Source organism: Puntigrus tetrazona, chromosome 10 (genome assembly GCF_018831695.1).
Source record: "Puntigrus tetrazona isolate hp1 chromosome 10, ASM1883169v1, whole genome shotgun sequence".
NCBI lineage: Eukaryota > Metazoa > Chordata > Actinopteri > Cypriniformes > Cyprinidae > Puntigrus > Puntigrus tetrazona.
The window spans coordinates 4,814,860-4,959,038 of NC_056708.1; the positions used below are offsets into that span (position 1 = coordinate 4,814,860).

Consider the following 144,179-nt stretch of genomic DNA (forward strand, 5'->3'; position numbering starts at 1 on the left):
CTCCGTGATTGTGATCATGACCAGGTGGCGGATCGGTAGGCGTGGAAAATGATGGCGTGACATAGCATACATCTTGGATTCATTATACTTTTATATAAATATAAATATATATAAACACATGGAGAAGATGCCCAAAAAAGGGGAGTTTGTGGACTCCAGAGCAGTCCATACCAGTGCTATAAAATGGTGGTTTCTGAAGATCTGCCATTTTTTAAGATTGACTGGTTTGGCCTTTATGCTTTTTACGTTTTTTGAGTTAGTGTTGATCCTGGGATATTAGCAGATCTCTTTTCCTCCTAGATCTTTTCACCTTCTACCTGGGAAGAAACTCTCAATGGCCAACGAGGCAAAGGTGGAAGAAGAGGTGGAAATCGATGATCAATGAGGGATCCAGTATATTCTCAGCATTGACCCAGGATCACCTCTCTGGCTCGTATCCCTCCCAATCAATAAAGTATTGCAACATCCGGCCTCGAGAATCGAGCATCGAGTATCTCTTACTCTGTATGCCTCCACACTGTCAATGATCAAGGGAAGGGTTTGCTCACGACCGCATTGGTCTCTCTCTCCCTTCTCGTGCCACCGGCAGGTTTGAGCAATGACACAGGGAAAGTGAGAGAAATAGGATAGTTATAGGGCAGTGCTAAGTGATAGGAAACAGAAGTGATTTGTCTTAAGATCTTGAAGGGACCCACGTACCTTGGATTGAGCTTTTTGCAGGGAAGGTGGAGGCATAAATCCCGGGAGCATAGCTAGACTCACTGCCCTGGAGTGTAGGCCGGAGCCTCTCTGTGGTGTCAATCAGCAAAAGTGGTTGGAAACCCAAAACGCACTGAACAGGAGCCAACCTGGTGGAAGGCTTGCGGAGGGAGTTCTGAGTATCTGCCCAAAGGAGATAGAGGATCCAATCCTGTTGGTTGTCATGACAATATGATCGGAGAAAGCAGGTAAGCTCTTGATTGTGCCATTCAGCTTGTCTATTTGACTGGTGATGATAGGCAGAGGTTAAGCTCACATTAATGCCAAGTTTAGTGCAAAAGGCCTGCCATACCCGGGACGTGAACTGAGGTCTGATACAATGTCCTCGGGCAGACCCTAGAAGTGGAAGACCTGATTTATCAGTATCTCTGCTGTTTCTTAGGCAATGAGCAGTTTGAGGAGTGGCACGAATCTGCAAGCCTTAGAGATATGATCAATAATGGTGATGATAGTGGTGAAATTATTAGAAGGTGGTAAATCGGTAACAAAGTCTATGGCAATGTGTGACCAGGGTCAATGGGAAATGGTTAGTGGCTGGAGCAGGCCTGCAGGTCGTTGATGAGATGTCTCGCAACAGTTCTTCAGCCAGCGTGGTTAGCTTCAGCAGCTGCTGCTAATGAGTGGCTAGTGTGGCAGCCTGGGATGAAGATCAACAGTAGCGTCAGGGGTATTGGAGACAGAGGCAGAATCATAGACCAAAAGTAAACATGGGGAATCAATAGTGGGATGTAAACACTAGATAAGACTTGGTACAGCTTATATAGCTGATCTAATGTGAAACACCTGGGCAGGCAATCAGACAAAGGTATGGGGCATGATGGGAGGTAGTTCAGGACAGTTGACTTCGATCAGCTCACTCCAGGAAGGATAGTTAGAATGTTCAGGAATGTTAGGAACAGTAACTTCTTTCCCAATGCAACAATTCTGTTTCATTGTTCATCTGGTTGCTGTGAGAGTCCACATACCTCCAGGAGGTCTCATATTTTCGTCCCGACAAACACTTTGTATCTACAGGATTCAGAGTTTATCCATGCAAGGACAGTTGTACAGTCTATCCACATGAATACTTTACTGATTTCCAAAGTGAGCAGCATTCAGGGCATCCGCAACCACAGCCTGGGAATGTAACCGATTGACAGTGCCAACTCAATCCTAGAGTGTATTCCTGGGAATCATTTCATTCTTGGGACTACCACAACTCAGTACTGTCAGATTGGCTACAGATGGCAAGTGTTCAATCACATTGAGCCCATTACTAGCCCACTGACTTGGACACTTTTAACATACTATCTTTGTTTTAAAAATGTATTTAGTTACCACTTGTAGCACAGTTGAGTGTACTGTTGTATGAAAGGTGGTTTCAAATGTGCTGCAAGTGGTAACTCAATACATTTTTAAAAACAAAAATAGTATGTTAAAAGTGCATTTTAGTTCATATTCATGGTGTCTCAAAATAGCACAGTTGAGGACATTTAGATGATTATAAGGTACTAAAGAATAATTTGTAGTATATTAAGTACAAAATTAGTGTGCGAAAATAGAGTTACATTATGGAAGTATACTTTTTTTTATCTGGGATCCCAATCATGTCTTAACCGTTGCCGCTTGACAACTCAAAGACCTTCAAAAGGATTTGTTTAGAAACATGTGCCATCGTTTGCTGTCTTAGTGTTAATGTCATGGAGGATCTATAAGTTCTTGCCATTAGAGATGTGGCAGTGCTTCTTTAGGGTACACTTCGCCGCTCTAACAGAGCATGCACACTTCCAGTGTCTGTTGTTGGTCTTTATACAATCTATGATTTGGTCTTTAATAAGTGCTTAGAATAAGGAGCACTTACTCAGATAATGATCTCAGTTATCACAGTATGAATAGAAACCATTGCTCTTCTTAAATTTATTTTCCGGTTGTCGTATTGTCTGAATTGTAGTTGGCTGATGTGCACTGTAGATCTTGTAGCCGCTCTGGGTTTAAATCTGGATACGCTGTCCTACTGAGGTTTGTTTCCACCAAAGCTCTCATTGTCTTGGCACAACAACTCAAACTTCAGCCACTTTCCCAAATCAATTAGTGAGTTAAACAGCATCAGTTTCATTACTTACACTCCTCCTAAAGCACATAGCTCAGAAGGTAATTTAGTGAGAAGTCGCGCTACATGGGAACCGCAGCAAAGTTTGTTGCAAAGTGTTTTTCTGCATTTATTCATGAGAAAGAGTTCATTCAACCCAATCACTGCACTGAAACAAATAAAAAAAGTATTGTTTGAGTTTCCCTATGATGTGACCAGAGGCCTCATTTATAAAACACCATAGGTTTCATCCTAAAAGTGTGCAAATGCTCAAAAGCTAGATAGATTTTACATACACACAAAAGCTTTCAGATTTATAAACCTGAAACCAGAACCTGCACCAAAAATGTTTATAAATCACAGTCAGGTAAAGATGGTGGAGCTTACAACGCAAATATTGTCAAAAGTACATCAAGGAAATAAGATATACGCACTATAAATGACATCTGTGCCAGACATTCATTTGCTAAAAATCATACAAATATCAGAATACTTCATTTTGCATTTTAATACCAAATTTGTCCCATTAAAATAGCAAAATATCACTGCACTTGCAACTGTAATTAGATAGTAGACAACACTATGAAACTGCCGGTTCACACTTTTGGATTTCTAAGAGCTCATGTTGAATGTGGGCCATTTCAATGCAGAATAAAGATGGGATTATAGGATAATCTGTGAAAGGACAGAGGATTATGACTGGGCTATCTCTGTAACCCTTCTGAGATATGTGCCCTGACTTAACTTCAGCTCTCATATACTGCCTCTGCCAATAGATCCAGCTTGTGTGCTGTCCTACAAAGAAATTATCTTACATACTCAAAGGTCTATTGGGGTCTTTTTTGGGGTTTTGGGGGTGTGGGGTGGGAGTCGTCATGATACATTTCACTTTGCTTCTGCTAATGCCAGGGTTCATTCAGTAATACCTTCTCCTACAGGGAATTGCAGATCAATAAGTTTCAATAAAGAAAATGAATAACGTTATTATCTGACACAAGGATGGAATTTGTAGTTCCCTTAGGAGTCAAAGCTTTTAAAATCAATACATTTCTTTTTGCCATTATAGAAATTGAAAATGTTTTTGAAAGTAGGTGTTTTAAATATGGTTAAGTATTTAAATAAACATTAAATGCTTGTTGTAATAAATGACTTTTTTTTGCACTGTGTTGTATGTGATGATATTAGACCAATGTTAATCTAAATCTCACTCACTGAAAATCAGCAATGTCTTAAATGTATTAATTTGAAATATGCTTCTCATTCATCTTCAGAATTGACTAGACCCACAAACTATTTAAATTTCTCATCAACTTTCCACAATGCCAAAGGACAGATATCTCCAGTTCATGTGGAGAGGAGAGTATTCACTGAAGGACTGGAACAAGAATATGTAAATGTAAGTGTAAGTGTAATGTCCAGCAAGTTTGATTCTATTGTACTATTTTATAGTGAGAAAACAAAGCAACATTGAGCTCATGAACATCTCAAAGCTTCTTACTGCATTATTGCTGCATACAGTCGATGAAGCAATACTTGGAACTGAAGGATTTCATCTTGAAACTTCAACTGATGCCAAATTCAAACAAAGGCAGCTCAATCACAAAGCCAAAATACATGTTTTCTAACTCTGGTCTTTCACAGACATGCTTGTTGGTCTCATAATCATTAAATCCAAAACAAAATGTGTAGCGCTAGAACATCAAGACTAAATTAGTAGGGGAAAACACAGGCATAACAAGCTTCCTTTAAAAAATACATGCTCATACTAAAATTGGACATTGTGTTTATGCATCAGGCAATATCAGCTAACTGTAAATAACCGCATAACAGCAGACAAAATACGTCAGCATAGCAAGCAAAAGTTGTATAGTAGATTTCTCTCATCATTCATCAAAATACTAACACCTCAAAATACTAACATCTAACTGAACAAGTTATTTGTGCACTAAGGTTTTACAAACATTGCATGATGTGAGATGATTCAGAGCTAATCAAAGTGAACCCTGACAGCTTTATGCAGGATTCCTTTAAGCCAAAAGTACCCTGCAATGTCTCTAGCTGAAATGATTAGGGTTAGCTTTTAATGCAGAGGCAACAAGGTTGAGCAGGAATTTGTGTAATCCTTCAGAATCTGGTGATGACATTAGTGGCAATAATCTCTGCAGAAATCCTGCAAAAACACAGATTTAAGGCAATGACAGTCCAGCTTTTAAATAATTATTTTGAGCTTTAGTGGGCCAAAATTCTAAATCAATCAGTCTATGCCGGCCGTGTCCAGCTGTTCAAACAAGTCTTAATACAACATTGTGTCTGTTTGACGTAGTTTTTTAAATGAAGGTCAGATATGCATACTGTAATAGATGTCTTCCACAAAATGCCAATTATTGGAGTATCAAGTACGATATTGTGATATTGATATTACCATCTGACAGCATCATCCTGAACTCAACTTTAGCACCAAGATCAACAGGAGACAAAGCAAACAAAAAGTAGTTCCAATTCAGTTTTGCGGCTGTGTCACTGAATCGGCGCACACGTGGATATGAATATGAACAGGTCTTACCGCAGTCCTGACAGAGCACCTGACTCACATCCTTTCTGACAGTGCGCTTAGTCTCCACCGGCGGGAAAACTGCCGTGAACACCGACGTGTCGTTTGTGGCTTCCATAAAGAACATGTAGCGGATCCCGGCGCTGAGCTGGAAACATCTGCCTCCTTGAAACCAGACAAGAGACACCACAGAGTCCTTGAGCAGCCCTCCCGCCTTCACCTGCCACACCTGCTGCACTCTTACGCGCACCTGGCGCGACGCGTTCTCCGGCGACTCACTCCCGTTCCGCGCTTCCTCCTGGAGCTTCCCCTCGAACACGACCTCCGCGCGGCGCGCCAGCTCCTGCACCGACGGCACGGACGGAGAGCAAGCGAGGCTTCCGCTCCGGACCACACGCGTCCACAGCGACAAACACACCGCCGCTCCACAGAGAGCGGAGACCGAGAGTGAACCATGACCCGATGGCATCGCACGCATCCTCCGGCTCGTTTCTTGAGTTCAGCGGGGATGAATTCAAGTGGAGCTGTGAAGCGAGAGTAGCTTGGCTTCTGTTGGCTCCTCAGCTGATCGTATTACAGGAGGCGGAGTGAGAGATTTCCCACCTCAAGGCGACGGAGGACGGGTTGTCGTGTCCTGTGTGGAATTACCGGCAGAGTTCCTTATTCAATTAAATGTTCAATTAAGTCGCAAGGGATTTGAGTCAAAACTAGATTTTAAACCCACACACACACACACACACACACGTTCGTTTTTGTGAAAAGTATATCCCATAGGCCTAATCATTTTTATACTACAAACTGTATGTGCTATGGCCCTACACCATGGGAGCCCAACCCTGCTCCTGGCGATCGACTGTCCTGAAAAGACTGTTTGATGAGGGTTGGAGGTAAACTTTGCAGGACAGTCGAGGACACCCCTGCCCTACACCTACGACTTACCCCATTACTTATATTAAGGTAACTTAGATTTTTGGGCAACACTGAAAAAAAGCTTTTGAAACAAAATTAACAAAACAGCTACATTTTAAAGGCAGCATTCAATACATTTTTAAACCATTGCTTGGCCAACAGAAACCATAATCAAAATGAAAGTAGACCTAGGGTAGAGCGCGGGGAAATGGCCCCCTTAAGGACTGTTTTAGTGACACTAACATAAATTAGAACCCAAGTAGTTTTCATGTTAAATAAATAAATAATTTACTTTAAACGTTTGCAGTTTTAGCTTGAATTAAAAACTGAGGATTCTATAATCAGAACAGAATAACTACATTAACTGGCCATTATCCACTGAGGGCATTTTTTCCCCACTGACTCTTTGAAAAAATAATTATGGCATCTAAAAAAATATATATTTTTATGAAATAACATCTAACATGTTATTGAATAAGCATGTGTCCTCAACTCCTGAAACATTGCTTTCTCATATTTTAGAGGAATTAATGCAATTTATGAAATAAGTCTTTTAAATCTGTGTGTGTGTGTGTGTGTGTGTTTTATTCAGTAACTGTAACTAATTACACTTATTTTGTTACTCCACAACACTGTGCATAACATACAGTATAAAAACACCTGACAGTTATCGGACATTTCTGGACAGTACTCTATTTGAGAAATGTGTGGTTTAAAATGTTGTAGCACCTTTCACTGCCAATATTCCTCTTTTATGGCAACTCTTGTCAAAATGTTGTCAAGAAAAGCATCTATTTGTACATTAACTCAAAACCTTACAGTTACTGATATACAAAACCTTGTGACAACTTTAGCAACTAGCCCCAGACTCACTGGAACATTTGGATGTGGCCCAGCTCGTCTGATCCAAGATTAGCTTCTATGAACTTCAAGTGGCCCCACCTGGTGAGTTCCCAAAAATGCTAATTATGTATTAGATTTCATGACTTAATTTTATAAGCTCTTTAAAATGCTACTCATGTAAAGTTTCACATGACACAAATTATTACATTCAAAAAAACATTTAAGGTGAAAGGCCAAGTAATTCCACACAAGATTTTGCGAGGAAACAAGGTAGCCAACATCATGATATTTGGTCAACTTAAAACTAAAGAGCAAAGGAATAGGAAAGGAATTTTTTTAAATTAATTTAATTTAATTATTAAATATTAAAACAGTTTCTTCTGCATAATATTTATTAAGAAAAATAAAAATTCTGAATTGTACATACCATTGTACATATTTCAGGAGACAATAATAAGATTAATTAGAACCATACTTTGAAAAAGTTGTTCAATGAGGATAAGCAAACATTTTCATGTATGAATTTGCAAAGAGTCCTGAGCTTAACTCTATTGAAAGCCTTCAGGATGTCCTGGAGTCGACTTTTCAGAGTGGTTTGACTCCCATTATCAATACAAGCTCACTGCCAAAAATGAATAAAACCCTTGATGGAAAAAAATGTTATGGACAGGCAGTATATATAACTTATGATCAAATTCTCTAAACATATGTATAAAGGTGCACTCAGCCAAGCTCATGTCCAAAAATTAAAGCACTTGACAGAAATAAATGTTAAGAATGTGCAAAAAGAACAACTTCATCGATTTGAAAACACACATACTGCAAATGTTTACAACACAACCAAATAAAGAAACACACTGCAAATAGAAATAAAGCATGTACAAATGAATAAAACACCTCTATCGGTGTGACAACACATGTGCTGCAAATGCTCACAACAAAGTCAAATAAATAAATGCACTGCAAATAAAATTCTTTATTTGGTTGTGTTGTCATAGCGTCTGCAGCACTTGCTGTTAAACTGATGTTTTCTTGATTTGCTGGTGCTTTTTTATTATTGTGTTTTCTTAAGTTGTAGCATTTAGCACTCTCTCTAAGCCACGGTACATAAAATTGCTTTTTTTTTAGACCATGCAGTGTATATAATTTGTGATCACATTTTTTAAATTTATGTTCAGAGGTGCACTCAACCAGTACATTTTTTGTATATATAGATAGATAGATAGATAGATAGATAGACAGATGTTCTGTAAAACCCTGTTTTTAAAACAGTACTACACAAATAACTTCAGACAATCAAATTGGAGCAAGACCAATAAGAAATCCTTGCTAAGGAAAGTTTGTTCATCAGTAATGCACTACTTTCATTATGAAATGTTAATGTACATTAAATGTAATTTAGAGCACTGAGCTGACAGCATTTCTTCTTGACCATTCAGATTTATGTTGGATCATGACTCATGGCACTCAGATGTGAGTAGTTACAAACCTTTAATTATTTGATTATTGTGGTTACATTTGTATTCAAAAATTAGCCAGTTGTGCTTCATTGTGGCACAACGAAAGCAGGACAGAGGCAGACTTAGATGTGCTCAGGTGAAGACAGACTTCCTACTAAAACCAAACTGACAGGTTTTGGTAATAATGTCGAGGGACAGATATTTGGCATGTTTTAAGGCTCTGTTGTTATGTGGTTATTTAGCACAGAGCCATAAGTGGAATGGACTTTGCAAATTAACTTTTACAGGACCAGGACACAAATACTGCTTTGCGAGTGGTCTGCTTCAGTTACGGCAAGCATAAGTCAAATAAAGTCAAATAAAAATCACTCCATCACTGCGAATACCTAACTGAAATTGCATCAATACTGTATTAACTACGACGGTTGTTGCTGTTTATTCCTTTCAATAAACACTGAACTATCAAAATCGGGAGTTGCACAGGATTCTGGGAGTGTTTCCATACGACAGGTGAAAGTCGGTAACATACAGCTTCAGGCAACTCACAGACGTAGAAACATGATATGTGCAAATCGAGGAAGATTCACTAACTTGTGTGTCAGTCGGTAAGAAATCAAGCTGGTTGCAGACCACAAGCTTTTCACAACAGAGAACAAATTCAGAAAATTAACAAGACATTCTTATAGAATAATATATATTTAGGTTATTTTAAATCTTATACAAAATATCAAAACGTACACTACACAGCCTAATAAGTATCAAATGAAAAGTCCTTTCTTCTTTTTGGCTTTCTTCTCGGTCATGGCAGGTACTGAAGTGTTTGGTCCTTCAGTCCGGTCAGACAGTTTTTCTCTTTGCAGGCTGACTTTCAATCTGTGGAAACATAGAGAATCAGCCTGTAGTTAAGTCTTACTATTGTTTTTTTAAAAAGCTGACATACATATTACCAAATATTTAGCACATATTCAGTCTTTTCCAATGATCAGTTCATAAGATGTAAAATAAAAATAAACTATAGTTTGGTGACCAATTATCACTATTAACTAACTGCTTATTAGCATTCATATTACTAGCATATTAGCAGGTTAAAGTACTTATAAAGCACATTCATCTTAAGGCCATTGCACACTTGAAGATCACTGCATAAAATAAAAGCAACCTCACGTTTGCACACAGGTTTTGGTCTTCTTTTTAATATGTGGCTTTAGTATAGTAAAAGCATCAAACTGACCCACTGATATCCTGAAGTATTTTTTTTTTTTTGATCATTAAATTTAAATTTAATTTAATTTATTTAATTTAAAACTTAATTTAATTGCTGCTAAATACAAACATCAGCTGACTAGATAAAACCTGGACTAGATTAAGAGCTGTTTGTGTGCAAAACAGAGCTGCACAAATCTGGATAAATTGAGACTTTTTTTGATGCTGGTTTCTGTAGTTTCTTGTATAATTCTGTAGAAAATATGTCATGGAATTTGTGAATTAAATGATTCAAAGACTTACTCTAGATTTAGATTTTAGATTTTGAATGAATTGCTTTAATGAATGATTCAAATACAAATATATCTAAAAAATAAACGATGTACACACTGGAATCAAGCATCCAGTTCATTAAGGATGCAATTACGCAATTGGAATTGATTTCCAGCCCTAGATTTAACAGATCACGCTTCAAAGTGAAAAAACACATTTTCAAATTTATCCATTTGAGAGCTTAGTTTTCGTTCACAAAACTGCAGAATTAGCGTGGATGGCCTAAACAGAGAGAAAAATATGTTTTAAACAAAGGCCAAAGTAAATTTGATTCATGTTGAATTTCATTGCATTCATCCAAATGACATAGCCCTTCAACTGTGCAGAGGGTTCAGCAAAGTGACACTTCAAAACCAACTAGTGCTGGCTTACAGCCACATTACTGAGAATATGTTCAGCGTGATGGTTTACATGACACAGACAGCTGCAACAATAGAGGAAAAACCCACACTGCCCACCATCGGATTATCGTCCATAACTATTCTTCTTAAGCCATTCCTGCGTCTCTCCAAACTCCAAACTTTTTCCTAGCCAGCTCTTCTTATTTCCCTGTTTTGCAATCTGTCCTGTATTCATGCTAAATCATTTGTGGGCAAGGGAACATCAGGAGGGAGGGTGTGTTTAGAGACGCCCTAATGATCCCATATTGATCTACAGGCTTGTGTCACTGCAGGACAAAAGAGCCATGATGGACGTGCTCTTCAAACAAGCTTCTATCACCATTAGTATCTATGTTAACAGGTCAGATAGATGTGCGCTAAACAGTCATGGCTAGAATTTACTGGAAAAGTCCTTAACTGCAAATACAACATTTATATAATATATTAGACTTTATAAAAAGCAGCATCATTACATTGTGTCAGTAATATTCATAATTCCATTTCACTTCTTTCTTTTTTTACTTTTATCTTGACAATAAAGATGACTACAACCTGTCACACCTCCTGGACATCATCCTGCACATGAAGTGCACTGACACAGGTTACACCCTTATGACCTTAGTGGCTTTGAGCTTACAAGGGAAGGTATCGGGTAATAGTGTGTGTCATGGGTCAAGCAGAGGTTAAAGACAGTTGGCTCACGCTAAAGCAGTGCACAGTGCTTATCACTTTAGGGGAGGCTGTCTGATGTCCAATCATTTTAGCAGACAGGGTTACAAATAAAGTTTTAAATCTGTAGGTGTCATATTCATCAAAAACTATTAAATCATGTGTCACAATCATACGTACACAGTGTTCAGACAGTACTGACTAATAATAAAGATCAAGTAGTTTACACAGTCTAAATCTTTCTAACTCAAATTCTATTTTCGATAAGAATTCCTTTCATATGCCCAATGTCTGCTAAAAATAATAAAATAATTTGCTTAACCCAATACTGCTGTCAAAATCAAAGCAATACAGGCAACACTTTTTCCCATTTTTCTCCCCATAGTAATAACGACTTACTCCAAACTTTGAGCAGTAGTGTATTATTCTTTGAATTATGTGTTTGAGTAAATTAATTAGTCCAGTTCTTTTAAAGCTTAGCAAGAACATATCATACCTTCACAGGTGAATCGCTGAAGAGATCTTGCGTGTCTTTATCCAGGTTACCCTGATTCCAGGAGGCCAGATCCATTCCACTGCTCTGAGGAACTAGGTCACATGACTTCAGACAGTAATCCTGTACACACCGACAGATGGACACCACACACTCAACACTGATCAGCATTTAGAAGACCTAGGACATGCTGTAGAGACTATATCTCTCGGCTGGCCTGGGAGTGCCTCAGTGTTTCCCCAGAAGAGCTGAATGTCTGGGTGTCCCTACTGCTGCCCCCGCGACTCGGCCCCAGATAAGCAGTAGAAAATAGATGCATGGATGGACAGTATTGCTAGGTAAGCATTGACTAAATAAAAATTACTCAAACAAAAAGTAAATCCTACAAATATTTTTTTTAGGTAGACTAGTCCACATGATTTCAGAAACAATGTATGCACATATGCAGACAAACTCACAGTGTAATAGGCTCTCTGATACAGACAGATGTGAGTCACCTGTGGCATGGGAATACTGATGAAGAGGTCATCTTCACTCATGTCCATGGTGTCTGCCTCATGCTGTGACTCTCCAATCACATGTTTAACAGCAGGTCTGTCTGCACTTGCTGGTTTATCCTACAGTGATGACACATATCTGTTAGCATCAGATCCCTGTTAGCATCAGATCCCAACTCATGCACCTGCTAATAGGACTATTACAGAACATCACCTACACAAGCATAGAAGCAGTTATTTGCTAAAACATCCATAATCATTTTTATAAGACATCTGCAGAAAAACAATCAAAATCTAGTAAAGCGAATGATCCCGCACCTGGAGATGGGCTAAGAATAAATAAAGTAGGTCTGCCATAATCTGTCTAAAATACAGCAGATGTTTTGTCAAAGTCTTAGTCTCCTGAAGTGTCAAGACACTGAGAGACTCCAAGAGCTCAACAATTGCTGCCTTGAAAATGCAAGTCTTAATGCACAGATGAGATCTTTGGCTCATATCCAAGGGATAATATAAGGGATAAAAAAAGAAAACATAATAATTTACATGCTTATTTGTAATTTCTTTAGGTTTTTTATATTTATATAAAAAAGGTATAAGATAACACCTATTTTCTTTTCCTGTCATTAATGGGATAATTTTAAAAAAGTCATAGTGGACTAGTATTTTGATTGAATTATACCACAATCCAGACACAATGAAATATTCTGCTCAGCACAGAAGAAGAGGAAATAAATGATAAACCTTTACACAGAGACAGCAGCTATAAATACATTTTTAAGAGTGAAATCAGTAAGGTTAGCCGCTAGCAGTTTGTTACAAACAAATCAAATGTGTTTTCAAACGACAGCACTGTGCTGACCTCTGCTGGTACATTTCAGGCAAATATGAATATTTTAATAAATGAGCTCTTGGGAGTTCATAGTGACAGGAGTGAAACACACCAGTGGCTCCATCCAGGAGATCTTATGATGTGCTGTGAATGAAGCTTCTCTCTGGAGTTCATAAAGTGCCAGCCTTATCAGGAAGCTACTGACATCTTCAGGGACATGAGAACGAATCACTTTAAAATCATTCAGATCTGTTCAGGAATAAAACAGAAATAATGTTATGGTGTGCCCTTGTTACAAATGTTATGTTGTACTGTAATAATAGACAGTATCAGTACACTATGTGTAATAACAAGAAACTAACCCTAAACCAAATCCTAACCCTTATAGTAAGTACATATTTACTGTATAATTAAATGTATTATTCAGTAACTCTTTTTAAGGTGTCCTTGTTACAGGTTACATGTATTTACTATTATAAATAGCTATAACCTAATCCTAATCATATATAACAATTAATGTAGTTAATGTAGTTACTAGGAACTTAAATGTATAATTACACTGTAACAATGACTTCTTAATACAAAGTTTAACCTTTAATGCATTTATTAATATAAATTCAGTACAGAGATGCAAACAGGTAAGGGAGAAAAAAAGAATACCCACAGAACTTCTATTCAAGATATTTAATTGACATGTTCATTTGTAGTTACTTTAAGGTATTTAAAAAAAAAATCATTAACTTACATGTCTAAAACTAAGTGATTTAATATATTTGGTCCAAATTCTATGTTATAAAAGATTAAGTGTTATGCAGGCTACAGAGCTAAGTGTAACTGACCGAGAAACTTACTCATGCAAAAACTCCTGATAAATCTATGTCTAACTCTGCATGTGTTTTTCTATGCTACAAAACACATGAATAAACTTGTGGTTTTGGAATTCACAAACATACAAGAACATTCTATCTATCTAGAACAGCAAACCTTTCAGCATTTAGATGAGAGATACTGGATTTTGGTGAAATGCATTTAACCTGGGCTGATTGAAGGAGAGTTGATGCTTTTTCTTATGGTGTTATAGATGGACTCTGAGAGTCCAGCTCTGTTCATGTCCACAGCATAACCCATCCTCTGAGCCTGCAACAGATGAGACTCCACCACTGCAATAGGCAGACTGCGAGCATCTGCTACCTGCCTCTAAACAAGACAACACACAAATCCACATGTAAAAATAACTGCTTCTTCAGGATCAAACCAAATTGGCTTCATCAGGGTAATTTTGTTTATCCTTAATAAAAAAATAAATAAAACAAAACATTAAAACCATGCTCAAATAATAAAAATGCAGTTAAATGTGTTAAAGGCTGGTAATAAAGATAATAACCACAAAAGTATTATTAAAAGTGTGAAATTATTGGGAAAAAACTCTGGGACACATTTTTATTATTATTGATGACAAAATGAATTATGCATAAAAATACTGCTAATCTATTTTAAAATGGGATTTTTAGCAATGTCTTGGGTAATAATTTAAGGTACTCAAAAGGTACTCAAAAACTCATCTAAAATAACTTCTCTCCCATTGATTCCTTTCTCTATAATATTGTCCTATGTAGCATTTGAACCAATCAGACACAGCTATTTGTTATATTTAACAAATAATATTTAATGCCCCTTTCATCCAACCAAAAGGGCCACTAAAAGTGCAAGTACGAAATGCACCTTTGAAAGGCAGAACAGGCCTCAGGTTCTGTGGCAACCCACCTGATAAACCTACTTACTGCTTAAAGGTAAGTGGACAGTGCAACTCTGACTCATAATGTCTTCAATGGACTTTCCTCTTAATTCACAGGGAAACCTTTCTTTGAATGAACATGCATATCCTTCAGGTCATTGCGTATCTTGTTATTGTTCTTGTATATTGCCTTAGAATCTTTACTAATTTGTATATTAACCTCCAGTACAGTGCTTGAGAACGAAGATTCATAATCTTCCCCTCCAATAGTGAAAGTCACTACTGGCTCTCTGACCCTCAAGAGGTGTGGCATCCACATAGTTTAAAAGGCCTCATGTCGTTGACCCGGCTAGAGCTTTTCATTCTGAACACTGGAATCAGATTCTCGTCTTCTGGTGACCAAGTCCCAGAGCCGGAGCATCTACACCTGGTGGGCATCAACATATTGAAGTCTGCGCGGTTCTTTGATACACTGATGAGGATATTAAGATGAGGATGTGAATTCCACTGCCACCCTTAAATTTTTGTGCTAGGTCTTGCAGCCATGACTTTCCATTGAGGCTTTTTCTGGTCTAACCAGTAATTGTTAATTTTAAGCATTGACTAAGATTAATTGCACATTTATTAAGAAATCATTCAAACCATTTAAAATGAACCATTAATTAACTATAGCCTACTAAGTGCTTAAGTGCACACACAAAACTTGCCACAGCACACCAGCAGAAGTGATGATTATGAATGGGTCAGTGAAACTGACAGGACGATCTCAATGGTCCCCCTATAGAACATAGTCAGGATGGGTGGAGGAAGATGAGCTTTCCTCAGCCTCCTCAAGAAGTAGAGGCACTGCTGGGCTTTCTTGGTGATGGAGCTGGTGTTGAGTGACCAGGTGAAGTTATCCGCCAGATGAACACCAAGGAATTTGGTGCTCTTGAAGGTCTCCACCTTGGACCCGTCAATGGACAGCGGAGAATGGTCGCTCTTTGCTCGCTTGAAGTCAACAATCATCTCCTTTGTCTTGCCTTTGTGAGCTGCTGCACCTCATCTCTGTATGCTGACTCGTCGTTCTTGCTGATGAGACCCACCACGGTCGTGTCATCAGCGAACTTGATTATATGATTGGAGCTGTGCATCGCTGCACAGTCGTGAGTCAGCAAAGTGAACAGCAGTGGACTGAGCACACAGTCCTGAGGGGCTCCAGTGTTCAGTGTGGTGGTGCTGGAGATGCTGTTTCTGATCCGGACTGACTGAGGTCTGCCTGTCAGAAAGTCCAGGATCCAGTTGCAGAGAGAGGTGTTCAGGCCCAGCAGGCTTAGCTTCTCTATAAGTTGCTAAGGGATGATGGTGTTGAATTCGGACGTAGTTTCCCTTTGAGTCCAGATGTGAGAGGGCGAGATGGAGGGTTGTGGTGATAGCTTCGTCCGTAGAGCGGTTTGGACGATACGCAAACTGTAATGGGTCAAGTGAAGGTGGTAGTTGAGACTTGATGTGCCTCATGACAAGCCTCTCGAAGCATTTCATCACAATTGGTGTGAGTGCGATGGGACGATAGTCATTGAGGCACGAAACCACAGACTTCTTAGGCACCGGGACAATTGTAGTTGTTTTGAGGCACGTTGGAATGACAGAGCTGCTCAGAGAGATATTGAAGATATCAGTGAAGACATCAGCTAGCTGCTCTGCACACTCCTTTAGTACTTTGCCCAAAATGTTATCTGGTCCAGCAGATTTCCGTGGGTTAACTCTATAAAGTGTTTTCCTCATGTCAGCTGTGGTGAAGCAGAGTACTGGGTCATTGGTACGAGGGGTGGACTTCCTCACCGTTGTTTTATTCTGTGCCTCAAAATGTGCATAGAAGTCATTCAGCGCATCTGGTAGAAGTTGTCTTGTAGTTGGTGACCGCTTGAATGCCCTGCCATATGCGCCGTGAGTCACTGCTGTTTTGGAAGTGGCCGTGGATTCTTTTAGCATAAGCGCGCTTTGCTTCTCTGATAGCTCGGGACAGATAGGCCCTCACTGTTTTTTAGGACTCCTTTTAGGGCTCCCGCTCCTTTGCTCTGAAGGCGAAGTATCGCTCCTTCAGGAGAGCACGCACGTTAGTGTTCATCCACGGCTTCTGGTTAGAACGTGTGGTGATGGTCTTGGAGACGGTCACATCATCAATGCACTTCTCGATGTAGCCAGTCACTGGTGATGTGTACTCCTCCAAGTCAATGGAATCGCCGTTGGTTGCAGCCTCCCTAAATATTTCCCAGTCAGTACATTCAAAACAGTCCGGAAGAGCAGAGATGGATCCTGCTGGCCAGATTTTAATCTGTTTCAGAACCGGTTTAGAGCGTCCGATGAGTGGTTTGTATGCTGGAATCAACATAACAGAAATGTGGTCTGAGTAGCCGAGATGGGGGCAGGGCTCCGCGCGATATGTGCCGGGAATGTTTGTGTAAACAAGATCCAGCGTGTTCGCTCCTCTCGTAGCAAAGTCCACATGCTGATGGAATTTAGGGAGCACTGTTTTGAGATTTGCGTGATTGAAATCTCCGGCGATGATAAACAGTCCATCGGGGTGAGCATTCTGCAGCTCGCTAATAGCTTTGCACAGTTTGCTCAGAGCCTCCTTAGCATTAGCACTGGGTGGAATGTAAACTCCGATAGTGTAGACTGTGGTGAATTCCCGGGGTAGATAAAAGGGTCTGCATTTGACAACAATGAACTCCACTAGCGATGAGCAATAGTTGGATATAAGCACAGAGTCCTTACACCATTCCGTGTTGATATAAACACACACGCCACCGCCGCGAGTCTTACCACACAGTGCGGCATTTCTGTCGACACGAAATGTGGTTATCCTGGTTAGCTGAATGGCAGTGTCCGGAACTCTGTTGCTGAGCCACGTTTCTGTAAAGACAAAGACGCAGCAATCCCTATACTCACGCCTTGTAGCTCGGTGAAGTTGAATGTAGTCCATCTTATTGTCGAGTGAACAGACGTTGGACAGAAAGATGGAGGGGAGTGCCGGCCGGCTAGGGTTAGCGGTTAGCCTAGCATGGACACCCACCTGTTTACCATGCTTCCGTTGTCTCGAACACCGCTTGCGGCGTCCTCTTCCCCGGCCTTCGGCATCAGGAGACACCGAGGACTGAGAACCTGGTCCGCACAGCAAGCCGAGGTCCCAGAGTCCGTGTGCAACGTTGTCGCTCAGTTTAGATATTACGTGGTTTCTGAGCAGCTTCAGTGTCTGGTGGTCGTATGCGCAGAACATCGTTGGTGTCCATGCCCTATGAAATTTTGGCTGAAGCATACAAAATTTAGTCTTGAACAAACAAAAACACCATTTTGGTTCCGTAGTGGCCGCTGTGCTGCTACTGCGCGCGCCATCTTGGATCACACTTGGATCAAGAACTTTCAGAAAGTGTGTAGAGGCTGCATTGATGCCGCTGCGTCAAGCAGGAATCAGAGTATCAGCCTACTTGGATGATGTTCTAATTTGTGTGCAGTCACAACAGCAGAAAAAAGGATACAACAACTCTATTTTCACATTTGACGAGTCTGGAGTTCAAGATGAACCAAGAAAAGAGCTGATACTACCCACTCAGGAGATACAGTATCTGGATCTCAGACTGAATTCAGTGCTATATCGAGCATTCTTATCAGAGGAACGCATCCAGTCATTCCACAGCTGCATTTCTTTTTCAGAAAAGGAGATTGATTCCGCTCAGAGTGTGTCCGCTCAGGTTACTGGGGCTGACGGTCTCTACAGTCACCATAATTCCCCTGGGGCGGTTGAGATTGAGAGATTTTCAGAGCAGGACAGCAACTAAGAGTGTCTATTGGGCTGACAATTATCTAGGGAGTCCTATTTCATGCCAGCAGGTTTCTGACTGGGTAGTAGATGCGATTGTAATGTGTTACAAAGATGCAAATTTACCACTTCCATCTCGCACCCACTCAACTTGTGGAATTAGCGACTTCCTGGGCTATATTCAGAGGGGTATCTTTTTCTTTGGTGAGATATTATTAAATAGATGTGACAGATAGCTCATTCAGTGCTTAGAGTAGGAGCTGTGCCTGATGTGTAATGTAATTCATTCAGGGTATTCTAACTGATCCTGATTCGGTAGTATACACCTTGTGCTTGTGTTCACTGTATTTTACTGGGAAGTGCATCATGTTTGCTCATCATGCAATACAATCATGTTCACTTGTTGTCACCTTCTTGCGTCTGTTCATACAGATTTACCTGCAAATGTTGTCTATAATGAGATACTGAACGAATGTTAGATAGAGAACACTTGGTTACGTTTGGAATTGGGGTTATACAAGTAACCTAAATTTTTTAATTGGTATGATTATACTAAAAATATTATCAGGTCATTTCAGATATTCAGTTAATACTAGCAGCTGATATAAATAATTGCAATTAATCATTATAATTCCAACTATTTATATACATTCCCATGCTACACACATTTATGAAATTATTATTTGGCAACCCCAACTAATAGTTGTGCTGTTGTAATAAAAAAAAAATTCTCAGACACCATTGTTTTGCTATGTAATAACTACTTTTATGGAGTAATTCAACATTCAACAAATTGAATATAATAAAGCATGATAAACTGTGCAGATACCACATTAAAACAGAGTATTGAATGTGAATGTCGTACCATGCTCTTGAGCTCCATCTGAAACAGTCTGTATGTGACAGAGACACTGTCAGGTAGAGACTGACCCACAGAACTGTATTCACAGCTAGACTCCGTTTGGACAGGTGCAGTAGAGCTGGAGGAATCATCCACCTAATTCACAGAACATTTCATTATTATACAGTATAATACTTCATACTGTGCAGTATCAGCCCTGTAAGCCCTGAGCCGGTCAGATCCACTATAAAACAGATATGTGGTCCTGAATAACAGACAGGTCAATCCGGTGATCTATTAACAACCTCGACATGAAACAGCTGTTTAGCTGCTACTATATATTTCAATGCACAAAACTTTAGAAAATGTACATGTATATATTTGTATTAATATAACTCATATGTTAAATATAATTTTGATTTTGATTTAAATGTAATAATTAGTGCTGTCAAATGAATAACTGCATACAAAATATTTTTTGTTTACATAATGTGTGTGCACTGTGCATGTATTATGTATATATAAAGACACACACATACAGTGTATATCTTGGAAATATTTACATGTATATACATTCATATTTATACCTTTCATACACACACATACATATTTCCCTTGATATATAAATGCATGTGTTTCTATGTATATATACACGTTAGATACACACACACACACACACACAATAAACACAAAAACTTCCTGACATGACTAATTAAATTGTTTTTTGTATATTATGTTTATAATATGGTATGTTTATCAGCACACTTCATCTGTGAACTGACCCTGAATAGTCGATGTTCGTATCCAACATGATCATAACATGATCATCTTGGTGGCAAGGATTTAACTCATTAACTCATTCCAGTTGGTACTAATTAGATTTTTGCATGCTGTGAACATCATGGTTGCTGGGGAATGGCTAAGAGTCCTCATAAAAACTTGATATATCATCTATATACTATCATATTTGCTTAACTGATCTGGCAAAACCTACCAAACATAATCGTTATGAAGATAAGGGACAGCTTTTTTAGTGAATATAAAGGCAGTGCAGTGTGGCCGGCTAAATGTTAACTAAGTTAGCCTATCTTTTAATAAACAGATTTTCCATGTGTGTTAACGTGAATGTTTATGACTGTCAAATGTCTGTCCTTAGTCGGGGAAACCCCTACTGCAAACCCATTCATGCATACAATACAGGATAACTCTAAGTGCTTAAAGGTGAAATGGATCATTTTATGTTTTGTTACATTTCTTATATTCTCCATGCTTAATATGCAGTTGACAACTATAAATCATTGGTAGGTTGAAAACAACACACCGTAGCATTATTAAAACATTACTTTTGTTTGTTTGGGCATCTATACACACCATACAATAAATGATTTAGAAATTGATAAGTTTGTTCAGTAAAGAGAAATTACTTTGCAACAAATAATAAAATGTTTCAAATAACACAGCCTTGATAAACATAATATAGTGAAATGTAATGTACAATTACAATATACAATGTTTAGTAGTACCTGCAAACTGTGTGTCTGACAGAATGCGAGAATGACATCAATGAGAGGTGTTAACATGGCTGCTTTGGCTTCTGACACACCATCCACTTGTTTCAAGCTGGATATTGAGCACGGCCTGCCAAAGAATTTTAAGTTTAAAACTTCACAACTACAATTTAACATTAAGCATCAATACAAATTTGGCTTTTAATAATTAAAGTAAGGTCTAGTCACATTTTGTGGCAAAAAAAAGTCCATAGTGTATTGTTAATAACACCATGTATATATTTTCTTTCATATTTCTAATGGTCAAGCAAAACTCTCAACTGCACAGATTTGTGAAATGCTGAAAAAGGCAGATTTTGATGCCTGTATTTTTAAATGCAAATGCAGAAGTTATATAAGTTACAGTACATTAATCAGTAAATCCACTGCTCTCATCTCCTCTAAAGCTTGGCATGTTTTCCTCAAACTTTTGCCGTGGCATTTGAACTGGTACACGATTGTCACTTGTAAAATCAAAATGAGATTAAGAGATTAAATTTACAGATCAAGATATTATAATTAAATCTCTTTGCATCATCACAAAGGGGAGCGTTTTTTGAAGGGCTTGAAGAAAAAGCTTACTAAAACAAGTTACTGGGTTAATCTTTTCCATGTTTCCTTGCTTGATTTTAGCACTTAAAACCTGGAAAATTTACATTTTGAAGGTCTACACCATTCCACACCTCAGAATTGCCAATATTACCTTGATTTTGCCATATCCAAGAGTATTTTATTGGTGGCCAGTAGAGCTGGTGGGATGTCTCTAAGACCAGCTAACTTCTGACGCTCAGACACCAGCTTACCATACAGCTCAGACTGTAAAAATGAGACAGTGAGAAATTTATTTTGACTGTTTTGTTTCCCCAGAGTTGTTACTTTTTTAGGAAACAAAAAACATAAGTTTTTAATATTCAGTACCTGTAGCTGGATTTCTCTAGCTGAGACCGCTGGAGTCTGGGCTGTGTGAATCTGGGTTGGTCTAACAGCTGATCTGTATACAAGTATTAAATGTCATTTTTCATACAAACAGACAGATGTAACTCTAACATAGCAATTTCGAAATGTGACATATTAGTGTTGAAAAGCTCTAAACAAAATACACAAACCATAAGCAAAAAAGGCCAAAGTCAAAGTCAAAATGTCTGATCATACAGTATTATTTATCCATGACTCATACCTTGATGGTAAATCTGCTTTCATCTGTTGGATATCAACTCCAGAACTGACCTTTGCCCGCTGAAATGAAACAAGAGAGGGCTGCAGAAAACAATAAAAATCAACCATTTAAAGGAATAACCCTAAAATTATAATTTGTTATCATTTTAAAACTATAAATATTTTTGCTTCAAAAACCCATTGTTCTGCTTCAGAGGACATGTAATAACCCCCTATAAGGGGTAGGTTAGTTTTACATTGCAGTACTTGATTTACAGAGCTTCAAAATAATAGTCGCTATCCACCAGCATTACCAAGCTTTTTTTTACATTCTGACTGTGTTTGTCTGAAAGAAGAAAGTCATATACATCTAAATAAATTAGTCAAAAATACTGACCCGAGTGTAATCTGATTTCAGCTTAAAAGCAGTAGACTCAACATGTGCTGGATCTGCTTTTATCCTACAAGGAAATATCAGGAATACAATAAAAATGCATTCAGAGGTCCTTGCACCACACAAAATTTTTTAAAATATCTTGTTCATGGTTAGTTGATGTTAGTTAATGTATTAACTAATGTTAACAAATGAGACTAAAAACTGTTACCAAATCCTTTAATTATATATAAGCTATTTTTTTATACTGTAAGGATTTATAGATGGTTTCATTGGGGCAAACCCCTGGCTTGAAGTTAACTTCAGGTCTGTGTTTGTTTATCGGTCTGGTTTGTGCCACAAGCTACAAACACAGCTAATGAGTAGTAATGAGTAATGAAGTTGGTCTCAGGTTATTGAGCTGTGGAATGTGTTTCCAATACATTTATTTATTTGTGGCAACCTGTAATGTTATCAAAACTGACCAATTTTTCAAAAGGCTTCGTTGAATGAACATGAGCATGTAATTAAACAGATAAAAAAAAAATAAAAAGGGGTGTGCTGTTATATCATTGCATTTATTGAAGGAGGACTGTCTTTAGAAAATGTAATTTTAATTTCATCCATCCTGAATGAATTTGCTTTTTTAATAAATCTGTTTGATTTACGCAAAAAAACATATTTTGATTATCATCATAAAAAAAGGAATCTACTCTAGAAAGATTTAGCTGTTATTATTGATTCTTTATGGATGTCTACTGCAAGTTAAGTTAGGGCCACAAAAGCATGCATGCGCAGTAAAGTTTGTCTATGTTGTTGTCGTTGAAACTGTTTATAAGCATTTGTGGAATATTTCCCTACATTACAGCTTAGTATTACAGACATCAAAATTCAAAATACAAAAATCACAGATATAACTAAAGATACATTTAGACCAAGAGTGTAAAACACACTGTGCGCCCCCCAAACACAGAGAACAATACAGAACTTTTGTAACACTTTACAATAAAGTTTTAGTTGTTACCATTTAATAACTATGTTTGCTAACACAAACAATATTTATATAGCATTTGTGAATCTTAGTTAATATTATGTTTAAAAAACTACATTAGTAATCAAATTGTATAGTTATTACAAGTCTGTCAAATGTTTAATGTCAATGTCTGCAAAGGCCGGGACACACCAAGCTAATCGTCAGCCGTTGGCTCTCGGTTTGTTGTTTTCCAGTCGTTTGCTCTTATCGCCTCTCTATGGGCTTACATAGGTAAATATGAGAACGTAAGAGCTCTGATTGGATGCCTAATGTTACCCTGATGAATAACTACTTTTGATAGTTGCTGATATAGACTGCCAACTCATGTCACACAGGCGCAGAACGCACATGTTTAGTTTGCCGTCAACTGTAATCTGTGTGGTGTTTGTGAGAGCACAGGGGTCTGATGCTGCGAACGTGAGGCCTTCCTGAGTCCTTGCCTAGACAATGCTTCTTCCCTGCTCTTCATTCCAGATATAGAACAAAATCAATAATTCTGTCCATGTCAATGGCCTCTCATAAACATCAATCATTTGCTTATTGCACTTAATTTGACTGGTGGCCCAGGTTTGCCAGAGGGACCCAATGTGCCCTCATCTATAAAGTGCACTGATGATTAGATGTGAGGGTCTTACCTCGGTACACACACTCTGCTGAACAGATCTCTGTTGGGCTGTAGCAGGAGTTGCCTGTGCCTCTCATCTTCAGCTTTACTCAGCCACAATCTGCCCTGAATTAAAAAAAAAAATGTTGATTAATATATAATGGCTTTTCAACATATTTGTGAAAAAAAAAAAAAAAAAAATTACTGTATATATATATATATATATATATATATATATATATATATATATATATATATATATGTATCATTGCTATATTCTATTAGAGACTTTTAACATTTATATTTTTAACTGAATTCGTAACAAATTAAAATTTTAAAATGTTTTGATATCTGTATGGTTTTGGACTTGTTTTTTCCTTGTTTTACCTGTGTGTTTATTCCTGGTTTTCCATTTATGGTCTTTCTTCTGTTATTAATTTCTAATTACCCGGTGTATAATAGTTCCTGTTTACCTGATGTTCCTTTGTTGGATCAATTTTTTGTATTTGTGTCTTTACTATGTTGGATTATTCCCCTGTGTTAAAATGGAGGAAAATGAAATAATTTATCTCCAGAGTAAAAGAACACCACTAACAAATTTAAAATATGTCTTTGCACCTTCTGAGCTTGGGACCTAATAAAAATAATAATTCTACCCTATACCATGATGGAACCCTACACATTTCCCTTGTTATACTGCAACATAAATATTACCCCAAAGAGGCATTTTTAGATTAAAATACATCCAGACAATAAATTAACACTGATGCGCTCCTTTAACTGTTTATAGTAACTTGCTACTGTCTCTGTCTCATGCTCTTTCCATATTTCAAAAATAAAACTCACTGCACCTTAAAAAAATTATTTGATACTATTCACTGCTTTGACACAATCTGTATTATTTGATCAGTGTTTCTGAACTGGTAGGTCATGAGTCAGGGAGTGAACGGCCAAAGAAACATCACTAACAACAAAAGACTTTTATGTTTTCTGATGCAAGACTTTTGACACATGAAAGCTGTTGACACTTCTGGCAGGTGCAGTTTAAGTGGCTGAAAAAAAAGCACTGTCCAGATTAAGTACCTGGGGTCAGATGAGATGTTGCCAGGCTTAATGTCAGATTCATTATTCAGTAATTATTTTCGTAACTTGTTATGAAATAAAAAGTCTCACCTCAGAAAAGCAAACTATCATGTCCTGCCAGATGTTACCGTGTTTGTAGCGCAAATGGCACCACGCTGTCTATTATATCACTAAAGCCTTGTTTATACTTACGAATACCGTATTATTTTAATTGTGGCAATTTTTATGTTTTAATGATTGTGAAGGCTCCACGCAATAATAACAAAGTGCAGGACACATTTATAATTAGCCTATTTACAATTGACACTAAACTGATTACAGTATAGTACCATAACTAGAAAATGATTTAATATTAATAAAAGTGAAAGCCACTATCTTTAAATGCTTTTACACAGCCGACATGCTTGCTGCATTAGCATTCACATCACATCACTGTCTTATTCTTGGCGATTCATGATCAAACAGAAGAATGGCGACTCCCTGAGCCGCATGCTTGCACCAGAAATCTACTGCAGCTGTGTGATTGTCCACTTTTCGGGAGATCATCTTTTCACTGTGAATGAACTGACCTACTTTTTGTATGATCTGAATTTCTCAGTTTTGAATTAAAAAAATAATAATTTGATGTTCTGAATTTCTTCTTCACCTTGAAAACTTGAACCTGAAAAGAATTCAGAAACAAAAAAAAAATCAGTTGTTTAAAACTACATGTCTATAAAACTCTGCCTTAAAAAAAATCTAAATCTAAAAAATCTAAATCTATTTAAAAATTAAATTAAAACAATTTTAAATCCCATATAATATTCAGTTTTGTTAACTTTTGTCAATAATTTAAATGTAGCTCCATATTAATTAGCATTAATTAATTAACTCCAAATTAACGTTAACCAACGTAAAATTTCTGTGCGCATTATTTACATTGTGTGTGGGTGTGTGTCATGTGTTTTTATAAGGACAGACAACGTAACATTACTTTTTAAAAGGTCGAAATTAATGTTTATTTGAGTGCCTGGTGGGGCCCAGGCCGAAGGAGCGACGTAGGGCCAAACCTTTGTATGACAGCCGAAGGCAGGGGACCTTGGCAACCCAACCCCTAGACACAGAATCTGGTTTTAGGGACATGCAATGTCACCTCTATGGGGGGGAAGGAGCCTGAATTGCTGGTGGAGGTGGAGAGGTACTGACTAGAGATAGTCGGGCTCACCTCCACAAGCAGCTTAGGCTCTGGAACCCATTTCCTCGAAATGGGCTGGACTCTCCTCTACTCTGGTGTTGCCTGCAGTGAGAGGCGGCGAGCTGGTGTGGGTTTGCTACTAGCCCCCAGCTTAGCCTCCATGTGTTGGAGTTTACCCCGGTGAGCGAGAGGGTCGCCTCCCTGCGCGCGGGTTGGGGCGAGGTCTCTCACTGTCATTTGTTCCTATGGGCTGAATGGCAGTGTAGAGTACCCGTCCTTCTTGGAGGGGTGCTGGAAAGTGCTCCGACCCGGGGACTCTATCGTTCTGCTGGGGGACTTCAACGCTCACGTGGGTGATGCTACCGACACCTGGAGGGGCATGATTGGGAGGAACAGCCCCCCGATCTGAACCAGAATGGTGTTCTGTTGTTGGAATTCTGTGCTAGTCACGGTCTCTCCATAATGAACACCATGTTCAAGCATAAGGTTGTCCACCAGTATACGTGGCACCAGGACACCCTAGGGCAGAGGTCGATGACAGATTTTGTGGTTGTATCATCTGATCTCCGGGCACATGTCTTGGACACTTGGGTATAGAGAGGCGGAGCTGTCTACTGATCACCACCTGGAAGGAAGCTGGACAGACTTGGCAGGCCCAAACGTACCGTGAGAGTCTGTTGGGAACGTTTGGCAGAGACCCCTGTTAGGGAGAACTTCAATTCCCGCCTCCAGCAGAGCTTTGACTGGATTCTGAGGGAGGCTGGAGACACTGAGCCTAAGTGAACTATGTTCTCTACCTCTATTGTCAACGCCGCCATCCGTAGCTGTGGCCATAAAGTCGTGGTGGCGACCCCTGAACCCGGTGATAAGGGATGCAGTCAAGCTGAAGAAGGAGTCCTATGAGGCATGGTTGGCTTCTGGGACTCCTGAGGCAGCTGACAGATACCGGTGGGCCAAGCGGACCGCTGCCAAGGTGGTTGAGGAGGCAAAAACCTGGGTCTAGGAGGAGTTCAGTGAGGCCATGGAAAGGACTATCGACAGCCTCAAAGAGGTTCTGGCAAACCGTCCGATGCGTCAGTGCTGTTGGGAATCTGCTAACCTCAACTGGGGACATTGTCAGGCAGCGAAAGGAATACTTTGAGGATCTCCTCAATCACGCCAATGCATCTTCCACTGAGGGAGCAGAGGTCGGGGACCCAGGGGAGGACTATCATCCTGGCTGAGGTCACCGAGGTTGTTAAGAAGCTCCTCGATGAAAAAGCACCGGGGGTGGACGAGATTCGCCCTGAGTACCTCAGGTCTCTGGATGTTGTTGGGCTGTCTTGCAGCATCGCGTGGAGGCGGGGGACAGTACCTCTGGACTGGCAGACCGGGGTGGTGGTTACTCTTTTTAAGAAGGGACCAGAGGGTGTGCTCCAACTACAGGGGATCACACTCCTCAGCCTCTCCAGGAAAGTCTATGCCAGAGTACTGGAGAGGAGAATTTGTCTAATAGTCGAACCTCAGCTTCAGGAGGAACAATGCGGCTTTGTCCTGGAAGTGGAACACTGGACCAACTCTATACCATTTTCAGGATACTGGAGGGTTCCTGGGAGCTTGCTTAACCAGTCTACATGTGCTTTGTGGATTTGGAGAAGGCATTATTCCAGATTCCGATGCTGTGTCCTGTGGGGGGTGTTCTGAGAATACAGGGGAAAGAGCCCATAGCCCTAAGGACTGTCTGATCCCTGTATGATTGGAGCAGGAGCAGGAGCTTGGTTCGCATTGCCAGCAGTAAGTCAGACTTGTTCCCGTTGAATGTTGGACTCCAGCAGGGCTGCCCTTTGTCACCGGTCCTGTTCATTATTTTTATGGACAGGATTTCTATGCGCTGGGGGCCGGACGGGGTCTGGTTTGTTGACCACAGGATATCGTCTCTGCTTTTTGTGGATGATGTTTTCCTGTTGGCTGCATCTGGCCAGGACCTACAGCATGCACTGGGTCGGTTTGCAGCCGAGTGTGAAGCAGTTGGGATGAGAATCAGCACCTATAAGTCTGAGGCCATGATTCTCACTCGGACAAGGGTGGCTTGCCCCCTTCTGGTTGTTGGAGAGTTTCAGTATCTTGGGGTCTTGTTTGACAGATGGATCGGTGCAGCTTCTGCAGTAATGCAGTCACTGTACCGGTCTGTCATGGTGAAGAAAAAGCTGAGCTGCAAGGTGAAGGAAGCTCTCAATGTACTGGTTGGGCTTCATTCCTACTCTCAACTATGGTCGTGAGCTTTGGGTCATGACCGAAAGGATAAGATCCCGATTACAAGCGGCCGAAATGAGTTTCTTCCATAGGGTGGCTGGGCACTCCCTTAGAGATAGGGTGAGGAGCTTGGTCACTCGGGAGGAGCTCGGAGTAGACTCGCTGCTCCTCCACGTCGAGAGAGGCCAGCTGAGGTGGCTCGGGCATCTGTTCCGGATGGCCCCCGGACGCCTCGCAATGGAGGTGTTCCGGGCATGTTAAACTTATCACTGCATCTAAACCAACAACATGTCCATTAGATCCTGTAGTTGTTACCTGTAGCAGTAGAACTTCTTCTCGATATTATTTACTTATTGTTATCTTTAGGTTATGTCCCAAAACCATTCAAGCTGGTGATTATCAAGCCACTTATTAAGAAATCACAACTAAATCCTAGTGAACTGCCAAAATACAGACCCATTGTTTGTGTCTAAAATTGTAAGAAAGGTCATTGCAAAAAAATATCTCCATGAATAATTTAAGTCATGTTTCAGGCCCCATTATTGCACAGAAACTGCACTTGTTAAAATTACAAATGGTTTATACCAAGGCATCTTATTGCTAGTTTTACTTGATCTTAGTGCTGTGTTCAACATCATGACATACTCAATTCAGATCACTTACAAAAATATATGGGTATTTAAGGGCAGGCTTAAAGATGGTTTAGATTCTTCCTGTCCAATCGCTACCATATTGTTCATTTAAACAGGGACTCAATAATCACTAGTAAAGTATGGAGTATCAAAAGGATCTGTCTTAGGTCCTCTGCTATTTTCAATATACATGTTGTTCCTTGGTATTATTATTAGAAAACACAGAATTAGTTTCCATTGTTATGCTGATGAAACTTCTAAATTATTCAAGATATTAAAGTGTGTTAAAATATAAAAGACTTGATGACCAGTTAGATCCTATTAGATTTAGATAAGACTGAGATATTACTTATTGGATCAAAAATAGTACAAAGAATTTGTACTTTGCTCTTGGATTACAATTTGCAACTAGACAGATGTACTGTTACATCTTCTACAGTCAAAAATCTGGGTGTTATATTAGACTGTAACAATCATGTTACAAATACAGTATTCCTCCATCTTAGCAACACTGCCAAGCTACAAAACATGTTGCCTGTTTCTGATGCAGAAAAGCTAATTCATGCATTTATAACATCTAGACTGGACTATTATAATGCACTGCTAGCTAGTTGTTCTGCTGCCTGTTAAATTCTGTTTCAGTTAAAAAAATATTATTATTTATGCATAACGCCCTTGGTGGTTTAGCTCATTCGTATCTAACTAGTCTTCTATCACACTGCAATTCAACACACTCCCTTAAGGTCGCAAAACACTGGACTCAGCACATTTTTGAATTTTCTAAGTTGAGAAAACTCAAACATCTGCTATAAAATTTTAAGTTAACTTTTAACTTTTCTGTTTAAATCCAGACTGAAGACACATCTCTTTAGCCAAGCATTCACATAAGGCATCTCATAACCTTGAAATTCAGTTACATCTGTTTAAACACACATTATTATTTGTTAGATTGGCTTGGTTTTTGCTTAGATGAAAAAGCAGCTATGCTAATTATGTGTCTATTTGTTTCACTGTTTCTGCCAAGGGATACCACAGTGTACTGCAAATTTTAGCTCCAAACCTAATCAAATACACCTGAGCTAATTAAGCTGTTTATGATTACTATTAAGCTACAGGCAGGTGAGTTTAATCAAGATTGGAGCAAAACTCAGCAGGACAGTGGCTGAGAACCTGGGTTGAGAACTCCAGCTTTAGCTAGTACCATGGGCGTGAGTTTACAGAGAGTGGAGAATTTGTTGTGGCCTGTGGTTTCCATCAGATATTTTTCAGCAACAAGTTCTCGGCCGAGAGCTTTCCACCAAGTTTCTGAGATTTCCCTGCCGATCCCAAAGAGAGAGTGCTTCCGAAAGCGATCTGGAACCCGCTGAGAGGTCTAAAGGAGGCATGAGAAATGCATTTGTAAGGCGTGTAAAATATGCAAAAAAAAAATAAAAACCTTCATTTAAGCTGTCTTTCAATAAATATTTCAGTATACATCCAAATTAGTGCTGTCAATGAATTGCAATTTATTGCATCCAAAATAAAAGTAAATATAAATATACATTTAGATAATATTTACATGTATATACATTTATAGTATATACTATATACCAAAATTTTGGTAGAACATCTAATAATTAATTTAAGTAATTGACATCGGGTCTGTAAAATGATTAGTTATAAAAGAGATATCGTCGAGAGTGACAGAGTCTCTCAGAAGTAAAGATGGGCACAAGCTCTTCAATCTGCGGAAGAGTATGTAAACAAGAAAAAATGTACCTCAACATCAAAAAGGCTTTGCAAATCTCATTGTTTACATCATATAACATCATCAAGTGGAATATTTAAAGTGGAAAAGTGTTCTATGGTCAGATGATTCCAAATGTGAAATTCTTGTTGGAAATCACAAATGCTGTGTTCTCCGGGCTAAACAGGAGGGAGACCTAAGTTATGGGCAGCCTGCATGTTTTGGAAGGCACTAGGAATGCTGAAATGTATATAAAGGTTTACATAAATAAATGTACATAAAGGCTCCCCTCCATTTATTAACATCTATTTCAGAGAAGGCCTTGTGTATTTCAGCAGGACAAATGCAAATTCACTGAATTCATAATTCCTTGTTGTGTTATCTTTGTTCTACTGTGAATAAAATATTGCCTTATATGATTTTATTTTATTTTTGTCTTCATTTTATTCAAATTTTAAAAACACCCAAGCATTGCCAAAATTCTGGTTGCATAATAAATATACACAATATACACAAACATATCATGTAAACAAAAACTTTTACTTTGTATGCGATTTATCACAATTAATCTTTTGACAGCACTAATAAATATAAATATTTTTTTCTTAACCTTTGGTACTTTTCAATGAAATATTTTGAACGCAGACTTTTTGGACTGACAAATGATAGTGATTAAGCTCAGATCTTTATGACTGATTAGTTTTACATATTACTAGGTGTTAAACAATTTTCTCTTTGACATACTGAGCCCCGCAGGAAGAGGATGGGCGCTGTGATGCCGAACCTCTCATCCATAGCGGTGACAGCCTTCATCAGCTGATATGCACATAAGCCAAAGTCCTGCAGGACCACCTCTGGATCCTCTCTGTTTACACTGAAACCACATCAAAGTAAGTCATCCCTCAGGGACTATTAGAACAGTTTGAAAATACACAGAAAGCAGATTTACTCACCCTGACCGGCAGTTATCACAACAATTACTGCTACCCATTATTCCAGAAGTCACTTTTCTCAAACGTTTGTCTTCAAAATGACACAAAATCAACCTAAGATACAATTCATCAAGTTTAAAAATATCAAAAATATTACAATGAAGAAAGTCACATCTAATCAAAGTTGGTACAAACGCATTTCTACATATGCAAAAATTTGGACTGCAAAAAAAAAAAATATATATATATATATATATATATATATATATATATATATATATGATTAACTATATAACTATATTAACTATAATTATTAAACAGACATATTCTTTGTGAAACTTGAATGTACTGATTTTAGTGCTATCAAACATTTAATTGTGATTACATGTGTGTGTACTGTGTATATTTATTATGTATATATAAATACACACACATATAAAGTATATATAAATATATACATTGAAAATTATTTACATGTAGAGATTTATATTCATATAGTTTATAAATATATTTAATATAAACACATTTTCCTTAAATATATACATGCATGGGAGTGTATTTATATATACATAATAAATATACACAGTACACACATATTATTTAAACTAAAACTTTTATTTTGGATGCAATTCATTGCATTAGTTTATTTCCTTCTTTAAAAAAAAACACATACTTTGGACAGGTTAGACAGGTAAAAACACTTACTTTCGCCTGCATTTGGCTGAATTCAAATACTTTTCCATCTTTGCCATCATGTCTATTTTGTAATCTCTAAAGCGCTCACTTTTGGATTGGTTGAGAATAAATCTAAAGGAAGTGACAAAGAAGATATATTTTAAGTATGCCAAACTGAAAAAGTCAAAAAGTTAACAAAATGAGAATGAGTTTACACCTGTTCAGGGCCATATCTCCAGGCATCCATAGGACGTGACAGGCGCTTGGCAGCCCATCTCTACCGGCCCTCCCGATCTCCTGATAATATGACTCCATCTCTTTGGGAGCTCCATAATGGATGACCTTCCTGATATCAGATTTATTAATGCCCATCCCAAATGCCACAGTGGCCACTACACACTGTTGATAAAACCATGAAGAATACATGTTAGATACTGAGCAACGTTGTGTACTGTGTTTTTGGCATGAGACTTTCAGTGGCATTTACCTGAATCTCATCCCTCATGAACTGATGCTGGGTTTCTCTCCTCTTTTTGATGCTTAAACCTGCATGATAAACTCCACACAAGATGTCCAGCTTACACAGCGCTGCAGTCACACGCTCTGCCTCTTTCTTCGATGGACAGTAGACAATGGCTGAGCCTTCAAACTCAAAACCACCCCTGAAAAACAAAACTTTTATACTTACAAATAACTAAAAATTACTGTAACATAAGACAATGGCAACATAATTACAATGAGCAAGACAATTTCATTTTGTGTAATTTAATGGTGATAATCAGATTTTCTGAGTTGGTACTGGAATTTGGCATTACATAAAAAAAATAATAAAAATAAATAAATAAATAATAATAATAATAATAATATATATATATATATATATATATATATATATATATATATATATATATATATATATATATATATATATATATATATATATATAGTTAGATAGTTCAAATAATTATTTAAAATACTAATAATCCAAAAGTTTCAATGACTGAATGTTCTCCATTGTTCAATAGTACAATACAATAGTGACCCTGGAGCACAAAAGTAGCAAGGATATATTTGTAGCATTGGCCAAAAATACATTGTATGGATCAAAATAATACATTTTTCTATTATGCAAAAAATCATTAGGATGTTAAGTAAATTGCATTATCCATAAAGATATTTAATACATTTCCTATCATAAATATATATAAAAAATAACATTTTGTTTGAAAATATGCATTGCTCAGTACTTCATGTGAACAACATTACAGTTTTTTTTCAGCCAAATATTGTCCTATCCTAACAAACCATACATGAATGGAACGAGTTCTTTTCAGCTTAGATTATGCACAAATCTCAATTTAAAAATATAGCTGCAAGCAACGATGGCGGGCCTGAGCCATCATAATTATATGGCATTTATTATTGTTAAGTAATATTCTGTTTTAATCTTAAACATTATTAAAAACTGTAAAAATGATCAGTTAGCATTAGTTAATGCACTGTAAATTAACATAGATTTTTTGATTCAATAACCAAAAGAAATGAAGAAATGCTGTGAAAATATATTGATCATTGTTAGTTTATGTTATTCATTTAATAATGTTAACACATTACACCTTATTATGAATAGTGCTACTAAAACCTTTAATGATTTTAGAGCATTTTTTTCTCCAATATTATTGATCTACATGTATTCATGAAATACAGGATGACATTGGTCAGTATCAAATTTGTAAGACAACTTATGTATATTAGATCTTTTTATGTTGTAAATATTATGTTGCATTGTCAGTTCCCTACAAATGAACTGGATCCAGGATTTAACTGGAAAAGGATAAAGCCTGAGAGATTTCTTAAGCTGTAATGCATTAAATAAATAACTTTTTTTTTTCTTGTGCTTAAATATATGTTTAAACTCACTCTCTCACTCTCTTACACTGTAAAGAGTGACAAACATGCAACTCTGCCTCTCTCTCTCAGATCAGCAATATTTGACAAAAGGGTTTAGCAAATGTCTGTTGTGGTAATTGCCTTTATCAAACATGAAGATATGCTGTGGTACTATCATGCAGTTAGTAATGTTAATCCTTTGCAATTTTTTGCAAACATGGTAGCAATTTGAATTCAATATAACATATAACAAATTATTATTTTTCATTAAAATTTTATGTCAGTTATGCTTACATTTATCCATTTTTTGTTCGTTCGGGAATCCAAAAATCATACCCCATCATTTGTTGTGTGGGCCCAAAAAAATCTTTGTTTGAAGGGCTATCTGGCCCTTCTCGTGAATGTCAGGGGGTAGGGGAAAGGGGTACGAAAAGGGGAAGGGCTAAGGGGTAGAAATAAGATTGGGCAATTGTCTTACTGTGTACTACTGGGTCCTGGTTAAAAACCACTTCATTAAGCAATCTTCAAACATTCCTTGTGCAGAATGCAAATAATATTAATAACAAGAATCAACATGGCCTACCCTTTTTTTTTGATGAGAAATTGTTTAAGGTCTTGGATAACATCACCACACTTGCGATTGACATCCAGGTAGAGGTTTGGTCGATCAAAAGAGGTGCAGGTGATCAGAGGGTTGATCAGATTAAGGCTCTTAATGATGTCCTCTCGGATAGACGGACTTGCGGTAGCCGTTAGAGCCAAAATTGGCACCTGGTTAAAGAATCAAATTTTAGGAATTACTAAAATTTCATCAGTGATATCAGTCTGTAACTTTATAATTACACAAAGATGATTTCAAAAGAAAATGTGGCTTACGCCAGGGAGATTTTTCTTGAGTTTCCCCAGGTCACGATACGCACTTCTGAAATCATGGCCCCACTGAGATATGCAGTGAGCCTCATCTACCGCAACTAGTGATAAACCTACAAACACACAGAGCGAAGAAGCTCCTCATGTAAGATGTAGGATTAAATCCCTCCAAATGGCATTTTACTTCCCATTTGATTTACCAATAGTCCTATCAAGCTGCACTAGGAGAGGAATATTCCCAGAGCAGAACTCAGGTGTCATGTACACCACCCTAAAATGACCCCTGAAGACAAGAGAAAAGGAAAAATAAGGTCAGCAGCTAAACACAAGTCACTGAATCATCCGGGGCAACAGCTATGAGGAATATTGCTTGATTTTTATTTTGGGTATTTGTTGTTAATATTTAGATGAGGTGACTTTTGTTTATGCATTCTTTGTTTAGCTCAATTAAGCATTTAAAACTGCATTGGAAGAAGTGGGAAATCTACACATTTATTTACACGTGTTGGAGAGGACTTACCTGTTTAAGTTTCCCTTAATATATGTTTTATATGAGTCTCTATATATGTTATTATATCTTGATTTATACCTCTAAAACGGTGATGTATTCCCTGAGGTACAAATTTAAAAACAGATTACAAAAAAGAAGCATTTAATACAACTTCAATGTAAACCTAACGTCTAACAATTTCAAAGTAAAAGCTAATGCTGAATAAACTTAAATTTGAAAACATTTTTGAGCTAAATTTATACACAAAAGCAGATCATTCTAAAATGTTTACATGCTTTTTCCTTTTACATGCTTTTTCTCCCAACAGTATTTTATACCAACAACCTCTCACCTCTTCACTTCCTCATATATGTTCTTCGTCTGAGCAGTTCCAAGAAAACAAGCAGGAATGTTTGACATTCTGCAACACAAACACAAAGATAAATGAAAGAGATAAGGGCTTAGCAACTGTTTGGTTTCCCACATTTTTCAAAATATATTTTTTTCTTCAACAAAAGAAAGACACTCATTCAGGTTTAAACAACTCGAGTGAGTAAATGATGCCAAGAGTTTAAATTTGTGGGTGAAATATTCCTTCAATACTCTTGACTGAAGAGCTTTAATACAACTAATTTAACATTTTTACATTGAAGTGTATATAGTGTTTTATTTCTTATATTTGTTCAGTAAATTTTTTCAATGCTCCTGCTATATACACCTGCTGTACCAGAAAAATAAAGCTTGTTTTATTTGTATATTATGGGTTATTTTGTACTTATATTTAAACAACAAAATGAACTAATGATAACGATTTTCATCTTTAAGATCTCTTTGGCCTAAAAATCAATTAGTTTGTCTGTACTGCTCAGACAACTTGCAAAATAGTAAAACCAACGTGACAAAGAATCATGATTCTTCCATAAAAATAACAAGATATGACATTGTTAAAAATTTCTTGAAGTGACGTTAAAGAACTGTAACATACTGTAGGTGAAGAACCTGGTCCTCCATGAGAGCGATGAGAGGGGAAATGACCACACTGACGTTCTGGCAATACACTGGAGGAAACTGGAAACATAAACTTTTCCCATAACCTGCCAACACAACCATTCATGAGAGCAGAATCTTCAACACAAACTAAAGCAACTCAAATTTATTTGTATAGCACTTTTTTAATATTTTAATGCCTCATAATCAGATTATTGAGGTTAGAGCTGGACAGAAAACGTATATAATAACTAAAGAAAATTTGTGAGTCTGGACGACAAATCCAGTAGTAAGAGTAAATATTTTACACATAATTTTATACAGTCTATAAATAATCAGAAAACAATAAACAAGCTTTCCATTAATGTACGGTATGTTAGGATAGGACATTATTTGACACAACTATTTAAATATCTTCATGGAAGATGATCTTTACTTAATATTTAGTAAATATTTCATAACTTTAATGATCAAGAAAAAGTTATACCAGTTGCCATGACCACAAGATTATCTCTCCTCTCAGTGAGAACAGAGTGAATCACTTTCCACTGAACCCTGAAAAACATGACAAATCAAATGAGAAACAAACAAACTAAAACCGTGCAAATGCAATAACAATAATAAACAATAGTAATAAAAGACGCACCAATACTTCAAAACTTCAAAACTTACGGTTTAAAGCTGTGGTGTCCAAAGTACATTTTTAGATGTTTAATTTGTTCAGGAACAGGTTGTGAGATGCTTGAATCTTAACAGAAAATAAAAGAAAAAGTTTGTTGAAAATCAATACTGATGCTAATGGATATTAAACTAAACATTGAGCTCATTTAAGGTTTTTCAGTCCGACTGAGCCATCAATTCAAACAGATTGGATCCAACAAATGATTTGGTTGCATTTAAACATATAATATATATATATATATATATATATATATATATATATATATATATATATATATATACATACACACATATACATATATATATATATATATATACACACACACACATATATATATATATATATATATATATATATATATATATATATATATATATATATATATATATATATATATATTTTAGAAATGATTCATTTATATTTAAAGTCAATTTTGAGAATTTTTTCTATACATATTATAAATGTTAGATGTGCACTGCTGAAACAGGTTGCAAAGACTGATGTTTTAGGCGGTTCTAAATCGGAGCTCGGTTATGCAATGGGCACTTATCCACGAGCACTGCCTCTCAGTAAAATTATAAGACCTGTGTTTGACTTGAAGCAGCACTGACTGCACAGACTGATCGCTGTGTGACATCAGTACAAGGAGGCCTATAAAGAGCAGATGTTCATTATGCTTTGAATAATGAGCAACCAATGTACCGCTTTTTTTTTATTTACAATACAACTGAGCTTGGTCTCCTTATTTAAATAAAGCTGCTTGAGAAACTCACAGCAGCTTTTCTTTTTCTTTTTTTTTTATAAAACCTGAGAATGTAAAAAACTGGGCTAATAATGTTCTAGGGTATTTTGCAAAATGGCCGACAACACCACACACTTTAGGAGTAAAGCAGCAAAATCTTGATTTTTTTTCTTCCTCATGGTCTCTCGAATTTTGCAGATCTTATACAATTTTTAAACATTTTTAGACAGCATAAGGCTGAGTAGTTAATGACTGAATTTACATTTTTGTCAGGGTTCTGGACAGAGCTACATAAACAGAGCTGTATTTTATAAGCACTGTTATCCTGTGAAGCTTTCATATTGCATTGAGTTTATATACTGCAGAAGACTTATTTTGTTAAGCTTGAAGGATATGAAATTAATATATATTTAATGTGAATAATATTCAAGCTGAACAAAACATACATTTATTCAGAGATTACATGACAACAAAATATATAACTATATATAAATCTGGGAAGGCAATTAATGTTCAAGGATCAAGGACAGTAAATTTACCAAACCCCTCTTCTTTGTCTTCCTCAACATCTTCATCATCATCTTCAGTACCAGACCGTGAGACAAGTTCCTGTTTCTTATGACCACGTTCACAATTTATTCGTTCTATGTCAGCAGCACACTGACAAACAACAGAAGATAAACACAGCAAGAGTGAAGTTTCGCTCTTGAAAACAATTATGCATTATTTGAATAAATCTTTTCAGAAAGTTTTCAGAAAAAGGTGCTATCATTTATCTCATTCTCAAGTGTTTTAAGATGTTTTTTGACTTTCCTTTACTATTTTGGAGCTTGACAAGCTTAATTTAATATAGCCTCAAAGACTTAATTATTTAACATTCTGCCTGAAAAAATAACGTGACTGATGTTCATGAATAAGTATTACCTTCATCATTTCATCATCAAAATCTTCATCACTCTCCATGTCATTAGAGTTCTTTGGGCATGATGCCTGCTGAGTCTGAGGAAAACCATAACAATCATGAAACCTCAGTAATCACAATAATGAAGCCAGAGGAGCTGAATGCAGCAGTCACCTGGAAAGCTAAGATACATTCTTCCTCCAGCAGCTCCTGTCTGGTCTGCTGCTCTAGCATCTGCAGCTCATACTCAGAGATATCCGGAGACGTCACACACTCTCTCTCAGTGTGCCTGTTGATGTCTTCCTCAGACTGACTATGGCTCTGGTCTTGGTTATGTGGCTTAGGCTTAGCTTCAAACGTTTTGCTGTTTTTTGACAAAACACATCTTAGAGATGCAACGGTTTGAGACAGATCATCCACTAGTCTCACAGCACTGCAAAAATCATAGAAATCATGTAAGCATCATAACTCATAATATTTATGTATCACAGACAACAGAATTGTGCAGTTTATGCTTTGCGATTACATTTCAAGCAGGGGTAGTATCATGTAAAATTACAGATGCATTAGAGATGCTGATGTGGCCTGACAAAAAAGTAGGTTGCTGACAGAAAACAACATTTTCAAAAGAGAGAACTTTACTATTTTTTAGGAGAAAAATGCTGTATTTGATGCACATTGAGCATATTTCAATCAAAAATCAAACGTAATTTTAAGCACACCTTCCTAATTATGCCACAATGTGACCAAATTCAATACACTATTGAATAGCTATTTAATTCTATTCCTGGAGAGCAATGTCCTGCAGAGTTTAGCTCTGATTAGGGTTACAATCAAAACCCACAGGACAGTGGCTCTCGTCAACCAGAGTTGAACAGCCCTTGTATATTGTATATTTGTGTCTGCTTTTCCACGATACTCCTCTTGATACAGGCTGCCTAAAAAAAGTCATTTAAAGGGATAGTTCACCAAAAAATGGAAATTCTCTATCATTTACTCACAATCGAGTAGTTCCAAATCTGAATGAAGTTCTTTGTTCACACAAAGGAAGATATTTTGAAGAAAGTCTGTGATCAGGTTGTTTTGGGTCACCATTGTATTATTTTCTACTACAGAAGTTAATGGTGACCCAAAACGACCTGATTACAGACTTTCGGTAGAACACAGAAATTCACACAGATCTAGAACTAAGTTTTATTTTTGGGTGAACTATTGCTTTAACATCTAAAATAGACTAATACTTAAATTCACTGTTAAGTCATCAAGCATCAAATACTATGAGATGTGTTCTTCTTTGAGATCCTCTGACTGGATGAAGTAACAATACCAAAGATGATCGATAAATGCAGGAGTCAAAAGCCAGAGATATCGTCAAAAGCATAATATAAAATATTGACAATATTAAGAGTATGTAGCCATTTGTTAATTAATGTAGGCCAGTTACACTCTTATTATTATTATTGTTAGGTTACTTTGTTAAGTTACTTATTAAATAAATATTACAATTAATTTGTGAATTAATTTGTAAAGCATAAACTTTCATTATCCTCTCACAGCGCATCAGTTATGTGGTGATGTTAACTGTAATAACATCACCACATAACTGATGCGCTGTGAGGATAATGAAAGTTTATGCTTTTAGCTTACTCCTCATTTTAAATGTCTGTGGCCTGTTGTGACAGAACAGCCCTAGTGCCATTAATGCAATGTAAGTTAAATAGTAATAAAATATCATTTCTATAATATAATTTAGTAGAAAATCAAAGTTGCACGTTTTATTGGTGCAATGATGAGTAGTGGTGACATTTTGTACAGCATGTGCAACTGCTTTTTATCACTGAATTGTGCCATGCTATAGGGACTGCTGAACAGACATTTAGAAGTAATACAGTTACAGTTAAGTATAAAAAAAAAAAAAAGAATCTCTGTAAACACTTGAATTGTGACCCATCAGGTAACTTTGTGTTTAAGATAATAGCATCTACCACACCCTGCCCTGCAGAGACAACATTGCCAACATGCACTATACAAACGCAATGTTCAGTTTAACAATAAAGTTGGTTTTCACTTTTCAGATTGTGCATAAACTAATATAAACATTAGCTTTACTCTTATTGGTGTTAATGACCACAATATAATATTTAGTGTTGGGCTGTTGAGATTTCGGGAATGCGCGTGGTGAAAGGTGAGCTCAGATAGGCCTAGTGAACTTTAAAATTGTCACATCTCTGGACTCTTTTGTTATTGTTTTTGTCTCATGTCATGTGCTCTGTGCGCCCTGCCTTTAGTTCGTGTTAATTGTATTATTGTCTGCTGCTGTGTCTCGTTAGTTTAGTCAATTACGTTGTATATTTAAGTCCTGTGTGTTTGTCTTCAGTTTGTCCGATTGTCGAGGTTACTTGGTTTATGTCCTGTCTGCTTGCCTGTAATTATTATTATTTTGCCCGTTTGGAATTAAATCTGTTTATTTTACGTGCCGTGTGCTTAGTCTCGCGAAACGCGAACGTGACAAAAAAATACCACTGTACAAAAAGGCTGTGAAGGAATTTGCATGCTTTATTTATAACATTCATTATGTTTCCTTAAGATATTTGTATTTGACAAATTGTATTTATGGGATATTTTGATATAATTCTGTATGTATTTGTCCTTTCGAATGGGAATGCGAGGAAGAGAATTCAATCCATCGTTTGCCAATATAAGAGGTGGCTTTTGTGCATTTGATTTGTGCGCGTGTCTGTGGGCGCAGCACGGGAAACAACACGCAAATGCAAAATCGATCTATTTTGTGTTCTTGTGCTTTAATCTGTTAAAATCACACAATAAATCTGCATACAGATTTCGAGAGGAAGATTCAAAATTACATTTTAAAATGAGATATTCCAAAATGGGAATATGTTTTTGATTCACAGACCTCTTAATAAATTATTTCATTCTTGCATTCATAAAGACTATGAGGTTATGTAAAATATTTTTTTGCAAATTACTAGGTTCATAATTTGTCCTTTTTTCCTCTGATAATATTGATATAAATTGTCCATTACCTGACTGCTGAAACTGACATTGTGATACTTACGAAACATCGGCAATTATATCATAATATCGCCCCGACCTAATACTAACAATTCTGGACCCAATCCTAACCTTATCATAGGACCTGGAGAAAATAAATAGCACTGACCTGGTCATGCAGTCAAGCTCATCTGGAAGATTATCAGCGAGATTATTAAGATCACAAGCAATCTGAAAAACTCTCTGTTTCAAAGCGAGCGCTGGGGTTTCTGAGCAGTCTGCAGGCAAATGAACAGCAAGTGTACAGAAAGACACATAGATATACAAATTACATATTTAGTTCAGAAAAAAAATGTGAACATCATTACATGAAAGTATAGATATGGCCAAAAGTTCTGTTAGAAAATGCAACACTACTTTCAGAAAATTGTTCCAACTGCAAATGTTTTGGTATTCACATGCACTAATGTAGTTCCCACATGCAGTTCCTACAGTCAAACATATGTGGAGGTTCAAAGATGTTTTGAGGTTACTTTTTGGCTTCTTGACTTTGACTGGTATCATGAATTCAGGTGCAATGTAGTGGTAAGTGTCAGAAAGCTGTGTCACCACCAGATGTCATGCGTTATCCAGCAGGACAATGACCCGAAACATACTTCAAAAAGCACTCAGAAATGGTTACAAACAAATTGCTGGAGAGTTCTGAAATGGCCCGATGAGTGCAGATCTGAATCCCATAGAACATGTGTGGATAGACCTCAAAACTTGTTGGGAGAAAGCATCCTTACACTCTGAATGACCTGGAGCAGTGGTCCAAAATTCCAGTAGAGAGGTGTTGTTCCAATGCAAAAAAAAAAAAAAAAATTTACATATGGGTGCTAAAACATTTGCAACTGCAGAGATTTTCTGAGAGAAGGGTTGCATTTTCTGACAGAATTGTCATGATTTTTGGCCAAGACTGTACATTACAATAACACAGCCATAACATTAACAAGAAAACAACTGATCTCACCGGACATAATTTCCTGTAGATTCCGATAAATGAGCAATCCAGCCTGTTACGGAAATAATAAAACATTTTTATTAAAATCAAGATGTAAGCATTGATTCAATAATGTAATATAAGCTGAATAAGACATTTCACATAAAACATGCTTACATATAGTCCACAAAAGAAAATAAGTGTTAAGAATCAACCACAGCTCTGTGATAGTTTTTCACAGAGTCCCCTGTTTAGCCGAAACAGTTAAACTGCCTGCTGTTCTTCAGAAAAAATCCTTAAGCTGCCACAAATTCTTTGGTTTTCCAGCATTTGTGTGTATTTGAACCCTTTCCAACAATGGCTGTTGAATAATGATTTTGAGATCCATCTTTTCACATTGAAGAAAACTAAGGAATCCGTATAATACTATTACAAAAGGGTCAAATGCTCACTGTTGCTCCAGACGGAAAATCATGCATTAAGAGAAGGGGGGGTGAAAACTTTCTGAATTTGAAGATAAGTGTAAATTAAACTTTTTTTCTGTAGCTTTTGAAAAAATATAAAAGTCTAAATTAACTTTTTTTATTTAGGAGCACCCACCAAAAAATTATGAGCACCACAATTACGAATTATATATATATATCTTTACATTCTCAAATTTAATGCAGATTTTGGATTGATTATTATTAGCTGTCAATCATCCAGTCACTGCTTGTCCACTGTTTGGTGACAGAGAGCTAACTACCATACCATTAGAAACTTTACTCTCATACCAAAATAATAATCAAGAAAGTTTGCCGTAACATGTCCGCAGCAGGTGCAGTGATATAACTATACCAACAAAGCACAATTTAGTTAGGAAAACAATTTTTCAGGTATGTACTTTTTTTTTACTGTACAAATAAATGCAGGCTTGCTAAGCAGAAGAGTTTAGCCATCAACCAGCAACAGCCACACTTCCGCTTCTCATTGGAGACATGAGATGCAGTTCTAAACAGTCCGCTTAAAATGATTATAGCACCTTTTTCTGACACTTTTAAATGCTTTTACACTGCCAGCATTTTTGCTGCATTAGCGCACAACAATATTTGATCTCATCATTATTTGACACAATTTAATTTATAACACTGCTGAAGACAATAAGACATGAAAACAGCAACAAAAGAGTCCAAATACGTGACATCACACATCCCTCCTGGAAGGTGCGACCTCGCACCAAAAACGGGAACTTGGGAGGAGGATCCATGGAGGACAAACCTCCAGGAGGAACAGATAGAGGGAGCAGCCAGGGAAGAGACTGGAGAAATCCAGAGCAGGAGGAGATCCGTTGGACCCAGAGCACAGCTCTGACGACCCACGGTGGAGCCGACGGAGGGAGGAGTCATGGAGGAGGAATAGCTGTCGACTGCATGGGGTCGACCAACTGCGGTGGACCAAAGGCAGAGAGCTGAAGAGCCAGAGTGACACAGAGGAGCTGGAGGGCCTTGGCGACACCGCTGGCACCGGCATCTGATGCGGAGACAGGAAACGATAGGGACGCGGTGCAGCCGGAGGAGTGGAATCCCAAGGCGACAGTTGAACGATGACAGACGGGACGATGGAGCCTGGCAGAGTTGGTGGACAGATTGGCCACGATGGAGAGGAGGGAACTAGGAGCCAAGGGGGTGCCGAGGATTCTACAGGCCAATTTGGAGTCCACAGGACGACGAGGAGAGAGATCCTCCACCCACGATGGTGATGGTGACTGGCAGACCCGCGGTGAGTGTACAATATAGTGTACATTATACAAAATAAAGTGTCCAGGGGAAAAAGTGTCCAAAATAAACAGGGGAACTGGTGTTCTTGTTATGCTGCAGGGGGAGTACAGGTCGGGTAGTGTTCCAGGGAGAACGGACCAGGTAAGGGGCGCAGTCCGGCGGCCGCACGCGCTCCCCTCTCTGGTCCGGGGCGCGAGGGTCAGCGGCTTCTTCCCGCGGCTTCTCCTTCGCTTCTTCCAGTCGGCAGTCAGAAGGGATAAACAGCCCGATATCCTGGCCCGTCAGCGGTACACGTGTGCAGTCTTCCCTCTCTGGTCTGGGGCGCTAGGGGCGGCGGCTTCTTCTCGCGGCTTCTCCTTCGCTTCTTCTGGTCGGCAGTCCGAACGGATAAACAGCCCGGCATCCTGGCCCGTCAGCGGTACATGTATGCAGTCTTCGCCAGGACTACGGAGTCCAACAGCTCGTTTCTCTGGCGGCATGGCGAGTCCCTTCACGCTCCCTTCCTGGACCCACGAGAACACCAGCGTGCATGCACGGGGGAAGAGGAGGAGGTCTCTCGGGGAGAGGCGCGCTCGGCATTTAACGGCGGTGACGAGGTTCGATCCACTTCAGGGGTGCCTCGTCACACGCCGCCAGACCTGGCTAATGCCACGCCCCTCCTCTTACACACACCCACTCCCGTCGGGAGCCTGGTGAAGGGCAGCGAATAAAGGACGGGGTGATGATGACAATCAAGGAGGGCAGTGATCGTCACATTTATATATATATATATATATATATATATATATATATATATATATATATATATATATATATATATATATATATATGTGTGTGTGGTTTAGGGAAGGAGCACTCGACGAGAATTTTTTTTTTTTACGTTTTAATAATTCGCAAACAAAAAAACATCACTGCTACAGGCAGGCAGGCAGAAAATAACCACACGTATAAACGACGATGATCGGACAAACTGAACTGAAACAAACTGGACTTAAATACACAAAATAAATGACTAAATTAATGAGACACAGCTGAACTCAATAAGACAATTAACTGAAATTAAGGCACACAGCACATGGGACAAGAAAACAACAACAACAAAGTCCAACTATGTAACATATATATATATATATATATATATATATATACATATACACATATATATAGAGAGAGAGAGAGAGAGAGAGAGAGAGAGAGAGAGAGATGCACATTAAATCGACTCACGTAAGCATCTGTGGCAGCATACTTCTTCTGATTTTCTGTCAGACCATAGTCATCCCAGGAACTGCAGCGCACAAGTTTCTCTTTGAAGAGCTGCTTCTTCAACAGGTGCTTCACTAGACCATCCAAACTCCACTTCTCACAACATCTCAGCTGAATAAAACAAACAACACATAAACAACAATTAATCTCACCCAAAAACAACATGAATTTTCAACATTTTAGGGTACTGTGGTAACTTCTAGTCAATCCTATTATTATTCCATGGCAGTATTGTACATCAGACAGCTCATCCAGCCCTACTTTTATGTAATTTCCAAGTCTAATATTTGCATTTCATTTTATTTCAATTAATGTTAACAAAAACATTTTACCATTTTAATTTTTACTTAACCTTGTATTTATTAATTTTTTGCTGTGTAATAAGATAAATTCTCGTAAAATAAACCCAAGATTATTATTCTGTGACTGGTTGACTGTAATTTACTGTACATTATCTCTTACTCATCACTCACCAGGCAAAGAAGACACGTGATTTATGTCATCGTTCAAGCTGGGAGTTTGACTCTTAGTGTTAAAGGGATAGTTTACCAAAAATGTATATGTAACACTTTAAAATATTGTTAATATAGTCTTCCCTATGACTTTTCCCTCAAAAATTTCCAAATTTGCTGCTTATTAAGAGTTAGCAATGTAGTTGTTAACTTTAGGTATTGTGTAGGATTAGGGATGTAGAATAAAGCATTAGGAACTATCCCTTTAAGAGTTTGAAGTTTGAGCACCAGTCCAAATCATACTTAACTCCTCAAACACTACTAATAAAGAAAGTAAAGGCTTCTTTTTACTTTACTCAAGCAAATGTAAAAAGTATATGTGATTTAGAGTGCTTTTCTTTTGAAAACTTTACTTTACCACCATGGCTGGCGCACAGACATTCTGAAGTGTAGTTTACCAAAAAACTAAAAAAAGGGTATTAAGAGGGCGGGTGCTTGTTAACATAACTTATCCAGTTGTTACAAATATACACTAGCAGTCAAAAGTTTTTGAACAGTAAGATTTATAATGTTTTTAACATGTTGAAAATATATTAAAATTAATTATCAATATTTAAAACAGTTGAGCAGAGGGTTTTATTCCAGGATTCTTTGGTGAATACAAATATCCAAATGTCAACATTTATACACTATGACCATTCAGCCATACAAGAAATTATATAAACTCATATTTTTAATATTAAGCAAGGATGCTTTAAATTGGTCAAAAGTAATGATAAAGACATTTATAATGTTACTAAAGTTTTCTATTTTATAAGAATAACAACAACAACAACAATAATAATAATAATAATAATAATAATAATAATAATAATAAACAGAATATTAGAATAATTTCTGAAGGATCATGTGACTGGAGTGACTGGATATTTAAAACCCCATGAATAAATTACTTTTTCAAATATATTCAAATAGAATATTAAATATAAATAACCTGTACAAATATTAATTTTACTGTTTTTGCTGTACTTTAGACCAAATATATGCATACTTGGTGAGCAGAAGAGACTTTAAAAACAAACAAACAAACATAAAAACATTAAAAATCTTACTGTTCAAATAATTTTGACTGTAGTGTACAAAAAACAGAATACATTCTGTAATATTTCAGATTTTATTGTAAATGTTTTGATAGTGATTTAATATTATTCTGTTTAATTATGTATTATATATTTCTTAATAAACAGTTAATTAACAATTATATTACCTTTTTCACTATTCTAAAATATTTTAAATAAAATATTATAAATGTGTTAGGTTACTTAGCGCTATAGTAACATCACATGCCCTTATAGCTGGCCAGCCAATGGGCAAGAACAACCTTGCCCTGCCACACTCCCTCACTATCCCTTTCTGGGTCTTAAAAGGTTCCTCCTTTGAGCCGCTACAGACTATCAGCTTGAAAGCCCTGTCCGTAAAAGACTCTTAGCACTAGTGTCTGTCAAGAATGTGGGCATTTTACATGCGCTCTCCATAAGCCCTAATTCGGGCCTAACGACTCCAAACGACATGGCTAGACATGGATATGTCGAAACGAAACCAAGACATGGCTATGTAGGAGTAGAGGTACCCTTTGCACCTCTACTCCTCCACAAGTGGTCACCCTCTCTGCGTTACCAAACACAAAAGAGGATCGGGAGTTAAGTTTACTGTGCCCAGTTAAAGCATTGAAAGTCAACATTGAGTTTGCTGCATCGTTCAGGCGATCAGAGCATCTTTTTATATGTTTTGCAAATCTTACTCAAGAAAAGGTACTCTTGAAAGGTACTTTTATATCAAAGTAAAAATACTTTATGGCTCTGTTCACACCATATCACAAAACTACTGAATGCTAATGATTCAATCTGGGAAAATCTGTCAGATGTTGTGCTGGGACATTTTTTAGGAAATTCAAAAAATAGTTTGAATAGAATTGTTTTTGTCAAAATTGGCTTTGTTACATTATTAAAGGAAAACATCTTGGCAAAATTCAATTGTTTATTGCATAAAAATGGCAATTTACTGCAGCAAACAGAAAAGTCTTTCTCTAGTTTTTCCACTAAGTGGCGGGTTTTCCTAGATTGTATCACATGTGTAAAAATACTAAAACAGCATACCGTCTTGTTTGCCAGATCAGAGAGCTCAACAATATTCTTCAACTTGATGTCATAATCAGATAGCAACTTCCACTTGTCACCCTCAATTCCCACACCAACTTTTTTGATATTTTCGTCCTCCAAAAGCATTTTCAGGCCAGTAGGAAACCCTGAAACATCAGACATACAGTAGATAAGGAGATATTAAAGTAATAACAAGCAATGACATGCAGTTCCTCTCTAAGCCCACCTGACATGGAGGAAATGTGAAATAGATAGCATTTCTCCTCTGATGAACAGAACTGCACTACAGCCACTTTCTTTGTCTTTCCTTTGGTGAAGCTGGGTGGCCATTCAAGATCAAACCCAACCACTGAACCTGACACCAAATTAGATCTGGAGGAGACACATCAAAGTCAAATACTATAAGGAGAGATTAACAAACATCTTTCATTCGCCGGAACATTCTAGATAAAACTGACACAGGAGTAAATTAACTACCCAGATCCTTTTACATTAGGGCAGACTCTCACAATAAATCCAACAAAACCTGTCAACAACATGTTCAAGACAAACTTCATAGAGTGAAATGAGGCATTTTGGATACATTTTTAGAATTGATAATTCAGAAAACTAAATACTCCCCTTCAAATGATCATACAACCATTATTTTAGAGTAAAGCAAATAAAGTAACAAAACAAAATCAAGGACTTAATCAGGGTATCTACAGATATGACCAAGTAAGGCTGTTATCAAACAAGTGAAATTACATTGTACAATTACAACTGCATTAACATTATGAGATATAAGCTAGTTTAATCTGCATTTGAAAATAAGACCCATCAAATCTAAATTGAAGATTTTTAAGAATTGTAATGCCTTTAAGATATTTTAAGAACATATTTAAGGACACACTTCAAGTAAAAGCAAGGTTACACTGTTTATTTCAATTTTCATCTCTGGCAAGCTATTCTTTGTAATCTCCTTCAGTAAACCAAATATATTTAAACTTGCATTTTATAGACATTATGATTCACGATTGTTTTTGCACAAAATAAACTCAAGCACTTTCAGGGACCTCTATCTATGTATGTTTATTTTTAAAAACCTTCAAGGATATCAAGGACCCGTGGAAACTCTGCCAGAGACCTTTTTTCCTCAAATACCAGGTTATGGTGAAAATTGGATCAAACATTGTGGAACAGTAAACAATGATAAACAATAATAGTATATTTCAATGCTCATACAAAAATATGACATGAGGCAGAAGGAAAAAAAATCTGCATTTAAGTTAAAGGAAATTTAATTTCCATTTAAGGAAATTATAAGTAATGTGGTTTATAGTGGCTTTATAGAGACATCTTTTGACAAAAATGCAAGCTCCTTGCTCAGGACATTTTTTTTTTATTGCTTTAATGTCTGTTAGGTTTCAGCACCCATGCTCAATGTGGAGGAATCTGAAAGTGAGTCATGGTTTATTTGCTTATGTGCCTCACAGCGCAAACAGTAATTTAAGCTCTTCAGGCAGTTGATGAACTCTATATTACTACAGAAGTTCTAAGCGGCCATGGATTTCTGGTAAAGATTACTTTATTTTTTTTGTGATCTGATCTCAACATAACAAGCACTACTCTCTTATTTTTCTTTTTTTTCAATATATAACAGAAGTTGTTCTGTAAGTTACACAACTTCGCCAGCAAATGGCAGTACAGCATTACTCATGGGGAGTTACTGTATCAACTATACTGTACACATTTGGGCCAGATCGAGGACCTTCTGTGCAATTGCTATAATTTATGCAGTAATAAAATGTATTAAATATGACTTAAATATTACCTAAATATAATCAATATGATAGTTTTGCTTAAAATTGTAAATGTTACTGTTACGTTATTACTGCTCTGCGACTGACTCATCAAAGTTTCTCATTACAACGTAGCTATTTGTAATGTGGGTCTTTCTTATTTTTCATCTTTATTAGTAATAAATGCATATTAATAAGAAATATGATTTCCATATGTGTATCATTCTACATTTCTTGTTTGCATCAACCCTAGTGAAAAGACGAAAAGTGATTAAAAGTATTAATAATGAATATTGACCTATTGTGCAGTCGCTGCTCGTTCACGAAAGCAAAGATGCAAACGGTAACGCAAGATTTGCAATTGCATTTGGATCACAATTTATGCATCCACATACTGAAAATTGAAAATACAATTTTGAAAATTTGAAAATAGTCCAGAAATCCTTCCATCCTTTTGATTCTGATCACCGTTTATTAAGCACTGGATCAAAAATCATTCGTAGTGTCATAAAAAAGACCCAGCACAAAATTCTTAACTATCTTTATGAGGGGTTTGGAGGAATTACCTATGCATGTTAAGACATTCAATCAGTTATATTACCTCAAATCTTCTGATAAAAATGAGCAGTCATGTCTTTCCTGGCTGTATATGACTGTTCCACCAAATTCCAGATAAGGAAGGTCATCCTCCAGAATGCTCTTTTTATAGGGTCCTTGTGTCTGTGAAAAAACACAGTACAAAATCGGAGGCATATTTACTTAAGTAAAACTGTAAGAAAATGCAAAGCACATAACCAAAGCAAAAGCCTACGTAATGACACTAAAGATACGTGATGTGCAGAAAAAAAGTTATTTCCTCGCTTCTTTAAAATGGTTAGCCATGCATTTAGAAATATAAATAACATTTAAAATAAAAAAAGAACTACAAAAAGTTATAATGAATAAGGTTTGCGTGTTTTTGTAAAAGCAGTGGCATGCAAATATCATATCTACAGTACAGCATGCTATAATGACAGGAAACAAACATCTATACAATAAAAGCATCATAGCATGCAAACTGTACCAGTCCTGTTACTAACTAGTCATAAAAGCTTTTGATTAGACTTACACTACATGAAACTTAATAAATGTGGAGCACAACTTTTTATATTATAGAACTTATTTATGAAATGATGTGTAATTAAATGACCCTGTAAAAGTACAGCAGCATTAAACCAGTATTTCTTGACTGTTGACCTGCAAACAGTGCTTTGGTTTGATTTGAATATGAGCATAATGCTGCAGGTGTCTTAGTAAATAATGCAAATAAGTGGCTTTTACTTTCTCTCAACCAATAGAAAACATACACATTTGTGATGGCACAGGTACAAAGAGAACATTCGCTCCTGCACATAACATCCCAATAAAGATGATGTGTGCATAACAGACGAAAAAAAACCAGGCTTCAAGCAAACAGGTTAGTTTATGTTTTAAGTGTGGTGTGTGTGGGCATGTTTTGCTATAATCGTGAGGAACAAATGATAGTAAAACTTGACTTGTGAGGACAAATAAGTTATTAAAAATGCTAAATGTAGTTTATCTTAAACTTAAAAATGCAAAAAGTGTTATGTGATGGTTAGGCTTGGGGTAGTGCTGGTTTAGGTCGATAAACAATATTGTTAGTTCAGTATAAAAACAATAGTCTATCAAAGTCCTCACAAATATAGTAAAACAACCGTGTGTGTGTGTGTGTGTGTGTGTGTGTGTGTGTGTGTGTGTGTGTGTGTGTGTATTGTGTGTGTGTGTTTATATTGACTTCACTCACATGTTCTTCCTGAGGTTTGTTCATCCAATTAGGTAGAGTCCTGTCACCCATTATAGCTTCTTTTTCATCCGTCTTTAACGATAAAACAACACAAAGCTAATACGGCACATGGTAAACCTAACGTTAGTATAAAACAGTAAAGGCTGTTTTCAAGCGTGACATATAGGCTAACTTAATGTGATAATGATATCAATATCACTTTTGACGTGCGAAAACTTACAATGACGCACAAATCAGACGTTAACCCCTCACCATGGCTGTCTTTCTTTGCATTTCAGTCAGCACTTCATATTCCCGTAAAAGCTTTAATAACTCGCAGCCTGCCTATACGTGTTGAAAATCAACGTATATTGCTAAGCAACATTTCCAGTCGCTTGTCCGCCGCTGTATTCGCGTCTGACACACTCAGCAGCGCCACCAGTGGGACTGGAGTGAAATAAACGCTGTCTGTATAAAAAAAAAAAGAAAAAGAAAATAGTAGGCCCGCAAACTACTTGGCTACTACGCAAACTAGTGTCATCAAGGCGTTATTCAGTTAATATGAATGGCGTAACGCTGTATTAATTATTCTATGTGGACAATGCCGTTATGGAACCACCGATGTAGGGTTTGCTAGGATAAAAAAATATTTGGCTGCAATACAACTGTTTGAAAATCTAGCATCTTAAGGAGCAAAGACATCAAAATATTGAGAAAATCACCTTTGAAGTTATGTGAATGAAGTTCTTAGCAACGCATATTACTAATCAAAAATTACGTTTAGATATATTTATATTTTTACATATGTTTGGTTTGAATGAAAACTAAATAATTTTGATCCATACACTGTATTGTTGGTTATTGCTACAAATATACCCATGGTACTTATTTTGTGCTCCAAGGTCACATTAGATATTTCAAATGTAATAATGATTTGCACATGACAGCCATGCACAAGAGAGTACTGGCACTTTTTTCACGTTAAGCACATCCACAGCAAAAAATGGTATGTCCTATATATATATATATATATATATATATATATATATATATATATATATATATATATATATATATATATATATATATATATATATAAATAGTTAATTATTATTCTGTTTGCTAAATTACTGTCAAGCATTTCCTATGTTTTTTTTTTTTTTTTTTAAATCACTGCACTTGTGGTTATCTTTCTTCTTTTTCTTATGTAAATTTTTTTCTTTGTGCTCATGCTGTCACTCAAGCTCTGTAATGGTATTGTTTTAAATAATAATAATAATAATAATAATAATAATAATAAAATAATAATAAAATGAATAAATATAATAAATAGTGCAATAAGTTGCACAATGATGTTTTATAGAAAGTGGGTTGATGACAGGAAGGTTGCGTGATTTCCCAAATTAAATTCTAAAGCCATCTTTAATATTTCATATTACAGAATACAGATATTACAGAATACAGATTTAGTTTACAACTCACAAGAAAAGCTTTAAACGTTTAAAACAATGTTCTTTTCAAGTTTTGAAATAAAAATAAATGAACAATGACAATATGATAACCATCGTATTCCTGTGCCCATCCGTCAAGGGTTTACTCCGGCCTTTCTACAGAATTTATTATTGTAAGTTTACAACTCACAAGTCTTTTTTATAAATCTCAAAATACTTTCTTTTCTTTAAATTTTGTATGTATGTAAATTGTGTAATATACAAGGTACACATTTCTACTAATTTTGCAGTTAATTCTTATATTTTCAGAAAGTTTCAGGAATATTTCTCCCTGAATTTGTCACTACCAAAACAATAATTTATAATTGAATAAGGGCCATACTGAACTAAGATTTTATTTACACCTACCTTGTAAATATATATATTTTTTGCTATTTTATTAAAACATTTTAGAGGTAAATCAATAGCAATTACAATTTATTAGATTAGTTCTAGTTTTAATATAATCTTTCTTTGTAAAAGGCATAAAAGCTGATAATACTGATTTCAAAGTTAAGGATTCATTCATTTGATTATGCATTGAACAAAACACTATACAGTTGATAATTCAATATACTTTATTTTTGACAAAACATCCCATGCTTTGGATGTGACGGCACAGTTGATTAATGTGACTACTGAAAACAAGCAAAGAAATTTAACTAACATACTAAAACACTGTCCTAAAGTATAATTAAATACTAAAAATTTGCACTAAAATGTTGTTTATTTCCCCCAAATAAAGTATTATGTGTACCCTTTTTTTCCACCTTAAACAATAATATGTTTCAGTTGTGACTGTTACAGTAGTGATCCCAACAACGTAATTACTAAAGAAAAGAACCATACTTGAAATATGCTCTGCATTTAACCCATCCAAGAGGACACACACAGACCCGGAGGGGTTCAGCGCCTTGCTCAAGGGTCTCCCCTCAGTAGTGGTATTGAAGGTGGAGAGAATACTGATTATTAACTCCCCCCACCTGCAATACCTGCTGCACTAGGTATTCGAAACTGTGACCTTCGGATTTCAGGTCCATCCCCTCTGTCTGCTCTAAATACATTCGAAAATTGCACAGGATTTTGAATGGATGGTATGCACATTGGGACAGACATAAAATATCACATTTCGTCACGTCACTTGCATACCCTCTTTCTGAAGCAGTATGTCCTCTTTCTGGAATGCTAATATACTGCATACTTGTCTGTGCGCAGCGCAGTACGTACTGTGGCACGCAAGCTAGCTGTGCATGTGTGCTGGAGGGAGGGGGATGGGTCATTGAGTTCATTCGCACTACAGCAAATCCGCTGTGTCTCTCTTGCTCGCACTCACTTCTGGAATATGTGTCAGATGGATGGCGAGGCGAAAAACAAGAGCTTTTAAAACATGGTGCATACGGTACGCGCCTTCGCGCTTAGCTTGACCTTTCATCAGGACAAAGGAAGTCGATGAGCTTCTCCTGCCGTTTCCAGGTCAGCCGAGGAGACTCGCCGGTGCTCGATAAGCGGAATAATACCGAGCGAAGCGATGAAGCGCCGTGAATGATTATGGCCGATAGTCACCGAAGGGGCACGGACAGAGGCAGAGGCAGGATGACATCAGGATACTCGCAGCAGTACGCTAGCGGCAAAGCGTCAGACATACAGGAGCTGGCGTCCAAGCGAGTGGACATCCAGAAGAAGCGCTTCTATTTGGACGTGAAGCAGAGCACCCGCGGACGCTTCCTAAAGATTGCCGAGGTGTGGATCGGCCGAGGCCGGCACGATAACATCCGCAAGAGCAAGCTCACCCTTTCCATGTCCATGGCGCCCGATTTGCGCTACTGCCTGGGTGACTTCATCGATTATTACGCACACATCGGGCTCCGAGGATCATGCCAGGCGCCGGCGGAGGCGCAGAGCAACGGCCAGGGACGTGCACCGGAGCCCCGCCGGAGAGCAGCGGATCCGGCGGCGTCCCCCAGCGGCTCGGCCGCGTCCGAGGAGCAGACGCACCGCGTGCTGAAGAGCGAGTTCATCGAGCGCGATAACAGGAAGTACTACCTGGACCTGAAGGAAAATCAGCGCGGCCGGTTCCTGCGTATCCGGCAGACCGTCAACCGCGGACACGGCGGCATGGGCTACTACGGCCAGGGCATCGAGCAGACCATCGTGCTGCCGGCGCAGGGCCTGATCGAGTTCAGAGACGCCCTGTCGCAGTTAATCGACGACTACGGCGACGACGAGCCCTGCGCGCGGAACCACGACGCGTCGCCCGAGCTGCCCGAGGCGGCGTCGTTCCGGGTCGACAACAAGCGCTTTTACTTTGACGTGGGCTCGAACCGCTTTGGCGTCTTCCTGAAAATCAGCGAGGTCCGGCAGCCCTACCGGAACACGATCACCGTCCCGCTGAAAGCCTGGGCGCGCTTTGGCGAGAACTTCATGCGGTACGAGGAGGAGATGCGACATATCTTCAGCTGTCATAAAGAGAAACGGACAGAGGCGGAGGAGCAGGAGGATTGACACACGCTGCCGCTTCAGATGATGACGATGCTTCTGGTTTTAGTTGTACCTCCAGCCTCCTGCTGTACTTACCGTACACTTTACCGGGTGGCCCGTCCCGTTGAAGCCCACTACTGTTTATTTCAATCTAGACAGAATCCTAGCGGCTCTGCTGGTGTTGCTCTGTGTGTGTGTGTGTGTGTGTGTGTGTGTGAGCGTGAGCGAGAGCGCGAGATCGAGCGGGCGTGCGTTAGGATTTGATGTTATTGCATCCATTACTTTTTCCCAGGCTTAACGTGTATGAGGCTGCTGTGCAATTTCACAAAGTTGGGAATCAAGGTTTTATCAAGCACTTAGAGAATACTTGATTAGTCCGCTTTAGTTTTAATGTATTCAAATAGAAATTTGTGGAACATTGCTTAAAAAAATTAAGCAACATTACTCAAAAACTTCAGCGTATCATCAGTCTTTAACTATTTATTTTGATGGTTCCACAACATGCAACAAACGGACTATACGAAACTTTGTATGTCAACTACTTCTACTAACCCTAACCTAAAGTTGTCTAAAGGCCATGTCGAAATTACGAGATGACGAGACGTGACATTATACTTTATTTAAATTATGTGTTTCAACATTATCAATGCCAAAGCCCTCATTTGCTCTTGAATGCGTTATTGCAACTTGTAAACCCTGAGTTATGGCTTGGTCTAGGGCTGGGCCATATATCGCACGGTATATTCATGTGCATCTCATCTGTAAAACAGGTTCTTCGATTAGCTGTAAATCTGGAACGGCGGTTAATACACAGACCATAGATCACCGACAAGCTCCGCGATATCGCATTCAGTTTCACGGGTGATTAATTTGCGACACTAAACACAATATTGCGTAGTTTGTCTGTGAGTTACAGCTAATCGAAGAACCAGACTTACTGACAAGAACATATTTTTGTAATATATCGCATTATATATTGCATACGCATATCATGCGATATATTGCCCAGCTCTAGCTCGGATCAGTGACGGTTGTACCACGTGACTTACCCCAAGTTCATTTAGGCGCAGCTTCCGAGTCAGACACTACTGAAGGCTATGAGTAAAATGTTGTCATCTTGGAATTACGGTAATTACAACATGGCGAATGCAGATAGAATGCAGCAGTCTATCTAATCAAGAGAACTACAATGTTTTGGCATTGCACAAATAGTATGTTCACCATTATAAATTAGAAACCAAAAAGTGCATTAATATTTACATTATTTAAATGAATTAATACATACAATGTCTGGCCTGATACCTAACGTGCTGCTTGAACTGTAAGGCTGATGATACATACTACTTTTTGAGCAATTTTGCTTGGCAACTTTATTGCTTGGGCACTTTACTATTGAGAATGGGTTTATATTTGTCTCATCTGGTTGCCCGTTGATGCCAACATTTCTCAAAAAGTTGCCCAGTCTGTCATCATCCTAAAGCATCAAATATATGACATTGTGCAGCCATGCTTTAGCATAAAGGAATGGGCGCACTTAGATTAGCTTTTTTTCTTTTTAAGTTTTAAATGTGGCTTTAAATAATAGTTTTTATTGAAATTCTTGATAGGTGTGCAATATTGAATTTTTCCTTTGTCAGTGGGTTTAAACGAGAACTGCGCAGAAGCAAAGTGGACTTGTTTTAAAATAACAGAATTTAGTTTAGATTGTTTGCAGGGTTATATCGTCCTGCATGAAATGTTGAAAATAATCGTCATACTGGATTTACACAGACATAAAAATGTATAAATGCATTTGACATGGTGTCATTCCTATAAAAACAGTAGCTGTTTAAAATGACATATGATACGAATATTTTACTGCATAACTAAGAGGTAATCATTTGTTTTTAAATAGTCTTCAAAAAAAAATAACAAGCAATTTGCAGCATCCCCAGATGTCCTTCACCCCAAATTCATTGGATTGTGGGAAATGTTTTTTTGGCATACAGTTTTAAAATCTACACTGAAGTCGTGCGTACTATGCACAGTATGCATTTTGCATACTGAATTTCATTCAAATAAAACTTAAGTAGAACTGTATTACTATGAAAATAAAGAATATATTAACTAGTTGCCTTTTACCTGGGGTTGTAGCATTTAGAGGCATGGACATACGTTGTTTTCTCGTTAAAACACAACTAATGAGTATTTCCAGTTTAGGTCTGGCTCAAGTTGGCTTCTGTTTATTTGTACTGTGATTACTGTCCAGTTGACGGGAAAAGCAATTAATTTCGGCACTTCTTTTTCTCTGTGTGTGTGTGTGAGAGTGAGTATTTATGTTTCAGAAGAATATAACTAAATTATGGGTACATTCTGTGGGTTAGTGTTGAGATGCTTATCTATAACAGACACCTCCTACAGGAAGCACTTTATTCAAACAGCACTTTGAGATGCTTCATCTACTTTACCACTGCAAAGAGAACCTTCATTTGTGCCCCATATGAAAAGAGTGACAATCATGCTCCCAAACGAACACCTCAGCCTTTCAGAAGTGCATTCATCTGTTTGCCCTGTGCGCTTCTTGGTTCTTTTTGATCAGATTTGGTTGCAATGTGTCATTTCAAAAGTGTGATTAGCATATCACTGACACAGAGGATTGAGTCTGTGATTGTATCGTATTGTATTGTCTGCACACAAATTTCTTACAATAAGGGCTGCTAGAGGATGTACTAGCATTGGGTCATAATGAGTAGAATGGAGATTTCCTGTACTCGGAAGGTAGAAAGGGTGAAAAAGGTAGTATTCTTTTTTTCTTCCAAAGGCGTCAGAATATTTAGAAAGTTACCTTTGTATGGCAGCAACTGGTTGTCCTCTTTCACCTAAAAAGCAGTATGTGTGTAAAGCTGGTGCAAAATTAATGAACCATGTGCACTTTAAGAATTTGAGTACAGGTTTGTTCCCAACAAAGAAATGAGTAGAAATATGCTTGTTTTATGTGTAAGTGCAATGCATGACCAGAAGAGAGCAGTGTTCGTATAATGTTTTTCTCGCTTTATGTATAGGTGGTATACAGATATTGCTATTGTACACAATTTATTGCCCTAATGAAACGGTGTATTTAATTTTAAAAGAGTTATTTGGAAGACTGATGTCTATTTTCCTGTAGTGTTAGAGGAAACAGCTATGTCAATTTCTAAGGCCATCTCAAAATGCGATTATATTGCAGCTACTCTAAACACTTGAATTCATGAAATTGGACTGTTATGCATAACATGTACTGAAGTCGCAGTTTTCAACCCATAGGCCTTAAAATCATTACATTGTGGTTGTAATGATTGACTTTAGGGTTACGAATTGTCGTTCCAGCGTAGTTTGCCTTCGTCTCCAAAATGTTTTGTACGCATGATGTTAGAAAACAAAAGAACCGGGAAATGGTGGTTTTTGAATTTCAAATTTTCAAAGTGACCTCATGAATAAAACGAACAATAACACAAAGCAAAACAGAAAACTCTTTCAGTTCGGGAAACCTCAAAATATAACACTTCTGTATATGTTCTTGATAGTGGTGTGGGTAATGTGACGTTCTCAAAAAAGAAAAAAGAAAGGTTCACAAACTTTCTTGAGTTGTTCCTTTTTATCTTTGTGTTGACCATCTGCAGTTGGATTTAAGACGTGTCAATGTTTGTTAAATGATTTTAAAAGATGGCAAAATTTAAAAATGTTTTTGGTGTATCTTTAGATAATGTAATGTAATGTGTCCTCCTGTAGAGCCTTCAAATATTATACAACTCAAAAACAAGAAAGAAATGGTTCTGTCTAGTAGCGCTTTTTTTCATGTGAGTACTGTATTAGTTTCTGTTTAACATGTATGGTGCAGTATGAATATTCCTGATTTGCCTTGTAATATTTTAAAAAGGTTGAAATATGTAGGATACATATCTGATGAAATACAAAGTTTTAAATTTGACTTCGTGCATGCCAACAGTAGGGTCCTGACAAATTTCAAATATATATGAAAAAATGGTGCTATATGAGAACATATAAAGGTGCTGAACTGGACCCTAGTTGCATGTTTGTTGAATGACAATGGAAACAGTTGAGCAAACCCGAGGCCTTTCGGTCTCGAGATTGAAGACAAGATGCCCTTTCTCAATGCGAGCGGTTTTGCGTAACTGTAAATCATGCACACTTCTGTTTGTGCAGTTGTGTGTGTGTGTGAGAGTGTGTGTGTGTGTGTGTGTGTGTGTGGAGGCTCCCTGCTCACAAGTCTGGCATAAATTTTCCAGTTAAGGTTGCTTTGAGCAGGATGGCATAAGAAAAGTGCACAAGCTGCAAAAACTGTCAGACGTGCAATCAGGGAGCAACCCATCCGCCATGGCTGATACTCAGTCTTTACACAGCACATTATAAAACTGGTAGGTGAGAACTTGAATAGGTAGACGTCTCATGGTGGAAATCCTCACCAAAGTACATGCTGAAATGTGTGATGCTTATTTACAGTTACCCATTATTTGTGTGTAAAAGTTCCACAGACAATCTAATAAAGTACAACTTTTTTTATGTTTAAAATGTGTCTTTTGATCAACTTGTATATCATTGACTGTTTGTATTCTTTCCTATATTAAAGTGAGTTCATAACTTATTTTGGGTAGGTATTTTGGTATGATGCACTTTTGGAATCGAAAATGAGAATGTTTTTAAGTTGGTGCTTCAATAATACTTCTATCCCAGCTGATTTAGGCTTTGAGACCTAAGCATCTATTACGTTATGTGCTTTTGTTTAGCAAGATGCATACTGAATCTCAACATGTGTCAGGAAGAAATATCCCTCGGACTCATGGACATTTGAGCTCAAGCGCTGAGTCTTTTCATTCAAAAATACTGGTTATTGTTGAAGGATTTTATCACATAATTGCAGGAAGTAATAATCTTTAGCTGTTTTACAAGGCAACATGCATAGGATGTGTTTTAAGAACTTTTATCAGAGATCAGAATCATTTGCGTGGAAAATACAAAAAAGGAAGCAGCTTTATATGAGGGTGTGATGATGGGTGCAAACGCTGAAAATAGAAGCTTCTCTTTCTGAGAATGATGGTCAGTTGGTGCACCCCTTCAAAGTAAAAATCATTTCCCCTCTCGCACAAATGATCCAAAGAGCTTCAGTCTGAAACAATACAACACAAACAAGTAATGTGCTGGAAATAGTGTAATTAAATAATAAAAATAATAATAATTTGAAGTGTCATCTAGAATGTTAATGCACTGTAAAGAAATGCAATGGCTACACTTTTTCTATTTCTAATTTCTTACGTGAAGCCCTATGGCAACCCTTGATCCATATCAAGTTGAAATTCTCAAATAGTATAATACTAACATTTTATATATCTTTTTTTTTCTAAACAAAAAGATCCAAATGTTTTCATCTCATGTCTATGTGGTGATATTTTTCGAGTCTCATTGGTGGTTGGACTAAAGAAGAACCTCGTGGTGTTAGTAACAGTACTAGGTAATTTCCTGTGCCTTTGCTGTTGAGCGTTTGAGGTCAAGCGATTTCCTTTTTGGTATGTCTCACTTGATGTTCCTCAAACTGAAGTGACAAACTTCGCACAGTTCTCTGCTAAGACTTCTTAGATAAAGTCATATATGCTCAACTGCCATTTTACATGATGGTAAGTACCCAAAATTTTGATCTAAGTTGAAATGATTATTTTCAACATGTTAATGCCTGTTTGTTGTGTTGTAGACGTGATTATGAACATTTCTCATGTACACACAGTTGTGTTTTCACTGTCGTGCTGTCATGTTAAACTTAACCAGCATACTACTAGTAATACAGCCAGATCTAGCCAGATCTTTCATTAGAAGTCACGTGATTGTCAAAGTTAAAATTGTAGCAACATTCACCAAACCATGAGTTTTGTAACACTGAACCAGTTCTGAAAGGTGCTTTTTTACATGTAAAAATACCTGTGCTGATGTTAACATTTCATGCTGTGTGTTGACATTTACTGTGGCAATGTAATTATTTTCCAAAATGCATTTCTTTCTTTTTTCAGTAAAGATATTTATAATACACCTTGTATCAAATAGCATCTTATTAGTGTGATTAAAGGGCTTTTGAAAAAAAATCTGTTATATGTCATTGTCATACAGTCACATGGTAATTTGTACAAACAAAGAGCTGACCAGGTTTAACAACATTCAAGTTAATGAATGTGAGCGCAGCAGCAGAAATATAATCTGGAAAAGAGTGTCCTGCAAAAAAAAAAAAAAAAAAAAAAAAAAAAATTCTTACTTAAGATTGTAAGAAACCAGACCAAAAAGTAAGAAAAGCAATTTTTGCAGTGTGCAGCTTTTGTTGTCTTGACATTTGGTAAGAATTAAATTTACATTCATTGTAAAGGCCATATATACAAATCGGTTTCTACTGTTGTCGTTTATCTGCTTAGCAAATAGTCCTCAGATAAAATGTATAAAGTCTTTTACATATTAGCATAATGTATATTGTTGTTGCTTTTCAGAGTGAATATCAGCAATAAACAAGTATGGAGAAAACAAAGCTTGAGGAGACATTAGAGGGTTCCAGATCACACCAGTCAACATTAAAAGGAACCATGGCACTGAAGAACTTTACCATACCCAGGAAGAAACGTAACTGTGGAGAAGGTTTTACAAGATTCTCTCAAAATCCAACTGAACAAAATAATAATGTTGATGACATAATAAACATCCATACTGTTTATTTATAGTGCTGTCATAACCCAGAGCTACTGTTAAATGCATCAACCAACTTAAAAAAATGCTTTTTTACTTCTTTTGGATCAGTTCTTCTGGAACGTTGTTCAGAGGAAAGCCGTGACTACAATCTCATTCAGACAAAACTGAGAGATGCCAAGCTGGACACTAGAGAGGACCGAGCAAATGCATGGGTCTGGAAAGATGTTTGTTTAGTGCACAATGAAAAGCTCCTTAAAAAGTTCTCAGAAAAAAGGTAACTACATAAAAATGCTGCATTCAGTAACATGCTGGCCTGTTCCTACATTTTCCAGTACAGCCACAGGTGCTCTTGTGGCACCTCGGAAATTTCTGAAATTAAAAATCCATTTCCCACCGTAAACAAATGCTGCTTTGAGTATAATTATTTTTCTCAGTATACATATTTTTAAAGGTGCTGTTGACTTGAAGTTTTCAGTAACAACTCAAATATTTTTAGAAATTAAGTTGCAATTGATAAAATGGAATGAAGCAGAGAAAATGTATTGGGAAAATGTATAGGGAAGTACAAAAAAGCATGGAAAGCCAAGACATAATTTGAATTTTATCAGTAATTAGAAAGCAATCCTGCCCCTTCTCAGTGGAAATGAATATTAGCTTCAGTCCCAACACCCAAAGTAACATGATGATGAAGATGAAAGAAGGGTGAACATTTCAGTAAGATAATGATCCCAAACAGAACCAGGGAAACCTTTGATTGTTATAGAGAAAAAAACTAAAGTTGCTAAAATGGCCAGCCAATCACCTGACTGAATCTAAAAATAAGAGCTAAAGATTAGTGTTCAATCAGTAGCTGAATACTTTTTCCTTGCGTCATTCCATTTTATTTCACATAACCTAATTTTTGAACTTACTTGTTTTATTTAAATACATTAATTACTTGGATTGTTACCAACATCTAGTAAAATCAACAGCACCTACAATATTAAATTTACTTTGAAAAATGGTGACATGTTTAATACTTATTTTACCTGCTGTATCTTTGACTGCTCATTTTTAGGGCAGAGATGCGAGCCAAAGGAAGACATGGGAGACAAATGGAGGAAAGATTCTGTTTTCTAGCAGTATCGGATCAAATGGCAGCCCAGATTTATCAGCATGGTCTACGGGTTGGCAGCACTGTCCAGTATGCCTTGGGAAAGCCATCACACGGAGTATATCTTTTTAGGCATGTCGATGTGGCTCTGAAATCCAATGCCAGTGTTTTAAATTGGACAAAAGTAATCATTTTCAAGGTATGTTGAATGTTTACTGTGTTCCATATGGTCTAAGCATTGTGGAACAATGTTTATTATGGAAGTAATTAGAAAACATTGTTGTATTTTGGTACTTCAGGTTCTTAATGGTAAGGTGAAAAAAATCACTCCAAGCTTGGATTGGAACAAGCTGCAAGATCCCACTGTGGGCTTTGACTGTCATATGTGTAAAAACACAGCATCCCATCGAGACACTCTTCACCAGCAAGTCCTGGGTTCCTCTGTGAGTTGATATAATCTCAGAATAGTAGAGTAAAAAAATGCAAAAAAGGTTATTGTGAAAAAAGTCTGAATTCTGTAATATAAAGTCAGAATTGCGACTTTATATCTTAGAGTTCTGACTTTATTACTCCAATTGTGTGATATAAAGTCGCAATGTTGACTTTTTTTCTCAGAATTGTTAGATATAACTCACAATTCCAGAATAAAAGACTGACTTTATCCCAGAATTTATATCTTGCAGTTCTGACTTTATCTCGCAATTCTGACTTTATAACTTTGTATCTCATAATTCTGAACATAAAAGTGAGAATTGCGAGTTTTTATTATAATTTTATAATTCTGAGGAAAAAAGTCAGAATTGTGAGATAAAAAATTGCAATAACCTTTTTTTATTTTTTATATTTAGTGGTGGAAATGGGCTTCCATAGGATAATCAACCTGATTCTTATTAAAAACATTGTCCTTCTAGGTTTTTCTGTTTGATTTTAACGAGAAGCAAGAACTCACTGAAAGACCCAGGCAGTGTTTGCCGTATGCTGTAGTTTCGTTAGTTCCTGGCAGCGGTGCCATTCTGACTGTGCCTACAAACCTACCACTCTCAGCTTCAGCAATACCTATTGGCCAAGTGCATGGTGAGATAAAACACAAACCTTTTTATTAAGACTTCAAATGCATGCCCATCAGTGTTGGGTAAAGTCACTTTCAAAGCATTACAATACTGTGTTACTTCTTGCTTAAGTTATTTTTATGGAACGTCATTTGTTATTTTACTGTTGAGTTACTTTTTAAGTCTGGGCAGGTCTTGCTTGTTTTCTTCTAAAAATATAAAGTGAAATTAATGAGGAAATGTAAAATCATGTGTGTACAGTAGAGGGTGCAACTCAAATGTTGAACACTATTCAGCAATAACAAAAATTAAACACAATTATGCCATTTTTCCTTAGTCTATACCCATAGAATTTGCAAATGACGGTGCCCATATTTATGTCAGGAAAAAGGTGGATAGCACTCTGACAGTTCATATGCAGAAATGTATATCACAGTGTTTAGACTGTTAATCAATAATGCGCTTGTTTATTTTATCTCTGAAAAATACAACAGACCATTTTAAGGCATGTACTGTGGCAGAGAGAAGAGGAAAAGGAGGTACTGCGACCATTACATATAAACACTTTGGCATGCCTGGCTGCTTTGAGACAGATTATACACCTCAGATACCAGAAATAGAAGTTCCACTTCAAAAGAGCGAAATACAAAATACAAAACAGCAATGGATTGCTGCCTGTGAGGATGCAGATTCCAGGAGTTCAGGGCCAGTTATGGATCACACTGCTTTCACTCAAAGTTTGCTGGGAAAGAAATTATTCCTGAGTGATCATAAAAAGTGTACAAGCAATAACAATACATGGGATATAGTACCTCAAAGTCCATTGGACAAAATTTCTAGCACAGTCTATTCTTCACGCTTTGTTCGAGATCCTCGTCTATCCAGACAAGACGCAAATCAACAGAGCAACTACTTAGAGGCCAAAGTAGCATATACTGGATCAGGATGTGATAATAAGAAATCCCAAACAGTCAATAAAAACCAAAAAGATAGTTATGGATTTGCTGGAAATACGTGGGATTCAGAAGAGCAAACAAAGAAGGAAACTCTACAACAAACCTCAAATACTGACCAATGTTCACATACCCTGACATTGCCCTCAATTAAGTTATTCAAAATGAAATTCAAAAAATATGCTGCCTATTTTAGAATGAATGAGGAAGAGAGGCGTCAAAAAATATGGTCACAAGAACACATGTCAGCAGAACAAAAGCAAGAATTAGCTGACCGCATACATTTTTATCAAGTTTTTTATCAGAAGTATAAAAAGGGATTGATCTTTCGAAATGTTAATGAGGCAAAGAAGGAAACTAGCATTTCCCAAAGAGAGCCAAAAAAAACCCATATTCTACAGACAAAAGATGATACAAACAAGCACAATCAATCCTGCCAAAATGTGTGCCAACCAAAAAATCATAATGTTGCAAGTTTGTCAGCTAACTTGGGTAATTGTAGTATAGCACACATTCATGGGACCAGTCATCTATATTATACAGACTCTAGTGCACTAATCTTGAGAAAGGGACAGGATCAAGCACCAGAGACCCACCAGGATCATCCTGATAAATGCCTGGTTCAGTTTCCAGATAAACTTTCAGAGCAATCATTAGTGCAGAGATCACTAAACCTCAACCTCACAGGTGAGAAAACTGAGACACAAAGTGTACATATTGATCTCAAGCACCCAAATCCTTTAACTTGTCCCTCTAATGCTAAGCTTAATCACAGCATAGAATATGAAAGTGAGTGCTCTAGAAGTGCAGTAGAGGACTTAAAGGAGAATCTGTCTACTCCAGGTGATGAAAAGCTCAGCACTGGATCATGCCTTACATATTCTTACAATGTCATGGGTAACACAGTCATGGATATTGCAAACTCTGTTGAAGTCTCTAGCTGTGGACCATTAGACAACTGTGATCTAAGTCCTACCATGACAGTAAAGCAAAAGAAGGATGGTAAAAGTTCTGGTGATGTTCAAGGAATGGCTGCATTTAGATGGATAAAATGCTGTGAAGACTCATCTCCAGAGCTTGATGTGGAAACAGTAAAGCAGGACAACAACACACACTGGGAATTGTACAAAAGAATTCAGCTTTATCAGCTATTACCAAGTATGTTTCAAAAGCATGTTTTCTCCTCAAGTTCAGAGAGAGATATAAGCAGGCCCGCAGACAACATTTCCAAGCTAAAAAATGAAAACAAAGATCACAGCGAAGCTGAAACAAACCTAAACATGGGATTCTGGAAAGATATCCATCTTAAAGTTACTCTAAAATCCAGCAAAACATCTGCTCATACTACAGAAGTGCTTTCTCTCTCTGAGCGATTTTCAAAACTCAAAGGCCTTCAAAAGAAATTGTGTGAAGGAAACCACAAAATGATACAATTGTGCAGACGTGAGGAATACAGAGAGACTGCAACTTGTAATGCTGAATTAATACAATTACTAGCCCAGAGGTACAGTAAATCTAAACTGTATATGAAATGCAAGAGCTTGAGGGGACCAGGCTGTAAGAAGGCATGTCTCAAAAAACATCACACAGTTCTATATCACTCTCTAAAGAGGAGCAAATATGTCAAAAAGACACGTCTCTGGAAAGCAAAGAGGAGTCTCAGCAGAGCAACTGAGTCAATGGATGAAACAGTAAACATCAAAGCAAAACCAGATTCTTCAAACAGTCAATCTGAAATAGTATTTACAGAACATGAAGATCAAGACCCAAACTCTAATTTAAAAATAATGTCTCACACATCAGATGGCAGACAATCATTACATGTTCAGGGTTCTCAGGAGACTATTGCCACTTTTCTTGAGACCAAACCGATAGAGGAGCCAATAAAGGCTACAGAAGATTTTTATAAAAATGATTCAGTCTGCACTGAGAGGGCGACAACAGATTTTACTTCAAATCTAATTTCAGTAATTGTGGATGAAGGAGAACAAGGGAAGATTACTGAAACAAGTGAGGATTACTCCAAACAATGCCAAACAACCTTGATCACATGCACTAGCAAAAAACATAAGAGTAGTAAAGAGTGTGAAGAGGAGAACATGTTGCTAAATGTGATCTCAGAGACTGGACTGAATCCATCAAAAAAGGAGCATTTCACAATTAAATTTTTAGTAGATGACAATGTAGATGCTGATTGTGAAGCATCAGAAACACACAATTATGTGCCTGCAAGCAACACAACTAACACTGAACTTAGGTCAAACGTGACTCCAGAGGCCAAGGTGATAGATCCTATAAATGATAGAGCTGAGACAGATACTATAAAATATAGTGAGCAAAATGCAAATATGAAAAACATTCTTAATGTTCAGTGTTTTGCAGGAACAGAATGCATGTCAGTAAATATCCCAAAAATTAACAACTCAATCCAACCAATTTCTACCAGCACATCTAATATAAGCAGTTTTTGTAGTACTGCTCCTGAAGCATTTGGAGACACAATATCACATTCAAAGCAGCATGGTCCAGAGGCTTTGAAATATGCATCAAATAATATTGTGGATCTTACTGTTGATGATTCAGCTTTGAATATCCAATGTGAGATCTCCTCAAAATGCACAAAGAAGAGCAGCAACACCAGTTTGCTCAGTTCTACAAAATCACCAAGTACTCTGGCAATCAGAGACAACTGTAATTTATTAAGGCCAGACCAAAACAAAACCAACGAGGCAAACTCACCAGAAACCCAACTCATTTCTAAACTAAGAGATTATTTGACCAAATTTGAGTCCACTGTCAAAAAACAAGAAGCAGTGAATGAAAATCGTAAAGAAAGGCCAGTGGTGTGGATAACGCTTGACAGTACCGCGCATAAAAAGGAGATTTTTGAAAAAAGCCAGTACTGTATGGTGAATGTTCCTTGCCTGATGCCTCAAGGGGGTGAAGCAGTTAAAAAAGACAATTTAAGTGAATACACCAAAGCCCCTGTTCAAGCTAGGAAGGTTCTTCGAAGTGAACTTTCCCAGCATGGAACTGATGTTTGTCTACTAGTACCTGTTGAATCTAAGAGAGGCAGACGATCTTCTCAAACCAAACGAAGCAGCAGGCAAAAATCAATGAGGAGCTCAGTCACTAAGGTCAGTCCTGACAGTACCAGTGCTTTAGACACCATCAAAGATAACGGTCCTCACCCTTCACCCCAGATAAACGACCAGATGCAAAGAAAGCACACAACAGGGCAAGAAAATCGATCTGTGAATTTAAATAGTTTATATGAAAGACAAAGTAAAGAGAATCAGTCATTGAACACTGTAAAAATCTTTGATGATGGCAATGTGAGCAGTACATTTGCTGACAATAAATACAGCACCAGTGACATTTCGAACACTCTTAAAATGGCAGACCAAACGATCTCATTAACCGAACTTGGATCTTTGCAGTCTAAATGCAAAAGTATGTTGCAGCATTTTATCTCAAGTTTTGAACATGATCAGAAAGTGCTATTCAACCAATCTTTCGTCTCAAGGTGTCTCATCTTAGAGCAATATTTGGACCATCCACCTGCACAAGTAGATCTGAAATATGAAGCAGTTAATTCTTACTTGGAGTTGCAGATGATGATGGAAGCCTGGCAGTTTGTAGAAAACAAAATCAACTTTCTAAACGGTAAACCTACGTTTAGGAGTTTGCTATGGTATGACCCTTCCCTTTATGGAGAGCTCTACAAAGGGGAGGTTGGTTTTCAGCAGCAGTCATCATTGTTTGCTTCTTTTCAAAAGACCTTGGCACAAGAGGGTTACAGTAAACTGCAGGAATACTACAGTGCGGTATTCTCCTTGCACCAACAGCTCCATGTGGCTCCTGATGCATCTTACTACATGTATCTGAAGAGTAAGCGTGAGCTCCTTGAGGCTGAGGCTGCACTCAGAAATGCCCATGATATTAAAAGCTTCTTTTTATCTGTACCAATGTCTGCAATTATTAATTTTGGGGATAGTTTGGAAAGCTTGGAAAAAATACACAAAGTTATAATGACTTTTGTGGAAACACCTTCAGATCAGTTGCCAGGGACATTTGATGTGGGCAAAGCAGAGCATCTGTCCATCACATGTAGATATCTCCAAGAAAAAGCTCTTTTCATGAAGTCATGCAAAGAAATGATTAGCAAAGTATCATGGTTTGGAATTGAGCACCTTCTTTATGATGCCTCTAAGGTTCTTGTATGGCAAGACATAAATCACAGTGCAACAAATGAGGTTCTCAAGACATATAAGAATTCAAACCCTCAAATTATTTTTGGGGTGATGGAGTCAGGTGTTTCTCTTGTAAACAAAGTGGAACAGCCCCCTCCATCCATGAATGGACCAGAAATCCCAACAAAACAAAAGAGTGATACTGCTCGGAAACGCAAGAGTTTGCAGTTATGGAAGTCTCAACCAGGTATTCCAAAGGTAAGATTTTGATATAAATACATAACTGTCAACCCTACTGTTTTTACTAGAATTTTCACATATTTTACCATTCTATCCCATTATCATCCCATTTATAGAAACTATGAAAATATGTTTATTGCCTTATTCTGTGATTCTGAAATGTAAAATAAAATGTTGTGGAAAGTTCTTTTATTTCAGTATTTCAACTTAATTTTTAATTTTTATTAATTAAATTCAAAGCACACAGACTGAAGTAGTTTAAGTCAGATTAAAACACCTGCAAAGGTTTCCTGAGCCTTCAAAATGGTCTCTCCGTTTGGTTTACTATTCTATACAATTATGGAGAAGACTGCTGATCTGACAGTTGTCCAGAAGACAAATATTGACACCATTCACAAGGAGAAACCTAGGCTTTCATACCACCTCAGCAGTGCCCCAAACTGATCTCCTCCATTTCACACTGCATTGATGTAGTAATTAAAGAAAAGAGCTACTACCAAGTATCAAGTACATATACAGTAAATGAACATACTTTCCAGAAGCCCAACAATTCCCAAAAATGTTTTTTGTATTGCTCTTGTGAAGTCTTTTTTTGGTGTTTTTGGTGGGTTTTTGTGAGCCAAAATCATCACAATTAATAGATGCAAAGACTTAAACTACTTCAGTCTATGTGCACTGAATTTACATGAATTACTCGTGAAACATAAATACATGAGTTTTACAATTTGAGTTGAATTACTGAAATAAATGAATGTTTCCACAACATTCTAATTTATTGAAATACAATTTAATTTTAATTTGTTTAATTTCTTGTTCAGTTAAAGATAAGAAAAATAACCCTGTTCAAATCCCCCCAGAGTTTGATAAATGTTGACAGGTATATGTATATTGTGTTAAATTGAAAGTCAACATGAAACTGTAACATTATTGCTAACATAGTTTGCTCTGAAATCACTTTTTCTTTTCTTCATAATGCTATTGAAAGTCACATTTTTCATCTGACTTTAAGGACACTTTGTATCTTTCTAAATGTTTGTTTGTTTGTTTGTTTTATAATCTAGAGTGTAAAGGCTGACAAGGATGTGACTTACAAAATGGCTAAACGGAGGTAGGAGGCATTTTTACAATTTAATTTAAGAATCAAAGAATCAGCCTCTAATTATTTGTTTTGCATGCATTTTTAACAATCCTGAAATGAGTGGGTAATAAATGTTTTCCAACATTTTTAGGCAATCTCTTTCACCCCTTACGCACTCTAATAGCGTGAAACCATTTTTCCAAACAACTTCTGTCAGCCATGTTGAAAACCCAACCCCTTGCTACACTCTTCCTCAAGGAGTAGATCTAGGGCATTGGGGAAATGTTGAAAACACAGCTGCAGACTGGAACACCTCAAACTTTCCACCGTCAACTTCCACGTGTCATGCAAATTCACTTCATCTGTCTAATAGACAAGCAACTTTATCACATCATGATGAGAGGAGAACTTTAGCAGACTTACAAAGACCTCAACAGCCTTCAGTCTTGTCTCCCCAAGCAACTTTTCAAGAAGATTCTTGTGTTTCTCATTTAGCATTTGAGACTGTTAACTATCAACAGACTAACACTGCACCACGTTTACCTGTACTCTCACAAGAACAGGTAAACCAGTTCAGTTTAGCCATGACACAACCTTATAGTTTACCAAATTGCCCTCTGAATGCTAATTTGATGCCACCACCGCCTCCTCTCTCAGTTCAGGCTTTGACGCATGTCCCTGTGCCCAGTGCGATTACAGCAATTCATTATCCCTACTTCCTTCTCAATGGACAAACATACACCACAGGCTCCACTGCAGCTATTCGCCCTGATGCTAGATATTACCCTAACACCATTTAGGACTAATTTACTACATGCTATGAAATCGAATCACGTAAGCCAGTTTTATTTAGTGAAATGAAATGATGCGTGGCCGGGTACGATGACTCATACTCAGAATTTGTGCTCTGCATTTAACCCACAGTACTACACACACACTGTGAACACACCTGGAACAGTGGACAGCTAATACAGCAACATTATATCAAAGAACTAGTTTAACATCATAAACTAATTCACAAATGCAGTTGGTGCTTTTAAGCAAGTGTACTTTAATGTGACATTAATGTATATATGAAATAATATAAATTGTCTGGTAAAACCTTTCATGTACTGTAAATAACAATATTTTATAAAAGAGTTGATGTTCAGTTACATTATTGTAGTATTTATTGCAATCAAACATTTAGTTGGGTTGATAATTCTGCATATTCAAAGAAGATTTGTTCTGCAATATACTGGTCAATTAGCCTATTTACTAACATTGCAGCTGTAGTGAGTGGGGCCTAGCCAAGAGCCGTGGATGTGTTCAACTCCACCGGCCTCGTTCTGCATCCACAGCTCTCTGTCCCACATCACTCACTACGGCAGCATTTAAATACATTCTGTTTGTGACCTTTTAGGCTTGGTACACACTAAAATCTCATGCCAAACTTCGCAACATCAGCTTGAAATCGTTTTATGAGAACAGCTTCTAATTCGTCATTAACACAGAAGTATATAGATAAAACAATACACGTATCATCACAGTATTTTTTTTTCCCTAAGGCGTATCGTTAGTCTGTTATTGACCCAATTAAACACAATTACTTTGCTTTCTGTAAGGTTGGTTTTGAATCATTGATGTGCTTAAAACTATTTTATACTTTACAAGGAATATAAGTCACTTTAATTATGGTTACTTTTCTTAAGACATCCTTAATGACTTGTGCATCCTTCAAATGCAACCTCTGGAGGACACGTTGTCAAAAAGTGAGTTGTCTATTTGCTGCAGCAAACAAACCACACCATGCTGGTTTCTTCTGGTCCCCGATGCAGTTTTGGTTCCTTGTCACTGTTGCCTTTTAACTTTATTGGGGACACTTGATTCTCAGCAGTATCATCACCTTGATTTCATCGACACTAATTGGTGAGAACTGAATTGAGGTAGATTCAGATATTGATGAAATACATACATTTTGGACTGTCTGTGAATGAAGAAGCTCTTTGAAGTCAGAGTAGTTATTTCAGCAGAAGAATGGGCTAACTAGTCAAACCTTTATTATGAAAAATTATGATTTAAAAATGAACTGGATCATTTTCATGACAAACAGAAAAAAAAAAAAAAACACAATGCAACTCTTATGTCTGCTAATATGTACAGTTTTACATTGATAAAGTTATCCATAAGTAAACAATATAGACAATTTCAAAGAAAAGCACAAATACTGTGTAGTTTGAGTAGTTTGCGATTTTAAACTATTAAAAATAGTTTATTAGTTCAAATACACCAAAGAAGAGGCTATCACTTATTGACAAATACACTGAAGACACGTAACACAAAAGAAAAGAAAATAGTGAGATTAGATAAAGAGGGACAGTCAGATAAAGTCCATATACACTTGTGTGTACACTCCCAGAATAGAAGAGGCACGTCCTTCAGTTTTAACAAATTAAATTATTATATAATTATATTGCGAATACAACATTGCAAATGCAACATTTGAATATGAATCCTGCATGTTTTGTGTGAATGAATGAAGCAGAATCTTCACAGCAATCCGTCAAAATACAAGTTCAGTTTAATTTAAAGAAACCATGACAGAAATATTACTTCATGTAAGGATAGTACTATTTATACTAATAAAAATATTATAAAATAAAATGATTTACCAAAACTAGCCAGAAAGATGTAAATACAGTATTTCTAAAACTAATTAAATAAAATTATATTTTAAAAATTAATAGATGTTAATATTTTTTACTTATATATTACACAAAAAATAGAAATGCTTCTGATTATTAATACTTGTTTGAATTATTAAAATAAAATCCAGAAACTTAATAAAAAACTGAATTCTGCAAAAATAGAACTGAATTTAAGGAAATATAAAAGGTCTTGAATTTGTTTTTTTACATTTAATAAATTGAGGTTTAATATTCTACATTTCATTATTTCTATTAATTATACATACTTTTTGTTTAATGCAATTTAATTTAACCATTATTAACATTCCAGAAAAACTTTTCAGAACAATAATAAAATATTGTGGGGTTATAAATGTTGTATACCTAGGGGAAAAAAGTTAGTTTGAATTGATTATGACCTTCATTCACCTCCATGACCAGCACCTAATTTTTATCAAATGCTTTATTTTTATTCTATTTTTAAAATTACTCTTAAAGGAATATCAAACAATCATCTTTTTGTAGTGAAATCCCAATCACACGTTGGTGGGCAGAGTTAGTGTAAATTGCCACTGCCAACAAGGCTATTAGCACTACAGACACCAGTTAGACACTAGTTAATTCATTTGATTCAGTTCTCCCTAATTGTGCCTGTGTGTATTTAAGTCTTTTCTGCCCCACTGAGTTTGTCGGTTCTTATTGTTATCAATGTAATTCGAGTGTTGATGCCTTTGGGTTTAAAATCTCTTTTATCTATGCTTCGTCTTCCAGTGCACTACAACCATGACATATTACAGATACCTAATTTTGAAGTCATTTACAACATCTGTTACTGTCTCCAAAATACCTTTATTCTGTGAGCAGACGTTGTATTCATATACATTAACCACAGTGAAAAATGTTTAGTCTAATTGTAAAACTACTGCGAGCCAATTACCAATTACATCAGCCTTTGAGTTACAATTTTACAAGGACATTTTTTCATGCAAACAGAGACACCTGCAGAATGACTTGACCCATGACTGAATAACAGACTAAATGTAAAGTTTGTAAGAGGAAAACAATGTCCCATTTCCGTATCAGTCCATCTCACCTCTTATCAACGAGAAATAGTAGATATCCATCCAGGAAATAAGTTTACCCTTGTTGTACCCAAATGGACCTCTGAAGCCAGCTGCTTTGCCTTTCTTCCTCGCTTGTTTTTTTCTTGGCCATAACTCACGTCTTAAAAATGTATCTTCCTTCGTCGAATCCTCCCCAAAACTAATGCCAGCTTCCCAAAAACGCCTTGGTTCTTTTCTATATTTTTCGTTACTGACCATCCTACGAGTGAAGAGAATGATTACCTCTCTGGGACGACTTGCCTTCTTCTTTCCCACCCGATGCACAACATTTACAGTCTTCGACATACTAGCAGCAAATTCAGGCATTATCTTTCCATGTATTTGAAGTTCTCCTTGAGACCTTTTATGTGAAAACATCACCTTCTTTCATACCATTCCTCTCCTAACACGCAAATTTTCAGATCGTTATTGACTTCAGTGAGTGTTTTATTTTGGGGTCAGAGTCAGTATCTCGCTTCCTTTAGCTTGAACCTACAAATATGTCCATAGTGTAACAATGTTCTTCCAAATCAGTCATGATTTCAGCTTGGGATATGTTTAAATTTAATTAATTATTAAATATGAGAGCACATATTAAATATGACTATATTTTAACTATCTAATATGCTGGACAGCTTATGTATCACGGCAAATAGAAACTGTTGCTAATGAGGCTATATATATATATATATATATATATATATATATATATATATATATATATATATATATATATATATATATATATTTGGATCCTGTGTATGCGTGCAGCATTAAGCGCTCCTAAAAGTTGTTGCAAATAAACATACTCAGTCTTATTATTGTATTTAAATAGTGTCTCACTGTGTCTTTTTTACTATTAAACATTTTATTTTTATTATTTTATTATTTAGCATTGACAAAATACTTTTTGTTTTAAAATGCATCACAAGAGCTCCTAACTAAGATCACGTCATCACAAACATAAGGGACATTTGTGAAGAGAATCAGTGTTCCTCACTTTTGTTTGGAACGTCCTTACAATAGACCATATGCATGGTGCGCTATTTAGAACTTTCGGAAAAAGATAAGACAGCTCGCAATCCTCTGGTGAAGCTCTCTTTATATGTGCTATAGGTAGACTCTCACATTTCCTGCCTCATTCTTATCAGAAACTGAGAAATAAAGTAATTTCAACACCTTAAATAATGAAATTAACATACAGTCTGGTAATCCCACGAAGTTCTGTTTTGTGTTTCTGACTGACAGCGTATAGACTGATCTTCATTTATTAACAAAAAAAAAGTGCAAAGCATTTTATTTGTGAGTATTTGGTGGTCTTCCTGGCCGTTAGGGGGCAGCTACTCGCTCAAATCGCTCTCGATCTTGCAGTTCCGTAGACGTCACGGGGGGAGGGGGGGTGTGATGCGCAGCGGCCATTACACAGCAACGCGTTTGTGAGGAAGGTCGGGAGCGCGTCTAGTCAACGGAAAAATCGCCAATCGCACACCGCGGACACCGTCAAAAGACATATCTCAGTCACCGTGAAGTGTAGATGAAAAATAGCTGTCATACGTCGTTTCGTGTTTGATGAGCTGATATCCAAGTTTAACGGCGGTGTTTGGTGGTTGTGTTTTGTGTCGGCCCAGCGCAGCTCTCGTTTAATTACCGGAGAATCGGCGAGAATTACCGCAGCATCGCGCCGGTGATGGATGATAAAGCGTTCACCAAAGAATTAGACCAATGGGTCGAACAGCTAAACGAGTGCAAACAGCTTACCGAGAACCAAGTGAGAACACTCTGCGAGAAGGTATAGCAATTTCCCGTTTATAATACATCATTGGGTCATAATTATGAACCATACTATTGGTACTCTTAACATCATTGCAAATGAACGCGCTGGAAGAAAATATGTAAAACTCATTAGAATGTTAAAAATCCATCACAACTGTTTGGACATTATGAATGAGATGTGGCTACAAACGTGCACCAAAATATGAGTAACATTTTTGTTTTATAAATAGGTTGTATTATTCAATATGGTAGCTAAATATAAATGCGAACTGTGTTTTTATTATTATTATTATTATTACTTTTTAGCAAAAAAAATCTACCGCTGTCAGTCCATTTCATGATGTTCTTGAGTTATGGTTGTTACAGCATCATTTAACTTAACTCCAGAGCCAACCCATGTCGAAATACTAGTGTCAGTATCTGTAACTTGTTGCATAGATTTATTTACAGTCTGTAGGGTTGAAATTGCCGGACTGTGGTTAAATTAAACTCAAGCAACTTTTCTATTTACTACATCTACAGTTAATAAATTTAGCTGTGTACAAATGACACTGACCTTACACTTTTTAAAAATGTTCTCCCAGCATATGGATGAATGATTTAACAGGATAATACTGATTGATAAGTCAGGAAATCTCTTTGACCTTATGTCAGTAGATATTTGTTAGGAAGTCCAAACGTTTTCCCATGAAATTTTGTCAGCTAAACTGTTCAATTTTGTAACAACATGAAAAGTGTATACAGAATCGCTAAGAAAGAAAACTAATTGCTCTATTATTTAGAGCAGATTTAAAGCACATTCTACCTACATATGTCAGTTGGGTCTGGAAGAAGAGTTTCAGAATTTGTCTAGAAATGATTAGTTACATTATTAAATAACATAATGGCACTTTTAGGGATAGCACCAAATACAGTAGCAAACTGTTTTGGAGTTACAGGAATATTGTAGCGGGATAGAAAATCCTGGTATGTAAATAAGTAGCCATCTTGATTATATAATTGACTAACACAAATGATCCTATTCTTAAACCAGTTTTCAAAAAAATGTGAATTTGTTTTAAAAAAAAAAAATTCTTATTCTAGATAAATTAATTGGTTGGAGAAAAGTTATGTTTGTAAATGAAAGACCAAGCTAACAGTGCTTCTTTGCGGAAGTTAGACAGAGCAACAGGAATTCTTTCGATATTAAAGTCACATAAGACACTGACCTTAACTCACTAGATGACATCACAGCTGTCTGATGTCGTCATGACTCCATAGACTCAGACTCAAATGAATCAGTCTTCAACACAGCTCTTGGGAAGATACAAAAATAAGGTTAAACTAAATTTCATTATTAATAAATTAAAGAAGTGAAATAACGCAATCTTTCAGAGAGCATATGTATTGTTGTTGTGGAACCAAAATTTTGTCATTAAGATGTGAATTCTTTACATTTCATTATCTTTACATCTGTATCTAATCCTGACATAAGAGAATGTTGGCATTTACCAAAATAATAATTTGTTGTAGGGAAGCAAAATAACATGTACAGTTAGTGCATGGTTCAATACATACCTGATCTTTTTAACCATGGTTTCTGGGTCAGTTTTGAGGGCCTGAAATCAGAACGCCATGGACCTGTTACGCATTCCTTATTTCCTTATGTACATGATCCGGCTGTGTCTGGCACGTTCGGCTGCCGAGAGGCGCAACGTGAAGAAGCATCAAGCTTATGAGTTCCAGTTTGGAGCTGCTTGTGCCTGTATGATGAATGTCTTTACTGTGGTCATGACCTACAGCATCACCTGTCCAATTATTGTACCTTTTGGACTGATGTACATGCTACTGAAGCACCTGGTGGACAGGTATAACATGTGTTATGCCTACCTGCCTTCCAAACTGGACAAGAAAATCCATTGTGGAGCGGTCAACCAGGTGGTGGCCGCACCAATCCTTTGCCATCCATCCATCTTGTTAGGTCTATTGTTAGGTCTAAATTTATTATGAGAGAGAATAGAGTGAAAAGATAAGTTGTTAAACATTTTGAATGGTGAAATGCAAGGACAATAAACACTCGCCTGCAGCAATATATGGTTTTCAAGCTATTTTCTATGCTGTTGTTAATCCGCATATCCATTATTACAGTGTACACCAGGATTCAGCAACATTGATCTTGCAGTGCTGATGTCCTTTGAGTTTAGCTCCAGTCCTGAAAAAAACTCATCTGTTTGTAGCCCTAGTCTCTAATTCTGAGAGAAATAAAACACAGATTATTTGAATGCAAAACATGTCTTACCGTGTAGTTTGATAGTGTGTAAAGAATTGTGATGTCCCTTATTGTTCTATGACTGCTTATCACTCATTTTTTTTTTTGTGTGAACTGAATTTAACTGTTGTTTAGGGCAATACCACACTCAGTACTGTATGATATTGCTTTCTCCACCCCAAAATGAAAATTGTCAATAATTACTTACCCCCATGCCATTCCAAACGCGTTAAATATTTGTTCATCCTCTGTCCTCACAATTTAAGATATTTTGGATATTTTTGTATCCCATTGACTGCCACATTATAAACACTGTCAAAAGTATGAAAGACATTGTCAACAATAGTCCATTCTCCTTCAGTGGTTCATTCAGTATTTTAATAAGTGACGAGATTTCTTGCAACATGCTGGTAAGTGATTAACGATATTTTATTTATTTGGGGTGAAGTAACCTTTTAATCTAGAGCAGTTATTCTCAGTTCCACTTCTGGGAACCCCCCTGCACTGCACATTTTGCATGTCTCCCTTTTTTTTATCACACCTGAATGAGATCATCAGCTAATTTGTTCAGTTTATGTATCTCTCCTAACAGGCTGATGATTTCATCCAGGTGTTAAATAAGGGAGACCACTGATCTAGAGGTGTTTCTCATAACTGTCACAACTTGGCATGCTGACCATTTGGCATACTTTATCCATATAGCACTTTAGAAAGAGCAGAAGGATGCTTTCTATTTCTTCTTCAGGTTGGCCAATAACTCTTCATATAACAAAACATGAAGCCTTTCGTTTTAAGTTGACTGGTTTTAGTTCCCCATCTCTCAGTATTGAGTACCACATGATTGCAATACACATCCATAATATGTACTTGATCTGTGCTGGCCTAAATTTGTATTTCTGCACAAAATTGGTAAAAGTAAAAGTGTTTTCTACTGTGCTGAAGAGAAATGGGACCAGACGTCTCCTTGGAAACACACACAGTCTCCATACCAATGTGGGTTGTTTTCTCAACAGATATTGATTTGATTTCAAGACATACACAGACATACATGCCTATCTCATAAACACTTTTAATATTGTTTAAATCCTGCTTTTGTTATGCTGAGCTTTTTTTTTCTTTCTTTAAAAGCAGGTTCTAGCTTTAGTGGCTCATTATCAGGCTTTTCTGATGTACGTTTGAGTTGTTTTTGCCTGGTCTCTAACTAAAGCACACATCTCTTCTACAAAACCAATGAGTTGAGGAAACATTGTTCAGAAAATGGATTTACTTTATCAAACACCATTAATAAAATGAGAAAATGGTCTAAGTCAACTTGGTGCTTCAGTTTTGCTGTAGAAACTAGCTAATTTTCTGAATGTGGTCGTTTCTTTTGTTGAACATTGGTTCAGCATTAAAGGACTCTTGTTATTGAAGTCACATGTTTGTCGTGGAGTAAAATCTTCTAATTATTCAGTTCAAGACTGCAATTAATATTTAATGTAACATGCAGTATTTAATTGGAGCACAGTTTACTACTGTAGGGCTGGGTGATTAATGATTATCATCACAATATAATTTTCCTTGATTAAAAAAATATAAATAATTTTGATAAATTTGCAAATATAATGTATATGCACTAAAAGTAGAGCAAAATAGAGCAACTCATTTGAAGCATGCAGTCACACGGACCATGATCCGCTTGGACCAAAGTTAAAATGGCAAACTCACTAAACATTTACTCGCTGATTAGTTTCGCTAAACAGTGCTGTCAGATCCAGTGTGAATAGTCAGATGAAAGCACTGAGAAACACTGTGCAATGATAGCCAATCAACAGATCACCATCATTTACTATGGTTCAATTGTAATAACGCTAACTGCACTATAGCATACTAGTACGTATACAAATATATTATTACAGTATATGTGTGGTTTTAACTGTGGTTATCATAATCTAAATGCATGCTACGATTGAAGATTTTTTTAAAGAAATTTATTTTAAGGAAAATTAAAGTTTTCTATAACTGTCACTTCAGAGCAGAAATCTGACTTTATCAAGATTTATCTTGATAATTATTGATATCTACTGCTATGGCCAAAAAAATTATAAAAAAGATCCTCCATCCTTACCTGTGTATGCAGTTTATTCAGATAGTTTGCATCTTTCCGTGTTATACTAACAAGAACCTTTGCATCTAATGACTGTGTTGGTGATGATAGAACTTGACGGCAATGAGCTAACAATGCTTTTATGAAACACACCCCTGATTGACCCCCTGAAACATTCCTGTCTTTTTTTTTTTCCTGATTTCACACATTCATATCTGCTTGATACATTGTCCTGTTCTTACACCCGCAGGCTAAAGAGATTCTCACTAAAGAGTCCAATGTGCAGGAGGTGCGGTGCCCTGTCACAGTGTGTGGAGATGTGCATGGCCAGTTTCATGATCTAATGGAGCTCTTCAGAATTGGAGGAAAGTCACCTGACACTAACTACCTGTTTATGGGCGACTATGTAGACAGAGGATATTACTCGGTGGAAACAGTCTCACTTCTTGTTGCACTAAAGGTACACTTACCAAATTAATTATAGTGCTCTTACAAACTTTTCAGACATTTTGACAGTTTTTTTTTTTACCGCTTTTGTAGGTTCGCTACCCAGAACGCATCACGATATTGCGGGGAAACCACGAGAGCAGACAGATCACACAAGTTTACGGCTTCTATGACGAGTGCTTGAGGAAATATGGCAATGCAAACGTCTGGAAATATTTCACAGACCTGTTTGACTACCTACCCCTCACAGCTCTGGTGGATGGGCAGGTGAGGAATGCTTCTTTTTTTAACTTCTTTTATGAGAGTCAAGCTATCATTAGAGCCATCCTTAGAATACTCTGAAAGCTGCTAATGGCTGTTGATAACTTGTATAATTATCTGTGTATCAGATCTTCTGTCTGCACGGTGGCCTCTCTCCATCCATAGACACACTGGATCATATTCGTGCACTGGATCGTCTGCAGGAGGTGCCACATGAGGTCAGTACAGCTACAGATTGCATTCACACTACCAGCAGTGTCTGTGTAATGTGTATGAAAAGGTATTCTAATATTGCTGTTTAAATAGAACAAAAAATATTTGTTTTTTGGAGTAACTAAACCTGGCTCTCGCAATGGACTTGGCCATAGAAGCTGACATGGTTTTAAAAATGGAAAGGAAAAAAATACTATTATAACAAATATTTATTTTTAAATATTTAATAAAATAAAATCTTTAAAAACTTTTTTTTGTTGCCTTATACAGTAAAGATTGTTCAAAAGTATTAAACAAGAAAATAACTAAATAAATGGTGCAGACTTCAAAAATAAGGCAAATCTAAATTCTGCTGTGAAGCAGCTCTAACAAGACAATGGTATCATTATTCTACTCTACTCAAATCAGGGCTCAATTCAGCTACTGTGTAAATTCATTCATTATGAAACAAGTTCAGTTTAGCTATAAGCAGCTCTACTGAATACTGAGTAGTGTCGTTGTTCAGATGGAGTCATTGTTTTCATCAAATTGTGCAGCTCTAGATTAATGTATATAATCTGACCCATTCCAGAGATCATAAGCACTTTATTGGATCAAATAAAATCTTTTCAAATGTTGAGCCAGCTGTTGTAAAACATGGAAGGTTTGCAAAAGTTGCAATCTGAGGGGATGCAAACCACCACTGAATCATTTGAATTAACACAATGTAGTGATCAATGATCTAGTGCATTTTTCCATAGGAAACTAAAATGTGTTTGGTGTGAACAGCTGTTTAATAACGTGAACTAGTGATGCACCAAGTTAGAATTTTAATGGCTGATTTTGATACTGTTTTACAATTCTGATACATTGCTGATTAAATTCTGATACATTGCTGGAACAGCAGCGATACAATAATTACCTTTCTGTACGAAAACTTACTTGAAAAAAATATTTAAAAATATGCATTATACAGAGACAAGATTAAATAAAAATACCACTTAAACTTTTGCTTTTTCACCATCACCAATTCAAATATTAATAATTTTCTTCCTTTTTTTTCCCATGAACTTGTACTGCTGCAGTATATTCTCTTTGTGCCCATCTTCAGTGTTTCTTGAATTTAGTTAACTGCTTTTAACTAATATTTAAAATTCTCTAATATTTAAAATGTTATGTGTTTAAGCCTGTAACAGAGATCAGCTTAAAAAACCTAAACAAAAGACGGTTGTCTAGCACAAAGAACAAATTAAAGAAGGGTTATCTTAATTGTCCTCCTTGTCTTTAAAAGTGTATACCCGCTGTAGCTGCACTATATTGGAATTTTTTTTGTGTGTGTGTGATATGGAAGAAAATCACCAGATGATTTGAATCAATTACTGGGGTGATTTTGAAGGTAAGTTCGCATGAAATTAATACTGACTATTTTTGCAATTAATTAAGCAAGCCAGAGGTGACATCCAAACAGAATGGAGGAAAAAAAACATTGGGAGAAACCATTCTCAGTTGGGGCCAGTTCTCCTCTGGCCAGACGCCCAGCACTTAACTTCCAGTTCAATTTTAAACGCAGCTGTGTCAGATTGTGTAAAAGACTTTTGTGTGTGTATGTGCACATCTGGTTCTGGTGATCTGTCCAAGGGGCTCATCTAGGTTTTCTGGTCTCAGATGAATGCCATCTCTGGGTGCTGATCCACTATCTGATCTGGATAGGAACTAAAAAACACAGAATAAGAAAGAAACATAGCGTAGTTGCCATTCTTCTTATGATGTATTGTGTTTTATGAGGAGTGTTCCATGTTCAGGCTGATTTAATTAATGTAGCGTAACAATCCTGTTAGAACTGATTTGAATAGACGTGTATTAGTGTGTTTTGTGTAGGCTAGGTTAAGAAGATGTCTTTAATCTAGATTTAAACTGACAGAGTGTGTCTGCTTCTCGAACAGTGTTAGGGAGATTTTCAGAGTTTGGGTGCTAATTAGGAAAAGGATCTGCTGCCACCGGTGATTTTAATATTCTAGGTATTATCAAATGGCCAGAGTTTTGAGAACACAGCAGACATGCAGTACTATAATGTGATAAGAGCTTGCTAAGTTTTTTTTATCGACTATGCATTCTGTTAGTTTCTCAATTTGGTGTGTATTAAAAGGCCACAAAGAGCTGAGCATAGCTAAGCTAACACCATGTGTCTCCTGATAATGTAAAGTGTAAAAAGTAATGGCTCTAGTACTGAGCCTTGAAGTACTCCATATTTCACTTGTGAGCGATATGTGACCTATAGTGTTGAACAATGCGCTAAGATCTAATAGCACTAATAACAAGATACAACCTGATCAGATGATAGAAACAGGTCATTTGAGACTCTTATCAGCAGTCGCAGTACTATGGTACGGTCTGAATCCTGATTGGAAATCTTCACATAAATAATTTTTCTCTAAGAAGAAATATAGTTCTCAGGATACTACCTTTTCTAGTATCTTTGACAGAAAAGGGAGATTCGAGATTGGTCTGTAATTTACTAAGACTTTAGGGTCAAGATGTGGTCTCTTAATGAGAGGTTTAACTACAGCCAATTTGAAATTTTTTGGGGGGACATATCCTAATGACAATGATGAATTAATAACTGTTAAAATAGGATCTCTGAAATCTGCTCTTTTAATAGTTGGGTTGCATGTTGCTGGTTTAGATAATTTAACAATTCTTCCCCTCCTATAATAGAAAATGAGTGGAATCTTTCTTTAGGGGATCTATAGTGCTATATCTGATGTGATAACTGTAGCTGACTTACTGCTGTACTCTTGGGGAATGTAAGTACCTTTTGATTCTTTTTTTTGTTTGTTGTAGTTTTGTTTTTATCCAGCTGCACTCCTTTTTCCAGAGTGCTCTCTTTAGGGTGCGGACTAGGGTGCTAGGGTTCTCATTATACCACGAAGTCAGATTGTTTTCTTTCATCCTTCTAAGCATAAAGGAGTGTATCTGCAAATAAAATCAGCAACATTTTTAATGAAATATATGTGCTGCCCTGGTAGCCTCTTGTAGCCTGTTATGAGTAGCTAGTACAAACATGACAGGATTTATCACTAGCACGTGTTTCTCTAATGCCATATGAAGCACCATAACTTCAAATGAGTTATACTTAAAGCCTGCCCTCTTAGAAGTACTGAGAATATTTTTCAAAATTGTAACAACACTTTACCCTTTACCTTTTAGAGTTGGCTTATTTTTCTAGCAGTAATGTTGGGGGTAGACTCATTTAAGTATTAAGTATTCATCTGGTTTTAGCCAGGTTTATGTCAAACAAAGAAAATCATCAAACAAAGCAAATAATTTATATAAAATGTATTTGCAGAAAGAGATCTGATATTCAGCAAGCCAAGTTTTTATTTGTTGCTTTTAATTTGGTTTGGACGTTTTCTGTATTTTCTAGTTCGGGCAACACACAGTCTTTATAGTGTGATCTCTAGGTAAAAGAGTTTCTGTGTGCTGAAAATTAACTGTCCTCTATGATATGAGGCAGCTAGTAGAAAGACTGGCTAAACTGATCATCTGCTTCCTGACCTAGGCCCTAGTTAGTCAAAAGTGAACTCTAAGACAATGTGGCATATTTTTAGAGAGTACAGCGCCACCACGCCAGGAGGGATGAAGACCATCTCTTTTCAACAGATCAGGTCTGCTCCACAAATTCCAATTGTCTATGAAACCTGTTATTCTGCGGGTTACCACTAAGTCACCCCAGTAAGCAGGGAAGTGACCAGAGCATATTACATCGTACTTGCAAGGTCACACACTTCTTTAATGTCATTTTTAGTGGTCTAGGATGTGAATAACTATCTTACTAAGTTTACAATTAGCATTAGCCAGCACTTTTAGGAGAATCACCAATTACTAGAGAACTTTCATCAGGTTTCTCAGTAGGTGCATCACTGAGAGGGGAGAACCTATTTGATGTTCTGATCGGAATGGAAGAGCAGTATTTTGATCCGCGACTAGTGTGCCTCACAGTCACCCAGTTGCCCTGCTGCACAGGCTGTAATGCCAAAACCGAATATTGTACATGATTGACTTATTGAACTATTCACATCCAAAGCAGTATCTACTGCCCTCACATTTTTGCTGTCGTCAATTAAAGTTTGGATGCTTGTCTCTAATTCTAAAACCTTCTTTGTCAGCCTATTTCCCTGCATTTATCACATGTGAATCCCTGATCGCCAACAGAGAGAGATAAACTATACATATAGCAAGCGATGCATGTGACAATGCAGGGAGAAGCCATTTACTTGCCGTAAGCAATGGAAGATTTACTTATCACTGTTGTTTGATGAGGCCAAACGCGCGTGAGTAATAAGCTGACCGGCTAATAACTGCACGGTTTTAGATTAAAAGCAAACGATCAACAGTCAAATCTATTAGATTAGTTTGGTAGATAGTATCAGTAATATGGAGAGAATTAAGTTTTATTTGATCGCTCTCAGCAACAGAGTGATAAATAGAACACAGCGCTACAACCACACAAAGCTCAGGCAGACAGGAGCAATCGAGACAGCATGCAGAAAACTTATCCACAAAGTCTATGAAAAATCAGTCATATTGGACTTCAGCAGATTATTCTTAAATGGTTGTTTTTTTTTAGGAATTTGTTCCCAAGCAAAGTCTTTGAGACCCGTCTTCTGCACCTGTTTTTCTCACTCTGCTGACCCAATGAGCTCTTTGCTGCCCAATGGTCATTACTTAGCATTGCTAATTCTATTATTACATAAATTTTTCAATCTCTAGAGTTCAATCTCTATTTGGCTCATTTTTTTTCTGGGAAAAAGAAAACTTGACTAATAATAAAATATTATGAGTTTTTGACTTTCAGCCTTCCCGGACAATTAAATCTAAATCTATATATATATATATATATATATATATATATATATATATATATATATATATATATATATATATATATATATATATATATATATATAAATCAATAGTACTAATTAAGTTTGATGTGGTTTGGGACTGTGAAAATGTTCTTGAGGAAAAAAAATGACCAAAATTTTAACTTGCCTAATATGGAAACACAGTATATACTGTTACACACATTAATTTTCTTTCTCAATTGTTTACCTCCACCTAAGCCAGTGGTTCTCAATTCCAGTCCTGGGTACCCTCTGCTCTGCACATTTTGCTTGTCCCCTTATTTAACAAACCTGAATGGGATCTCAGGACTTGAATTGAGAACCACTGGCCTAAGCCATAAGCAGCTGTGCTCTCCGTTGACTTTGTGTTATAGGAAGCTGACTGAAAACAGAACAATGCCTAAAAGCTGTTATGCATACCCACTGTGCAGAATATTGAGCGGAGTTTTTAGGTCCAATTACTAGCACCTCCAGTTTTTCAGAATTTAGCATTAAGTAGTTACTCATCTAGTTTTATATTGACTGAAATATAGATCTTAGTATCATCAGCATAGCAGTGAAAGCTAACACCATGTCTCCTGATGATATCTCCTAGAGCAAACATGTATAGGTTGAAAGCAACGGTCCTAGCATTGAGCCTTGAGGAACTCCATATTTCATTGATACCACCTCATTTACTGCTACAAACTGATAGCATTGTTTTAAATCATATCTATTTGACCGCTAAGGCACTTCCTCTAATGCCAACATAGTTTCCTAGTCTATCCAAGAGAATGTTGTGATCGATAGTATCGAAAGCTGCACTAAGATCTAATAGCACTAATAACGAGATAAAACCACGATCAGATGATAAAAGCAGGTCATTAGTAACTCTGAGAGCAGTCTCAGTACTATGGTACGGTCTAAAACCTGATTGCAAATCCTCGCAGATACAATTTTTTTCTAAAAAGGAATACAGTTGTGAGGATACTACCTTTTCTAGTATCTTTGACAGAAAAGGGAGATTAGAGATTGGTCTGTAATTTACTAAGTCTTTGGGATCAAGATGTGGTTTCTTAATAAGAGGCGTAATTACAGCCAGTTTGAAGGTTTTGGGAACATATCCTAATGACAATGATGAATTAATAATGTTCAAAATAGGATCTTGGAAGCAAATCTGTCTAAAAATGGCGGTAAGTGTAAAAAGAGCCCTGGGTATCCTGCTTTGAAAAAAAAAAAAGAAAAGCTCAGATGGCCCATTCTGGACTCTTCCCTTTTTGTCATCATACGGGGAAAGGTTACTTCCCCTTTCTCTGCTTTGCCCGCTCAGAGAAATTAACAGATAAAACCAGATCAGCCAAACTGTACACTCACAAGGATGGATGATCTAATAGGATTGTTACTATGAGGTCAATCAGATCTCTGGTGTAAAATTAGGATAAATTAACTGTCTATTTATTCATGATGCCTAATGAAACTGAAATGTATACATTAACAAATTTTAAAGCTATGTTATTATTCCAGCTAACGTTACAACTAGTCACTATACCAGCTAATCACAACAATGCATATACAATAAGACGATTATATATAAAACGTCAGTTTGTTGTTTTAGACACATACAGACATTATTTCAAAAACTACATAGTCGTGAGATGCAATAAAACTTTAGATGCACCTATGACAACAAAAGACAAACCTTTATTGAACCTTTTGTGTGCAAACCCAAAGCATTTTTGACTTATTTTTCTGTCCAGTCTGCTTGCTTTGTAGCGTTTTACCACAGCTGTCACCGTTTTTTTTGTCAGTTAGTAAAATCAGATATGGTCATTTCTAATTTGAGGCTGTATTATGTAGATCCTCGCAGCCAACATCATAAGATGATATTTTAAGCTCCTTATGTAGCAGAATCTGCGTCGTTTTGAATGAGCTGTGCATCTGTGTTTCAGGGACCCATGTGTGATCTGCTGTGGTCAGATCCTGATGATCGTGGTGGTTGGGGAATCTCTCCACGTGGAGCCGGTTACACGTTTGGACAGGACATTTCTGAGACCTTCAACCACGCTAACGGACTCACGCTGGTGTCTCGTGCGCATCAGCTGGTCATGGAGGTGATAGATTCACAGTCCAACTCTTCACAGCCCTTTAGGGGAATGAAGGCCATAATCAGATCAAATAAAACTTTTTTTATTTTTTTTCTCCAGGGATACAACTGGTGTCATGATAGGAATGTTGTCACTATCTTCAGTGCCCCAAACTACTGCTATCGCTGTGGAAATCAGGCAGCCATTATGGAACTGGACGATACTCTTAAATATTCGTTGTAAGTTGTTCTGCTCATGATAATCTTTTAAATATGTACTGACAAGTAGTTAAAATCACATTTTATATTTAAGTTGGTGCACTTCAAGAATAAAAATTAAGCCTATTTTTAAGACAGTAAAGGGTTATTTGGTTTTTTCTTTTTGGCATTGCTAACCTCACAATATTTTATTATTTTTCTGTATTTTTTTTCGTTTAAAGTTTTCTGGAGTGTTTATAATGGTTAAATTAAATTGCATTAACCAAAAAGTAAGTATAATTAATGGAAATCATGAAATAAACCAATTTATTAAAAAATAAAACGAAACAATTTTCAGACCCTATGTTATACTATTTTTTTAAATTCATATACTAAATATATAGTATATACTAAAATCAGTTTTTCATGAAGTTTCTGGATTCTATTTTGTTTAAATATATATTACACTATTAATAAATAAATGTTAACATTGATTTTTAATATCATTTTTATATAAATTTAGAAATACTGTATTTACATCTTTCTCACATTTTGGTAAATAATTTTTGTTATATATTCCTTTACAAATGTTTTAATATTTTATTAGTATTAATAGTACTATCCTTACGTGAAGTAATATTTCTGTCATGGTTTCTTTAAATTAAACTAAAGTAATTTGACGGATTTCTGTGAAGATGAAACCGCATATCTGCACCATTCATATACACACAACATGCAGGATTCATATTTAAATGTTGTATGTGCAATGTATCTACTTTTTTAATTAATTGATTTATTAATTCTGTGACTTTTCTGCATTATACAGTAAATTCAGTTTTTATAGTTGGATTCTGTGATTTCATAGGGGCTTAGTTCAGGACCTATAAATGTCAAGCCATTAATATCTCACTGAATATTAAACCTGGATAGGACAGGGAAAAGAGACCGTCACAGTAATAAAACAAATGACAGTTGTATGATATGAAAACTGTGGGGTAAAATGTCCTTAATTACCATTAAAATGTCAAAAGTGCAAAACTTTTGAATAGTCCTAAAATTTTGCTTCATTGTCATGCTTTCTTGCAAAATATATTTTCTTTATTTCTGATGTTTTAGTGTGAAAGTCATTTGAACAGTGAGCTGTGCATTTAAGCGGCTTTTCTTCTTTTCTCCAGCCTTCAGTTTGATCCAGCTCCTCGACGTGGAGAGCCTCATGTCACCCGCCGCACCCCTGACTACTTCCTATAAGCAAGCACTAGCCTGCCATGAAAGAACCCTAAAAGCAAGTGAAAAAATTGACATCTATACATCTGTTCATCCAATATGTATATAAAATAGGGGAAATATTCTGACACAACAACACTAACATGGACCAAAATGTGCCATACAAGCATTTAATGCCCAAATCTGATCGCTCTGTCTCAGTACTGCAACAAAGTGTCTCGTTTTAGCCTATAGTACAAATTGCCTGCTGTATACAATGAATAGAGATGTTCCCTTTGTTCTTCAATTGTAAATGAGTTAAAAAAAAAAAAAAAAAAAAAAAAAAAAAAAAAAAAAGCAGATGTGGCTAGCTTTCTCTCTCACAGTATCACTGGATAGGAAAAGTCCTTTAAGTTGGCAATGCCAGGCATGTGAAAAATGGTAACATTTTATACAAGTGCACAAGCTGACATCCTTTCCTTATATTCACCAAAAAAAAGTCCTATTGGAAAGGAATGTTGAAACCGAAGGACGTGCCTCTTCCATTCTGGGAGTGTACACAAGTGTATATGGACTTTATCTGACTGTCCCTCTTTGTCTAATCTTACTATTTTATTTACTTTTGTGTTACCTGTTTTCAGTGTATTTGTCAAAAAGTGATAGCCTCTTCTTTGCTGTATTTGAACTAATAAACTACTTTTAATCGCAAACTACACAGTATTTGTGCTTTTCTTTGAAGTTGTCTATATTGAAGTTGAAACAGGACATTAGTAGACATGACATTGTTTACATTTTTGTATCATAATTTGACTGATTAAGGTTTGACTAGTAAACCCAGTCTTCTGGTAAATTAGTATTCTGACTTTTGTTCTTCTTTGTGAGGTTCTTTGTTCACAGACAGTCCAAAATGTATGTGTAATTATAATAAAAAACTAAAAAGCACCTATGTAGAACAGTGATGTCATTGTCTAGTTTACCTCAGTTCAGGTCCCGCCCATTAGTGTCGGTACAATCAAGGTGATGATGCTAAGATACTAAGTGTCCCCAACTAAGTTAAAAGGCGACAGTGGCAAGGAACCAAAACTGCATTGGGGACCAGAAGAAACCAGTATGGTGTGGTTTGTTTTCAAGCTGCAGCTAATTTTTGACCTTTGCTACACCTATGCTTAGGTTGCTTAGTTGGGAACACTTAATTTCTAGTGATTATCGTCAATATCGTCATCAGCGCTTTGACACAATCTGCATTGTTAAAAGTGCTATAGAAATAACAGTGATTGGTATTGAAAATTTGAATGACCAGTCATGAAAAGGAGAATCAGACGATGATAATCACAAACTGCTAAGCTTCTAAAGTCTTGTTTTAAGCAAGATTGGACAGAGATCTTGCTTGCAAAATGAACATTTAGTATCCTTAATTCCCAAACAATAGTTAAAAGGAACGCTCATGTGAGTGTTAAACACACCTCTTACTCAACTTTATTGAGTGCGTTGCAGCCATCAAAATCAAAATTACTAAATAAATTTAGTTTGGTCAGTAAATCTTTTTTTTTTTACTTTTGACAATTCTTCCCAATTGGCATGTGTTCTATCCTGTGCCCTTAATTCCTTAAACATTGGTGCCTCATATTTTAGAGCAGTCAATACAGATTGGGATAGAAATCAATTAAATCTTTATCTGCAAGTTTGTGAATAAATATTCAAATGTAACCCCCTCATTAACATTTTCATAGGTAACTGTAATTTAACCTCACATTTTTTCCTCAGTAAGAGATTCTACTTATTTTGGGTAACACTTTATTTTAAGGTGTCCTTGTTACATGTTATTACTATAGAATTATGCATAATTACATGCAATAACCCTAAACCAACCCCTAAATTAAACCCCCAACACTAGTGTACTGTCTTTCATTTTTAAACATTGAAAAGGTTGATTCTCAAGTCTTGAAAAGCATATGAAAAGCATTTGAACTTAAATGTATCCCAATTATGCCACATAAAGTCCTGTCAACTGGTGCATTGATATTGATATCTATAACCAGCTCCATTCAGTCCAATAAAAGCCCTTCAGAAACATAAGTGCTCTTAGGTAATGTACAGCTCTTTTTCCTCCACATTAAGCACTATGTTGGTGAGAATGCCAGCCTCCTCCAGGCTCAGGTCTGCAGCGGTGATCAGCTCTGTCCTGGGGTAGGATGTACACAGTGTGTAGAGAGAAGGACGGTATCCTGCCTTCATCATCCAGTGAAGAAGCAGCTAATGATAATAAAACATAAACATAACCTTTTCACTTTTTATACTTACATTAGATCACAGTAATCAAGGACACTCACCAGAGAACTCTGGGTTTTAAGGAATCTCCTGTAGATCGTTCTTCCACTTGGACATCTTAGAGCTAGTTTTACAACCTGCCGGTGAATTACAAAGCAGAGATATAACTATAAAGAAATGTCTTCACTGAAGAAAGTACTGATTATTATTGGATCATGATCTCCTTATTTTTTATTTCTGTGGATATTACATTTTCTTCAAGTTTACTCACCCCCTCAGTATCTGCTGATGGCTCATCAGGCAAAACTATGACCTTTTTGACCTATGATACAGGAGAAGAAAGTTTCTGAAAGTGCTACATAAAATTATAGTTGTGATCAGAATTATTATCCTTTCTCTTGGTAAATATGAGCAAAGAATGCTCTGGGAAAAAAAGTTCTGTAATGTGTATACGTTTGAACTTTCATTGCAAATATTCTTTCCACAGTTGAAATACCTTCTGATGTTCATTCATGTTTATCTTGTGCTATGAAAGTAAATATGAAAAGATTGTTTGTTCTTTTTTATATATGCAAGTGCAAGTTTTTAATATGCCATAAGTTGAATATGCAATGTCTGATATATTATTAAGGCTGGTGTATACTTAAGACTCCAAGATTCAACTATTTTCGATGCTTTAGTTCTTTTCTTATTTTACATTTTTTTAAGTTTAGCAATTTTTTTAAAAGTTTTTCTGCAAATCATGTTTTGTGATGGATGATGATGGGATTTTGGCCTTTATGTTCCCCATTTATATTTATAGTCCTGTAAAATAAAAGTCATGGCCTTTTTAAATAAACAATGCAGAACTTTCCACAGACCTCGTTGTACAATGCTACCAATAATTCTGGTCACAACTGTGCATTTATAATCAAGGGCTCATTTACCTTTCAAAGAAAAAAAACTTTTATTTACCTCCTTCTGCTTGGGCACTTCCTGTTGGTCAGGATCTTGGGTAACAGTCTGAAGAGGCTTGCGTCTCCTTCTGGCTCCCTGATTAGGATTCTCATCTACATCAGCATCACCACACATCTGGTCCTCTTCCTCTTGAACCATGTCATAATGCAGTCAGTAATCTAAATTGTTCATCTATGTTTCCGGTAGGTCCTATTGTGGTATTTCATATTTTTTTGTTGCTTGCATAAAATTCAAGGCATTAATGTTTACCTATAAAATTGGCTCTGCACCCCTTTAACTAAATTCATTACTTCAGATTTATGTGCCTCTAGACACCTGCATTCTGCAGGTGAACGTCACTTAGTTCCAATGAGGCACAACATCACTTTCACAGACTTTAATAGCAGCAGTTAATACACAAAGCCCTAAATCACTGACAAGCTGTACAATATCGGGTTCACTGTTGGGAAAGTTACTTTTAAAAGTAATACATTACAATTAGGGTTGTGTCCTTCTCGATAGTCAAGACGCTATTATGCTATATACACACACACACACACACACACACACACACTTACCGGCCACTTTATTAGGTAAATGGCTTGTTAACACAAAATTCTAATCAGTCAATTACATGGCAGCAGTTCAAACTGAGTATTAGAATGGGGAAGAAAGATCATTTGAGTGACTTTGAACGTGGCATGGTTTGTTGGTGTCAGACGAGCTGGTCTGAGTATTTCAGAGACTGCTGATCTACTGGGATTTTCATGCACAACCATCTCTAGGGTTTACAGAGATATCCAGTGAGCAGCAGTTCTGTGGGCACAAATGCCTTGTCATCTTCTGGCTACTTCCAGCAGGATAATGCGCCATGTCTTAAAGAGCGAATCATCTCAGACTGGTTTCTTGAACATGACAATGAGTTCACTGTACTCAAATGGCCTCCACAGTCACCAGATCTCAAACCAATAGAGCACCTTTGAAAATTAACTTTTAGAATTAACTGCCGCTTCATTTGAAAACTGGTGATGGAGATTTACCGCTAATCAAAGAACCTTTACTGACTTTACTGATGAGATGCACATTAATATATTGTGCAATATTATTGCCCAGCCATATTTTAGAATGTATTATTATGTTTCTTTTCTTCTTATTATAGGGTTTTAAAAAAAGCAAAAACCTTGCTTTGTGCACTGCTTGCATATCATCACTCTTTTGTTGACTGCTTCCAGTGAGGATCTGGTATTTATTATTTTTAATTATTAAAAAAAAAGAAAAAAGTAAGATATAAAAACAGACAAGACATGTTATGGTATATGTGGTAGATGATAATGCGTTTGCTCACCCCAACAGGAAAACCCTGGCTCAGTTTCCAAGTCTCTCCTTTGATTCGATAGTATTTTTCCATTCTTTGCTGTAGTAACGAGGCCTGCCTCGGCTTTATCACACTTTCGGCATAGTCAGATATCTTCATATTATGATAAACAACACAAGTATGGTTAGAATATTCTATATTTACATCATACTTATCTAAAGTGGAACATTTATTGATTCACTTTAAAATGCAAGTGTTGAACCTTGTCATTGTGTTGATGTTGTTGAACTCTTCTAACTTGCTCTTCTCTCTGTCTGTTAGATTCATGCAGGGGGCCTGTGAGATGACAAATGTCAACTTGAATTATAAAAGTATGTTTTTACAGAAAAAGCACAACCACACATACATCAGGTTGTCATCTGAATGTACGCACTGTCTGGGAGCTCTTGATGCACTGGAAAGAAGAAATATTTCAGCCTCTGCAACACGCAAGTCAGCCATGTGCAAATGCCCAGGAATATGAACCCACGTCCTGCCAACTTCAGCGCATCGTTAACACCTTTAACACACATCACAGACATAAAGCAACTTGAATTTTAGCTGCCCTGGCTCAGTTTATCACTTGCAATTGCAGTAACATTAGCCCAAGCTTTATAGCAATGATCTCAAAAATAAGAACAATATCCAAATTCCTATTAAGAAATTTGGATTAGAATAGTGTTCATCATTTTAAAAACAATAAGATGTTTTAATGATTTGAACATGGCTAATATTAGGATTTTCAATATTTCTTTTGATCTCCTAAAAGCTTAGAATGATTAAATTCTCGATTTTCTGCCAGAATAATAATGATAATGATAATGTGTTACCAATCAACGAGTGTTTCCATGAAATTAAGCAAAATCCTGCTAGTAAAACACAGAACACAAGACATCTGTTAGACATGTTAGCATTTATACGAATCACAACACGGAAGTAACACGTTTCAAAATAAAAGTTAAAAAAATACAAATAATAAATAATAATAATAAAAAAGGTGTGTTTGACTTGAAGCGGTCATATATCGATATTATTATCGATATATGACATTACGGTACCGTGAGACCATTTGACAGCTGATGGTTTCATGAGCTAGTTATAATCGCTCTCGCGGTCCTTTAATGTCATACACCGATCGCTTAAAGTCGAACACACCTCTATAACTGGGACTTGGGTCATTTTAATGTTTTTGGAAATATTTCGCATACATAAGAAGAAATGGACTACACCAGTTAGCAAGAGTTGGATTTTGCTTTATTGCATGGAAAAACAACAACTGATAATTCTGAATTTCATCATTCTAAACAATTAACAATATTAACTTATTAACTTACAATAATATTAATCAATATACCATCTCGTTTAACAAAATTTAGAAGCAAGATCAATTCAATTAATATAGGTAATAGGTAATTAGGTTTGTGTTATTATTATGAGTCGACTACATGTAGCCAAGCATTACTAGAACAATGTGAAACTTGGTGGAAAAAAGCTCTGGTTGGGTATGTTTTGAAGCTGGGATGCTGGTTTAAGGTGGTTCATGCTGGCCCCCCAACTTGAAAACATACCTAATCAGCATATGCTGTTTTTTTTTTAAAACCAGGGAATGAATGCTTGTGTAACCTTGCCCACAGAACAAGTCATGAGGGTCAATTTTTGGAAACTGAGATTTAATACATCAATGAAAAGCTTATTTATTTAGCTTTTATTTTATACATGGTTTGATAATATTGAGTTCCAAACAAATTTGCATTTGAATGGTTTTTAAGCAGGATAGATGACAGCTTCATTGTATTTTTTTTTTTACAGCATAGCATGCATTGATTATTATGGTGATCACATTTACAGTATCATTTATTCTGGAGAGTGATGGGAAAGGCAATACTCATAATATAATATATAAAAAAAAAAAAAAAAAAAAAAAAAAAAAAAAAAATATATATATATATATATATATATATATATATATATATATATATATATATATATATATATATATATATATATATATATATATATATATATTTATATATTATTTTTTTTCTACAAACAAAAACTTAAGTAGACCATACCTGCTTCTTTAAGTTTTGAAATTGAATAAATATTTAGACATGATTAAACACCAAGTTTTTAAAATGTGAAAAAATAAAATGGTACAATGGTGCTAAAAAGGCAGTGAACAGCATTCAACAAAAAAGACTATTTTTCCCCTTATATATACACAGTAGCCTATATACATATGGACCCCAGTCTCCACATACTAGATTAAAGAACTCGCTTGAGGCCCTTTATTATGAAAACCAGTTAATTTTAGCTCGATCGTCAGTGGAGATTGTCCAATAGTCGTTGACGTTCTGTGCTTGTCTGAGCTGTGCGTGATCGACAGAAACAGATCTCTGTGGTCATGGCGGATGAGGTGTCACGAGCTCAGAGCGCGCAGTCGGGAGGAGACACGATTTTCGGCAAAATCATCCGCAAAGAGATTCCTGCCAACATCATCTACGAAGATGATCAGGTGCGATCTGTTAGTGCAGCTGCATTGCTTTCAGCGTTGACACGCTAATGCGGTCGATTGTGCGTCTGCTGCGGTATTAAAATAAGCTTTTGTGACGGTCATAAATTGTATGATTTATGTTATTACCGATGCATTTTCTTTTCAATTGCAAATTCAACTCGAGCTCTGCAGCTCAGACGAAATCGAGATCCGGAAATGTGCCATATTTTTGTGTTTACGTGTTCTGCACTTGACTGTGAACTGTCGAATTTCTTTACAACTTTGTGTTGTGCGTATATGTTATTGAATGGTTCTAATTGCACAACAGCTCTGCTATGTTTTTTATATTTTATAAACATAGATGAATGTATAATAGACGTTGTTAAATTTTTTTGTGTTTGTGTGTTAGTGTATTGCCTTCCATGATGTGGCCCCTCAGGCTCCCACTCACTTCTTGGTGGTCCCCAGAAAGCCCATTCCTCAAATCTCTAAAGCAGAGGACGCTGATAAAGAGGTCTGTATTAAACGGATACTGTAGCACAATGTGTTTCTAAAGTATTTTTGTTTTTATTATGGACACTTAAATTCTTGAAAGGGTTACTCCCCCCTAAAATTAAAAATGTGTCACTAATTACTTACCCTCATGTCATTCCAAACCTGTAAAAGCTTTGTTCATCCTAAGAACACAACCATGATAATGATTAATAAAATTAAGCAAAATCCTGCCAGTTAAAACACAGAACACAACACATTAGTTAGATATGTCAGCAGTGATATAAATCACAACACAGGAGTAACATGTTTCAAAATAAAAGCCAGTGGGCTCTAAAAATATCTGCAGATCATTGACTTGCCTGCAATGCCAAAAAAGAGGGGCATTTCCAATCTAGACAGCTTTAAAAAATAGTCCATCTACCATCAGTGGTTCAATTCATCTCATTTGTGTCTCTCTGTATCACAGTAGGCCCAGTTTCTCAACACAGGTCCTGGGTGCCACACAACACTGCACATTTCGTGCGTTCTTCTAATAAGCTCATGAATTAAATCAGGTGTGTTTTTGATTAGGGAGACACAAAATGTGCAGTGTTGGGGCGGGTTAGGACCAGGGTTGAGAAACACTGGTGTATGCACTGTTTTTGTTCAAATTAGAGCATCAATACACATAGAAAATGTCTGCCCAAACAAGCTTTTATCAGGGCGCCAAACAGTAGCAAACAGAAAAAGGTTAAATGGGTTCACCTGTGGTCTTCTAAGAGACATCTAACCACTAGATGTCTCTTAGAAATTAAAATATATATGATGTATATGTATATATAATAATATATAATGTAAAGAAAAAGGGTATCGTGTAAGCAAAAAGGGGAACAATTACAGAAGAAAAGTTAAGCAACATCACAATAACGTTTTCTAACAACAGAGAAAAATAAAAATATCTACAAATGTTACAGATAATCTATTTTCTTGTGATTTCATGATTTCTCTGATTGGTAGATTGAAAATGTTCTTCATGTATTGTAGGTAGTGTAGATGTTCACTGGTAATTCAATCATTAACAATTAAAAGGTTTTTATTAAAAATTACTGTGTACTGTAGTTTTGTCAACAATTGTTGAGGCACTCTTTGAACTTCTTTTTTTACTGCTTAATGTTTTGAAGCACTGTATTATGACTGTTTGTTTATACTGGCACAGCTCCTTGGACACCTGATGATTGTTGCTAAGAAGTGTGCCGAGCAGGTAGGCTTGCCCCGAGGGTATCGACTGGTGCTCAATGAGGGTCCTGACGGGGGTCAGTCTGTTTACCACGTTCACATCCACGTGCTGGGGGGTCGTCAGCTGGGATGGCCTCCTGGCTAACTGATTTTCTCAGGATAACACTTTCTCTCAAGTCATCTCATTGTTCGCCATAAGTGAGGTTAATTGTTAATTGTTATGAGGTAAAATGTCAAGTAGGAGTCTACCAAAAATACAACTGTCTAAGGACATCAATAAAAACCCATTAATGTTGTTGCTTGGAGTCTTTATTTCTGTCTTGCCAGACATTTTTTAAACATTTTCCCCTGTTAAATAAAAAGGATAGTTCACTCAAAATATAAAATTGTCATCATTTACTCACCCTTAAGTTGTTCAAAACTTGAGTGTCTTCTGTTGAACCCGAAATTGATATGATGGCAACCAAATAGTTGCTGATAGCAAACTGAGGTGCATAGTACCAACACTTTTAAAAGTAATTTGTATTCAAACTATTTGTGGTAGAGTAAATTTTGATGACATTTTTGAGTCTGCTGTCCCTTTAATATGAGCGTATGAACAAAGTGAGGTAATGTATGAATCTTTTAAAATAATGACAGCTTATTTCCACAACCCATACATGGAAATAAATGAAATATGTATTGCATTGCAGTACCCCAATTTAGTTCATGTGGGTAATAGCTGAAATTCTCCAGGAAGATTGTAAAGTTTTGTGCACTTCTTGTTAAATTACAGTAATCGCTAATTATCCAACTGATATGTATGCCATTCACTTTAAGTGTTTTTTTCTTTCTCATTATGTTGTTCCAAAATGCCAGTAATCATAGGCCATTAGGCCATAGTTCAATTAGTACATTTAAGTAATTTGTATAAACATGCCTTACTGGTGTGCATCTGTAAAACAAAGGCACTGCATGTTTTAAGATCAGTCAGTGCAAGTTTCTTTTAAATGCAAGCTCAGACTAACATTATAGTCTAGGACAAGCCTTGTCTGTGAAGCTAGGGGTAGGTTTTGCTTGGAATACAACAAGGTTTTATAACTAAATTGAAAATTAGTAAAACGGTCTGTAGATTTATGTAGTTATTTGTTTTGTAATTCTACATTTCATTTATATCACCCTGCAGTCCAAGACTGGTTGCCCACTGAAGCTAAGTTGAGTTTGGTTAGTACCTGAATGGGACACTACACTAAAGCACAGTATTTTGGATGACACGTTAAACTGAGGACCTGACTCTTTGTTTATTAAAAATCCCAGGATGTAGTGGAGGTGTGACAAGCCAAATTTGCCGATTGATCTCTGACCATCACGGTCTACATATCTGCTGATTAGCTTAATATCTGTCTCCTCTCCACCAATAAGATGGTGTGTGGTAGGTGGTCTTGTGCAATAAGGCTGCCGTCATATCATCCAAGTGGATATTTCATGTTGGTGGTGGTTTTAGGAGATTGCCCCCTTCTATGTAAAGCACTTTGAGTGCCTATAAAATTGCTATATAAATGTAAGAAATTATTAATTATTATTTAAAATGTTGTGAGGACGAATACAGACAACATAATTTTAATTTTACATTGCCATTATTAATTTAATCAGTGTTTTTTTCTAAATAGACTTACAAATAAAGAATACAACAAAAATAAATTTATTGTATTAAGGAACCAATGCATATGAGAAGGGCTACTAATAAGTTTCAGGCATTTTTCAAAACAGTACAAGATAGAATAGGGAGGCTAGGTATAGTGAAAGCGTAGAAGAAGCAGGATACAGATAAGTGTTGGAAGAAGAAATTAATTTGACTGGATTAGAAAACAAGGTGATCATCTAAACCAGCAACATGTATGTTAGACCCTATTCCATCTAAACTAAAAGATTTGCTTCCAGAAGTCATAGATCCTATTTTGACCATTATTAATTCATCAATTTCATTAGGATATGTTCCCAAAACCTTCAAACTGGCTGTAGTTAAGCCTCTTATTAAGAAACCACATCTTGATCCCAAAGACTTAGTAAATTACAGACCAATCTCTAATCTCCCTTTTCTGTCAAAGATACTAGAAAAGGTAGTATCCTCACAACTGTATTCCTTTTTAGAAAAAAATGGTGTCTGTGAGGATTTCCAATCAGGTTTTAGACCGTACCATAGTACTGAGACTGCTCTCATTAGAGTTACTAATGACCTGCTTTTATCATCTGATCGTGGTTTTATCTCGTTATTAGTGCTATTAGATCTTAGTGCAGCATTCGATACTATCGATCACAACATTCTCTTGGATAGACTAGAAAACTATGTTGGCATTAGAGGAAGTGCCTTAGCATGGTTTAAATCCTATCTATCTGACCGCTATCAGTTTGTAGCATTAAATGAGGAGGTATCATATCGCTCAAAAGTGAAATATGGAGTTCCTCAAGGCTCAGTGCTAGGACCGTTACTTTTCAACCTGTACATGTTACCTCTGCGCAGCCTGGTGATGCACGCCAAATTGAGAATCTAACAGAATGCATAGTCGATATAAAAACCTGTATGATGAGTAACTTCCTAATGCTAAATTCTGAAAAAACAGAGGTGCTAATAATTGGACCTAAAAACCCCACATATAATAATCTAGAAACACAGCCTATCACTTGATGGCTGCTCTGTTAATTCTTCATCATCAGTTAGGAACCTAGGTGTGCTGTTTGACAGCAATCTTTCCTTCGAAAATCATGTTTCTAGCATCTGTAAAACTGCGTTTTTCCATCTTAAAAATATATTTAAGTTACGACCTATGCTTTCAACCTCTAATGCAGAAATATTAATTCATGCGTTTATGACCTTCGAGGTTAGATTATTGTACTGCTTTATTGGGTGGTTGTTCTGCACGCTTAATAAATAAACTTCAGATAGTCCAAAACGCAGCAGCTAGAGTCCTTGTTAGAACTAAGAAGTATGATCATATTAGCCCGGTTCTGTCAACACTGCACTGGCTCCCTATCAAACATCGGATAGATTTTAAAATCTTATTAATCACCTATAAAGCCCTGAATGGTTTAGCTCCTCAATACTTGAGCGAGCTCTTATCACATTATAGTCCTGCCCGTCCGCTGCGTTCACAAAACTCTGGCCATTTGATAATACCTGGAATATCAAAATCAACTGCGGGCGGCAGATCCATTTCCTATCTAGCACCTAAACTCTGGAACAATCTCCCTAACTCTGTTCGGGAAGCAGACACACTCTGCTAGTTTAAATCTAGATTAAGACATCTTTTTAACTTAGCCTACACATAACACACCAACACACTTTTTATTATTTAAATCTGTTAAAGGAATTTTAGGCTGCATTACTTAGATTTGCTGGAACCGGGAACACTACTCCTAAAATACGATGTACTTGTGACATCGTAAAATGAATGGCATCTACTCTAATATTAGTCCTGTCTCTTTCTCAATTTGTTTTCACAGTTTGTATCCAGACTAGATGGTGGATCAGCACACAGAGATTATGTTCATCAGAGACCAGAAAACCTAGATGCGCCCGTGGAGAGATCACCAGATCCTGATGCACACACACACACACTAAGTCATTTACACTATCTGACACAGCTGTGTTTAAAATTGAACTGGAAGTTAAGTGCTGGGCGTCTGGTCAGAGGAGGACTGACCCCAACTGAGTCTGGTTTCTCCCAAGGTTTTTTTTTCTCCATTCTGTATGCATGGGGTTTTGTTTCCTTGCCGCTGTCGCCTCTGGCTTGCTTTGTTGGGGACACTTAACTTCTAGTGATTTAACGTTGAATTGATTACAGAGACGGTCTCTGCATTTAATAAAAAATTGGTCACTCTCGTCATAATACATCCCTGTCATTGTACTCTTCTACATTATCGGCCTGAGAATAATGCTTATCTCCTGTTTCCCTTCTCAGACAGCAGCATGTAACCGATCAGCCTCACTCCCCATGGCACTTCAGCACCAAACCACCTTAACTTGGACACTAATTCACTGTTAATAATTTTTTTGAGCTCTCCTTGTCGTGTGATTCTTCACCCCGCCACACTGGGGACACTTAACTTCTAGTGATTATCGTTGAATTGACTACAGAGACCGTCTCTGCATTTAATAAGAAATTGGTCACTCTCGTCATTATACATCCCTGTCATTATACTGTACAGTGCTTTGATGCAACCTGTGTTGTTAAAAGCGCTATATAAATAAAAATGATTGAAAATGATTGATTGACAAGTGATCTCCTCCCACCCTAAATTTTTTGTCTCTGTTTCCCGGACTCCACAGCTGGGCAATGCGCTACTCCCCCTCGAGATGGAGGAAGTTCTGCTGTGGCTCACCGAGGTTTGCATCTGCAAGCAACAAATCACCAAACATCTGGCCACCCGCTAGGGCGAGGTGGAGCAGGAGCTTGCTGCCCCCAGAATGGTGGCCACACAGTGCACTACGTTGCCTGACCCCCATGTACAAGCCACCCGCTTACCCTACGCAGCCTGCCAGCCCGAGGAACCCGTCAACGCCCCACCCTATTAGCCACAGATAGCGGGAGAGATGGTCCCCCTCCCAAAATACTAACATTATTTTTTCTATGTGTTTCAGCAGGTCACGGGAGGGGGCTCATTAGCGAAAGAGCAACTGATGATCGCTTGAAACACTGCTGGCCCCAGGTACGTGTCATCAAAGGCAAAGATGTGCAACCTGGGCCCCATCCTCTCCTGCACTTCATTGTCAAATTGATCTTCATCGCTTTATTGTGTCGCTCAGTGAAGGGGGAGGAAAAATTATTGTTAGTGGTCCCCTGGACGAAAACTGAAGCCGTACTGGAGTTGGCCCACTGTAATGGTCGGTCATCTCGGAGTGGCGAACACCTGCCAGCGGATCCGAGACTGATTCCATTGGCCTGGCCTGGAGGCAGTTGTGCAATCCCAGAGTGAAAATGGTATGAAGCCATCTCAGATGTATGTGTCACAGTGTGGTTGAGAGAAGGAGCACTTGACGAAAATATAACACTTAACACTCTTTAATCTTTTACAAAAGAGAAAATAATACTACAGGCAGGCAGGCAATAAAGATGAGACCGGATGATTTAACAAAGGACAAACAGGAACATATAAAGCCTAAAGTAAATGACATAATTAACTGGACACACCTGAACACGATGATACAATCAACAGAGGAACAGAAAGTAGGGCACACAGCACATGGGACAAGAAAACAGTATGTTACGTATGTAACCCTCAACCAATATTTAATTCAATAGAGTGCTTAAGAGTACAGTTCAAACAGCAATTCTCCAGTCAGCACAATGGAAATCAACGGTCACTGATTTCCTGCAAATTTACCGAGCCGCACCACATGCTATTACTGGTGTGTCCCCATTTGAGTTACTTCATGGCCGGAAAAAACACCCACCTTAATGCTCTGAGACCTCAACCTTCTGCTCTTGATCCTGCACAAATACAGAAGCATGGTTTGGCATGGCAAGATTTTAAGAAATTTCACTTTGACCAGACACATCATGTATATCATACTTCTTTCCAAATAGGAGATAAAGTGAGACAAAAAAGTCAGTGCATGTACCAAAAGCTCATTCAAAATTTAATTCTCTAATGAAGGTAAAAGTAAAGGTCGGATCCTACACCTACCTCTTGGACCATGTCAAGAATTGACATGCATCATGTCTTGCTCCCATTTTAGATAATGGATAATGGTCATGCCACCAAAGCTGAACCTTGTATTTTTCTGATGGTTCCATGTCCACTGGTGAAATGCCAAAGCAGGAAGCCAGTTTGGCTGAAAGACGGACTTTGGAACATACTTCACATATTCACTGCATTATAATCAGCTATGGTATTTAAATACAAAGTAGCAAATATATCTTTTAAGTAGTATGGTATTTGTGCAAGCAATATATTGTGCGAAAGAATGTTAGTTTAACAGAGAACTGTCAGCTAACGTCCCTGGCCTATGTCTGCGTGCAGAGGAGTGATAAGCAAGCTGCATGCTTGGGAGTTGAGAGGGTCAGGGGTCATGTATGTCTCTCTTCAGGTTTTATAGGTCACAGATGGAATGAGGAGGTCAGCTTTCCTGAAAAGAGGATACAACACCAAATGGGCAATGGAGTCAGATAACTCGAGGGGGTGTGAACTGAAGAGAGACGACGATAAATATTGAGAACTGCTGGAGTGTGGACGCACTTTTCTTGTGTGTCAGCTGATGTTTGTATCATATGCATGTCATGACTTCAGTCTGATCAGTTTTGTTTTTGTTTTTGTCTGCCATGTGCTTGTGTTTCCCCGCCCCATTGTCATCTCATTAATCACTTTAGCTGCCTTCTCACCTGTGGCTCATTAGCTCCTTAACTGCTCCCCTACTTAAGCTCCCTTTGTTTGCAGTCTTGTGTCTGACCGTTGTGGTGTGTGGATGCTGCATTTGTGTCCAGTCCAGTCGAGTCCTGTCATGTCTGTGTAGGCTCCAAGTGTAGCTTGTATTTTTAGTTCTGCTCTTTGCTCGCTCTGCCATCTGTTTTCTCCAGACCTCCGTTCACCGACTCCAGTCCTGGTTCCTCCGGTGCCATGTTTGGCAGCTCGTCCTCACCTGCCCCCCTTTGGATCTTATGCTGGGATCAAGCTGCAGGACTGTATTAAAGACTCTTTGGGAGGATTTCCTTACGCCTGTGGTTCCCTGCCCAAAGGAGTGACTGGAGGCTTGTTTTGTTGACTTGGTCCTGTTAATTTATTTTTGATGTTAAGTCATCTGTCCCTTTGCCTCCGTCAACTTTTTGTTCAGAGACTATAATAAATTTCAGTTCTAACCTGCATTTGAATCCTTGTTCGTTCCTGACAGAACGGTCAGACCAAAAATGGATTCAGCAGGAGAAAACCAAGTCAGGACCGCTGTCACACAACAGGGTATTCTCCTTGGCCAGCATGCCACTCAATTAACTGTTACATCAAGAGACGTTGACCTTCTGACAACCCAAGTTGCTGAGCTCAGTTCCAGGGTGCAAGAACTCCAGCAAGAGGCCCAGGCCACCCGCTCTGCTGCCTCCTTGGCATATTTTTCACCTCAGGCTGGTCCAGAACCCCACGCCAATAGCCCTCCCTCCTATGACGGGGATCCTAACTCATGTCTCGTAACCTGCTTCCGGTGTCCATTCATTTCCAGGATTCCGTCCACTCTTGCCCAGCTCTGGTGGATTCGGGAGCTGAGGGCAATTTTTTGGACGCCTCAGTTGCTGCACAGTGGGGCATTCCCGCCATTCCTCTCCCTTTCCCCTTTCCTGTCCGCTCTCTCAATGGCCTCCTTCTCTTTTCCATCACCCATTCCACTCCCTCAGTGAGTCTAGTGGTCTCTGGCAATCACCGTGAGGTAATTGAGCTGTACCTCCTTGATTCCCCGGGAGCCCCGGTTGTCCTGGGGCACTCGTGGTTGGTGCAGCACAAGCCTCACGTGGATTGGTCAGGTAATTCTGTGCTATCTTGGAGTCAGTCTTGTCTTGCTTCATGTTTGGGTGCTGCCTTGTCTCCTGTCTCTGTGTCTTCTGTGTTTCAGATGGAGTCCGCTGATCTCTCTGGGGTCCCGGCGGAGTACCATGATCTTTGTCGGGTCTTCAGTAAGTCTCGAGCCACATCCTTACCTCCTCACCGGCCGTACGACTGTGCCATCGATCTCCTCCCAGGCACTTCTCCACCTAGAGGGCGTTTGTACTTCCTGTCTAGTCCTGAAAGAGAGGCCATGGACAAGTATATCAAGGAGTCCTTAAATGCCGGCCTCATCCGACCCTCTTCCTCACCTGCTGGTGTTGGGTTCTTCTTCGTTAAGAAGAAGGATGGCTCCCTGCGTCCTTGCATCGACTATCGAGGCCTGAATGACATCACCATTAGAAACAGGTATCCTCTACCTCTGATGTCCTCTGCCTTCGAGTTATTACAGGGAGCCAAGGTCTTTACTAAACTAGACCTCCGCAACGCCTATCATTTGGTCCACATCCGTGAGGGGGATGAGTGGAAGACAGCCTTTAACACCCCTACGGGACACTTTGAATACCGGGTCTTACCTTTCGGGCTTACCAATGCCCCAGCTGTCTTCCAGGCCCTGATCAATGACGTGTTGAGGGACATGGTAAACAGGTTTGTCTTTGTGTATCTTGATGATATTCTCATCTTCTCCCCCTCGTTGCAGGTACACACTCAACACGTTCGTCAGGTGCTACAATGGCTGCTGGAGAACCAGCTTTATGCCAAGGCGGAGAAGTGTGTGTTCCACGCCAAGTTAGTTTCGTTCTTGGGGCATATTATTTCAGCGGAGGGGATTAAAGCTGATCCTGCCAAGATAAGAGCCGTAGCCGAGTGGCCAACCCCCGATTCTCGGAAGGCACTGCAGCGGTTCCTGGGCTTCGCCAACTTCTATAGGCGATTCATCCGGAACTTTGGCCTGGTCGCTGCACCCTTAACGGCACTTACCTCACCCAAAGTATCGTTCAGGTGGAGTTCTCAGGCTCAGGAGGCCTTTGATGTTCTTAAGTCCCGTTTCATCTCTGCTCCTGTTCTTTGTCTTCCAGATCCTGAACGTCAGTTTATTGTTGAGGTAGATGCTTCAGAGGTCGGGGTAGGCGTGGTTCTATCCCAACGGTCCCCTGGAGATGAAAAGGTGCACCCATGTGCGTTTTTCTCTCACCGTCTGAGCCCTGCAGAGCGAAACTATGACATAGGTAACAGAGAGCTGCTGGCAGTCAGGCTGGCTCTGGGGGAGTGGCGCCAGTGGCTGGAGGGAGCTGCGCAGCCCTTCTTGGTATGGACGGATCATAAGAACCTGCAATATATCCGTTCGGCCAAGAGGCTAAATGCTCGCCAGGCTCGCTGGGCACTCTTCTTTGGGCGGTTTAACTTCTCCCTCTCGTATCGGCCGGGTTCTAAGAACACTAAGCCTGATGCCCTTTCTCGTCTGTTTGAGGTTCCTGGGAGGGATTCGGATCCCGATACCATTCTCCCCAAGGGGGTGGTTGTGGGGTCCCTCTCCTGGGACATCGAACAGCGAGTGAGAAAGGCCGGACGGGAGGGAGAGGCGCCAGAGGGGTGCCCAGAAGGTCGGTTATTTGTGCCGGCTGCTCTGCGTCCTAAGGTTCTCCAGTGGGGTCATGAGTCCAGGGTAGCCTGTCACCCAGGTGTTCGGAGATCGCTGGCTACCATCCGTCAGCGATTTTGGTGGCCATCCATGGCTTCCGATGTCAGGCAGTTTGTGTTGGCTTGCTCGGTGTGTGCTCAAAATAAGACTTCTAACCAGTCTCCCGTTGGTCTGTTGCAGCCCCTGCCCATTCCCTCTCGTCCTTGGTCACACCTAGCCCTTGACTTTGTCTCTGGTCTCCCCCCTTCGAGAGGCAACACCGTGATACTGACAGTGGTGGATCGCTTCTCTAAAGCTGCCCATTTTATCCCTTTGCCCAAACTCCCTTCCGCCAAGGAGACCGCACAGGTGGTGGTGGACCACGTTTTCCGGATTCATGGCCTTCCGGTAAATGTGGTCTCCGACAGAGGACCACAATTTGTCTCCCGGTTTTGGAAAGAGTTCTGTAGACAGATTGGGGCCTCTACGAGTCTGTCTTCAGGTTTTCACCCCCAGATCAATGGGCAGTCCGAGCGAGCCAACCAAGATCTCGAGAGAGCTCTCCGCTGTATGGCATCACACAGTCCGAGCTCCTGGAGCCAGCAGCTACCGTGGGTCGAATATTCCCACAATTCCCTTCCTGTAGCGTCCACAGGTATGTCTCCCTTTCAATGTTCCATGGGTTATCAACCACCCCTTTTCCCCACTCAGGAACCCGAGGCTGCGGTCCCGTCTGCCTTGGCCTTCGTCCGTCGGTGTCGTCGCACCTGGAAGAGGGCTAAGGAGGTCTTGGCCCGGGCTTCCAGACGGACCAAAGCAGCGGCTGATCGTCACAGGACTCCTGCTCCTCAGTATGTGTGTGGTCAGAAGGTATGGCTTTCCACCAAGGACCTGCCTCTCCGGGTGCCTTCTCGCAAGCTGGCGCCCAGGTTCATTGGTCCATATCCTATCACCAAGGTTCTGAGTCCAGTGGCGGTGCGGCTCAAGCTTCCCCACACGCTTGGTCGGGTCCACCCTGTCTTTCATGTGTCCAGGGTTAAGCCTGTGTTTCGTTCCCCTCTTAATCCTGTGAGGTCTGCCCCGACTCCCCTTCCCCCCCGTGTAGTGGATGGTACTCCAGTATACACTGTGAGAAAGCTCCTGGATGTCAGACGCCATGGTCGGGGTTTCCAGTTTCTGGTGGACTGGGAGGGTTACAGACCGGAGGAGAGGAGTTGGATACCGGCCCGGGACATTCTGGATCAGACTCTGGTTGAGGACTTCCGCCGGCGACGAGGTGGGCTCCCCCTGGGGGCGCCAGGTGGCGCTCCTGGGAGGGGGGGTACTGTCATGACTTCAGTCTGATCAGTTTTGTTTTTGTTTTTGTCTGCCATGTGCTCGTGTTTCCCCGCCCCATTGTCATCTCATTAATCACTTTAGCTGCCTTCTCACCTGTGGCTCATTAGCTCCTTAACTACTCCCCTACTTAAGCTCCCTTTGTTTGCAGTCTTGTGTCTGACCGTTGTGGTGTGTGGATGCTGCATTTGTGTCCAGTCCAGTCGAGTCCTGTCATGTCTGTGTAGGCTCCAAGTGTAGCTTGTATTTTTAGTTCTGCTCTTTGCTCGCTCTGCCATCTGTTTTCTCCAGACCTCCGTTCACCGACTCCAGTCCTGGTTCCTCCGGTGCCGTGTTTGGCAGCTCGTCCTCACCTGCCCCCCTTTGGATCTTATGCTGGGATCAAGCAGCAGGACTGTATTAAAGACTCTTTGGGAGGATTTCCTTACGCCTGTGGTTCCCTGCCCAAAGGAGTGACTGGAGGCTTGTTTTGTTGACTTGATCCTGTTAATTTATTTTTGATGTTAAGTCATCTGTCCCTCTGCCTCCGTCAACTTTTTGTTCAGAGACTATAATAAATTTCAGTTCTAACCTGCATTTGAATCCTTGTTCGTTCCTGACAATGCATCTGTCGAATTAATGATTTGGAATATAAATCTATGTCTCCTCTTCGATAAAAGAATGCACATCGATTGCAGAAAATAGTTAATCCAACAGGACTAAGCAAACATACTATGACCAGGGGGAAAAAAAGCAGGTAAGCTGTTAGTATTGGAGGATAAAGAAGATGCAATCTGAAAGAATAATTAATAGTATAAAGCTGAAGTCTGGAAATCTAACTTCAGATCCAATAGAGATAAATAATCATTTTAGGGATTTCTATCAAACACTATACAAATCAGAATATAATGGTAATAGAAACATGCAAATTGTTCCTTGACCAGCTGCAATTTAAAATTATATCGGAAGATAAGAAAATAGCATTAGACAGCCCATTAACCATAGAAGATCTTAGTGAAGCTATAGGGGATATAAATAGCGGTAAAGCACCAGGACCGGATGAGAATTTTATAAGACATTTAAGAGACAACTTATAAGATATGTATGAGGATATGTATAATTGATATGTATGAGGAATCTTTTAGGACAGAAACGAGATTCATTAAGATTAGCCATCATAACTTTAATATTAAAACCAAATAAGTCTCCAACTGAGTGTTCATCTTGCATACAAAATACAAAAATACAAAAATACTGTGCGAAGCGCTCTCTAGAACATTAGATAAATATCTTGCCCAATTAATTGTTGATAATCAACAAGGCTCTATGCAAAAAAGACAAGGATATCATAATATTAGAAGAGTCTTGAATATACTATGCGAGAGACACAATGAAAAAGACACAGCAATGCTATCTGTAGATGCATGTCAAGCATTTGACAGGATAGAATGGGACTATCTTTTCGATCTGCTTCCAAGGTTTGGATTAGGTGAAACATTTCTGAAGTGGATCTACGATCTACCCGTCAAGGATGCCCTTTGTCCCCACTGTTGTTCGTGTTGGCAGTCGAACCCTTAGCTATGACGGTAAGAGCCCATACAGGAGTACCAGGTATTATAATTGGAAGGAAGGAACATTGTTTTTCTTTACTTGCAGATGAAATAATATTTTTTCTGACAAATCTGAAAAGCAGTATTCCTAATATGATGAGATTACTTGAAAACTTCTGAGACTTTTCTGGATATAAAATTAATAATGCCAAGTCAGTATTAATGTTTCTCAATAAGGAAGAAAGACATAAACCTATAATTAACCAAATGGTTTTGGTTAAAATTACTCCCAACCTTAGTAAAATAATCCCAATAAATTATGATCCCCTAATGGACAAAACTAGTGAGATATTGCAGAAATGGTCAAATCTACCAATATCTATGATTGAACAAATTAACATAATAAAAATGATTTTTTAAATTGTTTTTTTGTTGATTGTTTTATGATAAACTTAACAAACTACTTGCCCAATTTATTTGGAACGACAGAAAAGCTAGACTTCGTCTTAAACTTGTCAGGGGTTGGCAACGGCCTGTTGTGTTTGTCTTGTGTTTTGTTGTCCTGAAGCACATGGCCTTTGTTTTGACAGCTCGCCATGTGCTTTGCTGTTAACTCCTCCCCTCTTGTTAACCCTAATTGTTTCACACTCCTGCACCCCATTTCTGTTAATTACCCTCCCTACTTAATCTCCTTGTGTTTTCTGTCCTTTGTCAGTCCGTCGTCTGATGTTAGTTCATTCTGACTCTGAACCTCTGTTGACTAGTTTGATCAGTTCTGTGTTTGTCTAGTCTTAGTCCCGTTCTCAGTCTAGTTATTGCTTTTTGTCTATTTTTGTTAGTTTCTTGTTTTCCCCCGTCTTCCGCCCCCATCTCTCCAGTTCACTTTTTGCCCAGCTCAGGACTCTCCTCTCACCGACGATCTTCGGGTGCCTGTCTTGGTCCTCTAGTGGGCGGATGCTGGACGTGGCTACAGTGGGAGTGTCACACCTCTGGACTTTTGTTATTGTTTTGATCCCTCGCCTCACCGTCCCGCCTCCGAGTCCCGGACTCCTCCTCGGCTCGTAGACCCGTCGGCTCCCCCTGGGCTTCTAGCTCCCTCCTCTCCACTCTTCCTCCTCCTCCATGGCTCCTCCCTCCGTCTGCGCCACCATGGACCATCATGGCTGGGCTCTGGATCTCCTCCTGCTCCGGACTCTTCCTGTGTCCTCCCTGGCTCCTCACTCCTTCTGTGCCCCCCTGGACTCCTGTCTGCTTGCCCCCTCCTGGGGGCCGTCCTCCACCGGAACCTCCTCCCAAGATCCGGTATCCCCAGTTCAGAGTTGTTTTTTTTGGTTGTTACTTTAGGTGCGAGGACGCACCTTCCGGGAGGGGGGCATTATGTCACACCTCTGGACTTTTGTTAATTGAGTTAATTTCCTCGTGTATTTAGCCCTGTGTGTTTTCAGTTCACGTTGTCCGATCGTTAAAGTCTCTGATGTCCGTGAAGTCCCTGCGTGTGGTTTTTGTCCTGCCTTTTGTATGTTTATTTTGCCTTTTTGGAATTAAACCTGTTTAAGTTTTTGTATCTCGAGTCCTGAGTCCTTTCCGAGAAACCACGGAAAACGTGACAGGGAGGCTTCTCAGCGACCGTTTTGGCCGGCCACCTTTTCCTGCCCCACCGGTTGTGTCTGGTTCTTCCTTCGTCCCATCGAACTGTGTCTGTTAGATGACCCATCCTTCACCTCCTCTGCAGCTGGGATTGTGGCTGGAGTTGACTGCCAGCTGTTTCACCCCTTTTTGGACTATTATAAAAAAACCTTTTATTTGTTCAAATAAATTTATTTTCTTCTGCAATTGGGTCTGCTCGTCTGCCTTGACAAAACTATTACATTTACCTTATTAAAAGGGAGGGCTACAGCTTCAGATGGTACTATATGGCTGCCCAGCTGACTTCAACGTTAAACTTCAGCGTTTCATACAACACCACCTCCAGCTTGGGTGGACATTGAATAATCGTACACCCTAGAATTGCCATTAAAAATGTATTTATAGTCTTCAGATGTTAAGTTATTGAGGGGAAACACGAGAAATCCTTTTCTTAAAAATACAATTTCAATTTGGCATGCTGCACATAAACATATTGGGGACATGCCAATACTGTCCCAATTTAGTGCTATTTGGGGTAATACACCATTTATACCAGGTAATAAAGACGGAGGCTTTAAGTTGTGGAATACAAGAGGCATCCAGAAAATTATGGATTTATATGACGATGGAGTTTTACTTTTATTTATGCCAGAAATATTCATTTCCCTAAAAAACATTTTGTTAAATATTTACAGTTAAAAAGTTACATGTCATCAGAAATTAGAGGAAATAACTCTTGAAAATTCAGAAGGAAGGGGGCATGTAGGTGTTACAATTTATCTTGGTCAAATATAGCACTGAATCAATATTGGATAAATTAAATGCTTGGAAATTGGATATGCATGAAGATATAGATGAGGCAGACTGGAATAATGCTCTAAAAGCACAAATGCAAACAAAAGGTTTAAATTACTTCAATACAAATGGTTAATGAGAACCTACATAACTCCTGTTAAACTTTATTGTATATCTGTTAATATCCCAGATGTGTGCTCTAAATGTCTTGATGAAAAAGGCACACAATATCATTGCTTTTGGGAATGTCAAAAAATACAGTGTCTTTGGAGAGAAGTTATTGAATGTATGTCGGACGTGCTCAAGGATAAAATTCCTATGAATGTTAAACTCTGTATACTCTGAATATATCCTCTTGATTTTACTTTGAAGCAGACTATGCTTTAGATTTTGGAAACCAGGCTCAGTTGGGGCCAATTTTCCTCTGGCCAGACATCCAGTAGTGGCTGGACTCCACTACTCTGCTCACGATGAGAGGCGGCAGGCTGGTGTGGGCTTGCTCATAGTCCCCCAGCTTAGCCGCTATGTGTTGGAGTTTACCCGGTGAGTAAGAAGGTCGCCTCTCTGCGCCTTCATTTGTGCCTACAGGCCGAATGTCAGTGCAGAACACTTGGCCTTCTTGAGGTCTCTGGGAGGGGTGCTGGAAAGTGCTCCAACCGGGGACTCTATCGTTCTGCTGGGGGACTTCAACACTCATGTGGGTGATACTTATGACACCTGGAGGGGCATGATTGAACAGCCCCCTGATCTGAACCAGAGTGGTGTTCTGTTTGTCTGTGTTAGTCACGGTCTGTTCATAATTAACACCATGGCGGAGGTCGATGACTTTGTTGTTGTTTCATCTGATCTCTGGCCGTCTTGGACACTTGAGTAAAGAGAGGGGCGGAGCTGTCAACTGATCACCACCTGGTGGGGAGTTGGATACTTTGGCGAGGAAGGAAGCCGGACAGATCTGTTGGGAAAGCAGAGACCCCTGTCAGGGAGGTATTCAACTTCTGCCTCTGTAAGAGATTTGACCGAATCCCGAGGGAGGCTGGAGACATTGGGTGGACTATGTTCTCTACCTCCATTGTTAATGCGGCAGTCCGAAGCTGTGGCCATAAAGTCTCCGGTGCCTGCCGTGACGGAAGACCCCCAAACCCGACGGTGAACACTGGTAGTAAGGGATGCCGTCAAGCTGAAGAAGGAGTCCTATTGGGCATGGTTGGCTCGTGGGACTCCTGAGGCAGGTAATAGGTACCAGTGGGCCAAGCAGACTGCGGCCCAGGTGGTTGTGGTGGCAATAACTTGGAGTCAGGAGGAGGAAGCAGTGCCCTGCCAGCACTGTATATAGTGGGGGTGGGAATCTGCTTACTTTCGACTGGAGACATTGTCGGGCTGTGGAAGCAGAGGCCAGGGACCCAGGGGAGGACTTGACCATCATCTGGGCTGAGGTCACCGAGGTAGTTGGAAGAGATCCACCCAGAGTACCTCAGGTCTCTGGATGTTGTGGGACTGTCTTGGCTGACACGCCTCTGCAACATTATGTCTGCTTTTTGCGGATGATGTTGTCCTGATGGCTGTATCTAGCCAGGACCTACAATGTGCACTGGTGCGGTTTGCAGCCGGATGTGAAGCGGATGGGATGAGGATCAGCACCTCTAAGTACAAGGTCAAGGTTCTAAGTTGGACAAGGGTGGCTCTGTTAATTTTTCATCATTAGTTAGGAACCTAGATGTGCTGTTTGACAGCAATCTTTCTTTCGAAAACCATGGTTCTAGCATTTATAAAACTGTGTTTTTCCATCTTAAAAATATATCCAAATTACGACCTATGCTTTCAACATGCAGAAATGTTAATTCATGCGTTTATGACCTCGAGGTTAGATTATTGTAATGCTTAATTGGGTGGTTGTTCTGCATGCTTGATAAACAAACTTCAGCTAGTCCAAAACGCAGATGCTAGAGTCCTTACTAGAACTAGGAAGTATGACCAGATTAGCCTGGTTCTTTCAACACTGCACTGGCTCCCTATCAAATATGGGATAGTTTTCAAAATCTTATTAATCACCTATAAAGCCTTGAATGGTTTAACTCCTCAATATTTGAGTGAGCTGTTATCAGATTATAGTCCTGCACGTCCGCTGCATTCTTAAAACGCTGGCTGTTTGATAATACCTAGAATATCAAAATCGTCTGCGGGTGGCAGATCCTTTTCGTATCTAGCACCCAAACTCTGGAACAATCTATCTAACACTGTTCGGGAAGCAGACTCTGTCAGTTTAGAGACATATCTTTTTCACCTAGCCTACACATAACTCACCAATACACTTTTATTATTCAAATCCATTAAAGGATTGCTAGGCTGCATTAATTAGATCAGCTGGAACCGGGAACACTTCTCATAAAACACAATGTATTTGTGACATCGTAAAAAGAATGGCATCTACGCTAATATTAGTTTTGTTTCTTTCTTATTCTGTTTCTCAGTTTGTATCCAGATTAGGTGGATAAGCACCCAGAGATTATGTTCATTAAAGACCAGAACACCTAGATGTGCCCAGTTGACAGATCACCAGATCCTGATGCACACACGCACACATAAACAATAAGTTATTTACACTATCTGACACAGCTCCATTTAAAAAAACATTACTGGAAGTTAAGTGCTGGGTGTCTGGCCAGAGGAGAACTAATTTTTTCTCCATTCTGTATGGATGGGTTTTTGGTTCCTTGCCACTGTTGCCTCTGGCTTGCATTGTTGGGGACACTTAATTTCTTAATAGGGATGCTGTGTTGTAAACAACACAGATTGTATCTCAGTGCTTTGATACAATCTGCGTTGTTCTATATAAATAAAAAACATTATCTTAAAATTCCTTATAAATGTTAATTGAAAGCCCAACTGGACTCTCCGCTTTACCACCCCTCTTATTAAGAATAGCATTTGAAACCTCTACATAATAAGTTTGCTTCAATCACAATATACTAAAATAATGAGGTTGGAGAATGATCTGACAGCATGATCGTATATACAACTATCTATATTCGGAAATAAAGAAATCTATTCGTGACAAAAAACAAGAATATTCCTTTTTTGATGGATTTAAAGTTCCCCAGGGGTCACATATATTTAAATCTTTCATAAACTGATACATTTTTTTCTGCTTTGAGAGAGAGTAGCTCTCTCTCTCTCAAAGCAGAAAAAAAATGTATCAGTTTATGAAAGATTTAAAGATTTTTTCTAGTCCAGAAGCAGTTAAAGTGACCTGCTATTAGAACTACACCTAGAAGAGAGGCTAGCAATAGAAAAAGATTTCCCCAAAAAATGGGTTTTCCTCAATTTGGTCATAAATACTAACCATATTAAAAACTTTAATATAAGTTCCATGTACTACCAAACATCTACCAGCTTTGTCTTTAATACTATTACTTAGAAGGGTGCAAAAGCATAACCAATCTGGAAAGAGAAGAATAACATGCGTAGACTTGATCTGGCCATCTTCTTTGTACCTTCACTAACTTTAAGTGGATAAGTCCTCTGTAGAAATACTATGGAAGCTTCCATTTGTTTGATCCTTGTCATAACTTCCCAGCAAACATTGGTCCATCGGCAATGTCTTGTTCCTCTTCAGGAACTCGAGCTGCGTCACAAACGCTTTGGGAACGCCTTCAGCGTGAGCCGCTCTGAACCACGTGTGAAATCTGTCCAATAGAGGGGAGCGACGTCATGACCAGGAAGTATAAAGTCACGCTCTGCGAGGCCGGCACCAGCTTTCTGCTGTTCAGTAAGTGCTAATGCGTTCCTAGGGGTTCAGCACCCGCTGCCGCCGAGGCAGAGCGGCGAACGCACGTCTGGGGATCTCAACTCGATCTGGAGACGGGCTCGTCCTTTTCTCCGTCAGAATCCGCCAGATCGGGCGCTCGATCCCGTGTGCCCGAAGCCCGAACTTCGGCTTCTTTGGCCACGGTGGAGACGTCCACTCGCGCTCGCTCTTCCTCGATGTTGACGCGGTGGACAACGCGCCACTGCACACGCCCCAGTATGAGGAGCTTCTTGGAGGTTGTAACTCATGCGGTAGCTAAGATTAACATCGATTGGCCCGCCGAACAATATGCTGAGCCTCAGAGATCTAAATTAGATGAGAGATTTCTGAGAGCAAAGCAGCCACCTCTAAGACGGAGCCATCCGTTCTTCCCAGACCTCCACAGTGAGCTGTCGAGGTCCTGGGGAAGGCCGTACTCCGCTCGTGTTTTCTCCCTCACCGCTGTTTGTTATTATGGGAATGTGGCGGGAGTCGCGGAGTACGGCTATAAGGCGATGCCCCGGGTAAAACAGTCTCTCGCCACCTATCTGTCCCCCGGTGCGGCATCATCTTTGAAGGCTCCGACCTTACCATCGAAGCCGCTGAGAACAACGTCAGCTTTGGTGGCTAAGGGGTACGCGGCAGTGGGTCTGGCTGGGTCTGCTGAAAGAGGTCGACGAGGGAGAGGGGGTCAGGTCCGATGACATTGCAGAACTGCGTCGGACTGCTGACCTCTGCCTCTGCGTCACGAAGGAGACCGCCCGTGCTTTGGGGCGGTCTATGTCATCCCTTGTGGCTGCGGAGAGGCATCTTTGGCTGACCCTGTCCAATATGAAAGAGCGGGACAGGGTCTGCCTATTGGACGCCCCCCTGCAGCCTTCTGGCCTATTCGGCGACTCTGTCAATGAGGTCATCGATAGGTACCAGGAGGCCTGTAAACAGGCGGCGGCGTTCAAAAATTTCCTCCCGCGTCGATCTCAGGGGGCATCGGGACGATAGCACGGAGGCTTCCAGCATGTTAGGAGGTTAGGAGCCCAAGGTTAGGAGCTCTATGTCGCCGCACCTCCCTTGCGACGGATGCATCCCTAACCGGTTGGGGCGCAGTGTTGAACGGGCGCCCGGCCCACGGTCTGTGGAGCGTTTACCACCAGAGGTGGCATATCAATCTGCTAGAGATGTTAGCTGTATTTCGTGTTTTGAAGCACTTCCTCCCAGACCTGAGAGGTCACCATGTGTTGGTGCACACCGACAACACAGCGGTGGTCTCTTACATCAACCACCAGGGAGGACTGCGATTGCGCCCCTTGAACAAGCTGGCGCACCAGATCCTTGTGTGGTCCCAGGACAAAATCTGCTCGCTGAGAGCGACCTACATCCCTGGGCATCTCAATACGGGAGCCGACACCCTGTCGAGACAGGGGTTGAGGCCGGGGGAATGGATGCTTCACCCCGACGTGGTGAAGCAGATCTGGTTGAGATTTTACCAGGCAGAGGTGGACCTCTTTGCTTCTCGAGGGGATGCACAATGTCCCCTCTGGTTCTCTCTAGTTCATCCAGCTCCCCTGGGACTGGATGCCATGTCACAGGCGTGGCCAAGGCATCGCCTGTACGCATTTCCTCCGATTGCCCTGCTCCCAGGAGTTCTGGCGAGAGTCCGCCAGGACGGAATCAGACTACTGCTAGTAGCTATGGTTCGCGGACCTCATCGGCCTAGGGGAGATCCCCCTGAGGCCAGATCTACTCTCTCAGGCGGGGGGAACAATAGTTCACCCTCCCCCGGAGTTATTGAAGCTGTGGGTGTGGCCCCTGAGGGGGCACAACTCATAGCCTCTGGACCCTCGAAGAGGTTCCCTTACTTGTTGTTTAATGGTGCGCCATGGTGCAATCTCCTGCACCTTCTACCTTATTCAGTTTATCCTCAGGTAAGGTAAAGTAAGTCGAGTCTGTCCTATCTCTAATAAGCATTTAATCATACTCACAAGACAGGTCACAGAAGACTTCTCCGTGGTCTGTTCTGCTCAGGTCTTGAAATCAGAGTCTTTGGCAGGCGAGCGTATTGGTTATAATAAGATATAGTTTTATTATATATAGGTTAAATACATTACAAATAAAACACTAATATAAAATAGAAATAAAAACAAAGTTCTATAATTTGCGAGCTCGGTCGTTCAGAGGCATCGTGGCGAGGCTGTCTGGCATCGGAGAAGCGTGTCGCCGAGGTGCAGCTTTATCTTCTGGCTCACTTCTAAGTGCAACCCTCCTATATAGACTACAGGTGCATGTCAACACTTTTTGGGAAAGTCCCGTACAGCTGGAGACTTCCCTCTCAAGAAGCCCACTATAAAAACACAGCCATCTTATCAGCCTGCTCTTCTGCGAAGATCTTTCTAAGATGTCCTCCTCTCCGCGTCGGGAACTCAGCACTCAATGGTACTCAGGCCTTCTTTCCTCCCCCCTTCCAGGACCCAGACCAGCAAAAGTCCAACTGCATGTGTCACTTGCACTGGACACTTATGTGCGCAGAACTGCGTCTCTGCAGAGGTTGGACCAATTACTCAGTTGTTTTGGTCCGACGAATAGGGGTGGTGCTGCTGCCAAGCGGACTATTAGCAGGTGGATAGTTGAGGCTATCCACCTGGCCTATGAGGCCTCTGCACTCCCATGCCCTCTCGGGGTCAGAGCGCATTCAACTAGGGGTATGGCGGCCTCCAAGGCCTATCTTAGCGGTGTGCCCCTCGGGGACATCTGCAACACTGCGGGGTGGTCCACGCCCTCCACTTTTGCCCGGTTCTACAATCTAGACATGAGGGCCTGGCTCCTCGGTCTTATCCTGATGGGTGGTCTGAGGACCCCTTTTCAATCAATCAATCAATCAATCATTTTTATTTATATAGCGCTTTTAACAACACAGGTTGCATCAAAGCACTGTACAGTATAATGACAGGGATGTATAATGATGAGAGTGACCAATTTCTTATTAAATGCAGAGACGGTCTCTGTAGTCAATTCAACGATAGTCACTAGAAGTTAAGTGTCCCCAACCAAGCAAGCCAGAGGTGACAGCAGCAAGGAAACAAAACCCCATGCATACAGAATGGAGAAAAAAAAACCTTGGGAGAAACCAGACTCAGTTGGGGTCAGTTCTCCTCTGACCGGACGCCCAGCACTTAACTTCCAGTTCAAGTTTCAGGCAGGGCCTTGGAATTATGGCGGCATGGGCATCTCGTTCCCAAAGCGTTTGTGACGCAGCTCGAGTTCCTGAAGAGGAACGTCTCAGGTTACGAATGTAACCATGGTTCCTCTAGGGAACGAGACGCTGCGTCCCGATGCCATACCTCCCGCACCCCTGCCAGCGCTTACTTCACTACAGAGGCTGGTGCCGGCCTCGCAGAGCGTGACTTTATACTTCCTGGTCGGCGACGTCATCTCGTCCATGACGTCGCTCCCCTCCATTGGACAGATTTCACACGTGGTTCAGAGCAGCTCACGCTGAAGGCGTTCCCAAAGCGTTTGTGACGCAGCGTCTCGTTCCCTAGAGGAACCATGGTTACATTCGTAACCTGAGACGTTCTTGGACACATATAGTCACAATAGCATAACATATTATGCAAAAATATGAAACAGAATATTTTCTAAAAATGCATTCAGATATGTTTGTACACGTCTACAGTTCTTCTCTGTGGTTTCAGGTAAAGTTTTTACACTGACTTTTATCTGCATGTAGTTAAATCATCATGTTTCAGTTGTGAGAGGATGTCCAGCAGAAGACATCTTATACACAAGCATTTATAGTCATTTATTACTGTCTATAAAATCCTTAAGAAAATGCAAAAGCAATTGTGCTTACACCTTTACTACTACTACTACTGCCCGTCACGCCTGTAGGTGCTTAGGGCAACAACGAAGTCTCTCCACTTCTGCCTGTCACGAGCCAAGTTGGTGATGGCAATTGTGCTTACACCTTTAATACTGCAATAATTTGCAATAAAAGTGTCCCAGGTAGTTTTTAAAAGGTTGTGAAAAGACAACCACGTCCTTTACATGTCTAGTAAAGACCCATGCAAAAACAAGCAATGTATAAAAAAAAAAAAACATGACATTTGAAAGGGGTCCTCCTTACATTATGTAGATGCATAGGCCAAATACAGCATTTAATAGTAAAATTGGACGATGAAATGCTAAAAAAAATCATATTTCCAAAAAGGACAATTTACTCAAAGCCTGTTGGACAACAGAGACAAAGGCCCACATCTCATAAAGCATTGATGGCAACCTCAAGAAATATGTCCCTGTGTTTTTTTTTTATTTTCGCAGTGTTCTCTTTGAAATTTATTGATAGTGTTTACAAAGCTATTTATAAAAATGTTTAAAATTCCATAGATAAAATGGTTGTTTATTTGCATTGGATATGCACACCATAACACCTTTGTGGGTCAACATCAACAACACAGAAGCCCTAAAACTTTATAGACCTGTGGATATGTTGAGGCATAGCTGATAATTTTTTGAAAACTTTTCTATCTGAATGTATACAACTAAGTTTTTTGATCTGTTACAGGGCAAGACAAACACAGTCCTGTCAATTACGGAAATAATGTTAGATCAAATATATGTTGTCTTGAAATAACAGTTTCAGACTCTAGAAATACCTGAAGAATGTTCTGATTTTAAATGTTCAAATGACATCAGTTATCAATAGGTTAAAACCTTAAAGACACTGTATTGATACCCCAAGGGTGCAATTCAGGTCACAGTTGAGACCAGTTCTCCTCTGACCAGACGCCCAGCACTTAACCTCCAGTTCAATTTTAAACACAGCTGTGTCAGATAGTGTAAATGAATTAGTGTGTGTGTGTGCACCAGGATCTGGTGATCTGTCCATGGAGCGCATCTAGGTGTTCTGGACTCTGATGAACATAATCTCTGTGTGCTGATTGACACTCTAGTCTAAGTACAAACTGTAAAAGAGATTAACAAAGAAACAGGACTAATATTAGGATAGATGCCATTCTTTTTACAATGTCACAAGTACATTGTGTTTTAGCAGTAGTGTTCCCGGTTCCAGCGGAACTAATTAATGCAGCCTAAAAATCCTTTAATTGATTTGAATAATAAAAGTGTGTTGGTGTGTTATGTGTAGGCTAGGTTAAAAATATGTGTCTTTAATCTAGATTTAAACTGACAGAGTGTGTCTGCTTCCCGAACAGAGTTAGGGAGATTGTTCCAGAGTTTATGTGCTAGATAGGAAAAGGATCTGCCGCCCGCAGTTGATTTTGCTATTCTAGGTTTTATCAAATGGCCAGAGTTTGGATTTTCTTTTCTAAAAATGAATATAGTTGTGAGGATACTACCTTTTCTAGTATCTTTGGTAGAAAAGGGAGATTATAGATTGGTCTGTAATTTACTAAGTCTTTGAGATCAAGATGTGGTTTCTTAATAAGAGGCTTAATTACAGCCAGTTTGAAGGTTTGGGAACATATCCTAATGACAATTATGAAGTAATAATGGTCAAAATAGGATCTATGACTTCTGGAAGCAGATCTTTTAATAATTTAGATGGAATTCAAGGGACATTGTAGATTATTGTAGGGTATTTATAATCCTCTATACATCCATCCATGTTCTACTGCTTATCTAGGGACGTCCAGACTTCCCTCTCCCAGACACTTCCTCTGGGGGAACACTGAGGTGCTCCCAGGCCAGCTGAAACACATAGTTCCTCCAGCATGTCCTAGGTCTTCCCCAGGGCGCATTGCGAGGGGGTGAGACCTGTAGATGATTGGGTGAGTGAATTCTGAGCGTACTCCACCCAGGGCAGGAATTCAGACCATCGATGTTGTTCCCTACTGCAATAGGTCCATAGGTAGTAACCAAATTTCTTGGTTCAGGCATTCGACTTGGCCATTTGACTGAGGTGAGTCTGACATTGATGTCCAACTGCTTGCAAAAAGCTCTCCAGACATGGGAAGTAAACTGAGTTCCTTGGTCACTGACTATGTGTTTATGTGTTCCGGGAGGCCGTACACCCGAACGACGTTGTGGAAGAGGGCATTTAAGATTAACAGGGCACTTTTATTATTGTTAATTTTATAACCTGAAAAACCTTTAAATTCTGATATTATGTTGTTGAGTGTCAGAATAGATGTCTTCAAATTTGAAAGAAAAACTATGATATCATCTGCAAACAAAGATAGACAGTGTTCCTTTTCTCCTACTGTTATACCTTTTATACCCGGACTTCTACGCATTGTCATTGCAAGAGGTTCAACTGCAAATAAAAATAATATGGGGCACAAAGGACATCCTTGACGTGTGCCTCTACTTAAAGTAAATGGCTTTGAAATTTGGTTATTTCTCACTACTTCTGCCTGAGGTTCTGTATAAAGTAATCTGATCCATTTAAGGTAACCATCTACCAGTCCAAATCTTTTAAGCGTTTCAAATAGATAGTCCCACTCAATCTTGTCGAAGGCCTTTTCGGCATCCAACGACAGGATTGCATGGTCTTTGGCATTCTGTTTTTTGTATATTATGTTCAAAACCCTGCGGGTGTTATGAAAGGCTTGTCTTCCAATCAGAAACCCATTTTGGTCATTCATGACGAGGTTGGGCACCAGTGTTTCGATTCTATTAGACAGCACTTTGCAAAGTATTTTCGTGTTGCAAGACATTAAAGATATTGGCCTATAAGATGATTTATCCTTTGGAGGTTTTCCTGGTTTTAATACAAGAGTTATTAGTGCAGATCTTAATTAAGGTGGTAGAACTCCTTTTTGCAACGACTCGTTAAATACTTCAAGTAAGTGGGGCATAAGTTTCACTGCAAATTTTTTATAAATTTCTACAGGTATACCATCAGGATCAGGAGCCTTTCCTCTATTCATACATTGTAATGCTTCTTGCAGCTCTTCAATACTTAAATTTCCCTCTAGTTTACATCTATCCTCATTTGATAAAGTAGGAAAATTAAGTTTATCCAAAAAGGAATCTTGTCTTTCTGAGATCTTTGTGCATTCCGATTTATATAGAGTCTCATAATATGCATTTAAAACATTATTAATTTCTTGTGGATCTACAATATTCTCTCCATTTTTATCTATAATTGAATTAATTAATTGATCAGTTTGAATCTTTTTAATTCTCCATGCGAGTAGTTTCCCTGTTTTTTCGCCCTGATCATAATAAGATTGTTTTAACCACATCAGATTTGTAACTATCCTGCTACTAGTTAATTCATTATATTGGGCTTTGAGTATTAATATTTCTTTTTGTTTCAGAGGATCATATCTGTTAAATAGTTGTTGCTCTATTACTTTAATTTGCTTTTCTGTTTTCAACTTGATTAAAATATAATTTGGTTTTATGCCTTGTATAGCTTAGTATCTCCCCTCTTATAAAGGCTTTAAAGGCCTCCCATTTCACAGATGCACTTGTCTGGTCTGTATTCACTAGAAAATACTGATCTATTTTAGTATTCATGAAATTTACAAAATCGGGATCCTGAAGCCATCTCGCTTGAAATCTGAATCTAAAAGGGGAGAATGAGAGGTTATTAATTTTGATTGTTACTGTAATTGGGGCATGGTCCGAAAGTATAATACTATCATAATAACAATTACCAACTTTTGAAATTAGGCTGTTGGAAATTAAAAAATAATCAATTCTAGAAAATGTTTTATAGGTACTGGAGAAGCATGAGAATTCTTTTTTGTTAGGGTTAAGGTACCTCCAGATTTCATTTAAATTCAAATCCGACATATATTTTTCAATGACCCTTTTGGTTTGTTGATGAGCATTCCCTGTTCCTGAAGAGCGGTCATATGATGGATTCAATATACAGTTGAAGTCTCCTCCTATTATGTATTTTCCGTTGTATGATGATGTGGTGAGAAATTAAATGATGTTTAGCTATAAACAAATTTCGGGAGGAGCACACACTGATAATTAACGCGGCTGGCTTCTCGTTTCCTAATCACGCAATTATCCAACCAGAGCAAGAGAAGCCTACTATAAATTCGCACAAGCCTCTTACCTCGATATCTCGTTCTGAGCACGGTATTCAGCATGTCCGAACAAGACCAATCGCCAGAAACCTACGAAATCGACTCTGCTGAGCAAGCACGCTAACGCCCGGCCCGGAACTTCAAACGAGCGTGCGGCTTCGCCCAGAGGCAGAAAACTAACGCGAGCGACTATCCATTCGCCAACGCGATTAAGATCACGTTCGCCTCCACCTCCCAGACGTCCTCAAGCTTCCCCAGCTTCTCCCTACCGTGCAGCTTTTTCTTCCGCTCCATCCGCAACAAAATGGACAGTTCCTGCTTTGCGTCAAGCACTCGCAAACGCAAACATTCCATTCTCCCGCCGCGCTAACAAAGCCGAGCTTCTCTCGCTGTACTCGACTTATCAAACAGGCGCAGCTTCGCCAAACATTTCTCCTCCAGCCAAAAGAAAGGAAACAACTAGAAGAAGCCATAATTCTCCCAGGGGAAGACCCGAGAAGTCAGCGTCTGCACCCGTATTAAGCCTCCGCCCACCAGGAGGCGGCAGAAGGCCCCCAGCTAGTGTCAGCAAAGCCCAGGACCCAAACACCAGCAGCTCTTCCTCCAGTTTCCAGCAAGCAACCCACGCAGCAGGCACCACGGCTCCAGCCCCCACAAGCCATCAGCCTAGCCCGTACCCACTCTGTTCATTGGATCAGTTGAACCCACACCAACAGTACTCTGCCCAAGTCTCTCCCGACCATGCCTGGCAACCAGCCCCCCCCAATCCACTGTCCGTTATTTACCAGCCTCAAGTTTCTCCTATTGCTCCAGTACCTAACTCGTCCATTTCTGTTCCCACAGCCCAGCCAGCCATAGGTGCCAGCACAGGCACACAGATGCCTCCACTGATGATCCCAGCCGTAGCACCTCCTATTCCTCCTCCCCTCCCCTATTTTTCTGCTACCAGTCTGAACCCAGGTTCAAGACCCCCCCCCCATCATCTTTACACACCTATTCTTCTTTCCCTCCCTATCTTTTCCATTCTTTTCCCCTAGATCCCCTGCCATAGCCGCCGTGAGCTCCAACCCCACCCCACAAGTAGCTCCCATGAGTTACCCCGCCATCTCTCCCTTGCCCACCACCCTTTCTCAATATCCACTGCTAACCCCCTTCCTATGCCCTCAAATGCCGCCGCGCTGGACCCCACCCCTGTCTCCAATTCCATCAAAGCACAGCTCCTTGCAGAAATCCAGGATGCTGGCGCCAGAAGCGGAACCCTATGCAACCCCGGTTCTTCTCTTTTCACAACTAATATTCCAGCGAACCATCCTTTAAGGTCCTCCTTGAAGCCTCCCTCGACTCAATCCTACAAGCAGTTTCTCACAGAACCCTGCAATCTTACCCGACCGCTTGGAAATGCTTTAAATCTTTCCAGGCAAGGTATAACCTCCAATTCCCTGATTTTTCCCTGCTATCCATCACTTCTTTCATCTCCTTTCTTAACACCTCAAAAAATCTGCAAGTCGGTTCTATTAAGGGCTACTTAAGTGGTATCCAATTTTTCCATAAACTAATCCACAGCATCGCTTCACCTCAAATAACCAATGCTCAGACTTCACTTTTAATCAAGGGCATCCAAAGAAGGCATCCTTCCCGATCCGACTCAAGGATGCCCATCACCCTTGAAATTCTCTCAAAATGCATATCCACCCTCCGCAGAGGCTACTCTTCTATCCATACTGCCCGCACATTTGATGCAATGTTCATTCTGGCCTTTTTCGGTTTCCTCAGATGTTCAGAATTTACAGAACTCCAGATTTGACCCAAATATTCACCCCACTATTTCTGACCTATCTATCGTAGACCACGAAACCGTATCCTTTTTCATCAAACAAAGTAAAATGGACCAGACCAAAAATGGGCATTTCATATATATTTTTAACCTCCAAACTCCTACTTTTCCCCTTCAAACACTTCTAGCTTTCCTCCAATACAGGAAATCCCAAACTAAAACTCCACTCGACCCTCTGTTCACAGATGATTCCAACCACCCCGTATCTCGATTCCGGTTCCAAAAGCACCTCAAATCAGAATCCCATCAAAAAAAAATTTCTCCACACATTCCTTCAGAATAAGGGCAGCCACCACTGCAGCAGAGAAAGGTCTCTCCCAACAGCAAATCCAAACCCTTGGCCGCTGGTCTTCTAACGCATACAAAAGCTACATTCGTTCAGACCAATCACTCATCAAAAAAGCCCTCCAGACCCTAACCAGTCCCAACAGAACTCCAAACCTACCACCCCCGCAGGGGATCACCCAAGGTAGGGCATCACTCCTTCTACAACGGCCAGCTCTCGTTGTATACGACCAAAAAAGCCACCGCAGTGGCCACACCAAGCAGGAACATTGCAACCACCGCCCTGGACCGCTCCCGCTATAAACAGCCATATTCAAAATCTGCCACCACAGTGGCCATACCAAGCAGGAACATTGCACCCACCGCCCTGGACAGCTCCCGCTATAGACGTTTGTATACAAAATCTGCCACCGCAGTGGCAATGCCAAGCAGGAGCATCGCATCCACCGTTGTGGACCGCTCCCGCAGCAGATGACCATATACAAAATTCGCCACTGCAGTGGCCAGCTCAAGCAGGAGCATCGCACCCACTGCCGTGGACCACTCCCGCTGTAGATGACCCTATACAAACCTGCCACCGCAGTGGCCAACACAAGCAGGAGCACTGCACCCACCGCCGTGGACCGCTCCCGCCGCAGATGCTAATACACTCCCACTGCCTTAACAGCGGACCACTCTAGCTAGAGTACTGCACCCACCACCGCGGATCACTCCTGCCAGAGACGCTCACATGCACCTATTGCTTTTAGCAGCGGACTGCAAAGCAGGAGCATTGCACCCACCGCCGTGGACCGCTCCCACTGTACATGACAGTATACAAAACCTGCCACCGCAGTAGCCAACACAGGCAGGAGCATTGCACCCACTGCCGTGGACCGCTCCCGCCGTAGATGATAGTATACAAACCCACCACTGCAGTGGCCAACACAGGCAGGAGCATTGCACCCACCGCCGTGGACCGCTCCCGCCGTACATGACATTATACGAACCCGCCACCGCAGTGGCCAACACAAGCAGGAGCATTGCACCCACCGCCGTGGACCGCTCCCGCCGTAGATGATAATATACAAAACCTGCCACTGCAGTGGCCAACACAGGCAGGAGCATTGCACCCACCGCCATGCACCGCTCCCATTACAGACGCACACCCGCACCCACTGCTTTTAGCAGCAGACCGCAAAAGCCGGAGCTCTGCACCCACCGCCGTGGACCACTCCTGCTAGAGACGCACACTCGCTGCTTCTAGCAGCAGACCGCAAAATCCGGAGCTTTGCACCCACCGCCGTGGACAGCTCCCGCCAGCGAAGGTCGTTCACACATGCTGCTATTACAGTGGACTGCTCTAAGCCGGAGCTCTGCACCCACCGCCGTGGACCGCTCCCGCTAGAGACGCACACTCGCAAACACTGCTTCTAGCAGCAGACCGCAAAAGCCGGAGCTTTGCACCCACCACCGTGGACAGCTCCCGCCAGAGACAGTCGTTCACACATGCTGCTATTACAGTGGACCGCTCTAAGCCAGAGCTCTGCACCCACCGCCGTGGACCACACCCGCTAGAGACGCTCATCTCAACTCACAACATTTTCATGCCCGTTCTCCTACACCCACATAATATCATCCTAATACCATTCCAATTTCAACCAACATATCCATGCTCATCCTCCTTTTTAGCCAAGCCAGTAGCTTTTTGGGGGGCCGCTTACACGTGTTTTTGGCTGCTGTCTTAATTGGCTTTTTTGGGGGGCACTCAGGGATCGGGTCGGACACCGAGCCCTGTCCGCTTTCACGGACAAGAGGAAAAAACTCTGGACTCGGTAGTCCACCAAGTTCCGAGCCCTCTCTCTGACAGCACGCCAAACACGCTTACTTTTACCGTTACTATGATTAATTATATGTAAGTGCGAACTCGTGAAATGATGTTTAGCTATAAACAAATTTCGGGAGGAGCACGCACTGATAATTAACGGGGCTGGCTTCTCGTTTCCTAATCACGCAATTATCCAACCAGAGCAAGAGAAGCCTACTATAAATTCGCACAAGCCTCTTACCTCGATATCTCGTTCCGAGCATCCCTCCACCACCCCAATCTCCATTCCTCCTAGTTCTACTATCCCCTCTCGGGGGGGCACTCAGGGATCGGGTCGGATACCGAGCCCTGTCCGCTTTCACGGACAAGAGGAAAAAACGTGGTTCAATAACCGGCGAACAGTCAAAAGTGTCGGTCAAAAGGTTTCGGAGCCAGTTTTCGAGGAAAGCGCATGTGTCCGAGCCTTCTTCCTTTTCAGGTAGGCCCATCAGCCGCAAGTTAGAACGCCTTCCGTAGTCTTCAAAATCCTGTACTTTGTTGCGCAAAGATGAAGTTACTCCTTCCAGTTCTTTAACTTTGTGCTGTAGAGCTGTGACGTCTTCGTTGGTTTGTGAATGAGCCACCAAATCGGATTGTATGCTTTTTATGGCATTTCAGTAGATTGCTTAGAAAAAGCCGCCCTCAAAGAGTTAATTGCACTTAAAATGACTTTGTTTGTCACCTCATCGGCATGTTTGATAGTATGCTCTCGGCAACTTGAGTCTGTGACTTCGATTGTTGTCCCGGCTTATTTGCTTTCGGTGGCATTTTGTCCCATGTATGTTTTGGCAGCACGCTCTCCTCGTGCGTCCTACCAGCTGCACACCATAACCGGAAGTCGTCTGTCTTCTATGTTTGATGATGACCCTACACCTATGGAGATACCTCCGATGTTGAATAGTGGTTGTTCAAATCCTCTAGAGCCCCACCCACAGACCTACCACAACGGATGGTTGGATAAATTCTGCATGGAACTGGGGTATCACAACCTGACTTTTCTCACAAAACAATACAACACTAACGGTACAATAGCTGGAGCTGTGGCCTGTGCTGGTGTTGATGATGCAGAAGGATGCATTTAAAATTATAAAAGCAACTATTGTGATCATACTGGAGCATCTTATCAACAAAAAGCTAAAAGAACTCGGTTGTGAAGTTCAGCACCCAAGCCAACTTAGGAACTCTTGTTTGTTTTAACCTAATGCCTATTTCTTCGATACATACTTTGAGGAACTATCACATAGTCTGGTAAAGCTGGAGCTTAAACACATCATAGCGCAAGTGCGGTTCAGTTTAAGAATTAACCCTCAGAGGATCCAGGGTTCAGTAGATGCTATTCTATGTGAACTACGAGATGAAGTCTACATTGTGGAGAAGCTTCATGAGATCAGAGAAAAAATTGTGAATGTTACCAGTGAACAGCTTGTCTACGACGCAATGGACTGCTGGAAGGGGTATAACATCACCATGGGGAACAGATGATGTGTTAATGTTCTGACAAAATGTATATTTAGACAAAATATTAGGTGTGAAATGACCAGTTTGCTGTATAAAATCATTGACGACAATCCTGACATATCCTTATCAGTTAAAGGATGTGCAGTTGATACCAAATGTTTTACAAACCTTAATAAACAAATGGATATTGTAAGAGCAATATTTAGTGAGTGGTCCGATGTCACACGTATGTGTATGAATGCTTGTGAACCAATCTCTGTATTAAAACCATCAGAAAAATAATAGATACTATGCATGGCCCTGGTTTTAAGAAATGATCAGACTAATGTTTGTGAGATTATTGAAACCATGGTCGATTATTTGATTGAGAAAAAAATTGTAATGTGTGTAAAGTTTCTTTAGTACATTTACGATGTTTGAAAACTCTTGTAAACTTCATGAATCATAAATAAAAACCCATTCGTTTAAAAACCACTGTGTTATTCTTTTCTAGACTCTGGTGTGACAATATGTCTGAACAGAAACTGAAAAGATTTACTACACTCACTCTAACCCGGGATCTTTAGGTGGTAAAAAACGATTAAAAGATGCTGTTTTATAGGAAACAGATATTCATTTAACTGATAAACAAGTTAGCTGGTGAGGATGCATACACACTACACATGTGTCACGAATGAGGGGCCTGAGGCGTGCAGATCCATGTGCAGGCTTTTATTAAGGTAAGGCATGGTCAAAACAGGCAGGCGTCAAACAGGGCAAACAGGAGTATCAGAGATGAGGCAAACACAAAATCCAAGAACAGGCGAAGGTCAGGTCAGGCAGCAAACAATCAGAATATCCAAAGACAGACAGGGTCAAAACCAGGGAGACAAGAACTCGGAAAACACAAGGAACTAGGAAAACAACAATAAACCAGGCGAACAATGCAACCTGCAGGTGAGGGGCCTGCTACTGAATTTATAGTCCTCAGACAGGAAGTTGTCACAGAGGGAGTAAATACAGATCACCCAGAGGTCAGGGCTCCCTCTGCTGGCTTGGTGACAACATGACTGCTCCTCTAAAATACAAAAGGAACAAGGTTTTTGCCTACGGCATTGACATGCAGTTCCAGGCAGATCTGGTTGATATGACCGCATATGCTAAGGAAAATGGCAACAATAATTTTCAGTTGACATGTATAGATCTCTTCAGTAAATATGCATGGACACGTGCGTTAAAAAACAAGAGTGGTGTAGAGGTGGCTAAGGCTTTTGAATCTATATTGAAAGAGGGGTGTGTACCACAGAAATTACAAACAGATAAAGGAAATGTTTAGGTATTAACGGCTACAAACTCCTGGCGGTACATTTACATTCATCAAGACCTCACGGATGGATACAATGCAAGCTACAAGAAAATGTACCCGTGGTGCTACATAACCTATATGGGACTAGGGCTTTGCACAGTATCAAAACTAAATTTAAGTATAAGATCGGCGACACAGTTAGAATCTCTAAAGTAAGGGGTCCGTTTGCAAAAAGATATGAGAAAAACTACAGAGAAGAGTTTTTTACAATAAAAACATGTATCCCCCAAGAGCCCCCTGTCTATAGACTCTGTGATTATGACGGAGATGTTATCGATGGGGTTTTTTATGAGGAGGAGTTGCAGAAAATAATGTTGGGTAAGAATAAAACAGATTCTGAGTCCAGGGGTTGGGTTGTCGAGGTCCCCGCCTTCGACTGCTACCCAAACCACAAGGCACCGGCCCCTTACGGTCCCTCCTGCAGGTGGTGGGCCCACGGGCGGATGGCCCCACGCCGCTGTTTCGGGCTGAGCCCGGCCGTGTCCCGTGGGGCAAGACCCGGCCACCAGGCGCTCACATGCCGGCCCCGGCCCCAGGCCTGACTCCATGGCGGGGCCCCGGCTGCGCCATACCGGGTGACGTCACGACTCCATTCAAGGTTTTTTCCATAAGGGTATCATGGACCGCTCTTTGTCTGGCTTGTCACCTAGGACCTGTTTGCCATGGGGGACCCTACCAGGGGCATATAGCCCCGGACAACCTAGCTCCTAGGGTCATTCAGGCACTCAAACCCCTCCACCACGTTAAGGTGGCGATCCTCGGAGGGGCCTTGGTCCTCAGTCGGACAAGGGTGGCTTGCCCCCTTCAGGTTGGTGGGGAGCTCCTGCCCCAGGTGGAGGAGTTTAAGTATCTTGGGGTCTCGTTCACGAGTGAGGGAAGGATGGAACGAGAGATTGACAGGCGGATCGGTGCAGCTTCTGCAGTAATGCGGTCGCTTGCGGCTCAGCTCTCGATTTACTGGTCAATCTTCGTTCCTACTCTCACCTATGGTCATGAGCTTTGGGTCATGACCGAAAGAATGAGATCCCGGATACAAGCGGTCGAAATGAGTTTCCTTCGTAGGGTGGCTGGGCGCTCCCTTAGAGATAGGGTGAGGAGTTCAGTCACTCGGGAGGAGCTCGGAGTAGACCCGCTGCTCCTCCACATCGAGAGAGGCCAGCTGAGGTGGCTCGGGCATCTGTTCGGATGCCTCCCGGACGCCTCCCAAGGGAGGTGTTCCGGGCATGTCCCACCGGGAAGAGGCCCCGGGGAAGACCTAGGACACGCTGGAGGGACTATGTCTCTCGGCTGGCCTGGGAGCGCCTCGGTGTCCCCCCGCAAGAGCTGGAGGAAGTGTCTGGGGAGAGGGAAGTCTGGGCGTCCCTGCTTAGACTGTTGCCCCCGCGACCCGGCCCCAGATAAGCGGAAGAAAAAGAAGAAGAAGAAGAAGAAGAAGAAGAAGAATAAAACATTTAAAATAGAAAACATTTTGGAAAGACAGAGAGATGGTCGAATGATGAAAGTTCTGGTCCAGTGGGTCAGATGGCCTGCGTAATTTAACACATGGGTGAATGAGAAAGAGGTGGTGGATGTGCAGACAACATAAATGAAATCGCACACCAACGTGTATACATTCATTTTAAAACAATCATGGCTGAGGGTGGGTATTACTTGACACTCCCCTGCAATGCATTGTTAGCTATTTATCTGTAAAATTCTATTTCTAATTATAAAACCATGATGGCTAGAACTATAAACCTAAAAGGAGAATGGGAGGTCGGATTAATCGAATTTGAATACCCCAAATCATGGTACACGTTTCCAGAGGAAGATGGCGCATATATTGTCATGTGGGACCAAAACACACTGGAGGACAATGAGCAAGATGTGTCTAAACATTACTCAGTTGGTGATAGGATTAAGATTAATATCAATGAAGAAAGTCGCCGTATATCAAAGATATGTAACACACTAAGGTCTGGTTATTACAATGATGTTCTATTTCTGATTAGAGAAATAAACACAACTCTACCCCAAGGGGCTTTATTCGGATATGATCATGTAAAAAGGTCTTTCTAAAGGTAACGTTGAAGAATTCACTGACATTTTATGGAAAGTTAGCCGCCATATTAATCCCAGGGGTTGGTATAGAATCAGCGAGTCAGACTAATGAAGACTATGCCGCTGGAATCACAGCTGTGACGTATGCCCCACACCAAACCGACATAAATTGGGGTTTCTATAGTTTGTATATACATATATATATATTGTGACGAGTTGGCTGCCCCTCCTCGTTACTGTCATCTTCACCCCGTCCTTTATTCGCCGCCCTTCACCAGGCTCCCGACGGGAGTGGGTGTGTTCGAGAGGAGGGGCGTGGTATTGTTCAGGTCTGGCGGCGTGTGACGAGGCATACCTGAAGTGGATTTAGCCTCGTTACCGTCGCCGTTAAATGCCGTACGCGCCTCTCCTCGGGAGACCGGTCTCTTCCCCCGTGCATGCACGCTGGTGTCCTCGTGGGTCCAGAAAGGGTGCGCGATGGACCTCACCCCGCCGTCCGAGAAGTGCTCATCCCACTCTGCCGCCCGGAGCAACGAAGCGATGGAGATGCCGCGGAAGAAGCCGCTGCCCCTCGCGCCCCGGACCAGAAGAAGGGGAGCACGTGTGACCGCCGGACTCCGCCCCTTACCTGGACCCTTCCCCCCTGGAACACGGCCTAAACCTGCACTTTACCCGCAGCATGACGAGGACACCAGATCCCCCTTTTATTTAGACACTTTCCCCCTTGGACACTTTATTTTGTATTATTTTTGTCAATAAAAAGCCTCTCCGAGGCCTGACGCCACGCCCACTGTGTCTGTCGTTGGCTCCTCCCATCACAATATATATATATATATATATATATATATATATATATATATATATATATATATACAGATATCATAGAATATCAATCAGTTGGTGATGCGTATGTACTGCTACTGAGATGTGTACATATTGACGGGAGAATAATGATATTGTTAATGTTAGATACGATAAGGCGCATTACGTACCGGTCAATAAAAAAGTCATAACAGATATAACTATAGAATCAAAACGTACGTTTTACATATGGGAACGTCAATGCTAAGTTGCACAAGGTGTTTTTTAAATAATAAAATAATGCCACATTTCAACACTTACAAAATGGGCCCAGAGTGATACGTGGCCTATTATCAAAATCAAGCAGGTTCCGGTTTTGCGGGGGTGGGGTTATGTATGGAGCTGGTTTGGGTGGTTTATTTCAGGAGCTCTTTCGAATGGCCATACCCTTACTAAAGTGCGGATTCAGTGTAGCCAGACCTCATCTTAAATTAGCTGCAAAAAACATACTAAACGATGTTGTTAGCAGCACGGTAACACATACCTTTAACAACAAAAACACCCAAGACGGATCCGGATTAATGGTAATGTCACGTAAAAAAATATCTAGGCCACCTGGAACCCAGAGGAGTGGTCAAACACAGAAGAAAAGAATACATACTCCAAAGAAGAGCTCAGTCGTAAAACGTAGATATGTGAAGGTAGCAAAATGTGTTTCAACAGCAAAGAGATCCGTCAAGACAATATTCTAGATTATGGCTTTACTACACAATATGTCAGAAGAGTGTATTAAATCTGAACTTGACCTGTTCACAGTGCCTCTGACTCAAACAGCTTTTGAGAAAAATGCCTATATAGAGGTCCCAACATTATCTGCGATTTCAGACACAGCACCTTTGGAGTTTTTTATTGCTGGACTGGCAAGGATTACATCTGTCACAGACACACCCGCCAGATCCAGTATTCCAGGATTTTATGAATGAGATCTTCCGAGACCTGCTCAACCGATTCCTCATCATCTATATTGACGATATCCTGATTTACTCCCCCAATCTGCCAACTCAACACCTACACGTACGTCAAGTCCTAGCACGCCTGAGATATCACCATCTATACCTCAAACTGGAGAAATGCCACTTCCACCAATCCTCCGTTCACTTCCTGGGCTACATCGTCACCCCTGCGGGCCTCGAAATGGATCCCCAGAAGATCCGGGCAGTGCAGGAGTGGCCGAAACCTACTTCAATAAAGGAAGTGCAACGCTTTTTAGGATTCGCTAACTTTTATCGTCGATTCATACCGGCTTATAGTAACCTGTCTGCTCCCTTAACCTCTCTCACCCGTTCCTCCAACAGACCCTTCACCTGGACCCCTGAGGCACAACAAGCATTCCAAACCCTGAAGGCCGCTTTCTGCACTGCCCCAGTACTCCATCATCCAGACCCCAACAAGCGCTTCGTGGTCGAGGTGGATGCGGCTACCCTGGGTGTCAGTGGCGTCCTCTCCCAGTGGCATGGCAAGCCTCCCGTACTCTGTCCGTGTGCGTTTTTCTCCCGCAAACTGTCCCCGGCGGAGCAGAACTACAACGTGGGCAACAGGGAACTCCTCGCCATCAAGCTCGCCCTGGAGGAATGGCGGCACTGGCTGGAAGGATCCTTCGAGGTTATCACAGATCACAAAAACTTGCAGTACCTCAGAAAAGCTAAACGCCTGAACCCCCGACAAGCCCGTTGGTCCTTGTTCTTCACACGATTCAGTTTCACCATCTCCTACTGACCTGGCTCCAAGAACGGCAAAGCCGACGCACTCTCCCGTATCCAACAACCTGATCAGGTACCCGACTCACCCAAACCCATTCTTCCTCCTCATGTCTTTGCAGCTCCTATAGTGTGGGAACTGGAGGACCAGATCCGTGCCGCCAGCCGCGAGGAGCCCGCTCCGCCGGGAGGTCCGGAGGGCCGCCAATATGTTCCATCTCGCCTGCGCATCGCCCTCCTGGACTCCGCACACACCTCTCCGGGAACCGGGCATCCTGGCAGGTACCGAACCCTCTCCATTCTCTCCCAAAGGTTCTGGTTGCCGCGGATGGCCCAAGACGTCACTCGGTATGTTCGCTCCTGCCCAGTCTGTGCTGTGACCTCCACACCTCGTCGGCTCCCTGAGGGCAAGCTCCAACCTCTTCCCATACCCGAGCGGCCCTGGTCCCACATCGGTATTGACTTCGCCACAGACCTGCCTCCCTCTGACGGTCACACCGCTGTATTAATTATAGTAGACCGTTTTTCTAAGATGTGCAAATTTGTACCTTTACCTGGTATTCCCACAGCTCTGGACAGCGCTCTGGCCCTCTTCAACCATGTCTTCCGAAACTTCGGACTACCCGAAGACATTGTGTCGGACCGAGGCCCGCAATTCACATCACGGGTATGGCGAGAGTTCTTCCGTCTACTGGGGGTGACGGTCAGCCTCACCTCCGGGTACCATCCCCATGTCAACGGCCAGATGGAACGCAAGGTCCAAGAGCTTGCCCGCTACCTACGCGCTTACTGCCACCAGAACCAGAACAGCTGGAACCAGTACCTTCCCTGGGCCGAATATGCCCAGAACTCGCTCCGCCAGACCACCACCGGGCTCACCCCATTCCAATGCGTGCTGGGCTACCAACCTCCTCTGTTCCCCTGGTCTGGTGAGCCCTCTTCGGTTCCGGCGGTGGACTACTGGTTCCGGGAGAGCGAGAGGGTATGGGACTCAGCCCATGTCCAACTCCAACAGGCAGTGCGACGCCATCAACACCAAGCGGATGTCCGACAGTCACCTACACCCATCTACCAGCCGGGAGAATTGGTTTGGCTCTCCACCCGGGACATCCGCCTTCGCCTGCCCTGTAAAAAGCTGAGTCCCCGGTACATCGGTCCTTTTCCCGTGGTCCGGCAAATCACTCCTGTCACCTACCGGCTCCAACTCCCCCGTCAATACCGCATCTCACCTTCCTTCCATGTGTCACTACTGAAGAAATACGCTAATCCTGTTCTTCCTCCCTCCACAGACCCGGAACTACCCCCCCCCGCCTCCCGAGATCGAGCCCACCGAGACCGTCTACAGGGTACAGGAAATCCTTGGCTCTCGGCGACGGGGCAGCCGCCTCCAATACCTAGTTGACTGGGAGGATTTCGGCCCAGAGGAGCGGTCATGGGTAAACCGCAATGACATCTTGGACCCGACGCTCCTCCGAGACTTCCACCAGGCCCATCCGGAATGCCCAGCTCCACGTCCCCGTGGCCGTCCCCGTCACCGTTCGCGGGCACCAGGAGGCGCCCGTAGAGGGGGGGGTAGTGTCACAGACACACCCGCCAGATCACCGTCTCCCACGCCTATCACCCGCTCATCATCCCCGGAATTCTAGCCACCTGTTCACCACACCTGTCAGTAATTAATTCAACCCCATATATACACCGAAAGCCCAGTCGTTCTTCGGCTGGGATTGAGGTTACTACCACAAGCTTTTGTCTGCGCTCTCTGAAGCGATCTTCCTGAGGAATACCCCTTCTGAAACGGACTTCCTGCACTTGAGTATCCTTATTGTGTTTTACTTTGTTTTGAGCAGATGTTTGCTCATTGTTACGCCACTCCTAAGTTTCATTAAACTGTTCAAGTGTTCTCCTGTCTGCCTGCCTCATCTCTCCTCAAATCGTGACAACATCAACCTAAACAATATTTACAATTATAATTCTAATAATTATTACTTATATTGCAGATGGGGCCTCTGTAGGACTTATCAACTATCCAGGAGCAACAATATTTTTGAAAGTTGATGTGTCATTAGGAGATCGTTTGATATCACAGAGCAAAAACACATACGCTTATTGATGCCTTATTAAGTGTCTTCTTAATTATGATAAACATACACTGGAAACCCTTTTCTCTGCCGGTTGTTCTATAAAGACACAGCCAGACCCAGCGGATGGTCGGTCTGACAAAGAGAGCAGCCTTTACCAATGCTAGTAATGTTGTCGAGCTACTCTCACCCATTCACAGCGATATCTTCTTTCAAGAAAAACTAATGTTTCACGATAACGACATTAAAATCTGTATGACAAGAGGAAAAGATGAATTCTGTCTAATGAGGAGCGATGCCATTGCCTATTAACTAAACATCCTGTCAGCCTCACTATTTGTGAAAAAAGTTAGTGTCACACCTGCAGTGAGGCTGGGGCATGCACAAGCTCTGCTCTAAACCACTGCCAAGTATCTGATTGATCGTGTTTGTGTAAAAAACTTCAATTCCACCAGGATCGCGAGTATGCGAGTATGTAAGGCAAGGCAAGTTTATTTATATAGCACATTTCATACACAATGGTAATTCAAAGTGCTTTACAAAAGAGGAAATAAAATAATTACAAGATTTAAATAACAATAAAAGAAATTTAAATAAAATAAAAACAATGATTTAAGATAAATTGAATTTAAAGCAAAAAGAGATTGATTTAAAACAGTTTAAAATAAAAGAAGCAAAGTAGCACAGTTCGGACGCAGCACAGTGCTCATTCTGTAAATGCACAACTAAACAGATGAGTTTTGAGTCTGGATTTAAAAGTGACTAATGTTTCAGCACATCTGATCTCTTCAGGAAGCTGGTTCCAGATGCGAGCAGCATAATAACTAAAAGCAGATTCTCCTTGTTTGGTGTGAACCTTTGGTATTTCTAACTGACTTGATCCTAGTGATCTGAGTGGTCTGTTAGGTGTATAAATAGTGATCATATCTGCAATGTATTTAGGTCCTAGTCCATTGAGTGATTTATAAACAAGTAAAAGTGCTTTAAAATCAATTCTAAATGTCACTGGAAGCCAGTGTAAGGACCTGAGGACTGGTGTCATGTGCTCTGATTTTCTGGTTCGAGTCAGGATCCTGGCAGCAGCGTTCTGGATGAGCTGCAGCTGTCTGATGGTCTTTTGGGAAGACCAGTGAGGAGACCATTACAATAGTCCACCCTGCTGGTGATGAAGGCATGGACTAGTTTCTCCAGGTCTTGCTTGGGCACAAAGCATCTGATTCTTGCAATATTTTTTAGGTGGTAGTACGCTGATTTAGTCACTGCTTTGGCATGACAGCTGAAACTAAGGTCGGTCACATAATAACCTCCTCTCTAAATATGACCTGAACCAGTTTAGAGCCATTCCAGAAAGCCCGCCCCAGTTTTCCAGTCTGTCTAGAAGAATGTTATGATCGACAGTGTCAAACGCAGCACTAAGATCTAGTATTACCAGCACTGATATTTTACCAGAATCAGAGTTTAGGCGAATATCATTTATTATCTTAACTAACACTGTCTCTATGCTGTGGTGCGGTCTGAAACCAGATTGAAAATTATCCAGATAACCATTCGAGTTCAAGTAGCTGTTCAGCTGATTCAGGACTACCTTTTCAATGATCTTGCCTTTGACCGGAAGATTTGATATCGGTCTATAGTTACTCAATATACTGTTATCAAGATTTCTCTTTTTCAGGAGGGGCTTAACAACCGCAGTTTTCAGGGCGTTTGGAAAAGTCCCAGAAAGAAGTGATGTGTTCACCACTTCTAAGATGTCAGCTTTTAAACAGTCAAACACGCTTTTGAGAAAGGATGTGGGAAGTGTGTCAAGACAGCAGGTTGAGGATTTTAGGTGCTGTACTACTTCTCCAAAGTTTTGCTATCAATTGCTTCAAAAACACACATAGTGACACAGACCTGCCTCCCTCTGACGGTCACACCGCTGTATTAATTATAGTAGACCGTTTTTCTAAGATGTGCAAATTTGTACCTTTACCTGGTATTCCCACAGCTCTGGACAGCGCTCTGGCCCTCTTCAACCATGTCTTCCGAAACTTCGGACTACCCGAAGACATTGTGTCGGACCGAGGCCCGCAATTCACATCACGGGTATGGCGAGAGTTCTTCCGTCTACTGGGGGTGACGGTCAGCCTCACCTCCGGGTACCATCCCCATGTCAACGGCCAGATGGAACGCAAGGTCCAAGAGCTTGCCCGCTACCTACGCGCTTACTGCCACCAGAACCAGAACAGCTGGAACCAGTACCTTCCCTGGGCCGAATATGCCCAGAACTCGCTCCGCCAGACCACCACCGGGCTCACCCCATTCCAATGCGTGCTGGGCTACCAACCTCCTCTGTTCCCCTGGTCTGGTGAGCCCTCTTCGGTTCCGGCGGTGGACTACTGGTTCCGGGAGAGCGAGAGGGTATGGGACTCAGCCCATGTCCAACTCCAACAGGCAGTGCGACGCCATCAACACCAAGCGGATGTCCGACAGTCACCTACACCCATCTACCAGCCGGGAGAATTGGTTTGGCTCTCCACCTGGGACATCCGCCGCTTCGCCTGCCCTGTAAAAAGCTGAGTCCCGGTACATCGGTCCTTTTCCCGTGGTCCGCAAATCACTCCTGTCACCTACCGGCTCCAACTCCCCCGTCAATACCGCATCTCACCTTCCTTCCATGTGTCACTACTGAAGAAATACGCTAATCCTGTTCTTCCTCCCTCCACAGACCCGGAACTACCCCCGCCTCCCGAGATCGAGCCCACCGAGACCGTCTACAGGGTACAGGAAATCCTTGGCTCTCGGCGACGGGGCAGCCGCCTCCAATACCTAGTTGACTGGGAGGATTTGGCCCAGAGGAGCGGTCATGGGTAAACCGCAATGACATCTTGGACCCGACGCTCCTCCGAGACTTCCACCAGGCCCATCCGGAATGCCCAGCTCCACGTCCCCGTGGCCGTCCCCGTCACCGTTCACGGGCACCAGGAGGCGCCCGTAGAGGGGGGGGTAGTGTCACAGACACACCCGCCAGATCACCGTCTCCCACGCCTATCACCCGCTCATCATCCCCGGAATTCTAGCCACCTGTTCACCACACCTGTCAGTAATTAATTCAACCCCATATATACACCGAAAGCCCAGTCGTTCTTCGGCTGGGATTGAGGTTACTACCACAAGCTTTTGTCTGCGCTCTCTGAAGCGATCTTCCTGAGGAATACCCCTTCTGAAACGGACTTCCTGCACTTGAGTATCCTTATTGTGTTTTACTTTGTTTTGAGCAGATGTTTGCTCATTGTTACGCCACTCCTAAGTTTCATTAAACTGTTCAAGTGTTCTCCTGTCTGCCTGCCTCATCTCTCCTCAAATCGTGACAACATCAACCTAAACAATATTTACAATTATAATTCTAATAATTATTACTTATATTGCAGATGGGGCCTCTGTAGGACTTATCAACTATCCAGGAGCAACAATATTTTTGAAAGTTGATGTGTCATTAGGAGATCGTTTGATATCACAGAGCAAAAACACATACGCTTATTGATGCCTTATTAAGTGTCTTCTTAATTATGATAAACATACACTGGAAACCCTTTTCTCTGCCGGTTGTTCTATAAAGACACAGCCAGACCCAGCGGATGGTCGGTCTGACAAAGAGAGCAGCCTTTACCAATGCTAGTAATGTTGTCGAGCTACTCTCACCCATTCACAGCGATATCTTCTTTCAAGAAAAACTAATGTTTCACGATAACGACATTAAAATCTGTATGACAAGAGGAAAAGATGAATTCTGTCTAATGAGGAGCGATGCCATTGCCTATTAACTAAACATCCTGTCAGCCTCACTATTTGTGAAAAAAGTTAGTGTCACACCTGCAGTGAGGCTGGGGCATGCGCAAGCTCTGCTCTAAACCACTGCCAAGTATCTGATTGATCGTGTTTGTGTAAAAAACTTCAATTCCACCAGGATCGCGAGTATGCGAGTATGTAAGGCAAGGCAAGTTTATTTATATAGCACATTTCATACACAATGGTAATTCAAAGTGCTTTACAAAAGAGGAAATAAAATAATTACAAGATTTAAATAACAATAAAAGAAATTTAAATAAAATAAAAACAATGATTTAAGATAAATTGAATTTAAAGCAAAAAGAGATTGATTTAAAACAGTTTAAAATAAAAGAAGCAAAGTAGCACAGTTCGGACGCAGCACAGTGCTCATTCTGTAAATGCACAACTAAACAGATGAGTTTTGAGTCTGGATTTAAAAGTGACTAATGTTTCAGCACATCTGATCTCTTCAGGAAGCTGGTTCCAGATGCGAGCAGCATAATAACTAAAAGCAGATTCTCCTTGTTTGGTGTGAACCTTTGGTATTTCTAACTGACTTGATCCTAGTGATCTGAGTGGTCTGTTAGGTGTATAAATAGTGATCATATCTGCAATGTATTTAGGTCCTAGTCCATTGAGTGATTTATAAACAAGTAAAAGTGCTTTAAAATCAATTCTAAATGTCACTGGAAGCCAGTGTAAGGACCTGAGGACTGGTGTCATGTGCTCTGATTTTCTGGTTCGAGTCAGGATCCTGGCAGCAGCGTTCTGGATGAGCTGCAGCTGTCTGATGGTCTTTTTGGGAAGACCAGTGAGGAGACCATTACAATAGTCCACCCTGCTGGTGATGAAGGCATGGACTAGTTTCTCCAGGTCTTGCTTGGGCACAAAGCATCTGATTCTTGCAATATTTTTTAGGTGGTAGTACGCTGATTTAGTCACTGCTTTGGCATGACAGCTGAAACTAAGGTCGGTCACATAATAACCCCTCCCCTCTAAATATGACCTGAACCAGTTTAGAGCCATTCCAGAAAGCCCGCCCCAGTTTTCCAGTCTGTCTAGAAGAATGTTATGATCGACAGTGTCAAACGCAGCACTAAGATCTAGTATTACCAGCACTGATATTTTACCAGAATCAGAGTTTAGGCGAATATCATTTATTATCTTAACTAACACTGTCTCTATGCTGTGGTGCGGTCTGAAACCAGATTGAAAATTATCCAGATAACCATTCGAGTTCAAGTAGCTGTTCAGCTGATTCAGGACTA

At 39.5% G+C, this 144,179-nt stretch overlaps 6 protein-coding genes across 13 annotated transcripts; 4 read left to right on the forward strand and 2 right to left on the reverse strand.

The window, feature by feature from the left end:
• Window positions 1-8,604: 8,604 nt before the first annotated feature.
• LOC122353167 (Werner syndrome ATP-dependent helicase homolog) lies at window positions 8,605-52,720 on the reverse strand. Of its 7 annotated transcripts, none has more exons than XM_043251103.1 (36): window positions 52,560-52,720; window positions 52,308-52,379; window positions 51,105-51,223; window positions 48,949-49,094; window positions 48,720-48,868; window positions 46,073-46,222; window positions 43,122-43,164; window positions 42,279-42,387; window positions 39,272-39,461; window positions 39,121-39,195; window positions 38,736-38,856; window positions 37,445-37,520; window positions 37,260-37,327; window positions 36,771-36,879; window positions 36,138-36,206; window positions 35,496-35,578; window positions 35,302-35,408; window positions 35,009-35,196; window positions 33,023-33,197; window positions 32,753-32,934; window positions 32,566-32,667; window positions 31,882-31,974; window positions 31,673-31,802; window positions 30,404-30,574; window positions 24,113-24,207; window positions 22,469-22,532; window positions 22,094-22,173; window positions 21,835-21,907; window positions 21,620-21,732; window positions 20,893-21,007; window positions 19,394-19,525; window positions 14,029-14,191; window positions 13,107-13,243; window positions 12,127-12,285; window positions 11,672-11,791; window positions 8,605-9,463 (listed from the first exon to the last, which is right to left on the reverse strand). In XM_043251103.1, the coding sequence occupies exons 1-36, from the start codon at window positions 52,578-52,580 to the stop codon at window positions 9,428-9,430; spliced, it is 4,035 nt and encodes a 1,344-aa protein (XP_043107038.1). In that variant the 5' UTR covers window positions 52,581-52,720; the 3' UTR covers window positions 8,605-9,427. The 7 variants fall into 7 exon arrangements, with proteins under 7 accessions (XP_043107038.1, XP_043107034.1, XP_043107033.1 ...); XM_043251099.1 differs by having other exon boundaries at window positions 22,094-22,152; window positions 39,272-39,530; XM_043251098.1 differs by having other exon boundaries at window positions 39,272-39,530.
• Window positions 51,855-72,710, forward strand: LOC122353166. Of its 2 annotated transcripts, none has more exons than XM_043251097.1 (9): window positions 51,855-51,959; window positions 62,755-62,899; window positions 63,059-63,224; window positions 64,008-64,242; window positions 64,343-64,486; window positions 64,955-65,117; window positions 65,587-70,496; window positions 71,540-71,586; window positions 71,708-72,710. In XM_043251097.1, the coding sequence occupies exons 2-9, from the start codon at window positions 62,779-62,781 to the stop codon at window positions 72,354-72,356; spliced, it is 6,435 nt and encodes a 2,144-aa protein (XP_043107032.1). In that variant the 5' UTR covers window positions 51,855-51,959; window positions 62,755-62,778; the 3' UTR covers window positions 72,357-72,710. The 2 variants fall into 2 exon arrangements, with proteins under 2 accessions (XP_043107032.1, XP_043107030.1); XM_043251095.1 differs by lacking the exon at window positions 51,855-51,959 and adding an exon at window positions 61,114-61,902.
• On the forward strand, window positions 54,326-60,802 carry purg (purine-rich element binding protein G). The gene has a single exon (XM_043251105.1). The coding sequence runs from the start codon at window positions 55,319-55,321 to the stop codon at window positions 56,276-56,278; it is 960 nt and encodes a 319-aa protein (XP_043107040.1). The 5' UTR covers window positions 54,326-55,318; the 3' UTR covers window positions 56,279-60,802.
• Window positions 72,711-76,730: 4,020 nt separating the features above from the next.
• On the forward strand, window positions 76,731-91,409 carry ppp2cb (protein phosphatase 2, catalytic subunit, beta isozyme). Its single transcript, XM_043250036.1, has 7 exons — window positions 76,731-77,114; window positions 81,683-81,892; window positions 81,973-82,146; window positions 82,269-82,358; window positions 89,165-89,326; window positions 89,420-89,538; window positions 90,672-91,409. The coding sequence occupies exons 1-7, from the start codon at window positions 77,013-77,015 to the stop codon at window positions 90,742-90,744; spliced, it is 930 nt and encodes a 309-aa protein (XP_043105971.1). The 5' UTR covers window positions 76,731-77,012; the 3' UTR covers window positions 90,745-91,409.
• ubxn8 (UBX domain protein 8) lies at window positions 91,022-96,323 on the reverse strand. Its single transcript, XM_043250037.1, has 8 exons — window positions 96,088-96,323; window positions 95,652-95,777; window positions 95,481-95,554; window positions 95,249-95,371; window positions 93,922-94,050; window positions 93,239-93,289; window positions 93,030-93,104; window positions 91,022-92,952 (listed from the first exon to the last, which is right to left on the reverse strand). Exons 1-8 carry the CDS (start codon window positions 96,161-96,163, stop codon window positions 92,782-92,784), a joined length of 825 nt encoding a protein of 274 aa, XP_043105972.1. The 5' UTR covers window positions 96,164-96,323; the 3' UTR covers window positions 91,022-92,781.
• A 1,288-nt stretch (window positions 96,324-97,611) lies between these two features.
• hint1 (histidine triad nucleotide binding protein 1) lies at window positions 97,612-99,756 on the forward strand. Its single transcript, XM_043250038.1, has 3 exons — window positions 97,612-97,772; window positions 98,161-98,265; window positions 99,442-99,756. The coding sequence occupies exons 1-3, from the start codon at window positions 97,662-97,664 to the stop codon at window positions 99,604-99,606; spliced, it is 381 nt and encodes a 126-aa protein (XP_043105973.1). The 5' UTR covers window positions 97,612-97,661; the 3' UTR covers window positions 99,607-99,756.
• The last annotated feature ends 44,423 nt before the right edge of the window (window positions 99,757-144,179 follow it).

Bases quoted from the DNA above. Each gene is read 5' to 3' on its own strand.
- LOC122353167 (XM_043251098.1), bottom strand. From the start codon at position 52,580: ATGCAAAGAAAGACAGCCATG. The intron at 32,668-32,752 runs GTGTAAACTCAT...CACTTCCTTTAG, and splicing joins GGAGATATGGCCCTGAACAG to ATTTATTCTCAACCAATCCA. The intron at 19,526-20,892 runs GTACTACTAAAC...TCTGTGAATTAG, and splicing joins GTCAGACACACAGTTTGCAG to GTGGATGATTCCTCCAGCTC.
- purg (XM_043251105.1), top strand. From the start codon at position 55,319: ATGATTATGGCCGATAGTCACCGAAGGGGCACGGACAGAGGCAGAGGC.
- LOC122353166 (XM_043251097.1), top strand. From the start codon at position 62,779: ATGGAGAAAACAAAGCTTGAGGAGACATTAGAGGGTTCCAGATCACAC. The intron at 65,118-65,586 runs GTGAGATAAAAC...AAAATACAACAG, and splicing joins ACCTATTGGCCAAGTGCATG to ACCATTTTAAGGCATGTACT. The intron at 70,497-71,539 runs GTAAGATTTTGA...TTTATAATCTAG, and splicing joins CTCAACCAGGTATTCCAAAG to AGTGTAAAGGCTGACAAGGA.
- ppp2cb (XM_043250036.1), top strand. From the start codon at position 77,013: ATGGATGATAAAGCGTTCACCAAAGAATTAGACCAATGGGTCGAACAG. The intron at 77,115-81,682 runs GTATAGCAATTT...TTACACCCGCAG, and splicing joins TGAGAACACTCTGCGAGAAG to GCTAAAGAGATTCTCACTAA. The intron at 89,327-89,419 runs GTGATAGATTCA...TTTTTTCTCCAG, and splicing joins CGCATCAGCTGGTCATGGAG to GGATACAACTGGTGTCATGA.
- ubxn8 (XM_043250037.1), bottom strand. From the start codon at position 96,163: ATGTCTAACAGATGTCTTGTGTTCTGTGTTTTACTAGCAGGATTTTGC. The intron at 95,555-95,651 runs GTGCGTACATTC...GTCATCTCACAG, and splicing joins GCATCAAGAGCTCCCAGACA to GCCCCCTGCATGAATCTAAC. The intron at 94,051-95,248 runs GTGAGCAAACGC...ATGGTTCAAGAG, and splicing joins GCCAGGGTTTTCCTGTTGGG to GAAGAGGACCAGATGTGTGG.
- hint1 (XM_043250038.1), top strand. From the start codon at position 97,662: ATGGCGGATGAGGTGTCACGAGCTCAGAGCGCGCAGTCGGGAGGAGAC. The intron at 97,773-98,160 runs GTGCGATCTGTT...TTTGTGTGTTAG, and splicing joins TCATCTACGAAGATGATCAG to TGTATTGCCTTCCATGATGT. The intron at 98,266-99,441 runs GTCTGTATTAAA...ATACTGGCACAG, and splicing joins CAGAGGACGCTGATAAAGAG to CTCCTTGGACACCTGATGAT.